General features: G+C 46.6%; 4 protein-coding genes, 1 long non-coding RNA gene and 1 pseudogene across 9 annotated transcripts in view; 2 read left to right on the top strand and 4 right to left on the bottom strand.

Moving 5' to 3' along the window:
• ZNF444 (zinc finger protein 444) overlaps positions 1-11,520 on the bottom strand; it is an 18,230-nt gene extending 6,710 nt beyond the window's left edge. Inside the window, exons 1-2 of one of the 4 annotated variants that reach the window (XM_072760255.1) lie at positions 11,404-11,520; positions 4,231-4,574 (exon numbers count right to left, since the gene is read on the bottom strand). In XM_072760255.1, coding sequence (XP_072616356.1) covers positions 4,231-4,542 — 312 coding nt within the window. In that variant the 5' untranslated portion in view covers positions 4,543-4,574; positions 11,404-11,520. Of the gene's footprint in view, positions 1-4,230; positions 4,575-11,159; positions 11,294-11,328 lie in introns of those variants that run through there. The other 3 variants (XM_072760263.1, XM_072760266.1, XM_072760253.1) reach the window with 3 other exon arrangements.
• Positions 11,521-25,263: 13,743 nt separating this feature from the next.
• On the top strand, positions 25,264-49,774 carry ZNF787 (zinc finger protein 787). 2 transcript variants are annotated; one of them, XM_072760247.1, is made up of 3 exons: positions 25,264-25,643; positions 38,881-38,969; positions 48,483-49,774. In XM_072760247.1, exons 2-3 carry the CDS (start codon positions 38,891-38,893, stop codon positions 49,559-49,561), a joined length of 1,158 nt encoding a protein of 385 aa, XP_072616348.1. In that variant the 5' UTR covers positions 25,264-25,643; positions 38,881-38,890; the 3' UTR covers positions 49,562-49,774. The 2 variants fall into 2 exon arrangements, with proteins under 2 accessions (XP_072616348.1, XP_072616341.1); XM_072760240.1 differs by lacking the exon at positions 25,264-25,643 and adding an exon at positions 32,626-32,730.
• Positions 49,775-59,309: 9,535 nt separating this feature from the next.
• Positions 59,310-72,763, top strand: LOC140599107 (uncharacterized). The gene is made up of 3 exons (XR_012001847.1): positions 59,310-59,817; positions 68,816-68,945; positions 72,482-72,763. It is a non-coding gene; the product is annotated as an uncharacterized lncRNA (long non-coding RNA).
• On the bottom strand, positions 65,241-94,587 carry NLRP5 (NLR family pyrin domain containing 5). Its single transcript, XM_072759979.1, has 11 exons — positions 94,299-94,587; positions 91,408-91,497; positions 83,502-85,092; positions 81,702-81,872; positions 79,575-79,742; positions 74,860-75,030; positions 72,757-72,927; positions 70,238-70,408; positions 68,845-69,015; positions 67,396-67,566; positions 65,241-65,599 (listed from the first exon to the last, which is right to left on the bottom strand). The coding sequence occupies exons 1-11, from the start codon at positions 94,585-94,587 to the stop codon at positions 65,467-65,469; spliced, it is 3,297 nt and encodes a 1,098-aa protein (XP_072616080.1). The 3' UTR covers positions 65,241-65,466.
• On the bottom strand, positions 93,271-94,276 carry LOC112909326 (MICOS complex subunit MIC10 pseudogene; annotated as a pseudogene).
• Positions 94,588-106,156: 11,569 nt separating the features above from the next.
• NLRP8 (NLR family pyrin domain containing 8) lies at positions 106,157-128,857 on the bottom strand. Its single transcript, XM_072759969.1, is given in 10 exon segments — positions 106,157-106,330; positions 107,435-107,504; positions 107,507-107,604; positions 110,950-111,120; positions 113,342-113,512; positions 114,878-115,030; positions 117,792-117,959; positions 123,419-125,018; positions 127,104-127,178; positions 128,378-128,857. Coding segments are annotated over 10 exon segments (3,039 nt in total). The 5' UTR covers positions 128,781-128,857; the 3' UTR covers positions 106,157-106,200.
• Between the last annotated feature and the right edge of the window lie 14,726 nt (positions 128,858-143,583).

Raw genomic sequence — 143,583 nt, 5'->3', positions numbered from 1 at the left:
GCAGGATGTTTCTGCTGCTGTAGAAACAGGGTAGACGGGGGCATCTGCCCCCGTAGATGCAGGGTCTGGCCCAAGTCCTGCAGACCACCTGGCTTCATCACTGCAGCAAGCCCTGCCGGCTACCCGGAACCCCGAGCAGGCTGCCCACCTTCACCACTCCAGGCACGCTGCTCCCCTCACCTTCCAGTGTACTAGCCCTGCCAGTTCCACCAACCTTGGCTTTCACATGTGACAGCTGACCCGTGCTCCCTTCCTATGCTGCGGCCTGCCCTCACAGCCCCAGGAGGCCCCCAAGTGCTGACCTCAGAGGTGCAGACCAGTGAGCATTTCCTGTTGTGCTGACCAGACAGGGCTCTCCCGGCGCCCCCTGCCTGCCTGCCCACCAGCTTGCCTTTGGGTTTCTTGGGCCGGCAGACAGGCGACCCCTTGGCTATTGTGTGCCTGAGAACGAATGCAGGTCACTGACCACAGCCAAGTTGGTCCTGCCCCGTCCATCTCCCCGCACCTCCTTCCCTCACCTGTGGAAGAGACCAGGCTCTCCCTCCACTGTGCACTCCCTGCCTGAATCAAACCTCTTCTCGAAGGGTGGGATGAAGAGAGGCCTGGTAGGCTACTCACTGCTCCCTGGCAAGCACTTTTTTGAGCACCTACTATATATCAGGTACTACCGAAAGGACCAAGTACACACTGGAGAACAAGAAAGACATGGCCTCGGAGCCTGAGAGCCTACGTGCTAGTCACTGCTAGACACACCATGAAAAAGTAACAAGTTCCATGAGGCCAGCTCAGCCATGGAGGGATTCTCTTGGCCCCTTGGAATCTGAGGAGCCAAGAAGAGCCCTTAGAACTGTGGAAGCTCACACACTGCTGGGGTGGGGGACAGATGCCACAGCCCCTTCAGGAAGCAGTTTGGCAGTTTCTCCTAAAACCACACACACCTGCTATAAAACTCAACCACTGCACTCCAGGTGATCCACTCTGGAAAAAAGAGAACTCGTGTTCACACAAAGATGCACACCCAGGTATTTAAAGCAGTTGTATTCAACATCACCCAACACTGGAGACCACCTTTGAGCCTTTCAATGAGAGGAGGACAGAGAAATTAGTGTGCCCATACCATGAGATTCTATTGGCATGAAAAAGGAATCAACTATGGAGACCACCTTTGAGCCTTTCAGTGAGAGGAGGACAGAGAAATTAGTGTGCCCACACCACGAGATTCTATTGGCATGAAAAAGGAATCAACTATTGACCCACTCAACCACCCGTGTCAATCTCACAGGCATCCTGCTGAACCAAAGACCAGCCCTCAAAGCTCGCACACTGTGGGTCCTTTATGTACTTCCCTAGAAGACGGACTGTGGACTGGTGGCACATGGGACCCAGGGGTGAGGAGCCCATGAGGGTGGCATGCAGGGTTCTGGGGTGAGGGAGTCCGTGAGGGTGACACGCAGGGCCCACAACGAGAGCATAGCACTGTATCCTGACTGTGGCAGTGGCTACAATTAGCTACCATGTATTGACGTGGCAAAAAACTGTATACCACCCCCCCGACAAAACAGTTAAAAATACACTGAAACCATGGCCCCTCGTACCTGGTAACAAGAGACTAAGCACCTGAGTATGAGACCCTGCCACAGTGTCCCTCAAAGTTCCCACATGTTCCAAGTAGCCAGGGTCTGGAGCCACAGCCTGACACCAGCACATGCAGAACGCATCAGGGAAGGCTCTGCTAAGCGTAGGCAAGAACCCACACACCAGAGACACCCTCATCCTGAGGCATTTGTCAGACTCCAGCTTTACAGGTCCTTCTGCCACAGTCTGAGTGCAATGGCCTAACACCCAGGCTACGGTCACTCTTCACGCCTTTTGCTTTAAACAGCAGCAGAAGGGGATCCCTGGGTGGCTCAGCGGTTTGGCGCCTGCCTTCGGCCCAGGGCGTGATCCTGGAGTCGCGGGATCAAGTCCCGTGTCGGGCTCCCTGCATGGAGCCTGCTTCTCCCTCTGCCTGTGTCTCTGCCTCTCTCTCTCTCTCTGTCTCTCATGAATAAATAAATAAAATCTTAAAAAAAAAAAAAAAAAAAAAAAAAAAAACAGCAGCAGAGGTGTCACCAACAGTTCTGTGCGATCATGTAGGACAGCACCATCCCGGTCCACCGCTCCTGTGGACAGCTCCAAGCCTGAGAGTGCTCTCTTACCAGAGAGGGAGAGAACAACGCCCTGGTGCGCAGGGTCATTTCTTCTTGAAGCAGTTGGAAAATCACTGGGAACCACGATCCCGTGAGACTCTGACACCATGCTCCCACACCACTTCCAACTCCTCTGCAGCAAGCACAGACGGTGCCCTGAGGGTGTCCACATCCTGATCCCAGAGCTCCTGACTCTGTGACCTCTGTGACCTCATGTGGCAAAGGGCTGGGACTCTGCAGGTGTGACTGAATTAGGCTCCTGATACTAGGCCCAGTACCATTGTGAGGGTCACGGTCAGGGTCAGGAGAAGATGTGACCTTGGAAGTGGGGACAAATTCTTCCCTGGAGCCTCCAGAAGGAACAGCCCTGCCCACACCTAGGTTTCAGGCAGACCCGAGTCAGACTCCTGGCCTCCAGAACTCCAAGTGAGTCTGGGTCGTCTTTAAGGGGCGGCATTGGTGGTGATGTGTTAAGGTGGTGCCTGGTGGTGCCTGGTGGCGACAGGGAACAATGACCCAGAGAAGAGCCGCAAGGGGAGGACACAGAGGGGTGAAGCTCATCCCAGGAAGTGGGGGAGAGTGTATCAGCCGGAGCCGGACCAGAAAGGAGGAAGGGGCCAACAAGACCACGGCTGCGTCCCTAGCACCTGACATGGGTGCCATAGGCACTCACAGTGGATGTTCTGCCCTCTGACTCCTCACCCCCCTCCCCACCATCCCCTGGCCTCCAACCTCATGCTGTGCACACATCCATGCCCGCCAACCTCTCCACCACCTCGAAGCCCGTGCACTGGCTGCTCCCTCAGCCTGGTCACCCTCCTCCTGGCTGTCTGCACGCCTGGCTACCGCTCACCGCACGGACACATGTGGCTGCTGAGCACTCACAAAGGTGACAAATACCGCCTGCCGAGATCGCAACAGCTTGGCTACCCTGAGTTCAATAAATTGAATCCCCTTCTTCCTTTCACCCTTTCTAAAGATCCACTGGAACGTTCAGGGTTACTGACAGGGCTCACATCCTGTTTCTCACTGGACAACGTGGCTCTAAAAGGAATCAGTGGGCTGTTCCTACAACAGACCAAGAGTAAAGGTTTTTAGTTTTACAGGCCATCTGTCTACTTCCACACTGTCCCACTCAGTCCTTGTGAAAAAAGAGCCACAGGCACTGTGTGAACACATGGGCTGGGCTGTGCACCTGTGAGGTTCTGTCACACTCCATAAGAATGGCCAGGGGACAGACAGGCCTGGCCCACAGACTCCGGTCAGGTGACCCCTTCTCTTCAGTAAAGCGTTTAGCCTTGTCCAAGGAGAAGGCGGGCCTCTGCCCTCAACCACCAAGAGGTGACCTCTAAGCCCCTGGAGCATTCTACCTGACAGGATGTTTGTGTGGGGGCCTCAGGCCACACTGGACAGTCCAACAGCATAGGTTATGACGGAGACTTTCAGACACCCAGTATCTGCTCGGCCTCCAGGGGAGTTTGAGGCCAAGGGGTCATGCTGGCAACCATGGAGCCCCAACAAAATACTCACAGCACCAAAGCTCAAGAAGCCACCCCAGCTGGCACTATTGCATGCACATGCTGCAGCCAGGCCTCAAGGCCATCCACATTGCTGTGAGAGGACAGCTGGAGGTTGTGCACAGGGCTGTCCTGGAGCCCTGCACCTCCACCCTTGGCTGACCAAATCTGCGTCCTTCTGCCATGAAAACTCTGACTGTGAGCAAGATGGCTTTCAGACAGTTCTGGGTCCTTCTCCTGAATTGAACAGGAGGGCAGTTTCAGGGACCCCAAACTTGCTGGGAGAGTCAGGGGGGTCTCAAGGACCACCCCTTTGCACTGTGCTCCCAGCTAGATGTTCACACAGCCCCAAAGCCTCCCCACCCTCATCAGTTTGCTTACAGGGACCAGCAGCCCTCTGGAGAGCAGAGGCAAGGCTGTGATAGGGGAGGCCAGCATCCAGCCAGGCAAGGTGGCAGCAGAGGGATCTGGGCAGGAGCAGCACCCCCAACCACCTCCCCATCCCCTGCCAACCCTGCGCTCACCCAGAGCTCCTCCAGCAGGGCCACAGCCTCCTCCCCACTCTGGGGCTGCCGGCTGCACACCCAGGCCTGGATGTCAGCAGGGAGGGCGCTCAGGAACTGCTCCAGCACCAGCAGCTCCAGCATCTGCTCCTTGGTGTGCACCTCAGGCCGCAGCCAGTCTCGGCACAGGGCGCGCAGCAGGCCTAGGGCTTCACGGGGGCCTGGTGCGTCACCCAGATGGAAGTGGCGAAAGCGGTGCCATGGTGAGTCCAGGGTCAGGCCCTCGGCAGTTTGGCCTTCCTGCTTCACAGGCTGGGGAGACAGGACTTCCATGGGGTCCGTGAGCCCCACAGGGACAGCAGCGCCTGTGGGGAGGGAGGTTCAGCGCTGTGAGAGCCTGGCTCAGTGATTTAGAGACCACAGCCTCCTGCCAGGTGCATCCCTAGCAATGCCCACTAGGAGCCGAGTGACCTGGCTTAAGTGCTGGTACCTCTCTGTGCCTCAGTGTCCCCCTGTAATTGAAGTGCTCCCCTACCTTGTACAGCCAAGGCAGGAGTGCCTGAGAAGGAAGGTGCCCTGCACACAGCAAGTGCCAAAGGAGGGGAGATTCAGATCCCTGTCCTGGAATGAAATGGGCTCAGATCCTGGCCCTGCGCTTCCCTGGGGGTGACTGTGGGTCCCACTATTCCTCAGTCTCCTCTCGGCTTCATGTGAGGAGTGAGCATACAAAAGGCTAGGAACAGAGTGCAGCACCAGCCAGAGCTCAAAAGTCCCAGAGCTCTCATCAGAGCCACTGTCATCGTAACTGCTCACCCCACATCCCCAGCGTCCCCGGCAGCAGATGCTTCAGGATGCCAGGTCCAAAGCCACCTGAACCGCTTCCTGATTTGCGATCCCCCAAATCCATATGGAGTTCTAACCCCAGCACGACGGTATTTGGAGGTGGGCTCTGGGAGGTGACTAGGAGCACTCGATGTTGGGTGAAGCAGGTAAAAGCTTTGGTTAGAGCACAAGGATGCTGTGGGGAATCTAATGCACGGCATGGCTAGGGTTCATGAGACTGTGCTGTCTGCCCGAACGCTGCCAGGGGACTGAACTTATGAGTTCTCCTCACAAGAAGAAACAAGTGTGACTGTGCAAGTTGACAGACGTCACAACGTACTCAAGTCCGATTGTCATGTGTAACTTAACACAACGCCGTAGGCCATCTCAGTAAAATGGGGAAAAGAGACTAAGGGAAGCCATAGGGATGAGGCCTGAAAGGGATGGGATTGATGCCCTTAGGGGAATAGAAATCCTCCGTGAGACACAGGCTGGCTGACTGTGGTTCGGTGCCTATGGTTCTGACACCAAATCTGCCTACATTTGCCCTTGGACTCTGGTTCCAGAGCTAAGACATAAATGCCTGTTGCTGAAGCCCTTGTCTGTGGTATTCCCATGGCTCCCCATGCTGACCCATACACCAATGGCCCCTGATCACGTCTGGGGAAGGGGAAACATGGTGGACTGCAGGGCTTCACCTACACCCATTCTCCCCTTCCTCCTTGGTGGAATCCCTCTACCCAAGAGGCTGTATGAACACAGGCTTAATGCAGAAGCAGATGTGAAACCCCACAGTCCTTTTTCAAGTCAGACATTAGAGAGATTTGCAGAAAAATGATGTCACATTTCCAATTTTTTGTTTTAAAAACATGGCTATTTTCCATTTAAAATGTTATTTGTGGGCAGCCCCCATGGCCCAGTGGTTTAGCACCGCCTTCAGCCCAGGGCATGATCCTGCAGTCCCGGGATCGAGTCCCATGTCGGGCTTCCTGCATGGAGCCTGCTCCTCCCTCTGCCTGTGTCTCTGCCTGTGTCTCTCTTTGTGTCTCTCATGAATAAATAAATAAAAATCTTTAAAAAAATAAAAATAAAAAAATAAAATGTTATTTATGCCCATATATGAAAAATATTTCTATTTCTGAATGCATTAACAAACACTTAAAAATTCCTTTGGCCTTACTCTTTAATGATACGGACTCAGATACAACTGCTATAATTAAAAATACTTTGGGGGCCCTCTCTTCCTCGGCGCCACCTGCAGAAGTGGCAGCCATCGATTGCTGGGCATCATGGCTGCCCTCAGACCTCTGGTGAAGCCCAAGATCGTTAAAAAGAGGACCAAGAGGTTCATCCAGCACCAAGCAGACCGGTATGTCAAAATTAAGTGCAACTGGCAGAAACCAGTTGCATTGACAATAGATTACGCAGAAGATTCAAGGGCCAGATCTTGATGCCCAACATTGGTTACGGGAGCAACAAGAAAACAAAGCACATGCTGCTCAGTGGCTTCCAGAAGTTCCTAGTCCACAACTCAAGGAGCTTGATGTGCTGCTGATGTGCAACAAATATTGTGCAAAGATTCTCACAATGTATCCTCCGAGAACCACAAAGCCATTGTGGAAAGAACAGCCCAGCTGGCCATCAGAGTCACCAATGCCAATGCCAGGCTGTGTAGTGAAGAAAATGAATAGACAGCTTACGTGCGTGTCATATTTGTGTTAATAAAACCATAAAACTAAAAAAAAAAAAAAAACTTTGGGGGATGCCTGGGTGACTCAGTGGTTGAGCATCTGTCTGCCTTCAGCTCAGGTCCTGATCCTGGGGTTCCAGGATTGAGTCCCACATCGGGCTCCCTGCAGGGAGCCTGCTTCTCCCTCTGCCTATGTCTCCGCCTCTCTCTTTCTGTAAATAAATAAATAAATAAATAAATAAATAAATAAATAAATAAAATCTTAAAAAAATAAAAATAGGGCAGCCCGTGTGGCTCAGCGGTTTAGTGCCGCCTTCAGTCCAGAGCGTGATCCTGGAGACCCCAGATGGAGTTCCACGTTGGGCTCCCTGCATGGAGACTGCTTCTCCCTCTGCCTGTGTCTCTGCCCCTTTCTCTCTCTCTCTCTCTGTGTGTGTCTCTCATGAATAAATAAATAAAATCTTTAAAAAATAAAATAAAATAAAAATAAAAATGCTTTGGTATCTTCAATAATTTTTAAGATTATGAAAAGGTCCTGAGTTCAAAACCAAAGAGCCATCCATGGGCCAAATATGGCCTGCAGCCTGTTTTCTTTTCTTTTCTTTTTTTTTTTTTAAGATTTTGTTTATTCATGAGAGACACAGAGAAAGAGAGGGAGGGAGAGACACAGGCAGAGAGAGAAGCAGGTTCCATGCAGGAAGCCCGATGTGGGACTTGAGTCCAGGACTCCAGGATTATGCCCTGGGCCGAAGGCAGGCACTAAACCGCTGAGCCACCCAGGGATCCTCTTTTGTTTTTGTTTTTTTTTTTTAAAGATTTTATCTTGGGCAGCCCAGGTGGGTGGCGCAGCGGTTTAGTGCCGCCTTCAGCCCAGGGCCTGATCCTGGAGACCCAGGGTCGAGTCCCACATCGGGCTCCCTGCGTGGAGCCTGCTTCTCCTTCTTCCTGTGTCTCTGCCTCTCTCTCTGTGTGTCTGTGTCCCTCATGAGTAAATAAATAAAATTTAAAAAAAAAAAAAAGATACTATCTTTCAGTATTCTCTACACCCAATGTGTGGTTTGAACCTACAACCCTGAGATCAAAAGTCGCATGCTCTACCAAGAGAGCCACCCCCCCCCCCGCTCTTTTAAGATTATTTATTTGAGAGAGAAGAGAGAGGGAGCACAGGCAGGGAGGTGAGGGAGAAGTGGGCTCCCCGCTGAGCAGGGAGCCTGATGCAGGGGCTCGATCCCACAACCCTGGGATTAGGACCTGAGCAAAGGCAGATGTTTAACCGCCTGAGCCACCTAGGTGTCCTATTCCTGTTTTTTTTTTTTTTAATTAAAGTTTTATTGGTACATGGCCATGCCTATTTGCTTATGCATGCTGACCTAAAGGATGGTGGAAGACCAACATACAAAGGATCCTGGATGACCCTGTGGGTCACCTCATTGACCCAACCTAGAACACCTCTTGCACTGTTACGCGAGAAAAAAACAATATTTTCTATCTGACTTGAGCCACTGTATTTTGGAGCTTCTTTGCTACAGCTGCTTGCAATCGATCATGACTATAGAACAGTTCTCTTGACCACAAGGCAGGAGGTAGACAGGGGACTCTGACCCATGAGACTTAAAAGAAAGTCTGCATTTGGATGATTTTTCTTTTGATACAAGAAATTTCTGTGGCCAACTGCATTTTGCAGCAGAGCGAAGGGGGTCAAGAGAAAAGATCCTTAGCTCTGGGGCACAGCCTGTGAGTGGCTGGGCTGAAAGGTCCCCTAGAGGGGCTGAGTTCCACAGCCCCCCTTAGCATCTCCCCGTTCCTAAGCCTGCCACTCTAGATGCAAATCACCCCACAACAATCAGAAAGGGTTTTTTTCCTCAATATAAATCACGTTATGTTACTTCCTCATTCAAAACCCTCTGACTGCTTCCTTAATACACGAGGTCTGGCACTTGCCTACATTTCTTATCTCTTACCATTCTATCCCTGGCTCTCTATACTCCAGCCACACTGGTACCATGTTCTCAGACTAAGGCTAGTCCTACACCAGGGCCCTCGTACCTGCTATTCTCTCACCTTTAATCTTTGCTCAGCTAGCTCCTTCTCTTCTTTGAGACCTCTAAGCAATTTTCCCCAGTCAGAGAGCCTCCTCAAACCATCCAATTAACACAGCATCCACACACCCTTCCCTGCAGTCTCCTTTACTAATTTCTGTTTAGTGTTTAACAAGATGGGGTGTTATATTTGTGTGCTGTCTTCCCTCAACAGAATTTAAGCTTCATGAGAGCAAGAGACCACACAGAGCCCAGCATGCTGGCTGGCACTCAGAAAATTTAAGGGATGATCAGTCCTATGAAATGAGTATTATTGCCCCCATTTTGCAAATGGAGAAGATAAAGTTATCTTGCCCAAAGTCACCCACCTAATAAGTGACAGAGCTTAAACTCACACCCATGTCTGTGTGGTTCCACAGTCAGTCTGCAACATCGCCTCCCGCCCACCCATCCCTCCATTCAAGAACTGACTAGCTTGGGAGTTATAGGGAAGGGTTCCCAGAAGACCGGGGCCAGAGCTGAGTCTCCCAAGATGTATAGAAGCCTACCCTGCTATGAGAAAGCTCCCTCCTGGATGAGATGGGAATCTGACCTGAGGGAGCTAGGCCTCAGGCATCAAGCTGAAGGGCCCTGCAGTCTCAAGGGGGGTCATGGGGGTTCAGGGATAGCCATCAGCTGCCAGTGAGTCCCTAGGAGCAGGGCCAGTTGACCCTTCTATGGATCCTGGGGTCAATACCCTGAGAAACCACACACTAAGTGCTAAGTAAGGTCATTTTACCACGTGAACCAATCCTTATCATCCACTGAGGTCCACTGCCACATGCTACCTCCACTAAAGCATCTCTAGCACTGCTGTGTCCAGCCCAACCAGGCACCCTGGAGGCCTCAGGAGACAGCTGCCAAGTGGCATCTGTCTCACACTGCGCGCGCGCGCGCGCGCGCGCGCGCACACACACACACACACACACACACACACACCCCGGAACTGTCCCAACAGCTCTGTTGGGCACCACCGTGAGGAGGAACGCACACTCGGAATCGCCTGACTCCAGAGCCCACGTAGGTTGCAACCAGCACTTCTGCAGGTCGCCTTCAGGTAATTAAATGGTTAAGAGGTGGGCTCTGGACCTTGGCTGCGTGGCTTCTACTTTCAGCTCTGCCATTTATCCACTGTGTGACCTTGACATGACTTGCCCCTGTGTGGGCTGAATTTCTCCACCTGTAATACAGGACTGGTAACTGCTCTTCCCCACTAGGGGTTGCTAAGAATATGAATTAGAAGTGGCCTGTCATACAGCAAGCGCTCAATGAAGACTTGCATGTCCACTGCCGGGTTTGCAAACCTCCGCACTAGCCACACGTGGGGCTGGATACCTCTGTACTGTGGCAGCTGCCCCATGGCGTGTGAAAGGTTTATCAGCATCCCTGGCCACTTTCCACCAGATGCCAGCAGCTATCTCCCCGACTGTGATATCCAAACAGGTTTCCAGATATTGCCACGTATCCCCTAGGAGGCAAAATTGCCCCTGGGCTGAGAGCACAGGACAAATATTTTCTCAGAGCACAGAGTTTTGGAGCAAATCCCAGTTCTGCCGCCTACCAGTTATTTGTCCTTGGCCTAGGTACAACAGCACCTTTTACACGCGGGCTCTCCGCTTTCCTAGGCTGTAAAATGGGGAGAAAAACCCTCCATGCAAAAGTCACAGTTTGAGTTCAAGACCCGAGGAAAACAGTCCCTGGCGCTAAGCAGGCGCTCAACCTGAGTCGGGGCTGCACTTAACTGTTGCTCTGGGACGTGCTGGGGGACAGGGCACCCACGGAAATCTAAACCAGCATCAGAATAGGGGATCAGCACTCCAACGGGGGACACTGAGGCTCAGAGACTGACTGGAGGGGGAACTTTGGGAGGCGAACCCAGCCCCGTGGCACAGTACACCTGCCGGCCAACCGCCTCCCGTGCACCGGGCTCCGGACGCCGGCGCTCTGCACCCAGAGAGGAGCGCGGCGAGCAGCCCCACGCTCGGACTCCCCGAATCCCGCCCCCTAGGACCGCCGCACCCCCGACCCCCCGGCGTGGGTCCCGGCGCACACGCCCGCTTCCCGCCCGACCCCACCCCGGCTCCTCCCCCTCCCGGGCCCTCCCTGCACCCCGCCCCCGGTTTTCCAGTCTCCCGCGTTCTCCACCGCAAGGGGCCACAGCCCCCTCCCACTTCCCGACCCTCCCCCAGCCCCTCCCCCTCCCGTTCCCTCTCCCATCCCCCTCGCCTGCCTCCCACTTCGCTTGGCCCCCTTCTTCTCTCCTCCCCCCCGCCCCCCCATCCCACCGCCCTCCGGCCTCCAGCCCCCTCTCCCCAAAGCGCATCCAACCGCCCCCCAACCCCCCTTCCCCCCTCGCTCACCTCACTCTCCCAAACGAGGCCCCCCAAGCCCCCCCTCCTCACCTCGTCGCACATGCGCACAAAGCTCACCGAGACTCCATGCCCCGGCAGGCTTTGCGCCAAACTCATCCGTTCCCCTCCCCCAACCCTCAGACACCGAGTCCGTTCCGCGCCCCCTCCCCGCACCGACCTCACCCAGAACTACATTTCCCAGGAAGCACCGCGGCAAAAGGACGCTTCCCACTGATCGCTCGCCGTGACGAACCTCGCTTGCCTGTCTCCCAGTAACTCTGAACTACACTTTCAAAGGTGCTTCGAGCACGACCAGCGGCCTATTTGCCCAAGCAAACAAGGCCTCTCAAGGTGCCAGGCTTCGAACTACATTTCCCAGAATGCACATAGAGCTTCCCATTGGCTCGCGCCCGGGCCCGGACATGCGTAGACGTGCCAACGGGGAGGCCGAGGGAGGGAGCAGGAGGGGTCATGGCGGCGTTGTCTTGAGGCAGGTGGAAGTTGGAGGTGGGCTGTCTGGGCGGGCAGGCGAGGAAGAGCGGCCCCACCGGAGTTCTGCGCCAGTCAGGCTTTCGGGGCGCGTTTCCGTGACGACGGGTCGCGATTCGTTCGCTTCCCCGCCCCGGCGGCGCTGACAGGGTCCGAGTTGGCGCGCATTGGGACGGGCGCGGCCGGGCCGACCTGGGCTCCCGGGTTAGCTCCCCCCGCGTGAGCCTGGCGCACAGCTTCTGGCCTCAGTGTCGTCCCCCCCCCCCCCCCCACGTGCATCGGGAGAGGGTGCTCCGGGCACACGCCTTCGCCGTGCTCCCATCGGACAGGGCACGTGCCTCAGTTTCCCCATCTCGGAGACGAGAAGATGGGATTTTCAGAAATCTTAGGAGATGGGCTGAAGCTCTGTGTGCAGGTGGACCCAGGGCCGACGCCGACTCACAGGCCGCGTGGGCCGCGGCGCAGCGTTGGACGCAGGGCGTCCCCACCTCCTTGCTCCCATTGTGAACACGCTTTGGTTAAACCAAGTAACACCCCCACCACCCCGGGTTTACCAGCGGCTAGGGGCTGGATCGGAACTTCCTGCTGGGCCCACCTCTCTGCCCCCACCCCCCCTTACTATTGCCTCGTGAGTTCCAGCCAGAGAGGCCTTTCTGCTCCAGGAACACACCGGGCTTGTTCCCACTCACATCCCATCGCCCACTTGACTCAAAGCGGAGGTAGGCAGGAGCTATCGCTCCCTACTCCCAGCAGAGAAGCGCTTCTTCAATCCTACTTGCCTCGGCGTCTGAGAAGGTGAACCTGGCGTGGGCCCAGATGTCCAGGCCGGACATGGAAGGGTCACTCTTGGTTCTCCTGTTCCATCACCCCCCACGTCCATTCTATTCAGCAGGCCCTGTTGGCGCTGCCTTTAAAGTGCTCACATTTTGTCCACTTTCCCGCTGCTGCCACCTGGCCCAAGTTCCCTTGACGTCTCACCTGGACAACAGCATCAGCCTCCCCAGAGTGTCCTGCTTCTGCTCCGGCCTCCTCCCATCCCTGTACACATGCACACGTCCCTTCACACAGCAGCCAGAGGAATCATTTTTGCATGTGATAGGATACATGTAAAATTTACCATTTTAACCACGTTTAAGTATACAGTTCAGTGGCTTTAAGTACATTCACGTTGTTATGCAACTATCACCACTGTCCATCTCCAGAACTCTTGCAAAACAAAGTCTGAGGGTACCTGGGTGGCGTGATCCTGGGGTCCTGGGATGGAGTCTCGCATCCCCGCAGAGAACCTGCTTCTCCCTCTGCCTATGTCTATGCCTCTCAAGAATAAATAAAATCTTAAACAAAATTGAAAGTCTGTTCATTAAACAACTCCCCATTCTTCCTCTCCTAGGGCCTTGTACCCCATGTAAGTGGAATTATACAGTATTTGTCTTCGTGGGACTGATTTCATGTAGCATGATGACCTCTGGATTCATCCATGATGTGGCATGAATTCCCTTCCTTTTTAGGGTTGATTAATAATTCATTATATATATGCATATTACATTTTGTTTTTCCATTCATCAGAGGACTCGTAAATCTTAAATAGGAACATGTCATTCTTTTGCTTAAAACTCTCCAATGCAAACCCTTGACTGGCCTGCAAGGTCCCACTTAATTGAACCCCTTCAGATCCACAATTCCTCTGGCTTATATGATGCTTTGATGCAAATCAGAAAAGGTGCCTTCAAGGAGCACCAGGGTGGCTCAGGGCATGATCCTGGAGTCCTGGGATCGAGTCCCATATTGGGCTCCCCGCGTGGAGCCTGCTTCTCCCTCTGCCTATGTCTCTGCCTCTCTCTGTGTCTCTCATGAATAAATAAAATATTAAAAAAAAAAAAAAGGAAAAAAGAAAAGTACCCTCAAAAGGACTGTGGGCCTGAGCCAGGGCATGGGTGCGCAAATAGATGGAGAGCAGCCACCTTGTCCCACAAGGCCAGGCCCTCAGCCCAATACCACTTTCCTTCAGGCATGATCACTGCTCCACCACAATGGCCCAAGGGTGCTGAGTCAGGTCCCAAGCCAACCACAGGGCACCACCTGGGTGCTTATTAGAAATGCAAATTTTTGGCCCCCACCTCAGACCTACTGAAATCAGAAACTGGTGGTGGGCCCCAGCACCTTGTTTTAACAAGACCTTCAGGGGATTGTGATGTACTCACCAGCATCCATAGGTCTGGCATTCAGCAGCACATTAGAATAGTAACCCCTTCACAGGATCCTGTGGTTTCATGGGTGAATACACACAAAACACTTAGATCACTGTCTGGTAGAGTAAGGAGTTGGTAAACAGCTATTTTTTACTCTACCTACAGTTAACTGATAAATGCAAGCCCATCCTAGATGCAACGATGAACACGACGCTTGCCCCCTTCTGTTTACATGAAATAAGTCCACTCGACCCTTTCCAAGTCAAGTTGTCTATTCAAAAGTGACAGAAGTCACACAAACATATCCGGGGCCAGATTCATGAGATTGCAACCTGTATAGTTGCACAGGGTCCCATGCTCAGAACGCCTATGCTAGAAACAAATGCTGGTGAGAATGTGGAGGAAAGGTACCCTCTTACACAGTTGGTGGGAATGCAAAGTAGTGCAGCCATTCTGGAAAACACAGTATGGAGGTTTCTAAAAAAATTTAAAATAGAATTATTCTATGATCCAGAAATTGCACTACTGGGTATTTACCCCCAAAATACAAAGATACTAATTCAAAGGGATACATACACCCCTATGTTTATAGAAGCATTATCAACAATAGCCAAACTATGAAAAGAGACCAAATGTGCATGGACTACTACTGGTTAAAGAAGATGTGTTATATATACAATGTAATACTACTCAGCCATCAAGAAGAATGACATCTGGCCATTTGCAACGACATGGATAGAAATAGAGGGTATTAAGCTAAGCAAGATAAGTTGGAAAAATACATACCATATGATTTCACTCCTGTGGATTTTAAGAAACAAAACAAACGAGCAAAGGAAAAAAAAAAAGACAAACCAAGAAACAGACTCAACTATAAGAACAAACTGATAGTTACCAGAGGGGAGGTGGGCGGGGGGGGGGGGGGGGGGGGGGATGAAGATTAAGGAGTGCACTTGTCATGATGAAAAATAAATAAAATGATTTAAAAAAAAAGGAGCCCCCCCCCCCACCTGCTTAGTGGGGCCCTCCTGGTCCATCTTGGGATTCTTAACCTCCTTTTTAAATTTAACTTTTAAAAATATTTATTTATTGGGGGGAAGGAGGGCAGAGGGAGACAGAGACTCCTGAAGTAGACTTTCCACTGAACGCAGAACCTGATGTGGGGCTCATGACCTTCAGATCATGAGTGAGGAAAAAAAAAAGGAGGGGGGCAGCTCAGGTAGGTGGCTCAGTGGTTTAGCGCCGCCTTCAGCCCAGGGCGCGACCCTGGAGGCCGGGATCAAGTCCCGTGGTGGGCTCCCTACATGGAGCCTGCTTCTCCCTTTGCCTGTGTCTCTGCATCTCTCTCTCTCTCTCATGAATGAATAAATAAAATCTTTTTTTTAAAATTTTTTTAATAAATAAAATCTTAAAAAAAAAAAAAGAATCACGAGTGAGCCAAAATCAAGGGTCCGCTGCTTAACCAACTGAGCCACCCAGGTACCCAACCCCCTTTTTATTTTATTTTAAATTTTTAAAAGATTTTATTTATTTATTCATAAGAGAGAGAGAGAGAGAGAGAGAGAGAGAGAGGCAGAGACACAGGCAGAGGGAGAAACGGGCTCCATGCCGGGAGCCCGATACGGGACTCGATCCTGGGACTCCAGGATCGCGCCCTGGGCCAAAGGCAGGCGCCAAACCATTGACCCACCCAGGGATCCCCCCAACCCTCTTTTTAAAACATGGGGCCCTGCATTTGCATTCTGCACTGGGCCTCACAAATTAAGTAGCGATTCATGTCAGTGTCCACACACACAGCTGTTTCTCCAGCATTCGAGTGTACCATAAATATTGCTGAGGAATAGAAAGAAGGAATGACTCCCAAGATGTCTTCCTTCAAATTCTTCACCTGGTAACATCCTACACTCCTCAGCAATCCATTCAGTTGCTTCCTCCTCCAGGAAGCCTTCCCAGACCACTCCCACCCCAATAAATCTGGGTGAAGCGCCTCATCTGAGCTTCTACATCTGCCCCCCTCAACTCCCCCCAGCCCCACCCCCGGCCTCCCCATCTTGTGCTTGGACTACTTTTTGTATCTGCCCTGCTCATGCTCTGGTGAGCAGCTCAGGAACAGACACCCAGCTGTTGCCAGCTCCCAGCTTGGGGCCTGCCTGTGAGTGAGTAAATAAACATTGAAGGAAAGTGGTTCTTACCTTACTTCCCAGGCCTGAGGGCAAAAATTCCTTTGGCAGCAAATTTGGCCCATATCCTACCAAAGCTTCTGGGCTCCTTTGTAGCACTGCTATAATTATTACTTAAAATAATAATTAACATTTTCTCCTTTGTATGGTGCTTTAAAGCAGGGAGATCCTCCAGGGTGGGGAGGGGATTTGGTTCATCCCTAGGTGTCCAGTCCCTGGCACCCGGAGGCTCACGTAATGTTTATTGGATAAACGCGTGATGGACGAGTGAGAACAGAGTGAGCCAGTCAGTCTGGAACCCCACAACAAGGGCTTTTGGGGGCTGGATTGTGAGTGTGAGTCACCTTCCCCAGGCCTCAGGAAGCACTTGGGAATGAATAGTTAAATTATGAATGAATTGCTTAATGACGGGCACACACCGCCTATTATGTTATTCTGTACTATGCCCTCTCTGTGGGACTGCAGAGCAGATCAAAGCATCAGCCCATTTTACAGCTGGGACAAGTGAGGCCTTTCCGCAAGAGACAGAGTGAGAGAGAGGCATGAGACTGAAGTTTCACAACCAGCACTGGTGTGGTGAGACTGTTCTCCGTTTCGTGGTCCTTGGTGGCCCAGGTGACACGTCTTCCACTGGCTGAGAGAGGTTGGAAGTAAAAACTGCCTTCCCTGCCTCCCTGCGGCTAGGGCTCTGAGGGTGAAGTCAGTTAGATGTACTGGGACATGGGTTGGAAAGCCGATCAAAGCCACCAGAACCGTCTGCATTTGAAGATTGAATGTTCTGGAGAACTGGTCCCAGAGAAGCTTAGTGCAGGACAGGGTGGTCAGGGAGTCATTCATGCTGAGGGGGAGTGCACGATTTCTGCTGTCATGGTGCATTGGTCTGCTGGAGCTGCCACAGCAAGATAGTGCAGACCTGGGTGCTTAAGCAGCAGAGATTTATTTCCTTTCAGTGCTGGCAGCTGGAAGTCCAAGGTCAGGGTGTCAGCAGGGTCTCACAAGCACTGATTTGGAGGTAACAAATTTTCACAAATAGGCAAATCCTCAGGTACTGAATCCATATAGAATGAGGATCAACATTTTTTTTTTGAAATAATTATTAGTTTCATTTTTTCAAGAGAGAATTACAACCTAGCTTGAAAATAACACTCTTGTATAAATATGAAATGCAGGTTGCTGTGTGATGTGGCCTTTCCCCAATGCCACTCACCCTGGAGTGCTGAGGGCCTCGTGTGCTGTTCTGTGCCATTCTGCAGAGGCCTGTGGAGGTTGAAAGGCCCTCTCTAACACGTTCCTCAAGGGGGAGGGCTGAAGGTTCCGTCCAGAGGCAGTCTGAGGGGGGGCAGTGCTCCTCATCTTCAGGAACTGGGCCCCGCCCACCTCTGGCCCCAGGAAGATGTGAGATCAAATGTGGAACCAGCAACTCAAAACATTTGATGTTCTGTAATAATACCAGGAAAAACTGCCCCATATAAATACACCGTTACTTAAAACATGAATCCTGCAGCAACACGAAGTGTTTCTCATAACCTTACGCACTTGGTATTTATGATGAACTTTTATGGCTCTCAGAACAATTCGCGGCCAGGAGAGGAAAGTGAACAGGTTTTTTTACAGTTGTTTACACCAAATGATACCACTCACCACCCCTTGTTAATTTTCTCTTCAAGCAGGTTTTATCTGAAATGGATGAAACCTAGAGGATCATAATATCTTTTTCTTATTAAAATAAAGTCATCACACATTTTAAAAATCAAGTTTATTAAAGCTTTTTGGCTTTATGGAGGTCTTCATGTTTTTATTTGGTTTGTGTGTTGTGTGTGTTGTGTTTTGTTTTGGTCATCTTTTTCCTCTCTGGGTGTCAAGAGTTTTAGGAAACAAAGCACGGTGTAAAGCCAGTTCCATTTCAGCGAGTGTGAGGGGAGGCTGGAGGCTGGGAGGACAGGACAGAGCCTGGAGTAGAGGTCCAGGAGCTAAGGAAGGGCTCAGCAGCTGCTCTCAGACCCCAGTTCCCACCTGCCACATGCTCTTGATCACATTATTCGACATCTCTGAGTCCCAGCTTCTTTGTCTGGAGCTCAGACAAGGATCTCTCCTACCCCCTTCAAGCAGCACTGTGAGTTTGAAAATGAACGTCTTTGAACACATGAAAGTCTAGAGCACCTCCATTAGCACAGCACTTCCCCAAACTAGGTGAACAGGGAAACAGCTACCAGCATGGCCTTGGGAGTCAGACAAAGCTAGAATTAGTAAGGCAGCAGGGTGGCTTTGGGCATGCCAGCTCCCCTCCTGTCACCAGGTTTTTCCTGCATGAAATGGAAGTAATGATAGTTTCTATCTCTCTTAGATGAGATGTGTCCAGATAACGTCCTGGAAACTTGATTCCAACTTGCCTAAATGCAAGGGACGACTTATCAGCCAGCAGGAAAGTCCTGAGAAGGAGACCAGTTGCAGGGTCACTTTGATTCAGTCACTTAAAACTGTCATGAGGGGGGGATCCCTGGGTGGCGCAGCGGTTTGGCGCCTGCCTTTGGCCCAGGGCGCGATCCTGGAGACCCGGGATCGAATCCCACGTCGGGCTCCTGGTGCATGGAGCCTGCTTCTCCCTCTGCCTGTGTCTCTGCCTCTCTCTCTCTCTCTGTGACTATCATAAATAAATAAAAATGTTTAAAAAAAAAAAAAAACTGTCATGAGGGGCTTGTCTTCTTTTCCACTCTCTGCTCTGCTGCCTGTGGTGTTGACTTGTCCTCAAACTGGTATCCCTTGATATGGGGCCATGAGTGAATGGTCAAGAGAGAATTCTTGAGATGTTTTTGGCTCAAGAGGATGTTTTTATTCCAGCACAAGATCAGGACCCATGGGCAGAAGAGCTGAACGTTGGCTGCATGAAGCTGGTGGTTATAAGCTCAACGAAGAGGGGATGTAGGGAGAATCTGATTGTAGATGTCTCCTTCAAATTTCTACTCATAAAACTACCTTCATGAGGTTTCTCCAGTGCTTATCATTCAGTCTGATATTTACTACCAGTGAGATGTACAGACAGTCATGAGACCCTTTAAGAACATAGCAAGTAGCACGTACTTGATCCTTATGGGAACCATGCAGGCATTAGGTCAACCTTCTGGGCTAAAGGTGAACATTTTTCTGCCTCTATCTCTCATCATCCCTCATTCCAAGCATCACATCCTGTATTCTGCCATCCAGGAAGAGTCTTTGTTATCATACTGGCCCAAGTTGGGCTATATCCTACCCAAAGATAGAGGCCACAGGATAGGACTTTGCTTTGATTAGCTTGGACCTAAGGCCAGTGTTACTTCCACTTTTAAAAAATCCAGGGGTGGAGCTGTTCCCTGCTTTCCATGCACATTCCTGCACCCCAGCACCTGAGATGCAGGAGGAGGTGTGGAAATCTGGGGAAACCCTCAGTGAGGAAGGTGTCTGCTGTCATAAAAGCACCTACAGTATTCTCTATGCAGGTCCACCAGATTCAGCAAATAAAAATATAGTATGCACAGTTCCATTTGTATTTAAGATAAACCATAAATAGGGGGATCCCTGGGTGCTCAGTGGTTTAGTGCCTGCCTTTGGCCCAGGGCGTGATCCTGGAGTCCCAGGGATCAAGTCCCAAATCAGGCTCCCGGCATTGAGCCTGTTCCTCCCTCTGCCTGTGTCTCTGCCTCTCTCTGTGTGTCTCTCATGAATAAATAAATAAAATCTTAAAAAAAAAAACATAAATAGGGGTACCTGGGTGGCTCAGTGGTTGAGCATCTGCCTTTGGCTCAGGTTGTGATCCTGGGGTCCTGGGATCGAGTCCCACATCAGGACCCCCACAGGGAACCTGCTTCTCCCTCTGCCTGTGTCTCTGCTTCTCTCTGCATCTCTCATGAATAAATAAACACAATCTTTAAAGAAAAAGGATAGGGATCCCTGGGTGGCGCAGCGGTTTGGCGCCTGCCTTTGGCCCAGGGCGCAATCCCGGAGACCCGGGATCGAATTCCACGTCGGGCTCCCGGAGCATGGAGCCTGCTTCTCCCTCTGCCTGTGTCTCTGCCTCTCTCTCTCTCTCTCTGTGTGACTATCATAAATAAATAAAAATTAAAAAAAAATAAAGAAAAAGGATAAACCATAAATAATTTTTTTGGATAAGTATCAGCACACTTTTAGTATACTAAAAAATAACATCGTTTACCTGGAATTCAAATTTAATTGGGTGTCCTGTGTTTTATTTGGCGCTAAGTCTTTGCAAACTTTCTCGTGGGTGAGAATTGCTCATGGACCAGGTTAAAATGCACATTGTGCTTCGGCGAGTGGGAGCAAGGCCTGGGATTCTGCATTTCTCACAGGGCCTCCAGGGATGCGGTGTGGAACCCTGAGGCCCACACTTTGAGGACACTGCACTACCTCAGGGGGATGAGATGAAGAAGAAGCACAGGGGATTGGAACAAAGCACTCCAGCCCAGGAAGAAGACTCTAGAAGGTTGCTCATTATCATAACAATGAGCAATGCAGAAGTGTGACTGTGTGTGTGTGTGTGTGTGTGTGTGTGTTTCTGTGACTCGGGCTCCTCAGTGATTGTACAAAGCTGCAAACTCTGTCCGCTCTGCCCCCTGCAGCTGTTCTGACCATTCCCCGGTGGAGGAGGATCATCAGGGGAACTCAGGCGGGGAGGTGTGAGGGGCCCCAGACTGGCAGCTGGTGTTGGGCTCCTGCACCCCAACATTTCTGCAAGCACAATGGTGTCACCTTGTCCTGCCCGTCTTCATTCTCTCATTCCAGCCCCCCCCCCCCCCCCCCCCCCCAGTGAGGCTTGTGTGTGCATCGTGTTCAGTCACAGCAACACAAACTCAAGTGTCCAAAATGGGGATTTCCTGGAAGGAGTCTGGAGGGACTCAGTAGAAGGCAGAGCTGAACAACCACAGGATAGGAAGGTTAGGGGGTTCTGGGGGCAACTGAGTTCAGTCAGCTCCTTCCACCCCCACCTCCCATCTCTCAGAGTAGGGTATTTTCTCCTTCTGCATGTCTTCCACATGGTGGGAAGCAAGGCTGCCAGATCCATCTGAGAGAAGACTCCCAAGTTAGGGCATGGATTGGCCACTGTCTGTTTCCTTCTCTGCAAGCATGCCCTGTTCTCTCTCTTTCTCCCCTCCGGCACCACCTGATTCAGTACAGTGCCTTTTAATTCCATCTAGATGCTGAGGCATCCCTGAGGAGGAGCACTGGCTGACATCTGAGGGCCCCATGCTGGTTAGGGTTGTGGAACATTCCATAAGAAAGAAACACATAGGGACGCCTGAGTGGCTCAGTGGTTTAGCGCCTGCCTTTGGCCCAGGGCGTGATCCTAGAGTCCCGGGATTGAGTCCCACATCGGGCTCCTGGCATGGAGCCTGCTTCTCCCTCTGCCTGTGTCTCTGTCCCTCTCTGTGTGTCTCTCTTGAATAAATAAATAAAATCTTAAAAAAAAAAAAAAAGAAAGAAACACATGGTTTGGTCTGTAATATATATGGTGACCAGGGATGCTTATGAACTTTGGAAAGTTATCACTCACAGTTCTGGAGGCTGTGAGGTCCAAGATCTAGGCACCAGCATGGTCACCTTGGTCCCTTCCTGGTTCATAGTTGGCTTCTCACTTCATTGTCATGTGGTGGAAAGGGTTAGAGATCTCTCTGGAGTCTCTTCTAAGGGCGATAATCTTGTTCATGAGGGCTCCATCCTTGTGATCTAATTCTATCCCAAAGGCACCATCTGTTAACAATATCCTAATATTGATATCCTGATATAATTTTGGGGGGTTACACCTCGAGATGAATTCTGGGGAACATAAATATCCAGGCTACAGCTGTGTACATTATGATGGCACTTCTATTAGGCACTTCTTTTTTCTTTACTTGAAAAAAAAGTTTTTTTTTTAAAGATTCTATTTATTGGGCAGCCCGGGTGGCTCAAGTGGTTTAGCACCATCTTCGGCCCAGGGCCTGATCCTGGAGACCCGGGATCGAGTCCCATGTCAGGCTCCTTGCATGACGCCTGCTTCTCCCTCTGCCTGTATCTCTGCTTCTCTCTCTCCTCTCTGTGTATTCTCAGATATAAACAAATAAAATCTTTTTAAAAAACCTATTTATTTATTTTAGAGAGAGAGAGAGTGAGCAAGGGGAGGGGCAAAGGGAAAGGGAGAAGCAGACTCCCCACTCAGCAGGGAGTCCAACATGGGACTCAATCCCGGGACCCTGAGATCATGATGTGAGCCAAAGGCAGATGCCCAACCCACTTAGCCACCCAGTTGCCCCTACTCAGAAAATTTTTAAGTGTGATACAAAACACATAGCATAAAATTTGCCATTTCAACCATTCTTTGGTTCCCATTGTTGTGCAACTATCGCTATTCATTTCCAGAACTCTTTTCATCTTGCAAAGCTCAATCTCCATACTCGTGAAACTAACTCCATCTTCCCCCTTGCTTCTAGCTCCTGGAAATCACCATTCTATTTTTAAATTTAATTTAATTTATTTATTTGAGAGGCAGAGTACGAGAGAGAGAACAAGCAGGGGGAGAGGCAGAGACAGAGAGAGAAGTAGACTCCCCGCTGAGTAGAGAGCCCAGTGCAGAACTCGAGCCAAGGACCCTGGGATCACTACCAGAACCGAAGGCAGACGCTCAACCATGTGAGCCACCCATGTGCCCCATCACTCTTATTTTCTATCTCTGTGAACTTGACTACTCTAGGTACTTCATAGAAGTGGAATTATACAGCATTTGTCTTATTTCACTTGGCATAACATCCTCAAGGCTCATCCATATTGTAGTGTGTGTCACAATTTCCTTCCTCTCTAAGGCTGAATAATATTTCACTGGATGTATAAACCACATTTGTTTTATTTGTCAGCAGCCACTTGTTTTCATGTTTTGTGACTAATGCTGCTATAAACACGGGTGTACAAATGAGATATTGGCTTCTTGATGATAGAACAATCTTGGGTGGGTATTGGGCACTGGGTGAAATGGCTGATGAGGGACCTGGTTTTCTTGGGTCTTGGGGCTCTACCATGCCCTAGGACCTAGTTATATTCTGTATCCAGTCAGCAGGAGGGAAGAGAGCACAGAGTGGTGCCTCAGAAATGGTCTGTGTCCCTCTGCCCCCATCCTAGTGATAAGAACCAATCACGAGGCTGCACTCAGATACCAAGACTGGGACCTGCAGTCTCTGGACAGGAAGAAGCATTCCAGGGGTAATTCCATACTTTGAAAGGGAAGGGCAGGTTTCTGTGATTAATTAGCCATCTCTACTGCAACCTCATCGTATGTTTTAGAAATATCCCATGATTGGTTTGGCTGTCTTCAGAGAGACTCAGAATTATCAATGGTTTCAATCAGAGAGAAGGTAGTTTTTCTCACATAATAGCTCAGCTGGCACAGAACCTGTTTTTCACAAAGCGTGAAAAGTGTCTGTCTTGCCCCTCCTAGCTTGTTGCTCCACCATAGGATTCTTTGGTCTGGTGATCCAAGATAGCTGCTCCAGATCTCACCAATTTGGCCAGCTGGGAGGGCTGAAAGGGGAGAGGGAGGAAGCTATGTCTCTACCAGGCCATTGCAGACACACGCTAGCTCACTCGCTCACTGAATGATCGGAGTCAGAGGAGCATAGATGTGTCTTACACTCAGGGTTCATGATGCAAAGTTCATATCTATAATAATAATAATTAGTTTCAAAAATTTACCTTTGTGATATTTCTGAAGGGGAGACACACGCATATCTTAGTATTTACATGTACACTTTATATTTATATTTACATGTACACTTTTACTTTTTTCTGTTGTTAAATATTTTATTTATTCATGAGTGACACAGAGAGGCAGAGACACAGGCAGAGAAAGAAGCAGGCTCCCTATGGGGAGCCTGAGGCGAAACTCGATCCCAGGGCCCTGAAGGCAGATGCTCAACCACTGAGCCACCCAGGTGCCCGTTTTTTGTTTTGTTTTGTTTTTTTTTTCTGAAAGGATATTATTAGATAACAATGTACATCTCATGATGGATGCAGACTGAGATGTGAGTGTATACAACAGTCAGAGCAGAAGTAATAACACTAATAAGTCGTCCTAATTACTAGCATTTTTATTGAGACCTTCCTAGAAGTCAGGTCCTGAATGAATCAAATTTACACAGATTATCTTACTAAATTGAAGGTTGAGAGGTGTCATTCAACAAGTGAATTGTACATCCCATCATCCTGACTCCCAAGCTCGGTGACTATTTTTTTTTTAATGCATCGTTTATATTTATTATTGGTGACCGTTTCAATGAGGACGATAATAAAACGGTGATGAATAATCAGGGTAAGTTATCTGCTACTTACCTGAGAGCCAGTCACCTGCACAGGGGCAATGACTGGAGGGACTTAACCTTTCAGGTCACTATGGTGTAAGTAACAATTATATCTACTTTCTATGAGAACACTGAAATAAAAGCTAACATTCCGTGAGTGCTTCCCAGGTGCCTGCCTCACAGGAGGGAAGCAGGTGAATCCCCAGCTGCTAGGATCAGTGGTCTGGGATGGGGGCAGTGGCCAAATACAAGAATCGGGAGGGAGCCACCGCTTGGAGTCCAGGCTCTGCGTTCTGGGCGTGTGACTTTCGGCAAGGGCTGAGCTTTCTGTACCTTGTTATCTGCAAACCGGGAATGGGTTATTAATTGGACCTCGAGCATGCAAAGCCCTCGCAAGTGCACAAAATGCTACTACCTGCTGAAAAAGGAGAGCACTGAGGCCGAGAGTCAGTGCCCGAGGTGCACTCGCTCTGTTCGGGGCCCGGGGACAGGGAGCCTTCCCAGCTCCAGGGCTGGCTTTGACCCTCTCCGACCTAGAGGGAAGGGACCCAGGGCAGGAGGTGGCTGGCCGTTCGGCAGGGCAGGTGGCAGGTACAGCAGGCTAGGGCACTTGTGGGGCTTGCCTCGGGGGCGGCAGGATCCCCGTCCTCAAAGTTCACCCCGGGACCCGGCAGGGCTCCTCGGAGCTGTGCCCCGGAGTCGCCTCTGAGCGCGGAAGCCGCACCCACCACGGGCCCCGGCACCGAAGGGGTTATGGTGATAGAGACGACCGGAGGACCTGGGGTGGCACGAGCGGCCCTCGTCGCCACTCTCCCCCACACCTTTCCGCCTCAGGCTGGCGCGGAGCGTCGACCGCGCAGGCGCGAGCGCCGGGCGCCGGGCGCGGGGGGGGGGAACTTCTCGAGACACCCGGAAGTCTCCGCCTAACGGGCCGGGCCCGCGCCTCCTGTCCTGGAAGGGGGCGGGGCCCGAAGCCCCTCGGCGCGCGGCGCCATAGAGCGGGCACGGAGGACCTATGTCCTAGAGGCGTCCGGAAGTAGCTCCCAGGGGCGCCCGCTCCGCACCATAGAGCTGGGGGGGCGGTGGCTAGGGGGTCGCCGGGCTTGCCGTCCTAGAGCGGCGAGGACGGGGTGGAGGCCGGCCGGGGGGTTGTGAGAAGGGGAGGGGGAGCAGCGCGGGCGGAAGCGGCCAGGAAGGTCACTTCCGGCCTGGGCGCCCGTCCCCCTGACCCCAGGGTCTGAGTCGCCGCTGCCGCCGCTGCCACCATCCGCGAGGGAGGAAAGAGGAGGAGTGCGGCGCGGCGGCCCCGGGGCCGAGGAGGTGAGGGGAGGGCGCGGAGGCGGGGGGGCGTGAACACGGGGCCGGGGTGGGTGCGCGCCTCGGGGAGCCCGGCTGCGGGCGGGGGGCGGGCGGGGAGGCGGGCGGGCGAGCGCGACTGGGCGGGCGAGTGCGCGTGCGCGTGCTGGGGGGGCGTGAGTGGGCGCGCGGCCGGTGACGCGGGCGGGCGAGGGCGCGCCAGGCGGAGTGCGGGGAGCGCGCGTGCGCGGCGCCGCGGTGCGGCCGCGCCAGGGAGGGAGCGCGCGTGCGCAGCGCTGGGGCTCGGGCCAGGGGCTCGGGGGTGGGGCCGCCGCAGTCCTCTGGCAGGTCGTGGCCGGAAGTGGTGGCGATTCCCGGGGGAAGTTGAGGCCCCAGTGGGGGAAAGGGACAGGCGGGCAGGGCTGGCTTGGCCGGAAACGGCGGCCTGGGGGGCGCGTCTGGTTCCCTGGCCTGCTCCCCCTAACCTAGGCGCTCCTTCTCCTTTCCAGAGGAGCCCGGTTCCGCTGCCGTCCCGGGCAGGCTGCGTGCGGCCTTTCATCCGGCCGCCGAGGACTGGCTTTGGGTCGGCGGGAGGCTCATTCATTCGCCGCGGCGCGGGCTGCGGGCAGGAAGCGCGTGCGCCGGGCGGGGGGAGGGGAGAAGGGAGGAGTGACTCGGCCAAGGTCGGACACCGCTTGGCCCGAAGCCGCGGGGCGGGGGGGGGGGGGACGGGACGGCTTCGGCGACCGGGCCCCAAGGCCACCTGAGGCCAATCCCATTCCTGGCCGCCAGGGGAGACCCCCCAGTTCGTGTAGATGGGGTCAGGCAGGCTCCGGATGGTGGCATCGCAGGCTCTCCCGGTGCCCCGCCCGTGAGCAGGGTCCCGGAGCAGGCGCGCAGAGATGCGGACCTGGACACTAGAGCCTCCTCCTCCCTCCCCCAGAGCCCTTGTGCAGAGGTCAGGAAAGTGTGGGAGCCCAAGAAAGACATTCCTACACAGCCCAGTCCAGAGGGCTTCAGACGGGGGTCCAGTTGGGAAGGAGCTGGCCTCCTCCCTGGGGAAGCACAGTTGCTGTTGATCCGGGCTTATCTCCTCTCTGAGAGTGTAAGCCTCTTTGGCTGAGTACAGCTGACATTCACCTATCTGCCTTTGCTGCACCCTACTCTGGTCTTCCTGCTTCTGCCTCAGCCCCCAGAGCGTTCAGATCAGATTCCTATTTCGTTGTTTCTTGTCTTAGTTTTTTTCCCCTTGGAGGCCTTCCAGATCTAACTCCCACCCCAACCCCAGCTGAGCTAAGGAGCCACAGAACTCTAAGGGCTATTCTCCATGCTGCCCCATGAGCAGCACTGTGGTGTGTTAGTGTGGAGTGCCTGGGGTCAGACAGAATCGAATTCAGATCCAAGCTCCATACCTGGTACTTTGTGATCTTACAGCACAAATGAGCATGATATCTCAGTTTTTGCCTGGGTAAAATAGAACAATAATGATAGTTTTGACTTGGTAGGGAAGCTCTTAATGCTTTGCTTTTAAAGCCAGACCATGTCTCAGAGAGGTGAGCAAAGGTATATGGGAAGGGCTCTGTAGCCAAGCATTCCTAGGCCAGGCCTTGCCTCCTGTCTCTTCCAGCATGGTGACCTTGGACTTGTCACTTCCCCTTTTCCTCCTCAGTCTCCTAAGGTAGAGAGCACAGCCAGCATTCCCTACCATGTGCTGGGCCCACAGGCACAGTTCCCTGCCATGGGGTGTGAGAGGAGGGTCCCTTGACACATGTTTCTTGAGGCTCCTCTGGCCCAGACTCAGAGCTGGGCAACACTGGGTGGCAGTTCTTATCCTGCAGCAGCTTGGAGGGCTGTTGGGAAGATACACACAGAAGCATCAGGCAGAGGGCTGGGGGGATTTCCAGAACAGCCTCCGGGGACTATAGGAGCCCGGAAGCATGTCCCTGGGTGTGTGTGTGTGTGTGTGTGTGTGTGTGTGTGTGTCCTGAGTCTTAAAGGACAGGGAAGGATTGGCTAAGAGGACCCTGGGCCTAGGTGGGGGAGGATGAGGGTGACTCGCAGTTCTGGCCCGTGGCCTCCAGCAATGGTCTGGGCTGGTCTGAGGTCCTTAGGAGTCACTGCTGGGCACACAGTTCTCAGGGCACCTGTGGTCAGACACGTCTCAGCCCCCAGACCTCGCTCAGTTGTTCTCTGTGCTGCCCAAAGCCTTGCATGACTCCGAGAATCAGCTGTGGCTCTGGCCTCTTGGTGGTGACAGACTAGATTTTTTTTAAGACTACTTCTTCTTGGGCAGCCCCGGTGGCGCAGCGGTTTAGCGCTGCCTGCAGCCCGGGGTGTGATCCTGGAGACCCAGGATCGAGTCCCACGTCGGGCTCCCTGCTAAATAAAAAATCTTTAAAAAAAACAAAAAAGACTTTTTTTTTTTTTTAAATTCATTCATGAGAGACACAGAGAGAGCAGAGACACAGGCAGAGGGAAAAGCAGCCTCCCTGCGGGGAGCATGATGTGGGACTCTATCTTGACTCCAGGATCATGCCCTGGGCCAAAGGCAGGCACCCAACTGCTGAGCCACCTAGGCGTTCTGACAGACTATAAATTTGATGGCATTTGCTTCCTGAGCACTTGGTCCTGTGCCTGGTTTTCACTGTCCTGAGCTCTCAGAGGTCCTGGGATGGGGGTGGTTACCCCCAGTTCAGGGGCATGGCATTGAGCCCCAGAACCCATAGCTATACAGAGGACATGGGCCTGCATGTGATTTCAGAGCTTGGCCCTTTGCCGTAATGCCACAGTCTCTGTTGACTTCATTCTTTTGGTCAAGGCCAGGGGTGGGGAGGAGATGGAAATTATCATGAAGGCCTCTTTGGTGTCTGTCATTGGGTTGGGGACTTGGAGCCCCCCCCTGCCTTGGGGTGCATTGTCACGAAGGGTCATTGGTTTGGGGTGCTCTAAGACCCAGCCTTTCATTTCAGGTGTGACTCGTGCTAATAGCGTCAGTAGCTTTGTTGTAGTGCAGAGAGCTCTGGCCTCATAATCACAGAGCAGCCAGCCAAGCAGGGCCTGGGTGGGTGGATCAGGGCCCTGTGCTGCTCCACCCAGCCCCTGGGGCTGCAGGACTGGTCTGTAATGATGGCAGTTAGGGTGCCAGTGCCAGCATCCTAAGAGAGGAGGAAAGAAACAACCTTGGAGACTGGCCGACCTGGCTGGAGGCTCTGCTCATCTACCGGGTGGCTTTGTGATATTGTGTCAGCCACCGAACTTGTCAGAGCCCCAGCTTTGACAGTCCTCATCAGGGGTCACCAGGCCTGTTCTGGGTGCCTGGCTTCTGCTGGACACGTGCGCTGGCCCTTTGATCGTGACGCCAGACCCGTGAGGGTGAAGAGACACCAAGGCCAGAGCACCTTGTGCAAGGTCACATGGCTGCTGGGTGGTGGGGCTGAGTTGGGCTCTGGCAGCCTGCCCACAGAGCTTGTCCTCTATTCTCTGGCGGTGGTTGTGGGGGTGTGGATTATGAAGCTATGGCACCCTATGCGTGGGGCTGAGATGTAGCCTGTGCTTGATGAATGGGATCTGTTACTAATTTGAAAAGAGGACAGTGAGCTGAGGGAAGGGAGAAGTCGAGAACGCTTCCTAGGGGAAGTGCTACTTTCACTGGGCCCTGGCAGCAAGTCTACAGGGAGAATGGGCAAGGTGGAAGGATGGGAACACACCTACCATCCTACCATTGAATGAGGGTCTGGCCCGTTGATCTGATTGAGGGGTGACAGACATAAGATGGCTTGTAGGAGTTCTTTCATCTGTTTTTTTTTTTTTTTTTTTGGCCTGGAGGATATTTTTGCTTGTTGAAGCAATTTTCCGTTACTTGCAAGACTTAAGAATTGGGAGTTTTTACAGACATCTTTGAAGATCTGGACACTAGGTGTTTCTGGATGGTGGCAGGTGGTCTTCCCGCTGTCCACCATGCCTGTAGCCATAACAGTATAGGGAGGTTCCAGGAATTCTAGAAACTGGCTTCTCTTGGAGATGGCAGGGAGTGGGGTCTAGGGTCTCTGGAGTTTGCCACCTCCTGGGTTCTGGAGGAGGGCAGTGCCCCTGAGGCTAGGGTGAGGGTGGCTGAGGCATGCCTGGCCAGGTGGGAGGCAGACAGAAGAGTGAAAGGAAGTAGGCTTACTGTGAGGCAGCCTAGTCAAGGAAAAGAGGAAGAAAAGTGGGGTTGGGGGCACAGGGGAGCAGGATCATAAGGGACTGCTTTGCTCAGCTTTTTCAGTGCACTGGAAAATCTGAATGAGGCGTAGGTTGCGTTCTGGGGAGGTATGACCCACCCACCTGACTCCCAGTAAGATGGAAAAGATCTGAACACACTATCATTATGGAAGACATGGGATAAGTTGACAAAGGGCTCCCCTTCCCCCCTGAGAAAGGGCTTAAGCTTCCGATGGCGTTGCAGACTGGCCCTCAGTGTCGAAAGCACAGGTGAGAGCTGGCAGGACCAGCTGTGGGTGCGGGACATGGTCTGGGTGGGGAGCAGAGCAGGGAACGGATGGGTGTTCAGGCCTGGAGCAAGGGATGAAGCCATCCACAGAAAGGGAAGTGGGTAGAAGCTGCTGAGGAGGGGGCGGGTGTCTGCCCGCAACCCCAGTGGGCCAAAGAAGGGTCTGAGGTCTAAGTGGCCCCTGTCCAGTCAAGCCTGCAGGCACCAGGCTGCTTCCCTTTAGTGAGCCGTGGGTGCTGGGTGGCAATATGTGCTGGGAAGGAAGGAAGCTGGGCCATTGAGGTGATAGGTGAGTGTGATAGGTGAGTGGACCCTTGACAGGTGAGAAAGTGCTACTAGGCAGGATAGGCCGCAGGTTGGAAGTGGGCAGTGGGATTGAGGGCCTGGACAAGTTATAGGAGTGGGTGTGGATTTGGGGTTCAGCAGGGTGGTGGTGTGAGTCCCCTAGCCTACAGCACCCCCTTCAGAGTGTATGTGGAGCTGTGGTTGATGTGCTCAAAGAATATTGGCAGCACCCCCAGAATGAGACTGCACCCACTGTCCTTCCCTGCCCCTAGCCCCTGGGAGTCACTCATCTATATTTTGTTTCTGTGGCTTTGCCGTTCTGAATATTTCATGCAGAGTCATGTTTGATGCGGTCTCTGTCTCTGTCTGATTTCATGCAGTGTGATGTTCTCCGGGCTTGTCCACCATGTGGCATGAGTCAATGTTTCATCCCCTGTGTGACAGAGTAACGTTCTGTCTGATGATCGGGCCAGTGTATATGTCTGTCCATCTGATAGGCATTTGGGTTGTCTCCAGTTTCTGGCTATGGTGATTTACGCCTCTGAACGTGTGTACAGATATCTGCGTGGGCATGTATTCATTTGTCTTGGATATACAGCCACAAGTGGAGTTGTTGGGTCCCACGATGATTCTGTACTTGACCTTCTGGGGAGCTGCCATCTCTCTTGCACAGTGGCCACCCCACTTCACATCCCCATCAGCAGTACATGGGTGTTTCACTTTCTCCACATCCTTGCCAGTGCTGTTTCGTATTTTCTGTTATATGCGTCCTGATACCCTGGATCTCATTGTGGTTTTGACGTACGTTCCCCTGATGGCAGATGAGGTTAAGAAACTTGGTACATGCTTATCAGCTTTTCTTTAGAGAAATGTCTGTTCTGATCCTTTGCCCATCTTTAGTTGGGCTGTTTAAATTGAGTGACTTGAGATGAGTTGGTCTGTGATGTGGAGAACAGACTTTACAGAGGTTGTTGGGAGAGGGTGGGCACAGGAAGGCAGAGTAAGGGTGGGCAGGGAGGGGAGTGTGTGCTGGACTCTACTCCTGCCAGCATTAAAGACCCCTGCGTGATCAAGAGCTTGGTGGGGGGAGTTGGAGCCTGGGTGGGAGGTAAGGGCAGGAGGTGGAAGGCACAGGCTCAGCTCTGAGGGAGGAGGACAGGACAGGACAGGATGGGATGGTGAGGTTAGGCAGAGCAGAGACAGTGTGGAGGGGTGTCCTAGAGTGAAGGGCCTAGGGCAGGGGCTCAGGAGAGGCCTTTGTTCTGCAGGAGTTGTTGGAGCATCTGGCTGCTGGTGCGGGGGAGGGGAGGCGGTGAGATTGGCAGCAGAAGAAAGAGGGGCTAATTGGTGGGCTGGCATCCAGAGGAGGTGGGCGGGATCTAATAACAACAATAATAACAATAATTTGTCTCCAGCTTAATAGCAGCCGGGCCCTGTCAGCCCCTCTGCTAATTGGATCGCTCAAGGGCCTGGCTGGGGTGGGCTGAGGGAGGCCTGCCCTTCATCTCGGGGTCTGGAGGTCAGAGCTGGGTGAGGTGGGGGGGGAGGGAATAGAGGAGCCAGGAGGGAAGATGGGGGGAGGTAGGGCCTCTGAACGGGTAGGATGGAAAGTCAGGCTTGGTCCAGAGCAAGTACGGGGCCTCCTGGTTGTGGGAGATGGTTGGGGGCCTGTCTGAGGCCACACCACTCCACAGAGGTGCATGCTTCCTCTCTGCACGCACCTCTGTGGAGTGGGGCCTGCAGTGCTTCCCCCACAACTCAGAGATCCTGGGTGCAAGGCCCAGAGGCCCACAGGGCTAGCCTGGAGGCCTCAGCAGCTTCTTGAGTGGTGAATGAGTAATGGGACAGGAAGGGACCTGGGAAACATTTTGGGAACACTCTTCCCAACTCTTCACCAGGACCCTGGTTAACCCCTGACCAGAGTGCTCTCCTGACCGTCCCCTGGCCCTGGGCCCTGGTACTTGCTGGGCTTTGTGGGGAGCCACGGCCAAGCCAGAGCCTGGCTTCCAAACCAGGGTAGCTCTGCTGTGGGCAGGTCTCACCAAGATGGTTGGTTTAAATCTCCCTGGGAGGTGCTGTAACCTGGTAGTGTGCCCTATGCCACCTGGCCCCTGCCTGGTAGCTCTGGTGGGAGACCCTGCTGACCCATTGAGGGTCAAAACAGGAAAGGATGCATCTCTGCCTTTCCAAGGCCTCTGTAAAGTGCCACCCTGTTTGGAGTCACATGCAGACTCTGGCCAGGGCCCTCTGTGACCTTGTGCTCTGGACCCAGTGCCTCTTACGCCTCATTTGTGACCCGTAGGGCCTTCGTTTTTTCGGACTCTGCAAAATGAAGAGGTGAGCACCTTGTGCAAAAAGAAAGAAAAAACCCCTTTTCTTCTTTTGGGGTCTCTTGTGATCTGTTAGGGTGATTTTGCTTAGTGTTTCATGTTGTGGTTTGTTGGTGCGGGGCTGCCCCCAGGGTTGCCATGGAGCCACTTGCCCTCTCTGCCCAGGTACTGGGAGCCAGATGCTGGGGGAGGAAGGACTGTGCATGGCTGGGCACCAGGCCCCGCTGCCTGCCCCCTTGTCCTGTCACACTTTGTGTGCAGAACACAGATGGAAGGTCACTTTACTGGGAATTTCAGGAGGTGACTGCAGGGCACCGACCCCCAGGCTCAGGGCTGCCTCCTGACTGGCATCCCTGCTGTGGCCCCCACCACCCCCATGCATGCCCCCTTCCTGCCCATTGGAGGCTCAGCACCTCCAGGTTTTCCTGTCTGCTTGGCCTGGGACATTTCCCCTGCATCTTGGCAGCCCTTCCCGCTTTATGTCAGGGTCAGCAAATGTTTTCTGTAACAGGCCAGGAGGCAAGTATTTTGGGCCTTAGGGGCCTGGGGGCAAAACGGAGGATCTAGTGTAGCTACTTAGTTATCTTTTAAAGTGTGACCGTTTAAACACACAGGTGAAACCGATTCTGAGCAGAGGTGGCTTACACAGCTCCAGCTGGTTCCCAGAGGGGAGGGCAGGTTTTCCTGTGCTCTCTTCGGGTTTCCGGCTGGGACTGTCTAAAACAGATTAACAGGAGGGAAGCACACAGATTGTATTTTCACAAACATGGGAGCCTGAGCAAGAGAGACATTCACGAAGTACTTCTGACCCTTCTGACCTGGAGTGTGAAGTGGCTGCAGCCCGGGGGCTCTACAGGAGATGGTCTGTTCATGCAGGCGACTTTCTCCAGGTCCAGGGAGGGCCCTGTACTGTGTGGCTCTCATGTGCTCTCAGGAAGAAAGGCGACCTGAGAGAGACCAGGCACTGCTCTGCAGCCATGGGCCCTCTCACTTGCCTCTGTAGGGGCTGTTGTTAGCTGCCCGCTGGGTAGGCTGGGTACGCGGGAATCTCATTGGCTGCAGACGTTCAAGGAGTGCCCCTGCACCCCGCCTCCTGGCCATGGGTGTTTTGAGGAGAAGACAGGGACAAGGGGGTGGTGGTGACGGAGTGAAGGCCAAGGCCCTTCTGCAGGAAACTGGTCTGAGCTGGAGACTTGGGTCTGGGAAGTCCCTGCTTTTGGTGACTTCCATGTCCGAGGGGGAAGCACAGCACACCCACTTGGCAAACAAGTTTCCGCACACAGAGGAAGGCAGGGGAGCCAGCTTTCCCAGTACACCTCTTTAGCCCCGCTGTCCCACAGCGCTGTTAGCACTGTCTCCTTTTTTTTTTCTTTTAAAAGTTTTTTGTATTTGAGAGAATGTGTGCACGAGAGGGGGAGGGGCAGATGGAGAAGCAGGCTCCCTGCTGAGCACGGAGCCCCACATGGGGCTCCATCCCAGGACCCAGAGCTGAAGCCAGATGCTTCACCGACTGAGCCGTCCAGGCACTTCTTGTTTTCCTTGAGGATGTAATTGGCTCTATTAAATGGGGGAAGGGGGGAACGCACCTCATTTTCAGTGTTGGTAGCCTTGTAATCAGAGGGCCCCCATGCAATTTTTAAAAGTCTGTTTACTTTTTTTTAAGTCAGTTTTTTTATTTACTTTTATTTTTTTTAAAGCATTCTACTTTTATTATTTTTTTAATATTTTATTTATTTATTCATGAGAGACACACACACAGAGAGAGAGGCAGAGACACAGGCAGAGGGAGAAGCAGGCTCCATGCAGGGATCCTGATGTGGGACTTGATCTGGGAACTCCAGGATCACACCCTGGGCCGAAGGCAGGCACTAAGCCGCTGAGCCACCCAGGGATCCCCGTCTGTTTACTTTTTAATTGAGATGTAACTTACATGTCGTGAGGTCCACTCCCTTAACGTGTTCAATTTAGTGGTTTTTAACACATCAACAACGTTGTGCAACTATCACCACCATCTGATCCCATGATACTCATTGTTCCAAAAGAACCTCCGCACCCATTTGCAGTCCCTCACCATCCCCTCTTCCAGCCCCTGGCAGCCACCGTCTCTGTCCTGGATGTTTCTGGACGTTTCACAGAGATGGAATCTGCTCTCTGCGGCCCTTTGTGACTGCCTTCTCCCTCTGGTGTTTGCACTGTGAGCAGCTCTGCTGGAAACATTCAAGATTGAGCCTGTTTGTGGACACTTGTTCTTGGGTACATGTCTTTTGGCTGTGTACCTGGGAGTGGATTCCCGGGTCACAAGGTAGGTCTGTTTATCATGTGAGAAGCCACGGCTGCTCGGCTCGTTCCACATGCCTGTCAGCTGTGCACTGGGGGTTCTGTGCCTCACGGTTACTGTGTGTGACCCGAGGGCCAAATGATGGTGTCCCTGCCTTGCCCCCTCAACACAGTGATTTTCCCATCGCAGTGCACAGTCCTTATGGCGATCCAAAAAAGAATCAACGTGTAGTCTTTTTTCCCTTATTACAGGAGTAATTACTTATTCTGAAAAATTAATAAGTTGAGAAAATGAGGATAAACGAGAAGAAAAGTTAAAAGCATTCTTCCTGCTATCAGCAGGGGGCGTTATGACCCCTGTTTCTGAAGCTGTGGCTTCTGTGGGATTTTCTTAGGCTTTCTACCACGTGGTGCTGATGGCTTCTTTCCATTTTTTTCCCTGCTCTAAATCTGGCTGTGATGAACTTCTTTTTTTCCCATAAGAAATATTTTCTGAGGTTTGGGTTTCCCCTCAGATGAGCTTCTGGAGAAGGGGGTGGCCTGGTCAGGGCCCTGAGCACCTGTTTGCGGCTCCACAACCGTGTGGCCAGATTGTGCCTGAGTAGCCCGGGCTGTCAGGTTCTGTGTGGACTGTGTGTGGCACCACCTTGTGGCTTGGGGCTCTTCGGGCTTCCTGGGGGTCCGAAAGTGTGGGCAGGCAGGGGGCACAGAGTTGCGTTGTATTTATCTCTTGAGCCGCTGTTCTGTTCAGACCCTTCATGCAGGCATCACATGCCCATCATAGGCCCTGTGGGTGCCGAGCGCTGATGTGGGTGCTGTGTACCTAGTGGTCCCAGGGTCAGGCTGATTGGGGGCTGGGAGGCCTCTGAGGGGGTGATGCCTCAGGCAGACAGGGATGAAGACTGTTCTGCCCTCCTAGCTTCTGGGCATTGCTGCGGCTGCCTGGCATTGCTGCTGCTATCCGATGTGCCTTGCTGTTGGTGCTGGGCCCCTCTAGGATGTGGCCTCACCCATGTCTGTGAGCCCATGTCCTCTATAAAACATGTGTTGTGTTGGGGCCCACCTCAAAGAGGTCACCGCATTTCAGACAACTCCTCAATGCTAGGTCTGGCCTTAGAAGCCCTGCAAGAGAGCCCTCCCACTCCTGCATCTCTAGCCTCTCCTCAGGGCCTTTGCACTTGCTGTCCCTGCTGCCTGCATCCTTCCCTCTCCACACTTTTCATGAGGGCCGCTCTTGGTTCCTGTGGCTCCTCCTCCTGGGAGATCTCTGGCTCCCCCCTCACCCCCCATACGAATCTTCACAGAATTCATTGTCTGAAATCACCTTTTTCATTCAGGTGCTCATTCATCACTGGCAGGGCTCTCCTATGTGGCTGGAGCTGTGGCCATTCACTGTAACATCCGCCCGTGTCAGAGCAATGTCTGCCCCTTGGGGAGACCCACGCCTGTGGGGTACCAGTGACGGGGGCAGGTGGGGAGGAAAGGAGTGTGCCATTGAGCACACACCAGCACCTGTGCAGCTGCTGACATTCCTGCCTTATCTTCTCGTTAGTCCAAGTGAGGATCCAGTGAGATAAGGGCCGTGTGTAGAGGGGGAGCTTGTGATGTGGTGGGTGCTTCCATTTCATAGTGGGTGCTGTGATGATGTCTGTGAGTGAGAACCTGCACAGGGCACCCTCTGCATGCTTTCCTCACTGACCTGGCCTGACCCCGTGGTAGCTCCCTGCTGAGGTTGGTGGCAGGGTGGGTGGTGAGGAGACCTGGCCTTGGCTGTAGCCTCCAGCCAGGGGGCCCTTGCTGCCTTCCCCCTCCAGCCCTGCTTTCCTCCTGTCCACTCAGCAGTGCCTCTGAGATGGCTGCTTTCCATCTCCTGTTCAGTGTACCCCATCTTGGCCTCCTGGCCCCCTAGACAGGCTGGTCTTTGTCTTTGGTTGTGTCCTTGTTGGGTGTCAGGATGGCAGAGCGTTTGGGAGTGAGGACTCTGCAGTGACACCGTTGGCATCCTATCCCTGCTTCTTGATGACTTCATGTCCTCTGCTGTGACATGGGGGCCGTTCAGAGCATGTTAGTGCAGGGTAATGCAGGGCCAGGCTGGTGGGCAGAAGACGGAAGGTGATTGGAGCCTGAGTGACAATATCGCCCACTCAGAGGGCTGTGCCAGAATCGAAGGCTACGGTAATGGCGTCTAAACCACGTAGAGCAGGGTCTAGACCCAGGAAATGTTGGCTGAAGGAACTGCTTACTATATCTGCAAGTGTTTGTTAACTGGACAGGTGGGTTCCTGGAGTTCCTCACAGAGGTTAGTAGAGGTTATGGAGGGGCGGCCTCATGCTTCCCAGCAGTGGAATGGGTTCCATTTGGTCCCTGGATGGTGGTGACCCCCTCTCAGTGGGGGATTCAAGAGAAGTGGGCTTGGCATGTTGTGCCAGGGGGCAGTTGGCTATGATTCACAGGTGCTATGGTGAGGTCCACATATGCAGTGAGGGGGGAGGGACTCTGGAGATTTGCTTAGAGCTGTAAGCACTCAACTCAAGGGACCAGGTTGATAAGTGTGAGGCCTAGAAATAGGGCAGGGGGACCAGGTCGCACCACCTCCTGTCAGAAGTCTGCACCACCTCCTGTCAGAAATCTGGCCCACCTGCAGGCTTCCTGTCAGGGAGTGATGTCCCACCAAGGGACAGGTTCCCCCAGTGTTGGGTGCTGGTGCAGCACAGGACTGACGAGCCCGCCTGGGCCCAGGGCCTGCCCGGTTCTCCCTCCCCTGCCAGCCGACTCCAAACATGGGGCAGAGTGGATGGAGGCCAGTCAGGAGGTGGAGGATTTCTCCCCAGCATGACCTGTTGCATGGGGTGAGCGTGGGGTAGGCATGGGGTGAGCGTGGGCTGTGCAGCAGCTCCTCTCTGGGCAAGGTGAAAACATGTCCCCACAGTACATGCCCTCAGATGCGCATTGTGGCTTTACTCCTTGGCCCCAGTCCAGACGCCTGTCAGTGTCGGCTGGTGGGCTGGCATACAAGGTGGTCGATCTTTCTGTATGGTGGAGTGTTGTTCAGCCACGAGAAGGAAGGAAGCTTGGACACATGCTAAGGTGTGGACGAGCCTTGAAAACGTTACGCTGAGGGAGAGAAGACGCAGACACGGCCCCCAGGAATGTAGTGTGCCAGTAACGAGACCTCCAGAATGGGCAGACCCGTAGAGACAGTGAGAGGGCCAGGATTGCAGAGAGCAGAATGGATGGCCCTCCATCCCCAAATGCCAGGGTTGTCTGGCCACCCCTTTTGTACAGGTACTCTGGAGGGTCGGCGATCAGCGCCTTTGTCCCCCAGGATCCTGATTCAGGGAATTAATTGTTCAGTTCATGCATGCTTGAGGAGACCTGAAAGCATGAACCCCATAGGTGACCTGTGTGCCTCTCTGTCTGCTGCATCATTCCTTGGGGGTGGGCTTCCAGGGCACTGGCAGGAGGACCTGGGTCGGTTTCCTTGCTCCAGGGCTGGAGCTGCTGCTGTGCTTTGTTGTTCGATCTCATGGCACATCGGACAAACCAGGTGCCAGGCGGTAGCTGTGGAAGATGAGGCAGGCACGTGGAGTTTCTCCCCAGGCTCTAGCTAGGATCCATACCTGGGTGGCTGCTCCCCAGTGCTTTCTCCTTGCCCAGACTGTGCATGACCTTGGGCTGGTCCCCCATCCAGGGGGAAGGTGAGGGCCATTTCACCTTTGTCCCTCAGGTACCTGCCATGACCGTCTGCCTACCAGGGCCAAGCTGGGAGCTCGGAGCTTGGGTGCCGATGGTTGCCAACGTGGGACCTGCCTTCCTGGGGCCCTCCGTTGAGTCTGGCGTCCTGTAAACTCTATATTTCCATTTCCTCCCGTTCTAACAGGGACCCAGACATGGAGCTGCGGGAGGAGGCCTGGTCTCCGGGGCCGCTGGACTCTGAGGACCAGCAGATGGCCAGTCACGAGAACCCAGGTGAGGTGGCCTTGGGCGGCGGGGCTTAGCTGATCCCATAGCCCTGGACCCCAGCTTGCTTCTCCTCCCTGTCCCATGGCTCAGGGTTGATGTGTCCTTCCTCCAGAGGGTTGTGGGTGCCCTTGGGGGCTGCTTCTGTCTGTCTCTCTGTTCCCCCAACTCCTGGCCCAGGCTCTCGCTCCCCAGCGTCCTGGGCCCCCTGCCCTATTTCTAGGCAGTCCGCCTTCTCAAGCAAGAAGCCATAGAGTGGGGTGGGCATCCCAGGGCTGGGGAGACAGCACGATAGGACGGTGTGGCATGTGCCAGTTTTTTTTTTTTTTAAATATTTTATTTATTTATTCATGAGAGATACAGAGAGAGAGAGGCAGAGGGAGAAGCAGGCTCCATGCAGGGAGCCCAACGTGGGACTCGATCCCTGGTCTCCAGGATCACGCCCTGGGCTGAAGGCAGCGCTAAACCGCTGGGCCACTGGGGCTGCCCATGCATGTGCCAGTTTTGTGGGGAAAGCCTGCATCTGGGTTTTCAAGGGAAATCTTTCACATTTTAAGTATTGATGCTCTGTTTTGTTGAATAAAGCATTCCTTGGGTTGAATAAAGCATTTCTTGGGCTAAATAAAATTCACCTTTATCCCATGGGGCTGGGGTTTGCTTGCCGAGACTCTACTTTCCCATATGGCACTCGAGAAATAAAGCATGGACTTGGCTTTCATGCTGCTCTTGGTGTGTTTTTGTGCCAGGCATTATGCCAGTATGGAATCAGCACATTTTTTTTTTTTTATTGTAAGGGGCCAGAAGGGAGATACATGGTTTGCAGACCATGTGCCCTTACAGCAGGAAGGCAGCCAGACAGGATGGAAGTGAATGGGTGCGACCATGTGCCAGCAAAACTTGACGTACAGAACAGTTGCTGGGTTCAGCCCCAGGGCCAGCATGCCATAGTCCTCCTTGAGAAGGGCCATGAGACCTGCATGGTGGTGGGGGTAGTTTATGAAGCCTTGGTTACAGAGGAGGGAACTGAGAACTGAGGGCTTTGTGCAGGGGGACCATGACCGTCCTTCCCTGCTGCTCCTGCTACCCCCTCCTTCTGACGCATGTTCTTGGCCTCCCAGGCCTTTTAGAATTAACTTAAAATCCTGTGTCATTGTGGGAATGTCAGACCTCGGTAATGTCATGATTCTGCCCTCAGCTTTGGGGTTAGAGACACCTCACCAGTCCTCCTTCTCACTCATGCCTTCTTCTCCTCCCAGAGAGTTTAAAGAACATCTCAGATTTGTGTCATTGTACTCCTAGGTCCTCCACACGAAACAACAGCTACAAAATGCTTATTACTTCACCCAACAAAACACCCAGGTTACCTTAACAACCCCTGTTTTCTTCAAAACATACATCTGCCATGGAGTAAGTCAGGTTTAATCTTACGAGTCCTCTGCTAACTTGTTCTCTTTAGAAAACCTGTAAAATGTATGGGTGAGTGCTCATGGCCTCTTTGTCCAGCCCACTGTCCTGACCTGTTTTTCCCCATGGGAATCTGCTGGAAATTCCTGCTCCAGCCACCACTGCTGCAGAGCCACCACATGGTGATACCCCTTCACTTGGTTCACAGGCCATGTGCCTGGAACTTCTAAGCTGCCGTGTGTCCCGTTGTTCTGGGCCTGCCACTGTAGGTCCTGCCTGCCTGTGGGGTGACTGTGCTGGACTCCTGCCCTGGGACCCTGGGCTGATGCCCTGGTAGCTCTGGCCTGCAGGGCAAGGGTTGATGTCTGTGCTGACCCCCTGAGAGTGGGGCAGAGTGGGGAGGCAGGCAGGATGGGCTTATCCACCTGTCCCAGGGTCTGAAGATGGCAGACAGAAGGTGCTTTTGGAGCCCTGACTCGCATCCACATGGCACAGGCGACCATGGAGGCTCCCTAGGGTCTCCCCCAACCCCCTTCTGACTTCTGGCGTGTTGAGCACCCACTCACAAAATACATTCTGGATGTGGCCACAGAGCCTTCCCGGCCCCAGCAGTCACAACCACCACCACTGCCTGGCACCTGGATTGCCACTGACCTCCACATGGTTCCTGCATCCCTCCTTGTCCACAGCCACCAGCTTCTTGAGATGGATGTGAGGTCCTGGCTTGCCCAGAGTGGTCCCACATCCTGCACCACATACATTGCCTGGAGTTAGCTGGCCCGCCGTCTGCAGCGCGGATGCAACCTATGCCCTCTGGGAGCTTGCCTCATGCCCTTGCCCCAGAGCCTTCTTCCCATAGCTGCTCCCGCCTTGCATTCAGCTCTGTTCAGGTGCCCCTGGGTCACCGCTTCTGCTGGTGGGGGAGCTAGATTGGGGGCTAGGGACTGTATGCCTGAGGTCCCTGCCTCCATGAGGCCCGTAGGCTGCTAGTTGTCATGGAGAGGAATCCATTAGAGGCCGCCTTGCCAGAGGGCCTGTCTGATTGGGGGCAGGGCTGGCTTCACCAAGGAAGGGCCTGCCCACTGAGGGCAGCTGGCTGTGGAGCAGGGTCTCCGAGGTGGTTCCGAGGCTGGTTAGTGCAGCCATTTCTCTGTGAGCCACCAACCTTCTGGCTCTTGGTGGCCTTCTATGTGCTGTCCTGGCCATCCCTGCACTCCTGAGGTGGTATATCCGCTCTGGCCCTTGAGTCCTCCCAGGCACCTGCCAGGGATTGCAGGTCAGGGAAGGGGGTGGGGCTGAGGCCAAACTGGCTCCTCTGGTGTTTCTGCCTGGTAGCTGTGTTTGGGTCCTGCTGGCCTGGTTGGGGGCGTATGATGTAGGAGGTGGCTTCAGGCTCACCATGCCTGCTGTGTCCCAGCTCAGTCCTGTGCTTGGGATTTTCTGGCGAGGGAGAGGGCACTGACTGTGGGCAGCCCCCGGCAATGTCACCCCAGGGACAGAGGGTTCCTTTGGGGCTCGGGTATGTTGGAAAGCTTTCTGGGGCCTGCTATGGGGGCAGTAGTCCCAAGCCCCGTGGCACTCTGTTTCCCTGAGGCAGCGAACTCCTAGAAGCTCTGGTGGCTGTGGGCCCGAGGCTCCTTCCTTCCCTGAGTCCCATGGACTGCACAGGTTGGGTGGTGGGCCCTGGTATAGGATGTTGTCTAACGGACACTCCAGCCCTCTCTGTCCCCTGAGCGTTAGCCTCCCTACCACCCCACGATGAAGACATACCCTGCGACATATGGCAGAGGGTGACCTGTCTTCTGACTGCTGTCAGGGCCTGCATTGTCACTAATATGCCCCCTGCCCCGCATGTGTTATGGGGGACTGAGGTCAAAGTCTCAGACCCGTTGTCCCTGCTGGCAGCACCTGCTCTGTGGTTGCTCCTGCTGCCTGTTGGTTTGGCAACTGCCCTGCCTGCTCTGTGGCAAACTGACCCTGCCAGGCTGTGACCCAGTGGGAAGCACGCGGCTGCGGAGGGCAGGTGGCTCTACACACCTGGGACTAAAGAGACCCAGAGGGTCACGTTTCCTTTCCAGTGCCTTTGTGAAACCTCAGGAACTTTCTCATTTTCCCCCTGTGCTTGGATGTTTTGGGGAATGGTGTGCAAACCAAGCTGGTGCTGCTGGCGGCAGTGGCGGGTGCTTTAGAAGCACTTCCTGGCTGCCCCATGTTCCTCTCCAGCCACTGGGCTGTCCTGTGCGGCTGGGTTGCCGGTCAGAGCGCTGGAGTGGAGAGGCCAGGTCACCCATATGGGCCGAGGTGGCTGTGGGAGGACAGCCAGGCTCTGTGCACTGTGCCCAGGCAAGGGTGGTCCTTCCCACCCTGCTGTGTGTGGCTCCTGATGGCCCCAGCCTGGCTGGCCAGATGGAGCGGTCAGAGGCCTGGGGTCAGGCGGTGGCGAGGTGGGAGAGCTATCTAGGCCTGTGTTGGGGCTTTAGCTACAGGGTACTCTGAAAGGGAAGCAATCCAAAAAATTAATACATAAATAAAAATGACATCATGATGCTCAGGAGGTAGCTCTCCCCACAAGAAATAGTCAGCTGGGGTCCTGGAAGTCACTCCCTGGAGGACAGGGTTCTGACCTCCCTCTGCCAGGCTCTGGCTCTCAAGTCATTATGGAGAATTCATCCAGAATGATGGCAGCCCTTAAACCTCCCTAGATCCCTATGTAAAAACCCAGATCCCTAGGGCCACACGGATGACCATACACTGTAGGTGTGATGGTGCCCCTGTGACCCCAAGATACAGTCGGATGGGGACAAACCAATGGCCACAGGCCTCTGTGGTGTTGGCATTGTGCTGGAGGGAAGGAAGCAAGAAGAGACCCAAATAGCCCTCGGGTTCACTTGAGGTTCCCACTGAGGCCACCGTCTGAGATTGGAGGTGTTCTGTCCAGACTGGGAGCAGGGAGCTTAGGGCCACAGGAAGATCTGGGGCTGGAGTGGGCTCTGGTGCCAACCAGGTCAAGCGTTCTGCCAGGACAGGACACACTCCCAGCAAAACCTTCCAGGAGGGAACTCCAAACTGAATGGGACCCCTGTCCTTGACCACAGGGAGGAAGGAAGGAGCAGGTACAGATAAAAACAGAGTGGCTGCAGAGCCAGGATTCTTGGGAGAGTGTCATGGACTCTCAGCTATGATGTGAGAATGTCAAGGAGGGAGCTCTGCAAACCTTGTGCCCCGGGAACTGCGGATCACTTGCCCACGAAACCAAGCAACAGGAACAAGCTAGCTCGACACCGTGTTCCCCCACCCTGAAAGCTATGAGAATAAAAGAGAAAATGGGCAGATAACAGCTCCCCCCAACAGGGAGGCCAGGTCAGAAAGATAACAACCCACTGAGGGAGCACAGAAGCAGCACAGCAAGGAGCTAGGGTGTGTGGGGCTCAGCAGAAATTGGAGCAAAGTCACTCTCCAGTGAAAGCTGAAGGCAAAAATTCCAGAGGGAATAAAAAGAACTCATTCCCTAAGGAAAGTTGGAGGTATCAAGGAGGGATGTTTAAAATCAAAAAGAAATGAAAGAAAGGTTAAAACAGAGTTAAATTTTTTTTTCAAGTTTTTTTTTTTCATGTAGACCGGGAAGCCCTTGCAAGAAATCCAGAGCAAAGGAGGAGGACAAACAGTAAACACTCCACGCCAAGAAGACCTTCCTGAAATGTAAAAATTAGGTCTTGAAAGAGCAAATCACCAATGAAAATATCTCAGATGAACAAGCCATGTTTTGTCCGGGTCACTGGACAGTGAGGAAGGAAGCCGATCTTTGGGGCAAGTAGGCAGACATGGAGTCAGCCATGCTTAATGCCAGGAGAGGGGGTGGTCGGGGCACATTAATCATTCCCAGGGGTCTGTTAGTGGGTGAGCAGAATGGGGCCTTGTGGGGCCATGGGAGATTCCATAGGTTAGACTGCACGCAGCCCGTGGGGGTCCTGCTATGAATGGACTAGTGCATGCAAAGCGTGCACAAAGCCATGCTTTGTGTTTCCAGAAATTGTAACTGGCAGTCATGGTGTTAGGGTGCTTATCTCAAACCTGTAACGGGAATCCGCAGATGAATAATTACAGGGTATTCAAATTCTCTTCCTTTCCTAGAGGGGAGATGGCAGACGTCACATACAAAGGACTCAAGAAAAAACCTGTAGGCCTGGATTTGTCTGGGAGGTGTCAGAGTGAACTTGGAGCAATTTTATTAATAATAATAATAAAAAAAAACCAGTGACCATTTCCAGATTTTGGTCTTGAAGTACTTTTTACCAGAAGAAACCAGGGCCTCCTGGAAGGGGTGATTGCACGTCTGGGCAGCCCATGTAGGTGCACCTGGAGCATCCTGAGGCTGGATAGTGGGGAAGCCTCCAGGAGCACCAGCGTCCTGCCCCAGGGACGCCGAGGGCGGAGGGGGGGCCTGAAATGGCAGTGATGGGACCCCTGCAGCTCCAGTAGCCATAATGACAGCGGTGGACCGAGACTCACCAAATATGTTTAAATCCAGGAGTTCAGAGCGATGTTAAGAAAGGGGACAGTATTTGGACTATGACAGAGGACAAGTTCATTATTTTGAAAACTGGACCCATGAGGGGAAGTGAGCGTGTATTCCGCCATGGCCACATGTGTTTGCTGTGGTGATGGGGAGTGTTTGGGGACCCTTCCAGCTGCCAGGGCCATGGGCAGCTCCGTCCTGCGCCCCTTGGAATCAGCCAGCGTAAGCACCATGGGAAGAGGCACGATGGCCACCATGTGTGTCCCATCGATGGAGCAAGAGCCTGATGTTGCCTTGAGGCCCAGCTACACACTGGCTGCTGGTGCGGGCACAGAGGCATCCCCCAAACCACGGGCAGAGGCCAGGTGGACTGGCAAGGCACAGGGGAATCTGGATGAAAAGAGACTTTCAGACACCCTAAATGAAAAAGTAACGGACCAAGTAGCATCTGGGGGGGTGCCTGTGGGCACCAGAGCCCAGGGAAGGGGCGTGCAGGGTGGGGGGCGGGGTGGATGGGAGGAGGGGCTTCCTGGTGGGTGGTCAGGTTCTGGGTCTCTACCTGGGTGGTTTCTATTTACCACGGCTAGCTTTGCATTCCACCTGGGGCTTTCTGAACCGTCATGTATTTTGCAACAGAAGGGCTAACATGGAATTAAACCACATTCCAGTTCAGCTTCAGAAGTTCAGCTCGAGGGGCTCTGTGGTGGGAACCCTGGAGCTGGGCCCACCCTGAGTGAGAGGACAGTGAGAGTGCGGTGGGGAGCCCCTCCTGCCCAGCATGAGAGTGCCAGGGGACCCCCTCCCTCCTCCTTGAAGGGCAGTTACTCTTGTTTCTTTTGAGTCAAGGCTTTGTGCTCCTGGTCACTGGGCTCCTCTCTGCAGCAGTTCTTGAACCCTTTGAGTGCTAACACCGTGAGGCAGAAAGGTCCCTAGCCTTGTCTCCCCTGTGAGGAAGGGGCCGGCCACAGGGAAGCTGCTGACTGCCTGCCTGCCTGAGCAGGAGGCCAGCTCTTCTCCATCACCACCAAGCCCAGAGCCAACCAGTGCTTGGAAGCAGAGACCTGGAGCCCCGAAAGTCTATGGGGGGCCAGGAAACCACCTCCACTTAGCAGTTTGTGTAGCACCTGCTTAAAAAGTAGCAGTACACATGGTGGACTAGACACAGGCCTGGTGGAATAGCATGAGGTGTCCCCAGCCCCGCTGCCCCCTCTATCCCCAGGCCGTTCCCGTTGCCTGTCTGGATCCCTCTCCCTGATTCTAGACCAGGCGCCCAGGCCTCTGGCTCCAACTGATGCAGCCATTTGCTGCTGTGGGGGTCGGGTTGGGGGGAGGGGAGGATGTGCCCTGAATGGGTTCCCTGGGTCTCTGGAGCTTTGGTGGTACCAATTCACATGACAACTGTGTAAATGTTCTTCCTGGCTGACAAGTGGTAGTGAACACAGTCTGTTAATTTTCTTGACAACTTTGAAAACAAAACTATTTTCTTTTTAAAATTATTTATTCATGAGAGACACACACACACATAGAGAGAGAGAGAGAGAGGAGGAGGAGGCAGAGACACAGGCAGAGGGAGAAGCAGGCTTCATGCAAGGAGCCTGATGTGGGACTGGATCCCAGGACTCCAGGATCATGCCCTGGGCCAAAGGCAGGCACTAAACCACTGAGCCACCCAGGGATCCTCAACAAAACTATTTTCATGAAAGGAGTGTGAGCACTGGTGGTGAGTGGGGTGATGAGGCTTATTTCCCTACCCTGCCACCCAGGGCATATCACTTTCCAGGTCTGTTTTATTTTTCTCTTTGCTTTCTTGGTTTATGCTGACCCCAGATGGGCTCCAAGCCAGTTCCCCCGAAGCCCTGCACCTGCCTGATTTCCTCCCCGTGTAGTTTTGCTCCAGGTGATTCCATATCCAGTACAGGCCACTCTTCAGTAGTCTTCCCTCCGAGTGGTGGTTCTTTTTTTTTTTTTTTTTAAACATTTTTAAAATTTTTATTTATTTATGATTAAGAGAGAGAGAGAGGCAGAGACACAGGCAGAGGGAGAAGCAGGCTCCATGCACCGGGAGCCCGACGTGGGACTCGATTCTGGGTCTCCAGGATCGCGCCCTGGGCCAAAGGCAGGCGCCAAACCGCTGTGCCACCCAGGGATCCCCGAGTGGTGGTTCTTATGAGTCCTGGTCCCCGGCCCTAGAGCTGACTGGATGGTCTGGGGAGCCAAGCAAGAGCGTTTCCAAGTTCCCTGAAGATTCTGATGCTGATGGTTGGGCCTCTTGGAGGAGTGTTCCGTTAGTGTAAGGTGCTGTGGGGTGGCTCGGGGTGGCTGGTTTGAGACCCATACTGCTGTGTAGATCATGGCTTTGCCTCTCCCAGGTTGTGATTCATCTTCTGGTGCTTGGGGTTCTGTGCTGTAAAGACCCGAGTTCCAAAGCACCACTCTGACAGGATGTAAATGCATTGAGACTTAAGTGCTCAGTGCCAACCTTGGTGCACATCCTAACACCTCTGCGTATTTGTGTTTCGTGGGTCAGTGTGAGTGTTTTGGGCCTGGCTTCTGCATGTGTTGAAGGGAAGCTGCTGGGCCGTCGGGCAACATGCAGCAGTTCCCAGCTGAGGCCCAGGCCCCGCCAGATTGGGGGAGCCAGGTGCACACAGGTTAGTCTGAGCTGAGTAGGCTGGGGGGCAGTGCGTCACTCATTTACCCTGGGAGATGACTTAGGGCCAGGTGTGGTGCAGATGCCGGACAGGCTTTGAGGGCAGCCAGCATGTGGCGGAATCCTCATCTCATAGCTGGTGAGACTGGGCCACATGATCCTCTGTTATCTGCACTGGGCAGACAGGGACCAGGGACAGGTTTGAGGATGTCTGTAACAGAGGCTCCACAATGTGGGGGTCGTACTCCCAGTTATTGGGGCAGGTGGGATCCAGTGCCAGCCTGTGATCCCATTAACGAGTCCCATTCCTCCTTCCTCTCCTCCTCTCCACCTGCACTAAGATAGCCTTCCTGGAGCCCAGGTGTGATGCCATCACTCCTGGGCTTGTCTTTGCTCCTGGGCCAGGGTGTGAGCGCCTGTCACCACCAGTGGAGTTCTCCCTGGACCCTCCCTGCCCCACCCTGGTGCCTTGGGCTCCTAGTGTCATTTCCTAAGCTGCTTGCATCTGTGTTGTGTTCATTTATGTTGATGCTGTTTATTTCCCAGACATTTTTGGAGTCCCTGCTATGTCCCAGGCATTGTAACAGGTGTGGGGGGCAGCATCTGGGTAGGAAAAAGTCTTGAGGGGTGGGTAATGACCACATGAATGTTCAGTAAAATGCCAGGGAGTGAGCGATGCTTTGAGGAAAACGGGGCAGGTGAAGAGATGGAGAGACAGGTGCATCTGCAGACTGCCTGTCTGTGTAAGGGCTTCATGCTGACCCGACCTAGCTGCCCTCCTAGGTGGGTGCCACAGGGGACCCTGAGGGGGCAGGGCTGTGTGAGATGCCCAAGGCTTTGTGCACACACCCTGTGGAAGGTGACAAGTGGCAGGGCTGGCTCAAAGCTCCTGGCCCTGTGTGCAGCCAGGGCTTCTCTGACTCTCCTCCTCTCCTGCCCTTTTGCCTTCTAGTGGACATCCTCATCATGGATGATGACGACGTCCCCAGCTGGCCCCCGACCAAGCTGTCCCCGCCCCAGTCGGCGCCCCCGGCTGGCCCCCCGCCCCGGCCGAGGCCACCGGCACCGTACATCTGCAACGAGTGTGGCAAGAGCTTCAGTCACTGGTCCAAGCTGACGCGGCACCAACGCACGCACACGGGCGAGCGGCCCAACGCGTGCGCCGACTGCGGCAAGACCTTCTCACAGAGCTCGCACCTGGTGCAGCACCGGCGCATCCACACGGGCGAGAAGCCCTACGCCTGCTCCGAATGCGGCAAGCGTTTCAGCTGGAGCTCCAACCTCATGCAGCACCAGCGCATCCACACGGGTGAGAAGCCGTACGCCTGCCCCGACTGCGGCCGCAGCTTCACGCAGAGCAAGAGTCTGGCCAAGCACCGGCGGTCGCATAGCGGCCTCAAGCCCTTCGTGTGCCCGCGCTGTGGCCGCGGCTTCAGCCAACCCAAGAGCCTGGCGCGCCACCTGCGGCTGCACCCTGAGCTGTCGGGCCCTGGTGTGGCGGCCAAGGTGCTGGCGGCCAGCGTGCGCCGGGCCAAGGCGCCCGAGGAGGCGGCGGCGGCGGACGGCGATATTGCCATCCCGGTGGGCGATGGCGAGGGCATCATTGTGGTGGGCGCACCAGGTGAGGGGGCTGCGGCAGCTGCAGCCATGGCGGGCACGGGGGCCAAGGCTCCGGGGCCCCGCTCGCGGCGTGCCCCGGCCCCCAAGCCGTACGTGTGCGTGGAGTGCGGGAAGGGCTTCGGGCATGGGGCGGGGCTCTTGGCCCACCAGCGCGCGCAGCACGGGGACGGGCTTGGGGCGGCGGGGGGCGAGGAGCCCGCACATATCTGTGTGGAATGTGGCGAGGGCTTCGTGCAGGGCGCGGCGCTGCGGAGACACAAGAAGGTGCACGCCGTGGGCGCGCCATCGGTCTGCAGCCACTGCGGACAGAGCTACTACCGGGCGGGGGCGGGCGGGGAGGACGACAAGGACGATGATGATGAGGCAGCTGGTGGGCGCTGCAGCGAGTGCCGTGGTGGAGAGGGCCGGTAGGGGCGGAGGCCCGGGGGGGGGGGGCGGGCAGGGCCCCTCGGGCTTGGCGGGGAGGATGGCGCAGGACCCTGACACCGGAGAGACTTGGACCAGAGAGACCCGGACCAGAGAGACCCAGAGAGGGACGGACAGGGGCACGACGGCCGGTGGCGGCCTCATCATCTCCCCTGCGCCGCCACATGGTTCCCATGGTCCGCGCGGTGCAGAGGCGGCGGCCCGCTGGGGCCCTCCTGCGCCCTGCCCCCTGTCCTTGACCTGGCCTGCCCCCCTGGTTCTTGGAGAGCCTCGGGGAGCCAGAGAGAGGACGGAGCCCACGACTGAGAGACCGGCCTCCGGCCCCCTTTTCTCTTGCCGCCCACCCTGGGTGCTTGGGAGGAATGAGCAGCCTGGCTCTTCTGTAGGAGGGCTGCATGGAGGGAGGGGGAGACAGCCCTTTCTCCTTTAGAGTTTTCTTTTAATCACACCACCTCCCGACTGCACCTTTCCATTATTTTGTCTTCTTCCTGCGGGTCCTGTTATTTTTCGTGGCCCTCGTCCTTCCCCTTCCCTGGATTTGGGGTCATGGAGGAGTTCTAGTGTACCCCTTGGAGACTGGGGTCCTGTCTGTTCCTGGCCTGGACTCTGCCAAGGAAGGGTGCGGGGGCAATAAATGGCACTATCTGACTATCTCTGCTGTGCGTGTTTCTTGAGTTGGGAGGGAGATTGGCTAGAGCAAGAATGCAGGGCCCCCACCCTGCAGTCCTGGAGGGGTCACCAGCCCTGGGCTGGGCCCCAGGAGAGCCGCTTGGGGCTGAGCAGCCTCCCACCCCTTGCCAGGGTGTAGATGGTGTGGTCCTAAAGAGTGACCCCACTTGGTCACCTGCAGTGGGCTGTGGGCTTTCCAGACAGAAGATCACCACACTGGGAATGTTCCACCAGCTTGTGAGGAACTGGGGGTGGCTCAGGGCAGGACCTGCTTCCTGCTGTTTTTAGGAGGAATCTCATTGTCTGTACTCCTGGGATGGTAGGTGGTCTTACGCAGCAAATGAGGTGCCGGTGCTCCAACTGTGGCTTCTGCCACCAGCACCTGAAGCCCCTTCCTGCATCCAGCTTCTTGGAAAACTTGGTCTGGAGATGACACATGTCTTCCCCTGCTCATATCTCATTGAGTGTGTGTATATGTGTGTGTGGGGGGGGGGAGCGGGGGGGGATCACAGGGTCATGTCCCACTGCAGAGGAGGCTGGAAATGTCCCTGGCCAGGCCACTACTTCCCAGTGACAGAACTCTACTGTGGGGGGTGGAAGAGGGACTGGTGGGTAACTGTCTTGCCTATGGGGGTCCATGTGCAGGAGCCGGCTGAGGGGCTGGGTGGATGAAGACCAGGATATTGACAGTTTTGGGGTGCTTCCCACGCCCTAGGCACTTACAGACACTAGACAGAATCATTGCAACAGTCTTGTGAGGTGAGGCCTGCTGGGAGGTGGCCCATCAGGATAGGGTCCCCAATGCCAGCTCCTGTTTCCTGGGACCCATGGCCAGAGTCCTGGGTGCCCCTGTCCCTGGGTTTGTGAGAGGCTGCAGGGGGTTTCCTGGGGAAGAAAGATCCCCACCAAGGGGTATTTTTGGCCTGGCTGTTTGGCCACGGCTGGACTCTGTCCTTTTACCTCTGGGGAAAGAGTTTATTAGCATCAGGGAGCTGAAGGAGGAAGCGAGATTTCCAGTGTGAAATCTGCCTTCAATCTGCCACTAGGTGCTCCCCTGTCCTTGAGCAGGTCATGCTCCTCCACCCCCCACCCGGGCCTCAGGTCCTTATCTGGAGGATGAGGGATGCAAAACCAAGGTCATGGATGTGGGAACCTTCCTCCTGGGAGGATCCTTTAGACCTTGGTTGTGGTTGCAGGTCAGATGAGCATGTTCTCAAGTGGCGTTTCCTTGGAAATTGGTTAATGTGGTTCAATTTGGTTTGAAATCTCAGATCACTTTAAGAGGGAGAGGTGTGAAGCTCTTGTTTGTTCAGAGAGCACATACATAAGCAGAGTTGAGAAAACATTGCCTAACGCTCTTGGGTCCCCTCTGTGAGGTGCTAACCTTGGGTGCCTTGGGAGGCAGGGGTGGGAGGGAAAGGAGCTGTGGGAGCCCAAGTGGTGGCAGGTGCCCCGTCACTCAGTGGAGGTAAGCAGTTGGGTTTCTTCCTTCCTTTTTTTTTTTTTTTTTTTAGATTTAATCTATTTATTCATGAGAGACAGAGAGGCAGAGACATAGGCAGAGGGAGAAGCAGGCTCCCTGTGGGGAGCCTGAGCGGGACTCAATCTCAGGACCCCAGGATCACTACCTGAACACCCCACTCAGGGGTGACACTCTGAGTCACTCAACCCCTGAGCCACCCAGACATCCCAGCAGTTGAGTTTCTTGTACCAGTTTAGGGTAGGTATTATGCTCTCGGGCCTGCCTCTTCTGCTCCCTACCCCAGGAGGTGGGGCAGGAGCTGACACCTAGGGCAAGAAAAATTAAACGTTAGTTTCCACTCTGTCACCTACAGGCCGTGTGACCCTGGGCAAGTGAACTCTGACCCTCCGGTTCCTCTGCAAAGATCTTGACTGTCTCACTGGAAGGGATACCTGGGGGCATCTGTCCAAGCCTGGTGCAGACTCACGGACAGTACCTTTCCTGGAAAGGAGCTTACTGCAATGTCCAGAAGCCAAGGTTCACATCTGGGTTCTCCCTAGGAACGTTACTCGCTTTGCTCTGAGACTCCACTCCTTTTACTTAATGCCAAACTTGGTGAGCTAACATGACTATGTACTTAGACATGTGTCCCTTCGATATTGATATTATCATCAGGGCACCTGGGTGGCTCAACAGTTGAGGGCTGCATCTCAAGCCGTTGGTTCAACATCTGTTCGTCCCAAAAGACAATGTAAGTGCTCATTCATGTCACCCTCATCTGTTCCGTGTGCACACACTCTGTCAGATGTGAACACTGGTGTAGCTCTGCCCAGGTGGAGAACTAATGCCCTGCACCAAGTGGATCAGGCCCTCTCAGCTTTGGCACTGATGACATTTTGTTTTTGGGGGGCATGCTTTGTGGTGGGGCCGTCTCGTGCGCTGTAGGGTGTTGAGCAGCCTCTCTGGGCTCCACCCAATCGATGCCGGTAGCTCCCCCTACCTGTGTCAGTGAAACATACCTCTAGACATTGCCAGAGGTCCTCTGGTTGTGAGGCACAGTCGTCCCTTGTTGAAAATCACTGAATTAAAGAAACCTCACAGCCCTTAGCAGCTTTTTCCTCCAATGGAGGGAACAGAACACTCCACCCCCTTCTTTCCTGCAGCCAACACTGCCTTTCTTGCCTCTTGTACCACATGCTTGATGTCTCGGCTTCAGGTCATGCTGGGGCCAGTGTGTTTCCATTCTCCTAGTCTCCTAAAAGGTTTACCTGTGAGCTGCAAGCTTAGATTCTTGTAGGGGCCAAGATTCTTGTAGGGGCCAGGCAGGGGACGGAAGTGAGAAAGGGCTTTGGGAAGACAGTCAGTCCCCCAGAGAGCCTGTCCCCAGTCCAGAGTGGGCAGCCGCCTCTCAGCTCAGCTGGCATGTGCCCTGTGGAATGTGGATCTGGCTTGGCCAGGCCTGATTTTCCAGGAGAGATCAGAATTAGGATTTTTTAAAATGGGAAACTCCATTTTTTTAAAATGTTAGCAACTAATTAAAAAAAAAAGCCCAGCATAAACCAACCTAAAAACACTGGTGGCCAATTTGGGTTTAAAGGCTTCAATTTCTAATCCTCTCTCTCTCTCTCTCTTTTTTTTTTTTTAAATTCCTTTAGAAAGTTCCTTTATTTCTTTTTTTTTTTTTTTCTTAATTTATTCATTCAGGAGAGACAGAAAGGGTGAGAGAGGCAGAGACACAGGCAGAGGGAGAAGCAGGCTCCATACAGAGAGCCTGACATGGGACTCGATCCGGGGTCTCCAGGATCACATCCTGGGCCACATGCAGCACTAAATGGCTGAGCCACCCAGGCTGCCCTCTAATCCTTTCTTTAGCATCGACTCAAAAGAATTTAGTTCTCACCAAACAAAACAAAACAAGCCCCCAAACAAAGAAGAGGTAACCGGGAGAGGTGAGGGATGTGTTAAGAGGTGGTGGGAACTCTTTGACAGTGTACATGTGTATCAAATCAGGATGCACACTTCAAACATCTTACAAACATCTTACAACTTGTCAATTTTACCTAAAAGCTGGAAAAAAAATTTTTAAGGAGGAATTAAGGTTTTGGAGTCCCATATCAGCAACCTTTGTCTCCTTTTTCATGATCTTGAGCCAGAATTTTAAATTGGAACATATCATGTAAAAACAATGGCTTTCTGGCTTCTCTTGGAAGTTCTGGCAACACCAGGTCTTAATGTTGTGTGGAGATGGTTGGCTGGAGGTGTGGGTATATGTGTAGTGTGTGTATGATACACCTTTGCACACCCCAAACCCAGGGTTAGGGACAGCCTTTGTGCTTGGTCACAGGACCCCTGGGCAGGTCTTTTTTTTGGGGGGGGGCAGGTCTTTATAGTGTACTGACCCATATGTTTCAGTTTCCTTTTGAGCCAGTGGAATTGGTTCTGGAGATCAAAGATTTTGACTCTGGGTTAAGCACTCTGCATTGCAACTGGGGACAGCTATGGTGGCCATGTTGCCCTGGGACTGTGCTTAATGAGCTTTGTGGGTGCTTTTGATGGCTGCCCTAGTGGGGAAGCTACCTGCCCCAGAAGAAACTCAGACATTCTCCACTGGGAAGGAACACTTGTCTTTGTCTGTGTCTGCTGTCCTTGAGCTTTGACAGGTGTATGGTGCTGATCAGGCAGATGCCTGGGACCTGTCCCTGGGGGTTTGTATTCAATGTCTGCACCCCAGGGCTCGATAACCCACAAGTCCTGGAGTTCCAGCCAAATCGGTGGGCGGCGCAGGAAAAACATTGGCCTCCCCAGCACCAGGCACCTGACCTATGCTTTCACGCCAATTGTGCTGCTTATCTATCTGTCAGTGCACACACATATTTACTCACCCCTTCACTTACCCAGAAAGTATTTACCAAAACTGTCAGGCACTGCTTTGGGTGCTCGGGTAAAGAAAGAAATGCATGTTCTCTTCTCATGGGTCTTGCCATGTAGTCCTCACGCTAAGCCTACTTTGCAGCCACTCACCCATGGCAAAGTTGAAGAAATCAGGGGCAGGTGAATTTGGGCAGCCTTTCCAATCACATGAACCCTAGTGGGTTCACATCACATTTGCTACCATGTAGTTAGCACCCACTTTGGTGCAAGGCTGACTCCTGTCCTTCACTTAACCCAATCCTCACAAAGGCCCATGTGGTTGGGATTACTTCTCCCTTGTTGGTGATGGAACTGCTACCAGATCATGGTCTCTAGAGCAGTATAACTGAGATCTGAGCCCAAAGCCCCAAACTTCACACTCCTACTGTTTCCATGTCTCCTTCCTTGTTCATGTTTTCCGAGCACTTATTACTTGTCTGGGACCCTGCCAAACGCTGGGGCCTTGTCAGTGAACGTGACAGGCACACTCTGCCCCTCAGAGCTACCCTCTAGTGTGTGTGTGGTGGGGAGGGAGTGACACACAGGCAAGGATTGATGTGGAGAAGGTCCTGGGGTCAGGAAGGTGGAATAGGAGGCCGTCTGGAGAGGTGAGGTCTCAACATGTGGAAGTCAGACTATTATGAGATGACTATGTCCAACTTCCCTCTGTGAATGCAATGATCTGGGAATGTGTGCTCCATGTATCCCCACATCAGAACTGTTACATGAATATTTATTAAGTTGAGCACAGAAGGTGAGCTGTGACTCAACAGATCACAAGACAAACTGAAATAGAGAAGTTTATTACTTATGGGTCCTGGAGGAAGGATAACGCATTCCTCAAGGGGCCACATGGGGAGGTCAAGGCAGAGTGCAGACAGAGGCAGGACCTGGGGCATATGCCTTTATTGGTGTCTGTGGGTGGAGTGCCCTGGGGTTCCTGGGCTGGGGCTGGACTGGCCAATTCAAACCAAAGGAGTAGGGTTTTGGGAGCCCCCCAGGGGTTTTAACCTAGGGGGTATATAAGGGATATAAGTGCTAGGAGGCCGGGGAGACTTATTCACAAGGGTGGTTGTGGGAGTTACCAGGACTTGCCTTTGCTTATGACACTAGGACATGTGCTCAAGGGAGGGGCGAATGTCAGGTTTGCTCCCACAGGCTACGTGGCTACACAGAAGGGATGCTGAGGCAACAATTTCATGGACCAGTCTTAGCTAAGGTCTGGAACCACCCTTTCCAAAACGTGCCCTGGGGAATAGGTTCCAGGGAATGTTGATAAGGTGTTTGGAGAAAACAGGATCCTATGTTCAAGTAATTTAGGAAAATGTATTTGAATTTTTAAAAAACATTTATCTATTTTAGAGAATGAGAGAGAGAGAGAGAGAGAGAGGTGGGGAAGGGTCAGAGGAGAGGGAGACAAGCAGACTCCCTGTGGAGAGGAGAGCCTATGGGGCTCAATGCCAGGACCCTGAGATCATGACCTGAGCCGAAATCAAGTGTCAGATGCTTAATGGACTGAGCCCCCCAGGTGCCCCAGTATTTGAATTTTCTAACACATAGAGCAGTGCTGGGTACATGGTAGGTGCCATGCTGTCTTTTCTGAACATGTTTGATCATGAAACCTTCCACTAATAGAGCATCTTGGGGGCTAGTGTGCTCCAAGCCATCGTTAGAGAGGTGGGTGCTGTGTGCGCATGTTTATGCACATGTATGTGTGTCCTTGTGTGTCTTTGTATCTCTGCATGTCTGTGTCATTGTGTGTGTTATTGTATATGCATGTGTGTTTGTGTATCTGTATATGTTGTCTGTGTCTCTATGTATTTGGGTGTGTATCATATATACATCCACTCTTCTTTTTTTTTAAGATTTTATTTATTTATTCATGAGAGATACAGAGAGAAGGCAGAGACATAGGCAGAGGGAGAAGCAGGCTCCTCACAGGTAGCCCAATGTGGGACTTGATCCCGGAACTCTGGGATCACGCCCTGAGCCGAAGGAGACGCTCAACTGCTGAGGCACCCAGGTGTCCCTCATCTTTTATCTTACACTTACCTTCCAAAGGGGCTATAGGTGGGAGGGGATTGTTTCTGACTGCATCGATTTTGCCTCCTCTCCGGCCTCGATAGACAAGTCTATCCACAAACCCTCATTGTTATCCCTCGGCTAGATCCTTCAGCACCACGGACAGGGCCCCATTGCGGGTCTAGGGTGTTGGAGCTCAGCTTAATCCACATGCATCATATCCTCAGGCTTCCTAACCACCTAATGAGGAAGTATCATTCCCATTTTACAGATAAGGAGAGGTTCAGGGGGGTATTTTACCCAGACTCTCCCAGCTAGTAAGTAGCAGAACTTACTAGTCCAAATTGAATACCCATACTCACAGTGATCTATACTTCATGGAATATTTGTGAAATAGATGTGGTCATCAGCTAGCAAAGCAATGAATATGTCGATGGGCAGTTATGGCTACTGGGGGCTACACCTAAGGAATTTGGGTCAGGAATTGATATATGTTTGATCACAAAATCTTTAAAAAAATGGATACTTGGAAGAAAAATAGCAAGTGTCTTTATTATTTTTTAAAGTTTTTATTTATTTGAGAGGAAGCAAGTACACAAGCAGGGGAGTGGCAGAGGAAGAGGGAGAAGCAGGTTCCCCACTGATCAGGGACCTAGACATGGGGCTCAATCCCAGGACCCAGAGGTCATGGTCTGAGCCAAAGGCAGACGCTTAACCAGCTGAGCCATCCAGGCACTGCCTCCACAGGTCTCTTTTACACCAATTCCCAGATTCCTCATTCCTTTCCTATATTATTTTCTGGGATACTCAATGAATATACAAATGTTTTAAAAATATTTTATGAAATGGGAGCACATCATGCATACTATTCTGCCACTTGCCTATGTATGTATAAATGATATCTTTCTACCTATGCATCTACTCTTGTGTCTATGTATGTGTGCATCTAATCCGTGTATCTATGTTTCTATCAGCTATGTATCTATCCTTGTATCTATGTATCTATGTATGTATGTGTCTGTCATCTATCTATCCACTACTACCTACCTACCTATGTATCCAAGATTGTTCCAGAGAGGCCTATATAGATCATCTCATTCCTTTCAATATTTTCACATTTCATTGTGGACATAACCTTTTATTACCTAGTAGTTCAGTAAGTGTGTCTCTTGTCTTCTGCTATAACAATGTGCCAGCAAAAGTCACTTCTCTCCTGGCACCCAGGAGTAGCATGAAGGGGAATGTGTGTGTGAATTCTGACAGCTGCAGCATCTCCTCAGAGGTTTGATGATTGTGTCCTCAACAGTGTACCAAGTGACTCTTTCTGCCTGCCCTCCCCAGTAAGGGTGATGTGGTTTGGGATGTTGGGGTCCAGAGCCAATCACCAAGAAAGAACTCCTAAGATGTTTTTGATGCAAAAAAAAAAAAAAAAAAGTGGTTTTATTAAAGCACAGGAAAAAAAAAAAAAAAGCACAGGGACAGGACCCATGGGCTGAAAGAGCTGCATTATAAGTGTGAGGGGTGACTGATTATATATTGGGAGATAGAGGAGGTGTCCAAGAGGACTTTGACATGCTAGAGACTTGCAGGATACTGGAGGCCTGGTTATGATCAAAAGAAGGTTGTTTTTCCCTCTAGTAAGGCATTGAGACAGTCGGGAGTTTCCTGGAGGAATGTTATACTCTGCCTATCTCAAGTATTTATCAATGGGCTGCAGGTTATAAGGGAATTTAGTTTTATTTACATTCCTTTCTTTTTTTCTTACATCACTATGGAGGGCCAGGTGATGTAAGGGCTCCAGGAAATGGAGTCTATGGGTTTCTATGGGAAGTTAGGCTAGTGGTAAGAATGCTTTAGTCTTGTAAATCACTAAGACATTTGTAAACTGATGGAGACTCTCCTCCTACAGGACTGTCATCTCTATGAGTTAACCATTTGTTTTTTTCTCTTCCCTTAGTTTTAGGGCAGCCAAGAGTGCCTGAGAAACGTCACACATATCCCTGAGGGCCAGGGGGGTGGTTTGCGGAGGTGTCAGCTTGTGCTTGGCCCTCAACTAGCCTTCTCCTCCCTCATCAAGGGAACACATGGATGAGGGTTTTGAGATGGCCATTATCTGAGAGATACTAGGGAGATACAATTTCAGGTGCACCTACTGTGCGTCTGGTGCTTCTTAGGTATCATCTTGCCTAATGTTCACAGGGACACTAGGAAGCAGGAGCTAGTTTTTCCACTTGACAGAGAAGCAGCCTCAGAGAGGTAAGGTGACATATCCTAAAATTTATAAGGAGACATAGTAACACTGGGTGTCAGTCACTGGGTTCTGCCATGCCCCACACAGACGCAGCTAGATTTTGTTACTGTTAAGTGAATCCACTGGTCTAAGATCTGGTGATCCATTATCATTCCCTGTGGGGTGGAAATACTGCCCAGAACTCCACCTATTTTGGCAGCTTCCTCCATCCTGCCCCTCTTGTCCTGGACCTCAGAGGCTCTTCCTTCTTCTTAGCTGCGTTCACTGCTGTGAATAAATCCAGAGCAATTGATTTTTATTTATTTATTGGAGAGAGAGAGCAAAAGAGCGAGAGAGAGAAAGAGAGGGGTAGAGAACACTGCGCGAGAGGGGGGAGGGGCAGCAGGGGAGGAGGGGCAGAAGAAAAGAGAGAATCTGAAGCCGACTCTGGCTGAGCACGGAGCCCTGGCCTGGGTAGGGGGTATGAGGGTGGGCTCTATCCCACAACTGGGAGATCATGACCTGAGTTAGACCAAGGCTCTGATGCTTAATGGAGTGAGCCACCCTGGCGCCCCCAGAACAATTTAACAATAGGCTTCCACACTGCAGAAATGCTTTGCGCAACCTGGCAAGGCTTCCTAGGGTCCTCGAGGAAAACGCTGGTCTCTGCTGCCACTGTCTGGATTCTTGAGAACAGCACAGTGTCTGTGAAATAATGAAAAGATGGGCTCCAGGATGAAGAGCAGTAGAGTGTTATTTATGTCACATCATTTATTTTTTGATTTTTTAAAAAGATTTTATTTATTATTTATTAGAGAGAGAGAGAGAGAGAGAGAGAGGCAGAGTCACAGGCAGAGGGAGAAGCAGGCTCCATGCAGGGAGCCCCGACGTGGGACTCGATCCCAGGTCTCCAGGATCACACCCTGGGCTGAAGGTGGCGCCAAACAGGTAAGCCACTGGGGCTGCCCTATTTTTTGATTTTTAAAAAAGATTTATTTGTTTTAGAGCAAGAGAGAGCATGATGGGGGATGGGGAGGGAGGTCAGAGGGAGAGAGAAGATATCAAGCAGACTTCCTGCTGAGCGGGGAACCCAACCTGGGGCTTGATATGGGGTTGGATCTCATGACCCTGAGATCACGACCCTGAGATCATGACCTGAGCCAAAATCAAGAATCAGAGGCTTAACCAGCTGAACCACCCAGGCGCCCCTATGTCACATCATTTAAATGCATGAGTCTGAGTTAGACGGACCTTGTTTTGTTTATTGTTTTGTTTGTATTGTTTATTGTTTTGTTTTTGTTTGCACATAACCCCAAACCAACCAATTTTCTAAAACTTGGTAAAATTGTTTAACCAAAAGATGAACAAAATATCCTAAACCATATTAATTTCACTTTATAAAATGTGTACATGACCTCATCATAACCTCATATATCCTAATCACCTCCCAAAGACCCCACCTCCTAATACTATGACATTGGGAGTTTCAACATCTGAATTTGGGTGGGGAGAACCTAGACATTCAGTCCATAACAGCTATAGAAGTTTTTTTTTTTTTTTAATAAAAGTAGTTTTCTGGATTTTTGTCTCTCCTCTCTCTTCAACTTAAAAAAAATCTTTTATTTTAAAATTTTATTTAAATTCAATTAATATGTAATGTGTTATTGGTTTCAGATGTAGAGTTCAGCGATTCATCAGTCTTATACAACCTCCAATGCTTATTCCATCAGGTGCCTTCCTTCATGCCCATCACCCAGTTACCCCATCTCTCACACCTCACCCCTCCAGCACCCCTCAGTTTGTTTCCTATGATTAAGAGTCTCTTGGGACACCTGGGTGGCTCAGTGGTTGAGCGTCTGCCTTCAGCTTAGGTTGTGATCACAGGGATCCCTGTGAACCCAGTTTTGGGTTCACACAATTTGTGGAAGGCATAGATTTCCCACTTACTGCCTGACCTGCTCACGTGCACAGCCTTCTCCACTACCAACATCCCCCCTCCCAGAGTGGTACATTTGTCACCTTTGATGAACCTGCAAGACACATCATTATCATCCAAGCCTATAGGTTACGTTAGGGTTCATTCTTGGTATTTATATTCTACTGGTTTCGGCAAACATATAATGAATCTATCATTCTAGCCTCACACAGAATAGTGAAGGCATTTAAGTTTCCTCTATGTCTTGGCTTGATGGCTTTTTTTTGGTGCTGAGAATATTCCATTATCTGGACCAACCACAGTTCATTTATGCATTTACCTCCTGAAGGGCATCTTGATTGCTTCTGCAGTTTTGGCAACTGTGGATAATGCAGCTGCCCTCTTGGGTGTCCAGTCCACGGCTGTCCCTCTCTGATAGAAGCAGCCAAAAGTGGCGGTAGTCTCGGCACTGCATGCTGACATTGGATTGCCTATGGATCAGTCAGATGCATTGGAGTTCAGGGGATACCATTGAAGGAGGTTTCCCTGTGTAATGTAGAGTGGTGGTCTTCAGATGAGGGCATTTGTACCCCAGGTGATATCTGGCAGTGTCTGGAGCCATTTTTAGTTGTCATGACTGGGGGGCAGGCGGGTGCTCCTCACGTCTTAGTGGGTAGATGCCAGGGATGCTGCTCAACATGCTAGCATGCACAGGACAGCTCCCTCTTCCACAACAACGCTAACAATACTGATGATGAAAATGCAATATGGGGAGGTATGAGCAGATCCTACTGGCTGGTTTAGCTGTATAAAGGAAAGGATGGTGCTCTACTGCCATCTAGTGAGCATCAGAGGGACATTGGAGGGCATTGCACAGCCGCAGAAAGGCAGGTGGGGCATCCCCACCCCAAGCTGTATCCGCTGTGATATTTTAGGATGCACTCAATAATGACTTGGTGGGTGGCTAATTCAGGTTTAGTGAATTCAGCAATGCCGGGAGGTTGTGGGGAATAAGTGTGGGGGTACAAATGGGCATGAGGGATTTTGTTTTGGAGGACGAACTGTTCTGTATATTTTGGTGATGGCTATCCAACTGCTTGTCAAAACTCAGAACTGTACGCTGAACAGAGGGAAATTTTTACTGTATGTAAATCATATCTGAGAACCAACTTGAAAATTACAAACGATGCAGAAAAAACATAGCCTTCTCATGCTCCAAATTTAAAAACAGCTGGCCCTCTCTTGCTAGCATACTGTCTCTTTGTAGGATGTATTGACTGGACATTTGCAGCTTGTACTTGAAACCACCCCCCCGCAAGAATGTAATAAGCTCTGAGAGAGCAAGGACATTGCTGGTCTTGTGTGCTGTTGAACTGCCAGCTCTGGCCTGGCAAGGGCTGGGCATTTTTTTTTCTTCTTTAGATTGAATTTAATAAAGTTAATTTGCCAACATATGGTGTTGTGTGCTGAACTGTCAGCTCTGGCCCAGCAGCCAGTGCATGGGGGATGCACATTTCTAAGAATAATAAGCACCTCATTGCCTCCTTTTGGAACTTGGAATCAAATGAGAAATCAGGAGTTAGATATAGATCAAGATGTTGCCTCTATTACTCAAAGCTTCATTGGTCCTATGGCCTGTATTTGCAGGTACCTTTTTTTTTTAATAAAGATTTTGAGAGAGCAAGAAGCAGAGGGGAGGGTAGAGGGAGAAGCAGACTCCCCTCTGAGCAGGGAGCCTGACGTGGGGTTGGATTCCAGGACCCTGAGATCATGACCTGAGCTGAAGGCAGTAGTTTAGCCCACTGAGTCACCCAGGTGCCCTTGTATTTGCAGATTCCTAACACTTTGCTTTCATCAGAGTCCCAGGAAGCATGTGGCATGGAGGAGGAAAGAGTGCATATGTCCTAAGGACAGGCTGCTTAGAAGGAGTGCCCAGAGGCGCTAAGCCACACAGGCCTGGTGTCTTCCTGGTGTCTTCCTTCTGGCCTCATCAACTTGGTAACTTCTTTTCTAGGCTTGGAGATAGCTGGGGGAACAAGACATTAGCTGCCCTTTCCGACATGGAGGAGTTGAGAGTAGTTTCCCTCTAGAGCTAGAGCTCAGAGCAGAGCATCAGACTAAAGGTGGCCCCATGATCCCTCCCTTCATCCTGGTGTTCATGCGCTTGTGGGGTCTCCTCCTCTCAAATGTGAGCAGGACTTGTGACTTACAGCCAGATAGAATATGGCAAAGATGGTGGGCTCTCACTTCTGTGTAACATGGAGTTGTAAGTCTGCTTTGCAGTGAGACTCTCTTTCTTGCTAGCTTTGAAGAAGCAACCTGTTATATAGAGCGGCAGCGCATGTAGCTGGGAATGCCCTCTGGCTGACAACCGACAAGAATCTGAAGCCCTCCATCTAATAGCCTGCAAAGAAATGAACGGTTCCAGGAACCACGAGTTTGGAAGAGGTTCTTTCCCCCAATGAGACCATGGCCCTACAGGACACATTGTGACTTTGTGAGACGCTGAGGTGGAGGACCCAGCTAAACCACACCCAGACTCCTGACCCACAGAAACTGTGAGGGAATGTGTTTTAAGTTGCTGAGTTTGTGACAATATCGTGAACTGCCACAGATAAATAGGTATCCGAGAACATATTTGTGGAATGAATGTTCTAGCTTTGAGAGCTTTCCAGGAATTCATCTTTTCAAACTGCCCATAAGAAGTAGGTGTTTTCCTTATTTTACAGATAAGGAGACAAAGGCTGATGGAGGTTGACATTTGTCTCATGTCACATAAAAGTCATTTAAGAGGGCCAGGACACCAACAGATCTGAATAAAAAAAGATGGTGCCTTCTCTTTGATCTTCCTTTTCAGGCAGCAATTTTCCAAAATGGGACATATGTACTATCAGGGGAGATGGGGGACAGGTAGTGTTCAAGAGACTCCATGAAACACAGAAGGAAGGGATTAGGTATTTTTAGCTCTATGTAAGGTGATATCCTTTAAAAAAGACTAAAATAGTAATGCTTTATTAGTATTTAACACACACAGCAGTGGTGCTGCCTCACTGGGTCAGATGGTCATGTGCCCCATGTGGGAGAACAGTTTTTTTTTTTTTTAAAGATTTTATTTATTCATGAGAGACACACATGAGGGAGAGGCAGAGGGAGAAGTAGGCTCCATGCAGGGAGCCCAACCTGGGACTCGATCCTGGGTCTCCAGGATCACACCCTGGGCCGAAGGCAGCACTAAACCACTGAGCCACCCAGGCTGCCCAGAGAACAGGTATTCTGAAGACTGAGATCTCTAATTTAGGAGGTGTAACTGTGACACCTCTGCCCCATTCACATCACACACACCATGCCCCACTGGTCCAATGCACAAACATTATGTAAGGTGAATACTCCCAGAACATGGGTTTAATAAAGTATTCCTTCAGGGACACCAAAGATTGAAGATGATGCTAGTAACATAAGGCCAACGAAACTACAGGGCTGGCATTTCCCCATGCCTGGCATAAACTTTTCAATCAGCACATTACAGGGGTAAGAGGAGGCAGGCAGATCAGAGAATGAAAACATTTCCAGGTTTGAAAAATGCTTGAATTTGAAGTCCAAGTGAGTTAATTTGTAGATTGTGCTTAGAGTAGAGCCTGGCACACAGTAAGGGCGGTGTTAGCTATCATTATCATAGACTAGAGAAATAAATGGAAGGACTAATAAAAAGTACACATTGGTGAGAACACAAGAATTTGTGTTCCCTCTTCTCTAGAAGGAGACTGATGGTTCTGTAGCCATGGTAAAGAGTAGGTAACCAACCAGGTGTAAACCCATGAACTGGATCCAAGACAATTTACCCCAGTGAACATGCTTTGACAAGCCAACCAAGGACTCCCCTCAGCTTCTGAGATTCAGCCAATCAGGAAGAGATTCACCCCAGTGAACACACCTGTGACTGCTAAGCAGCCTTACTGAAGAGACTACAGATCAACTCATTCCGAAGATTCACCAATCCCTGAACTCCATGCTTCTCCACATCCCTACCTATATAAGATCAGCAGTCTGCTCTTCTCAGCGATGGTGGTAGAGCAGTTCATCAACTACACTAAGAAACATGTTCAGTTTGTGTTTCTATACATGTTTTAAAGATTTTTTCATGAGAGACACACAGAGAGGCAGACACATAGGCAGAGGGAGAAGCAGGCTTCTCGTGGGGAGCCTGATGCGGGGCTCAATCCCAGGCCCCCAGGATCAGGACCTGAGCCAAAGGTTCAACCACTGAGCCACCCAGGCATCCCTGTGTTTATATTTAGATAATGATAGTCACACCATCCTTTGACTTTCAGATTGTACTTTGATTTTTTTTTAACACCAGCAGAGTTGAATCATCAACATTTGGGGGCCACTTTTAGGACTAAGCCCTCCCACTCTTCTCTTGGAACTACCCAAGAAGGTCACATGGTAATTATTCCTTGAATGCTCTCCATGTTTATTCAATTTTCTCTATATGCTCCAAGATAGGACAGACATTTCACAGATACTGAGATCCTAGGATTTGAAAGTCACAGCCTATGTCACTGAGGGCTTTGTGAGAACCAGAACTAATATTCTATCCCCAAGAGGGAGTTTCTGGGCACAGCTTACCCCAGAAGACTATTTTTAATGTTCTTCCATCAGAGTGGGTGGGGTGGGAGGAGTCTTCAGCTTTTCCACCAGTACCGGTCATCTTCATCAAAAGAATACCAATCATCACCAATGACAATCTGTGGCTTGACTAGCTGGATTTCCTTCAGCAACTTCCTTATTTGAGTGGGATACTCCCATTTCCACAGCCTGGAGAAGAGAGATACATTACTCTGGGAATTTGCTTCTGACTACTTCTCCTTTCCTTAAAATTTCCTTAGTACATCAAGGATCTAAAACCTCTTCTTGTACTCTTTTTTTTTTTAAATTTTTTATTTATCTATGATAGTCACACACAGAGAGAGAGAGAGAGGCAGAGACACAGGCAGAGGGAGAAGCAGGCTCCATGCACCGGGAGCCTGACGTGGGATTCGATCCCGGGTCTCCAGGATCGCGCCCTGGGCCAAAGGCAGGCGCCAAACCGCTGCGCCACCCAGGGATCCCTCTTCTTGTACTCTTGAGGTGCTCCATAGAATAAGAGTAAATCCCTACCTGTAAAGGCACGCTTAGATGTATTAGGTGCTACACTGAACTTTTATAGGCATCTGCCCCTCACCACGGTCCTAAAAGGCAGGTGTGATAATTCATCTATCCATGAACTCTTTCCTGAGAACCTACTTTGTGCCAGGCCCTATAATAGTGTTTTGAGGCAGTGATGAGCAAGCCAAAGTCCCTAAACCTCATGAAGCTTATATTCTAGGACAAGAGAGAGAAACAGGTATTCAAATAGATACACAGAATCATCTCCATTTTGTGGATAGGGAAATAGGCTTCTGAAAGGTCCATTAGTAAAATCCAGGTCTGATTCCTCTTTGCAGGTTCAAGTGCTAAGTTCCATGGTCACAGGCTGAACTTGTCCAAACATGCTCTTTCAAACCAATCTTCTGCCCTTCTAGCTCATTTGCAAAATAGATCACTGTGACAGTTCTCCTTGGCCATGTTGGGATCTCCAAATCCACTGAGCCGTGCCTTCCAATCCATTTTGCTCCTCAGATCCCAACTACAATAGATGTTACATCTATATGCTGACACTTGGCTCCTGCACAAAGCCAACCACTGGAAGCTGGGCCACATAGAAGAGTTCCTCAGGGAAGTTTGCTATTGAAATAAATATGGGAAAACCAACCTCAATGTGCTGTCCATCTTAACCGTTTTTCAGTGTGCAGTTTGGTGGCATTTAGTATACTCACACTGCTGTGCAGCTACCTCCACCATCTATCCTTGTAAACTTTTCATCTTTCCCAACTAAGACTCTGTGCCCATTAAACACCAACTTCCCATCCCTCTCCCACAGCACCTGGTGCCACACCCATCTACCTTCTGTCTGTATGGATTTGGATGCTCTAGGGACCCCACTTAAGTAGAATCACAGTATTTGTCTTCTTGCATCAGACTTACTTCACTGAGCATAACGTCCTTAAGGTTCATCCAGGTTGTAACATGTATCAGAACTTCCTTTTGTTCCAATGCTGAATGAGATTCGACTGTGTGGATATACCACATTTCATTTACCCTTTCACCTGACAACAGATGCCTAGGTTGCTTCTACCTTTTGACTACTGTGAATAGTGCTGCTATAAACACAGGTCTACAAATAGTTCTTCAAGATCCTGGTTTCCATTCTTTTGGGTAGGTACCCAGAAGTAGAATTGTTGGATTATATAGCAATTCTATGATTAGCTTTTTAAGGATAAACATCTGATTTGTATGTGGTCTCTCCATTCTTCCTAAATCCATCCAAAAGTAAGCCCCATGATATCAGGAACCTCACACCTCCATCTCTATCCCTGTATCCCCAGCACAGTGCCCGAAGCAGTGGGCACTTAGTGGTTGAAACAAGGACCTAGTTGCTAAGCCACCATACCAGCTTCTGGGTTTCTCCACCAACCAGCATGCCTGTAGCAGAAGGTGGTTTGCATCTTGGAAGACAATCGCCAGGTACTCACCCGATTATTTGCAGGTTGGATGTGGGTTGTGCAAAGGCTGGGCACAGCTTCATCATTCCCATAGGGCTGAAATCATTCCGCATCAGATTCAGGCTGGTCAGGCGCTGGCTGCAGAGGAGAGCCGAGGCAAGGACCTCACAGCAGCCGGAAGTCAGTCCACATGCCTCCAACCTGCAGGGTCAACACAAGAAATGCCTCCAAAGTTCAGTGACTGACCCCTCAACCCATTGGACTTTCACATTAATGCTTAAAATGGAGTGGTGGGCTCTACCCCTGGCATTTCTGGTTCAGCAATTCTGGGGAGGAACCAGGACATTTGCATTTCTAACAGATTCCCAAAGGATGGTGCTACCACTGCTGCTGGTTCTCCTGTTAAGAGCTGCTGGGTAACTTAATTCCAGTTGTGAAAAGAATAAAAGATAAAAGGTGAGAGAGCCTGTAACCAGGGAACAAGAGAAGGCACATGGAGGAAGACTTGCTGAGAACCTGCATTTCACCCGAAACCCAAGAGACAAAGGAACCAGGGCAGGAAGTAGCAAGGAGGGCTTAGGAAATTGAACGTACTTGGCTCTTGTGGAAGGAAGAGTGGGTCATATATGAGACACAGAGAGTGAACCAGATGGCTACAGGGGAGCCAGAGGCCATCATGTGAGAGGCGGCTAGCCACTTTAGGTCACATTAAGATTTAGGATTTTAGCCTAAGAGCACTGAGGACCAAACAACATTGTTAGATGTAGTAATTGGATGGTAGCCATGTTCCCCTATGTTGGAGATGCATGTTGAGGTATTCAGAGGCAGAACAACTATAACTCACTGTGAAATGGTTCACCACATAGAGCAAAATATTGAGAATCATTTAAACCTGGTGGTAAGCATAAGATTTTCAGTGCCCCAATTGTTCTAGATTTTGTGTATTTGGGAATTTCTTGTGATAGAGTAAAAAGTCGTGGGACATAGCTCAAGTAGGTATAACTGCCTATAGTTAGGTGGTAAGGTGGGATTGAATAAACATTATTATTGGTTTTGCTTCTAAAATAATATCTAAGCATCTATGAAAACAGGAAGTCTCTATTAGGGAGGCTGTGGAAAGAGGCAAGGGGAAGTAATTCAGTGATAGTGTAAGGCAGTTCATAGATTCCCAACATGAATGAGGTTAATCTGATAGATGTAGGGATTCTTCCTTTATTGTTTCAGAAGGAAGGGAATATTCAGAAGGAATATATAAGTGGTTTCATGGTAGAAAGCCCAGAGCTATCCTATGCAATGTCTTAAGGTTGATTACAAGTGGGCGGGGGGGGGGGGGGGAGGTCCTTTCTTAAGCACCAGGAGGAACAAAGGCAGGTTCAAATGGAGGTGTGAGAGTTGGAACGCTGTTTTGTTCAGGAACTTCATGCTCTGATCTCCCTTCCTCTTCACCCAGGCCTCATACAGGGGACCCCGGGAACTCACCCAAGCCTCTTCAGAGAAGCCTTCCTGTGCTTCAGCCCCTCACACAGCGCTGTGACGCCATCATCACCCAGGGCATTCACGGCCAGATCCAGGCTCTTCAGGTGTTTGTTCCTCACAATCACATGGGACAGTTTCTTGCAGCAGCCGGCAGTGAGATGACACTTAACCAATCTGCAAGAGGAGAACCTGTGTCATTTGAGGAGAGTGCCAGAGGGGGGTGGTGCCCAGAAACATCGGTGGGGCTTTCCTTGACTCTTTCCTCACTGGTAACCTTTCTGTCCATCCCTGGGAATGGCTTAGGCTGTGCAACATTCAGTGGTTCAGGTGAGGAGGGATGATAGTGGTAGGTGGGGAAAGCATGTGATGTGGCTGGAGGTATCTTTAGAAAAAGAAATAAGCACATCAGAGCTTGCTTCCCACCTGGAGATGGGATAAAGATTCTCCCTAGTGGATGAACAGAAAGAAAGACACACACACACACACACACACACACACACACACGAGAGAGAAGTTGATAGAGTTCCTGAGAGGGCGAGGAAGGATGACAGAAGGTGCTGAAATGCTAGATGGGTTTGGGGTACCAAGTACACAAATATTTACAAGGTACACATGACCAAACCATTGGGCACAAGCTCAGTGTCTAGTTTTAGGGGATTTTTAAAGTTACCATGCATCATTAAGTGGAATACCATGCCATACTTTGTTTACTGTTATCGTCTGCAGATCCTTAAGGGACAGAACGTGAGACCAAAGGCAAGGTTTTGGCTTCTAGGGAGTTCTGGTTTCCCCTGGAAATGATTGGTAGGGAACTACATGAGCCTAAACGTGTAAAATATTTAAAGTCCTGTGCCTGCCATGTGGCAAGAATGCTTTCAGTGGTAACTGCAGGAGGAATTTGTCAAAGTATTAACAGCATTTATGGATTGGTTGTTAGATTGGAGATTTATTTCTGCTCATTGAGATTTGTTAACTTTCCTATAGTCTGTTTAATGATGGAATACTCTTATTGAGTAGAAACAGTCCAATAAAAGGTAAAGAAATTTGAGTCTCAGAGGGAAAAGGTGTCGGGATAGCGCCCCTCCATCTCTACCCTCATTCTGTATAGAATGAACAGCTGAAGAGTAACTCAGGGCAAAAAGAGGTCTTCTGAGAAGTGAACAGGTTTTTAGAAATCAAGAGTGACCTAAGCTCCAAAAATCCTGCCACAGGGCTCCTGTGTGGACTCATTTCGTGTTCTATCCACACTCATTGCAGTGTCCCCTGGAAAACATGAGCATCAGCTGACCTAAGAACTAATCTTGGGTACCAGTCTTCCTGCTCACATCTCCGGACTTTCTAGGAACTCCAAACCCCTATATAGTAGAGCTGACCCCCAACGACCATTGAAACTTACTCTAGGTCCTGGAGGTGACAAGATGGTTCCATCATGACTTCACACAGAAGGTTCATCCCATCATCTTCCAAGGGATTCATGCTAAGGCTCAGATGTGTCAGATGTCTGTTGCCCATAAGTGCAAATGCAAGAAAGCCACAGCCAGCAACATCCAGGTTGCATTCGTTTAGTCTGTGGGGCACACACAAGGGAAAGAGGTCATATTCATGACTTGGTGTAACCTCAGGTAAGCCACTTCTGCTAGCTTCAGCTTGCTCCTCCTTTGGGGGAGGATTATGTAAGGAGGACTTTAAGAAGGTTTTGGCTTGGGTAATAGGACAACCATGGAGTGCTTAGCACAATGCCTGACATAATGCACGTGGCTGAATGCTGTTCAGTATCTAACCTTGCTTTATGCATTTCTTTATTCAATACATATTGTTGATTCATTAACATTGAACTTGGGGTCAATAGCACCATAACTTGTCCCTGAATGAAGATCATTTATGAAGCATCTTCTCTACCCACACAGCATGGCTTTCTTGTGCATTGGAACACTGGACAGCGCTACAGCTCTACACATTAGCACCACATTTTATTTCTTTTAGCACCATATTTTAAACAGCAAGATCACCAATGAAAACCAAAGAATGTGGAAAATGTGATACTAACTGGACCATGAAAAGGATATTGTCACTTTTTAATTTTCCTTCATATTTGAGGTGTTATTCTCCTATTCCTGCTGTGACAAATACCACAAACTTAGCGGCTTAAGATACACATTTATGATCTTACAGTTCTGGAGTTCAGCATCTAACTGGGGTAAAAATCAAAAGGTCAGCAGTGCTGTGTTCCTTCTGGAGGCTCCAGGGGAGAAATGGTTTTCTTGCCTTTTCTAGCTTTTATAGTAGGCAGCGCATAGTCTTTAGCTCCTGGTCAGCAATTATATCTACCTTCTGTTATCACATCTCCTCTCCTGCTTCTCTTTCCCTTATAACGCCCCCTTTCATTACATTAGGACTACTCGGATAATCCAAGATGATTTCCCCATCTCAAGATCCTTAACTTGATCACACCTGCAAAGTCCCTTTTGCCATGTAAGTTTACATATTTACAGGGATTTGGACATGGACATCTTGGGGAGGGTTCACTATCCTGTCTACCACTCAGACTCTTCTCATCACTTATTCACTGAGGCACCTTGCAACTCACAAAGTAGACATGTATATTAAAGTTATATTCTTTAACAGAATTTCTGGCTACAGGTATACCATTAACATATGTTGATTTTAAAAATTATTTATAGGGTTATTGGTGAACTAATTGGTCAACGGGGTAAAATGGCTGAAAGCAAAGTGACCCCAGCAAGGCAAGCTGACAGTGTGGAACAGATGTAATAATCCTTTGATCTCAGATGAAAGATGAAAGATGTAGGCTAGAAGGGTAATCTGGCGATGGGGTAGTTTTTAAAGAACTTACTGAGACATCTTGCTGTATGCTAGAGTACACAGCATCCCCTAGCCATGTGCATGGTACTGTCTGGAGTAGTGGAGCATCACCCCTGTGGCTACCAACCCTGTGTCACCATTACCATCACCTAAAAATCTCAATTACCCAGCTCTCCCTACCAAAACCTAAGCTCTGTAAACTCAGAGACCACATTGATTGTCTGTGCATCTCTACCAACTATGTGTTTGCCTACATCAGGTGTTCAGTGAGTATGGTTGATCCTCATTCATGGATTCTGTGTTTGCACATTTGTCTGCTTACTAAAATTTATTTGCTACCCTCCAAATCCATACTCGTGGTGCTCATGACTGTTCATGGACATGCGCGCACGGGCAGAGCAGAGAAATATTTGAGCTGCCCAATGCACACGTTCCCAGCTGAGGCTGTCCTCATTTCAAATTCATCATAAATAAGTATCCTTTTCATGGTCCAGTTATTGCCACATTTTCTGCATTTTTGTGGTTTTTGTCGATGACTTTGCTGTTTAAAATGTGGCGCTGATGTGCAGAGCTGGAGTGCTGTCCAGTGTTTCCATGTGCAAGAAGGCAGTGCTGTGTGGATGGAGAAGATCTGTCCTAGATGAGCTTCATTCAGGCATGAGTTGTGGTGCTGTTGGCCATGAGTTCAATGTCAATAAATCAACACTATGTATTAAATAAGGAGTCTTTAAACAGAAATGCACAAAGCAAGGTTAGGTTCTGGTTGGTTGAAAATGTGACCAGGGGCTCACAGGAACCTAATGCTGTGTTTACCCAGGGAGAAGTGGTTCAGTGTTTGTGGTGACTTTACAGAACATAACTGCAGGAAACAACGAGAAACGTCTGTATCTGGATGAAGGATGACTTCTCACTGTAAGAAGATGAAAACAGAGAATTTTCCACGGAAGGAAGAAATGGGCGGGGACAGAATGCAGCTCCTATCAGCTACCTTCATCATGACAGCTGTGTTCCTGCTACTTTGTGTGTGGCAAGTGGTACATACTGTTTGTAACAAAACAATGCAGTCCACCCAGGGAAGTGAGCTGGACTCACATCAGCCTCTGTAGTCCACAGTTGGGGAATTTTATGGCTCGACCCAACAGATTCATGCCTTCGCTCCCCAGGCTGTTGCTTGACAGGCACAGGTGTGTCAAACTCTGGTTGCTGATGAGGGCTGAGGCCAGGTCCTGGCAGTCGGGAGCCTTGAGGCCACACTTCCCCAGTCTGCAAGGAGAGAGCCCCCAGGAAAGAAAAGATGAAGGTCTATTCCTAAGATTCTACCCCTCCCTCCTTGCAAAGACGGGAAAGAAATACCACCCCCATGGCTGACCATGCTCTTGCAGACATATGCTGAGGTCACACTGTGTCTGCGTTGAACTTGCAAACCCTAATAGTCTAAATGGTATGGGTGACTAGATTAGCCATCACCCATAATGGGAAACACATGGACAAAGTCAACCTGCTCTCCATCCGGGTATCTTTGCTCCTCATGTGTACTATGGTGTGAGGTGTTGCCAAGATTAGGGACCTTCCTATTTAGAAGGTGACCTTCCACCTGTTTTTCAAAGATTAATATGCAATAGCACTTGAAATTAAGAGCCTAATAGTACTACTCTCATTGTGACAAAGTTAAATAAATTAGCTCCATCTAAGTGCGTAGAGAAGTGCATATAGCAACCATTTACTCCATTTACTGATGGAGATGTTTGGATGAAGAAATACTGGCTGGGTCAGATTAGAAGGGGGTCAGGATATGTAAGCCCGAAATATGCCATTTTAGTGTAAGGATTATCTTGAGCTGAAAGCAACTAAGGAAAAACAGACACAGGAAGGGCTCTCTGCTTTTTCCCCATCTGTCTAAAAACAGGGCATGAATTTCCCTTGTACATGTATCCCCCCTCTTTGGTACAAGAGAATGACTTTTGTCACTGGAAATGGACATGACATGGAGATGAATTATAACTTTTACCTAACCATTAGATCCCCTCATATTTCCTAGTTGCCTACCCACAATTTATCAGCCCCTAAAAGCCTCAAACTCCTTTTGTCTAGTCACTTCTCCACAGTTTAGCATAACTTTGTTAAAATGATATAGAAGCTTGATTCTAACCACTTTTTAGGGTTTCTCACATCTTTTCTGTGAAGCTTCCATGCATTAAAAAAAAAAGTAGTACCCATAAAATATATGTGCCTTTTCTCCTGTCAATCATCAGTTTAATTTGCAGGCCTCAGATATTTAACCTAAGAGGATAGAGGGAAAGTTTTTCCCCCTCTCCTATAGACTGAGGGAGAGAAGATATGTTGGCTTCTAATGCGATTTCCTGCCTCCACCCTCCACCTCAGGTCTTTAAAGGGTAATTTGTGCTATTTTGTTTTCAAGTTTTGTTATGACTTTAGAATCAAACTCCTCATGAAAGAGGTAGGTTATTGACAAGACACATTTTGGGAATAGTGGGGGAAGCAACTTTGCCCAGATTGTAGGTCAACAAGGGGGAGATTTCTAAGCCTTAGTTATCAAGCCAGGGGTCATATTTTAGCTTTGTCTCTTATTCCCTATATGGCCTTAGATAAGAGATTTCCTTTCCTCTGGATTCTGTTTTCCTTATCAGAAAATGAGGTAAAAATAATTCCTACCTAGCATGTTGTTTGTAAAGTTGGCATTAATGGGAACAAACACTCAGCACAGAGCTTGGTGCTCAAGGACGCCAGGGATGGCAACTCCAACCACAAGCTAAGACTCTCCGGGATTTGGGCATTGGTGAAACTTTCCAGTATACAACACAGCATTGCTAACTATAAGCAGAATGCTGTATATTAGATCCCCAGGACTTAACTGTACATCTGTACCCTTTAACCAACCTCTCCCCATTTCTTCCCCTAACTGCCAGCCCCTGGCAGCCACCATTCTACTCTCTGGTTCTATGAGTTTGGGTTCTCTCCTAGACTTTTATATATTGTTCAGAGTTTGGTAGCAAAGACACAGATGTTATTTACTGGTCTTTTTTTATGCCTCAATATTGGGGTACTCCCATAGGGTCAGAACTCCCATTCTAACCCTTGGCTTAGGTATCCAATGATTCCACTCTCTCCTTCCCCACCACTTTGACCATGTCAGTTAAGAGAAAGGAACCCTGGGTGGAAAGAAGTGCAACTCACATCATTTTCTGCAGCATGCACTGTGAGGCTGTCAAGGCGTCACAGAGAGGCTTTATGCCCTGGTTTGTCACCTTATTTCCTACCAGGCTGAGAGATTTTAGGCTGATGGATGTAACAAGGATTTGGGAGATCACCAGGCAACAGGCTGGGGTTAGTCCACAGTGATCCAACCTGCAGAGATAAACAATGTGAAATACATTCTCCTCTCTTTCCCAGAGCAACCCATTTCCCTGTGCTCCAGCTACTCTGGCCCTTTTGCTGATTTCTGGACACTGCTCCAGGCTCAGGGTCTGAGCATTTGCTAGTTGTTCTGTTTGTAACATCCCTCCTCATCCCCAGCCCCATGTCTTTATGTGGTTCAGTTTTTCATTTAAGTCTCTGGAACATCCCCTCTTCTGAGTTAGCCAGTCTCAAAACCTTACTTAACTGTGCCTGCCCCACCCCCATTTTACCCAAATCCCCACCTTCCTAAAAACAAGGCATGAATTTCCCTTGTACATGTGTTCCTCCAGCGTTATTTTGTGCGTAGCAATGGTCTCCAGCATTATTTTATGCATAACAATGATCACCAGCCAATATTTCACACATTTGCACTTAAAAACTTGAAATATATCTGACCTATAACACTGTATACATTTAAGGTATAAGCACATTGATTTGAAACATTTATATACTGCAGTATGATTGCCATTGTAGTATTCTTGAGCACCTCTATTGGGTCACATAATTATTTCTTTTTTTGTGGTGGGAATAATTAAGATCTAGTTTCTTAGCAAGTTTGAGGTTTGTAACACAATATCTTTGTCTATATTTATACTGTGTGCTAGGTCTCCAGGATCTATTTACCTACTAGTTGCAAGTTTGTACCTTTCAACAGCATATTTCTATTTTCCCCCACTCCTCTAGTCCCAGATAACCACCATTTTACTGTTTTTGAGTTTAGCTTTTTAAAAATTTTGAGAGACAGAGAGAATGAGAGAGACAGAGAGTGAGATCACAAGCAAGGAGCAGCGGGGAGGGAAGCAGATAGAAAGGGAGGAGCAGGTTCCTCACTGAACCGGGAGCCTGATGTGGGGCTCAATCCCCAGGGCCCTGGGACCATGACCTGAGCTGAAGGCAGATGCTTAACCAATTGAGCCACCCAGGCATGAGTTCAGCTTTTTTTTTTTTTTTTAATTCCATATGTGAGGCCATATGGTATTTGTTTTGTTCTCTAGAAAGTCATCTTGTCATGTCGATGAGGGTAGGCACCTGGCTTGGGATGGCAGCTCACAGGTTACAGAGCAAAAATATTCATGTGGTGCAAAGCAAAATACTCTTCCACAGTTGCTGTGTGTCAATTAAAGCTTAAAACAGAGCTCATGTTTCTCTGTCTCAGCATACCAAAAGCATCCAGTAGCAGTGTCTTTAGCCCAAGTTAATCTAATTGGCAAAACACATGCTTAGGATCTACAGAACTGTGGTAACAGCCCCAAACTGGAAAGGACCAAAACATCCCTGGACAGGTGAATGGCTACACCAAATGTGGTGTATCCGTCCTATTGAATAGTACTCAGCACTAAAAATGAATGTGATACACAGAACAGGATAGATGATAGATCTGAGGGCATTTGCTGATTGAAAACCGCCAATCTCATGGTGTCTGGGTGGCTCAGTTTGTTAAGCATCTGACTCTTTGGCTCAGGTCATGACCTTAGGGTCATGAGATTGAGCTCCATGTCAGGCTCCACACTAAGCATGGACTCTGCTTAAGATTCTCTCCCTTTCCCTCACCTCCCCCCCTCCCCACTCCTGCTGTGCTCTCTCAAAAAATGCAAATTAAAAAAAATAGAGAGGGGCACCTGGGTGGTTGAGTTGATTAAGCATCTGCCTTTAGCTCAAGTTGGGCCTTGAGTCAGGCTCCTTGATCACTGGGGAGCCTGCTTCTCCTTCTCCCTCTGCCTGCTGCTCCCCTTTTTGTTTTTTTTTTTTTTTATTTTTTTATTTTTTTTGCTGCTCCCCTTTTTGTACTGTCAGATAAATAAAATCTTAAAAAAATAAAAAGGGAAACAAGCCAATCTGAGGGTAGTGACATACTGTGTGATTCCACTGATAAAGCATTGTCCACATGACAAAATTATGGAGATGGGAAACATCAGTTACTTTCAGTGATTAGGGATGGTGTGGCTGGAAAAGGGAACAGAGTGGTGGCACTTCTGGATCTTGGGGATGGCATGCTTTTATGAACCTGCACATGTGATAAACTGACACAGGAGGACATCCACATGTTGGTTAGTGTCCACAGTTTGACACTATACTATAGTTACATACACTGTCCATTACACTCCATTATTGGAGTTCGATTTGCCAACATATAGTATAGCACCCAGTGCTCATCCCATCAAGTGCCCATCACCCAGTCACTCCACTCCCTCTGCCCACCTCCCCTTCCACTACCCCTTATTCGTTTCCCAGAGTTAGGAGTCTCTCATGTTCTGTCACCCTCTCTGATTTTCCCCATTTTATCTCCTTTCCCCTATAATCCCTTTCACTATGTTTTATATTCCCCATATGAGTGAAACCAAATAATGTTTGTCCTTCTCTGATTGACTTACTTCACTCAGCATAACACCCTCCAGTTCCATCTGTGTTGAAGCAAATGATGGGTATTTGTCATTTCTAATGGCTGAGTAATATTCCATTGTATACATAGACCACATCTTCTTTATCCATTTATCTTTCGATGGACACTGAGGCTCCATCCACAGTTTGGCTATTGTGGACATTGCTGCTATAAACATTGGGGGTGCAGGTGTCTTGGCTTTTCACTGCATCTGTATATTTGGGGTAAATCCCTAGTAGTGCAATTGCTGGGTTGTAGGGTCGCTCTATTTTTAACTCTTTGAGGAACCTCCACACAGTTTTCCAGAGTGGCTGTACCAGTTCACATTCCCATCAACAGTGCAAGAGGGTTCCCCTTTCCTCACACCCTCTCCAACGTTTCTTGGTTCCTGTCTTGTTAATTTTCCCCATTCTCACTGGTGTGAGGTGAGAATTGTGTGTGTTTTTTTTAAATTTTTTTATTGGAGTTCAATTTGCCAACATTTAGCATAACACTCAGTGCTCATCCCGCCAAATGCCCCCCGCTCAGTGCCCATCACTCAGTCACCCCAATCCCCCGCCCACCTCCCTTTCCACTACCCCTTGTGGTTTTGATTTTTATTTCCCTGATGGCAAGTGGTGCAGAGCATTTTCTCATGTGCTTGTTGTCATGTCTATGTCTTCCTCTGTGAAATTTCTGTTCATGTCTTTCGCCCATTTCATGACTGGATTGTTTCTTTGCTGTTGAGTTTAACAAGTTCTTTATAGATCTTAGATACTAGCCCTTTATCTGATATGTCATTTGCAATATCTTCTCCCATTCTATAGGTTGTTTTGTTGACTGTTTCTTTTGCTGTGCAGAAGCTTCTTATCTTGATGAAGTCCCAATAGTTCATTTTTGCTTTTGTTTCCCTTGCCTTCATAGATGTTTCTTGCAAGAAGTTGTTGTGGCCAAGTTCAAGAAGGGTGTTGCCTGTGTTCTCCTCTAGGATTTTGATGGATTCTTTTTTTATTTGGTTTTTTTTTTTAATTTTGATGGATTCTTGTCTCACATTTAGTATTTCATCCATTTTGAGTTTATCTTTGTGTATGGTGTAAGAGAATGGTCCAGTTTCATTCTTCTGCACGTGGCTGTCCAATTTTCCCAGCACCATTTATTGAAGAGACTGTCCTTTTTCCAGTGGATAGTCTTTCCTGCTTTGTCGAATATTAGTTGACCATAGAGTTGAGGGCCCATTTCTGGGTTCTCTATTCTGTTTCATTGGTATATGTGTCTGTTTTTGTGCCAGGACCACACTGTCTTGATGACCACAGCTTTGTAGTATAACTTGAAATCCAGCATTGTGATGCCCCTGGCTCTGGTTCTCTTTTTTAATTATTTTCCTGACTATTCAGGGTCTTTTCTGATTTCACACAAATCTTAAGATGATTTGTTCCAACTCTTTGAAGAAAGTCCATGATATTTTGATAGAGATTACATTGAATGTGTAAATTTCCCTGGGTAGCATAGACATTTTCACAATATTAATTCCTCCAATCCATAGGCATGGAATATTTTTCCATCTCTTTGTGTCTTCCTCAATCTCTTTCAGAAGTGTTCTGTAGTTTTTAGGGTATAGATCCTTTACCTCTTTAGTTAGGTCTATTCCTAGGTATCTTATGGTTTCTGGGTACAATTGTAAATGGCATTGAATCCTTAACTTCTCTTTCTTCAGTCTCATTGTTAGTGTATAGAAATGCTACTGATTTCTGGGCATTGATTTTGTATCCTGCCATATTGCCGAATTGCTGTATGAGTTCTAGCAATCTTGGGGTGGAGTCTTTTGGGTATTCTACATACAGTATTATGTCATCTGTGGAGAGGGAGAGTTTGACTTCTTCTTTGCCAATTTGAATACCTTTTTGAAATTTACTTTTTTTGTAGTAAAATATGCATAACAAAGTTTACCACCTTGATCATTTGTAAGTACCCAGAAGGGTGGTATGAAGTACATACACGCTGCTGTACAACCACCACCACCATCTCCAGATTGTCCTCTTCTCTGATACATTTGCAACTTGCTGTGAACAATTCTTTAAAAAGGAAAGACAAGAAAGGCAAAACCAAAGCCATAAAAGCCATAAGCAGAACATACCTCAGAGATTCCAGCAAGCAGTTTGGGTGTCTTAATGCTTCACACACCATCATCAGATCTTCATCCTTCAGGTGAGTGCTTTCCAAGTTCAGGCATTTAATATTACGGTTGGTGATGAGAGTGATCCAGAGATGACGAAGACCCAGGGTAACCTGTGCACCTTTAAATCTACACAAGAGAAAGCAGAAAATATGCATGAGACACAGGTGATATCTGTATCCCAGTTTTTCTTTTCCCCTCTTCTCCCATCCCAAATCTCTTATTTTCACTATTTGCATTTATTTAAAGTTTTTTTAAAATTTTTATTTATTTATGATAGTCATACAGAGAGAGAGAGAGAGAGAGAGATTGGCAGGGACATAGGCAGAGGGAGAAGCAGGCTCCACGCACCGGGAGCCTGACGTGGGATTTGATCCTAGATCTCCAGGATTGTGCCCTGGGCCAAAGGCAGGCGCCAAACCACTGCACCACCCAGGGATCCCCCATTTATTTAAAGATTTTTTAAAAATTTGAAAGTGATCTCTACACCCAACATGGGGCTCAAACCCATGACCCCGATATCAAGAGTTGCATGCTCCACCGACTGAGCCAGCCAGGCACTCTACAGTTATTTAATTTTAAAGCAACAAATACTTGAGCATCTATGATGCATCAGGCACTGGAAATAGTATTAAGTGACACTGATGCTTCATATTCTCATGGAGCCTGATCTTATGGGGAGACACTTAAAGAGCTGAATAAGAGAGTTATGCTGGAGAATGAAATATGGTCAGTCCATTAAGAACAGAGCTATAGAGGCACCTGGCTGGCTCATTCTGAAGAACATGCAGCTTTTTAAAAATATATTTATTTATTCATGAGGGACACACAGAGAGAGAGGCAGAGACATAGGCAGAAGGAGAAGCAGGCTCCCTGTGGGAAGCCTGATGCGGGACTCCATCCCAGGATCCAGGGATCACAACCTAAGCCAAAGGCAGATACTCAACCACTGAGCCACCCAGATGCCCCAGGCATGCAACTCTTGATCTCAGTGGTCATGAGTTTGAGCCCCATGCTGAGTGTAGAGATTACTTTAAAAAAAAAAAACAAAACAGAACTATAAACAGATGTGGTTAAGTTCAGGCTGAAGAAAGTCAAATGTCAGAAGACTGTGTATAATAATGTAACACCATTTGGATGGAAAAAAAAGTTATTTGCCAATATATAGATATAATGGCATGGAAAGTTTAGGAGATATGAAAGCTAATTAGGGAAATAGGAAGTTTAGGAAGTTGAAGGGCATTAGAGAATTTACTTAAAACCCTTACAATGTCCGAATCTTGTGACCATTATGATGCCTTACTGCTATATTACGATATAGTGATGACACAGACTCAGTTTCCTCACTGTGTAGCAGGAGCTGAGAGCAGGGACAGCTGATGGGAAGGGGGGTTCCTGGGGGGAAATGCTAAGGTAAAGCTGACAGAGGGGTTTGGGGCAGGACGGAGGAGAACAGAACATTGCAAAGACTCTGGCCTTGCCAGGCTCCCTGGCACGGTGCAGCTTATGAAAACTACTTAGGAGATGTTTGCATGGAGAAGTTGACTTGCTCTAGTCTTGGGTGTCACATATGTTTCTCTCTTGGTCTTGTAGGAAAGAGTCCAGAATAGAAGCTTTCTGCAGAACTAGCCCTTCATCTACTCCTGAGGTCTCTCACAGACCCAGGCACTTACTGTGAATTCAAATATTTGTTACGTTAATGAACCAGAAAGCATTAAGAACTGATTTAAAGCCAAAGTCTAGCACTTTGATCTTGCAATGGCTTCATGCTCTACCCATTTGCCTGTAATGAGCCCCCCTTACCTTTGCCCCTACTAGCACTCCTATTCATCCTTCAATACCCAGAGTAAAACCCTGCTAGCACTCCTATTCATCCTTCAATACCTAGAGTAAATGAACCCACCTCAATAATCCCTTCACAGGGTCTTTGGTTACTCCCTATTGCATGCTTTTGGGAATTTGTCTCCTGTATCTTCCACAGCACTTATCCCCTCTGATTACAAATGCTTAGATGGATCTTTTCTCCTAGGTGGGAGAGGAGTGTGGTAACACAGCCATGCAAAGGGGCATGTACCAGGGCAGCCTTACATCAGATTCTGTATTTTACAGGTTGGCTGTCTCAGCTTGATGCAGAGGGTCTTCATGGCCCATTCATTCAGGATGCTGCCACTCAGGTCGAGCTGCTGCAGACTTGGGTGGGTGCTAAGCACCAAGCAGAGACTTTCCCACCACTCATCAGCAAGGGTCTTAATCAGCATCCTATATTGGAGAAGGAAAAACACTTCCACAGGATGGAGTTTAACAGAAGCAACTGCCATAGCAGTGTCAGAAGAGGAAAAATAAGTCTATTATGGCAAGATAGGGATGGCTTTAGAGGTTCTCCGGACAATTTAATATTGTCGCTTTGTTCTGTGACTGTGCACTCTCACACCCACCCTGTCTCCTGAATATTTTTTTTATGCCAGGGGGAATGTATGAAGATGATATAGAGCCACCAGCTCTTGGATCAGGTTTGCCTGGAAATTCTAGCTCTCCCTTGAATGTAAAATGGTGCAGCCACTATAGAAAACAGTATGGAAGTTCCTCAAAAAATTAAAAATAGGGCTACCACAGGATCTAATGTTGGACCCTTGCTCACGGGTGCCAACGTGTCCCGGTGGACGCCCCAGAGACTCAGACCCCAGACAGGCAGATGCAACAAGCAAGAGGGTTTATTGAACGTTTGCGCAAACGGGCTCTCCGCCTCAGAGGTGGCAGAGCGCCCCGATTAGCAATTACAGGCATCTTTTAAAGGCAAAGAAAACGCAGGAGTAGCATAGCATTCGGGTTATGACGTGATTGATTTCTTTGAAGGTCAACACGACCATGTTCAGGGACTTTTCCAGTCAGGGCGAGGCGGGGGATAGTTTTCTTATCTCGGAGAAACAGAATGTTTTCGTTGCTTGAATTCATGGGAGGCGCCTGGATGGGCTGCCTCAGGGTTAGGCCTGGGCCCACTCACGGGTGTGTGTGTGTGGGGGGGGGGTTTCTTCACTAATAATTGCATTTATACAAAAGAACTGAAATCAGGATCCTGAAGAGATGTGTGCACTGTCATTCACAACAGCCAAGATATGGAAACAACCTAAGTGTCCACTGATGGCTAAAGCATGAATAAGGAAAATGTGACACACACACACACACACACACACACGTCAGCAAATATTACTCAGCTTTCTTTTTAAAAAGATTTTATTTATCTATTCATGAGACACACACACACACAGAGGGAGGCAAAGACACAGAGGGAGAAACAGGCTCCATGCAGGGAGCCTGACATGGGACTCGATCCTGGGTCTCCAGGATCACACCCTGGGATGAAGGCAGCACTAAACCACTGAGCCACCCGGGCTGCCCATACTCAGCTTTAAAAAATAAGGAAATCCTGCCATTTGAAACAGCATGAATGAACCTAAAGGACATTATACTAAGTGAAATAAGCCAGTAACATTAAGACGCATATGATCTCACAGAATCTAAAATAGGCCAACTCATGGAGGCAGAAGACAGTGGTTTGCCTGTGGCTGGGAAGCAGGAAAGCAGCAATGTTGGTCAAAGGGTACAGAGTTTCAGTTACTCAAGATGGATATCTAATGTACAGCAATGTGATTGCAGTTAACAATCCTGTATCGTATATTTATGATTTGCTAGAAGGATAGGTCTTAAGTACTAGCAACACACACGAAAATGTATGTGAGGTGTAGGTGAGGTGATGGATATGCTAATTAGCTTAATCGTGGGGATTGTTTTACCAAGTTGTACATCTTAAATACATACAATTTTTGTTTGATTATAACTCCATAATGACGGGAAGAAAAAAGAATAAAATGACAGAGGTAAAGGACTCACCCTTGGGGAGCTAGGGGATGTGCCTCAGTGAATTCATCCTTTGAGAAGCTTTCACAGACATCCATCCGAATTTTCTGCAAATACTGGCAACGCTGAAGACAGAAAGAGGACACCATCAAGTCCATACGCCGGTTTATGGGAAGCCACACTTCCTGGAAGCTGTTCAATGCCAGGACAACAAATTCATCATCCTGAGTCTCAAAAAGACAGTGGAAGGCATCCAGGGAGTCTGGTGGGGTGGCAGTGCTGGCCTGCTGACCCAGTAAAGAGATCCAACACAGAAGCCCCTGCTTCATCACCAGGGGGACAGGACATCCAAGCAGGACCTCTAGGGCTCCCATCACCTCTTTGCTCATGAGGCCAAACAAGAAACGCTTCATCTGGAGCAAGTGGGCATTGGAGCTGATCTCTTTGAGCTCCACCAAACTCCTCATGTTCTCCATGAACACAGGGTAGGGATCCCACTCCGTTTCTAGTCCTTCTAGAATATAGTACAGGGCAGCACAGAAGTCCTGGAGGCTGACATGCAGGAACGTGTAGCATCTTTCATGGCTGCCATCTTGGAGGAGGATGTTCGTCTGAAACAGAGCAGAGAGCTCCGACTTCCTGAGCCTGTGAACACTCAGGTCATCTCTGTAAAACACAAACTTCCTGTTCCACACTCCCCGCATAGCCATTAGGCACAGGTTCTTCAAGATGGCCCTCTCTTCCTGGTTGAGACAGCGCCGGGATGCATCTCGTGGAGTGAGCTGATGGAACACAAAAGTGGCATACAAGCCCGTGAGAGTTTGACAGGTAGGGGGAAGGCTCTTTCCTGATGCCTCCTGCAGATTCAGAGCCTCACAGATGAGTGACCCCAAGATGGGAGCCTGGCACTCCTCAAATAGCAGATGGTTGTCTACCACTGAATGCAAGACTTGTGTCTTTAGATGCTCATTCTTTGTGTGCTGACAAAGCAACTGAATCCTTTTCTCCACTGAGATGCCCCTGACTAATAGGTAACGGGGGGATGTGAGCATGGATTTTAGCTTCTCTATGCCCGTGTCTCTGACAGTGATCATCAGGGAGGACTCAGGGAGCAGGACTTTCTTCAGCAGACTATGCATCAGAACAGATGTGGGTTGTTTGTCTGTCCAGTCTTCACAGAGATTTGGGTCATTGTCTTTGAAGGCAAGGTCCAGGTCATCAAAGCCATCAACAACAAACAAGAGCCTTTCTGGTTGGGACATGATATCCATCATTGGGACCTGGGAGTCTGGCCATTCCCTGGAAATCAATTCTGCAAAACTGCCCTCCTTCATGCAATGCATTTCTCTGGCACCGAGGAAGAAGACATAGGAAAACATGCCCTGGTAGAGTTTACCCTGTGCCCAGGACAGCAGGACCGTTCTGGCCAAAACTGATTTCCCGATTCCTGATTTTCCATGCAAAACCACAGTGCGAGGCTGGAAGCCCCTCTGGTCTGGATTAAAAGCACCAAGCAATGTTTGCATTTCTGGATAGTTTGAGGCAAAGTTTTCAGAACCATGGTATTCATCTAACTTTGTAGCAAATTTTGTCATCACATAGTCCTTGTAGTTCCATGTGTTACCTCCACGGCCCAAGTTGGACAGGGGAAGGGAGAAGAAAAACAGGAGACAATGTTTGAAGAAAGTCTGGAATTTAGGGAAAAAAAACCCAAACAGAACAAACCCCAAATCCTGGATGTAGAATCAGAGGATCCTAAGTCAGACAGTCTACCCACATGGTTTTTTTGTTCCTTCCCAGCAATGTACTGATAACAAGTTCCAGCCTTCAAAGATCACTTCCTCAATGCTTATGAATATCCTACAAAATAAGTATTTGTCACTTTAGCCTGATCTTTATTCTCAGCATTTACTACCTACTTGACACATTACATTTGTTTTGGCTTACTATCCTACTCCCCTCAGTAGACTATGCAGGGACTTTGTTATTTACTGTCATGTCTTCATTATTTATGATAATGCCTGGCACTCTGTGGACACTCCAGTATTTGTTAAATGAATAATATATAACAAACACTCCTATGTGGTCTCTGAAAGACAGGCAGGCTTAGGAAAGCTGAGGATGTGTGCACTGTGGCCCTGAATTCTAGGCTTGCAGGACAGGCGTGCATCTCTAGGTTGCTGTGGAGAAATACCTCCAGGCATGGGGAATCCAGCTCTGCATAAAAAGGCAATCCTGCCTTTTAAGTCAGCCAGATCCTACTTGAAATTCCAAGTTCTACTGTACAGGGTCAGTTGAGCCTCAGTTTCCCCATCTCTGAGATGGGATTAACATCATATCTTAAAGTGTTGCAATAAACCTTTAAGGGAGAATGTGCCTTCAAAATTCATTAGCATGGGGCCTAGCAAAAATGATCAATAGCCACTATCGTCATTACAAACCATAATTCTTTCACATTATTTTAATCATAGCACTTGTCACAAACAGTAATTCTTTTATGCATATTATTGTCTAGTTCCTAGATTGTGATTTAAGTCCTATGAAAGCACTTTACCTCCATACCTCCAGCCTCTCTTCAATAATCTCTGACATCTGCTAGGTACTCAATAATATGGAAAAAAAAACCCCAACCCTCCAATCCTGGGTCCTTACATTTGCTGGTAGTACTATTTATATATATATATATATATTAAAAGTCAGCAAGATTCTCTTGTGTATAAGGCAATTGCTATCTGTACATAAAATCTCTACAGAGAAGTTCTAAATCTTAAACTCCATTATCCTGTATCAGAGACAGATATTAAGAGACCTGTATCAAAACCACAGGAAGAAGATCTTGAGATATGAACAACTTCTTTTTGCTGAGCTCAAACCAATACATTACCCTCAAAGGACAGACTATGTTCCTGGGCTGTAGGTTTTCAGAGAGGTAAGGCAGCCCCAGAAAGGTAAGCCTGCAGTTGAATTCAGGTCTTCCTTGGCCACTTCTCCTCCCACGGACTCAAGTGTCACACCTGTGACCAAGAGTTCCAAATCTCTGTCTGTGGTGCTGACTTCTTTCCCAAGGTCCCAGGTTCATGTGTCAAACTCATCACCTTAACACGTCACAGGGACCTCAAATTCAATGCATCAAAAACTCATGTTTTACCTCCAACCAGAAACTCCTCCTTATACATTTCCTATAAGTGATAATTACAAAAGTTTCTCTTCATGAACTTCCTTTGAACTGATGTTTGCCTTATTGCTTTCTCCATAAGCCTAATTTTAGCCCCATCTTGCCTTCAATGGTGGTTTGTTCATCTACAAAGTGGGGATATTAATACCTCCCCTATGAGACTGCTGTAGGATGCCACAGCATAGTTGTAAGATGTGGAGAACAGCACCTGGTCTGTGGCAATTATTCTTGAGAGGTCGTTAATACTGGCATTTATTATTACTCATCCCAAATGAAAATGGACAATTCTGGCAACCACTAGGTCTTCAAGCTTTTGTCCAGTGAAAGATTACATAACACACCTAAGGCTAACATAGGTTGGGTTGTAGAGGTAGAATAAAAGCCTAGCTTGAAAGGCACATAAATCACTGACTCTCGGCATCACCATCCTTCAGGTTGTCTAATTAGAAAGGCAGGAAGCATTCCTGAACCTTTCTCCCCCCCCCCCCCCCCGAAACCCCAAACACCAACTTGTATTAAATATCTCAGAAATCAAAGCACTAGGGATGCCTGGGTGGCTCAGTGGTTGAGCGTCTGCCTGCAGCTTAGGGTGAGATCCTGGAGTTCTTGGATCAAGTCCCACATCGGGCTCACTGCCTGGAGCCTGCTTCTCCCTCTGACTATGTCTCTACCTCCCTCTCTGTGTCTCTCATGAATAAATAAAATCTTTTTTAAAAAATGAAATCAAAGCACTTCTGTCCATCAGCACTTCCTTGTACATGAATGTTCGTAGTGGCATTATTCATGATAGCCAGAGAGCAAAGGGAGCCTAAATGCCCATTGTCTGATGCATAGAAAAAGAAAATATGGTCTATCTACACAATAGGATAGTAGAAATGAGCCAAGTGCTGGTATGCACTACAACATGGATGAACATTATACTAAATGAAAGGAGCCAGTCATGAAAGGCCACATTTGTAGGATGCCATCTATCTATCTATCTATCTATCCATCCATCCATCCAGATTAGGCCAATTTGTAGAGGCAGAAAGTCTTAGTGGTTGCATAGGCTTGGGGAAGTAGAGATGTAAAGTGATAATGGGTTTTGAATTTCTTTCAGGAAGAGAAAAATTTGGAATTTCTTATTTGGGAAGAGAAGAAGAGAATGGTGATAGTTGCATAACTATGTGAACATACAAAAAAAAACCCCCACTGTACACTTTAAAAGGGTGAGCTTTTTGGAACATGAATTACGGCTCAATAAAAAAGACACAAGTAATATTCCTCAGGAAAGCCTACTGTCACCTCCTTGACAGGTTGTTTGCCATGTCATATAATCATGGCACCTGGTATCTCATCTTCATTTTGTATTTTTAGTTAACATATAACTCTACATGGCCATATATAGATATTTTACCACTGTGTTCTGGTCACAGTTCTTTATATGGTAGGTATTCACGAAACAAAGGTTGACAGAATGGAGAAAAAAAAATCACCACTAGCCAAGTAATTTTGGACAAAGTGCTTGACTACTCATCTCTATATTTAGTGCCTATCAAATGAGCTTGTGCTTGATGCCCAAGTTCACTGGAATCACAGGTCTTTGGAATTTATCTTCATACCCAGTGACTGTAGATGATCACAGTGAGCATACATGACTCTGTCCTTGGTGATGATTCTAGGAGCTCTTGGGGAAGAGGCTGATGCATCAGAGACAAATGTGGATTAGCAAAGGGGCAGTGGACTCCTCTGCCAGGCAAACTCCATAGACTGGTTTTCACCGAGTTCTATTCCAGGGTGAAAAAAAACAAAGTGAATCAGTTTTCTTTACCTTGTTCTTTTGTCTCTGCTGCTCTGGCACCATCTTGTTCTATAGCTTGAGAAATTTCTGTAAAAAAGAGAGGGAAGAATAAACTCCCCCACTCATATAGGAGTATGTGAATCAGAGATGGTACAGACCCACATCTCAGGACCAGTTTGAAACATGGCAGCCACTGGCTCAGCTAGAGATTAATTATACAATGAGCACTTGATTCAAAAGTCAGAAGATATGAGGTTCTGGTCTCATTTTTGCTTTTAATTCTTTGGAGACCTTTAGGCAGTCATTAAAATGAGGGATAGAACGTGGTGGATAAGAACCAAGGGTCTGGAGTTAGACACAGGATTTAAGTGGGAATTCTGTCGCTTTCTGCTTGTGAGGTCTTAGTTAACTTGCTGGGTTTACAGGCTTCTGTATGTTCATCTATAAAACTGGGATAATGGTTCTTATGTTGTGGAGTTGCTCTGAAGATAAAATTGGGTGTTTTGGTAGAGAAATAGCACAGCCTCTGGTGTGTACAACTTATCAAGAATAACCATTGTGTCTGCTTATTAAAAATTAGTTCTCATTCATTTGGGGAATATAAATAATAGTGAAAGGGAATAGAAGGGAAGGGAGAAGAAATGGGTAGAAAATATCAGAAAGGGAGACAGAACATAAAGACTCCTAACTCTGGGAAACGAACTAGGGGTGGTGGAAGGGGAGGAGGGCGGGGGGTGGGGGTGAATGGGTGACGGGCACTGAAGGGGGCACTTGACGGGATGAGCATTGGGTGTTTTTCTGTATGTTGGCAAATTGAACACCAATAAAAAAAGAAATTTATTATTAAAATAAATAAATAAAAAATAAAAATTAGTTCCTTAACATGACTAAGTACATATTTGACTTAGGGGATGTGAGAATGACCTTATGGTATTTAAGGAATAGTCATAAGGTGGTGTTTGTACAAATTGTAAAAAAAAAAATAATACAATAAATGAACAAAAATATAACAGAAAACGACTTAAGCATTTTGAAGCAAAGGAGTCAAGTTATTACATGTAAATTTCTAAAAGATCACTTTGGTTATTGTGTGGCAAATGGATTACATATAAGCAGAGCAGAAACAGATAAGAGCTTCAAAGGTAATGATTCTTGCATACAGGATATGGATAGAAAAACATAGAAATGGGTCATACTTTAGATGTAGAACTATAGGATTTTGATTCATTGGATGGAAAGTAGAGAAAGAAAAAGTCTAAGATTAAAAAGGGACTAGGCTTTTGGAATGAATAACCCAGTGGATAACAGTGCCATTTACTGAAATCGAAAATAGTGGAAACAGATATAGAAAACCAATAACACCAATAACAGAAAAATGCATGGTCCCCTGGAATGCACATGTAACTTTCTCCAAGATGGGCCACAAGACATAATGTGAGGATTTAACAACATCCCAAAACTTCTGGCATACAGATAAAGCAGTGCTTAGGGTGTCTACACCCGTAGGGTTTGGGCATATTCTTTAGCCTCTGGATCTGTTTTGTTGCTGGACAATTGGAATTACAGTTACTACCACACAGGATCCTGTTGAGATTTATGAGATTATTCTCTTTTTCTTTAATTCAATTACCCAACATATAGTATAGCACCCAGTGCTCATCACACCAGAGATTTAGGAGATTAAAGCATATGGCACTATGCTTGACCCATAAGGTCTCTACAAGGGGTAGTTCTTGTGTACAATGGTAATTTAGAGGAGTTCCCCCAATGTGGCAGGGTAAGACCCCTGCTGTTGTCAGTTTTGGTCCCATAACCAAGATTAGCCAGGCAGTGTCTTTATTTCATACCATTGCTACATCCCTACTTAGTGATCTATAAATGCATAAGACATAATTGTATCCCTGGAAAGATGATATATAGGACTACCCCGCTAAGCCCACATTTACATTAAAATTGGAACAATTTATAACTTCTGGTAGTATGAGACTCTGACTCATCAATTTCTCATACTTTATTTTTTCTGTATATTTTTTTTATTGGAGTTCAATTTGCCAACATATAGCATAACACCCAGTGCTCATCCTGTCAAGTGCCCCCCTCAGTGCCCGTCACCCAGTCACCCCATCTTCCTGCCCACCTCCCCTTCCACTACCCCTTGTTCATTTCCCAGACTTAGGAGTCTCTCAGGTTCTGTCACCCTCTCTGATATTTCCCACTCATTTTCTCTCCTTTCCCCTTTATTCCCTTTCACTATTTTTTATATTCTCCAAATGAATGAGACCATATAATATTTGTCCTTCTCCAATTGATTTACTTTACTCAGCATAATACCCTCCAGTTCTATCCACGTTGAAGCAAATGGTGGGTGTTTGTCATTTCTAATGGCTGAGTAATATTCCATTGTATATATAGACCACATCTTTATCCATTCATCTTTCGATGGACACCAAGGCTTCTTCCACAGTTTGGCTATTTCAGACTTTAGTTTTGAAGGGAGCTTTCCTATACACAGCCTGGACCAAGATGCCCAACATAAAGTTGACCCTGATTCTTTTGAGGGTCTAATGACTTCATGGTCAATGCCCATGCTGGAAGATTAGCAATATACAGGCGGTAGCGTGAGTGACAGTGGGGAATGCATGCCGACTATGCAAGCCTACATCTTTCCTTCTATGTTTTGGCTTCGCTGCTTTGACCCCTTTTGTTACTCTCCCTTTTCTTCCACTGAAGTATAAGTTTTAAGGTCTTGAAGATGCCCAAACTGAAGATGGGAACCCAAAGTTGTAAGAAAGCTTTAAGATCACAGAACTCTCTTGGACTTAGAATAAGAAAGACTGATTACTAGGTACTCAGAACCCATACAACCAGCTAACAGCAGGATGCTGAACTAGAAAGAGCACTGGGTTATCAGGTGTCAAGTTCCAGTCCTGGACATGTCACTAACTAGTCCCATGTGGCTTTCGACAGATCCATTTTTCCACCACATTCACACTGACCTGGCCCTTCTTTCATGTTTGGTTCTTGGTCATTCTTCTCTGGTGTAGAATTTTCTGGAATTTCAGTCAGTGAATATTCTGCAAAAACAAGTAGAGGACATATTAGTCTCAATAAAGGCATAACAGTTACTAAGACTAGGGATGAGAACATCTCCTGCCCAAATTACTGAGTGGAATCAAGAAAGCCTCAGGATCGCACAGTTAATTCCATGACTAGCTGATAATGGAGAGAGTGGAGTCAGATCCTCCAGTACCATCAGTACAGAGAAGCAGCAAAGATTTGTCATAAAGTGTGCTTGGAGCTTGAACTGGTAAATTCTAGTCCCATTTTTGCTATATGACCTTGGGTAATTCACATAATGAGGCAGTATATTACAGTTATCAGGAGTTCATTTTCAAGAGTCATTCTCAGTGCCTTTCTTGGAACTTCAACTAGTTAAGTACTCTCTAGAGGCCTGTGAATTATCCAAATAGAGGTGTTCAACTCATGAGTTCTAACACTAATCATTCTTTCTCTCGTCTAGTTGTTGCAAACATTTCTTCCTGTATTTCCTGGGGTGAGATGATAGAACCTCATCCACCCACTTTTTCATGCCAGAATCACGGGCGCCATCGCTGATGGCCTATCCTCTCTCTACATTAAGTCCTATAAAACTGTTGCGTCTGCTTTTGAAACCTATTCCAATTACATTTCTAATGGCCACTGCCACCCTGGCCCAAGACACCTCTATTTCTCCGTGGGATACTAGAATGGCTTCATAGCTTGTCTTTCCACTTCTACTCAGGACTCTTTCTGGACCACATAGCACTTCAGCAACAATGCTGAAATGCCAACTAGATTATTTTTATCCCCCACCCCTTTATAAATGAATTGTTTACGCTTTTCTATTAAAGTTATTAAGATTCTGTGTTGTTGGCTTTGTAGTCCCCCCCCCCCCCCCGCCCAAAATCTGACTTGTTCCCTCCTGTTCTCCATGGTCTAAACACACTCTTTGCTAAAAGCCTTCATAATGCTATTTCTGCTGCTCATCATGTTATTCTCTACCATGTCCAGTTAGCTTGGCTAGCTTCTTTGTTTAATATTTGTTCGACTGAACTTCACTTCTTCTAGAAAGGGCATCTAGTCTTCACTCTGGTCCGGAATAGGGACCACTTAAAGAGGAAATTGTTTATCTACACCATTTAAAAAGAAAATTGCCATCAATCCCTCTTCCCTTCTGCACCGGGAGCTAGAAATCTTTGGTACATTACCCATGAAAATGTAAATATATGTTAAATAGTGAATCTCATCTTTGTCACCCACTAGCTCATGAACTTGGTTAGGTTTTATAACTTGGTAGAACCTCTGTTTTAGTTCTGCCATAGGGAACCTATTTCATTGGCTGGGTTTGGGACTTCATTGTAGCAGTTTCAACATAGTACCTCACCTAGAGTACTGACTCAGTAAATATCAGCTATCATTTTAATTTTATAACCCTAATTTCCTGTGAGTAATATCAACATGTTCCCCATACAGGGTTGTTTTTTTTTTTTTTTTTGGTTTTTTTTTTTTTTTTTAAAAAAAGCTCAGAAGAGATGGCTTCTCTTATGGTCCCTTGCAGCTGTAGATGCTGAGTTACATCTAGGAATGTCATACCTGTAGTCTTTGGGGCCAGTCTGACTGCTCACCCTTGGGACTCTAAGTTCTGTCCACAATTGAACAGGAGAATTTCTCCTGATAAAAGAGAGCTATTTTCCCCACACTACCTTTCTCCTACATACCCTAAGCTCATCACACAATTTGATCTGAGTACGTTGCTATAATAGGGACACCGGCAGTCTGACAAGGTCAGTCTTTTTTTGGGGGGGGGGGGCTGCCTATTTTTAATTTATTTCCTTTAAGACCACCTCCTTGCAATTTCCAGAGAGAAAATACAAAACAAGAAACAGACTTCGTTTCAAATACATAAACAGTGTGCTGGAGTTTAAAGCATTACTGATAACATTGTTACAGAAGAATGTCAGCTTACTCCAGGGCACTTCAGTATTCCTGAGTAATAAACAGGATTTCTCTTTTCCTCCCACTGGGATGTTCTCAGGTGTAAGTCACTACTCCTGCTCTTTGACATATTTTCCATGTAGAAGATATGGAGCCTGGAAATCATGCTGACAGTTGGAGTAGGCCATTCCCAATCCCATGCCAGAACCAAAGGCAAATGGCCACATTCTTTTTTAAAGAAGGTAAGTGAGAAAACAAGTCCTAATCCAAAACCAGTACCTATCTTCATGACCGCATCCGCCATACACCGGTCCCACTTCCTGCCGAGCTCTGAATCAACATGTTCCCCACCCGCGGCTCCTACTTCCCAAGGTCAGTCTTTAGAAGGGTTCCTTGAGCTGGGGTGAGAAATATGGGAGACACCCACCATACCACCACCATAGTATTCTCAATAAACGAATGAAGCTTTGTTAACCACTTTATGTACATTATTTTACTGAACCTCTGCAACAGCACAGGTAAGCATCACAGTTACTATTCTAAGATATGGATCCGAGGGTCAGAGTAAACAGGGATTTGCCCAAAGTCACACATAGAACAAGTTGAAGTCCAGAGCTCAAGCTTAGCACTTATGACTCCAAATTCTGTCTACAAACTTCAATGAAATTTTGTCCAGGTAGAGGGTCCATCTACTCATTTCTTCTCCTTCACTGTCCCACAGGCTGGAGACTACTCTAATTTCCAGCCAGGCAGGAAAACAAACAAGTGACTTTTCACATTTCAGACTCATGCCATGGAAGTGGACCCAACTAGGGAACAAGGATAACTTCCACATTCTCATGTAAACTTGAAGTCACCTCCCTTCTTTCCCACCCCCATATTTGCCCCAAATCATACTCACTTTTCATTTCTTTCCTTGCCTTCTCAGAGAGCGTGGACAGGTTCATCTCCTCAAAGATGTGAATGGATATTTTCCAGACAAGAGATTCTTTATAATGCTCATGCAAGAGGGAGGCTAGATGTTCCACATTGGCATTGCTCACTTCAACCCATGGAAAGGAGCACACTGCCAGTTCTGAAGCTTTTTCCATGAGCAATTCCTTAAATGTCTGAAACTCTTCCTTGCTTAGCTGCTTGAAACACCACTGCAGTCCGTAGTTGGAAAAACAGGGTAATTTGGCTTCTCTCATCTTAGTACAAGGCTGAGGGCTCGAGTTTTGATGGAAGAGTGGATTCTTTAAAATATGGAGCAAATGGTGCCTGTGAAAGAATAAGGGCATCTGCACTTTGCTCCTTTGACCCACACACTGGTTCCTCGTAATTAGTTCCTCTCTGTCCCTCCACCTGCTGTTTTCCACATGTAATTTTAAGGGAGGGGTTGCTAAGATTATTTCAGTTTACTGTGTGAGAGAGGTTAAAGAAATTGAAGATTGTAAAATACATGGAAGGAAACTCAGAAGGGCTCTGTGCTGGTGGAAGAGGGGGACATAGAGATTCCATTGTGACAATTTAGATTTCTTGAGTATTTCAAACACTGCTTTCAGAGATGAAGTGGCCTACATGGGCACAAGCTTTTCCTCAGCATACAGGAGATAGGTTATCACAAATGCCCGATTTATGGGAAGTGCCTCTCAAAAACAGTTCAGAGGCTGGGATCCCTGGGTGGCGCAGCGGTTTGGCGCCTGCCTTTGGCCCAGGGCGCGATCCTGGAGACCCGGGATCGAATCCCACATCGGGCTCCCGGTGCATGGAGCCTGCTTCTCCCTCTGCCTGTGTCTCTGCCTCTCTCTCTCTCTCTCTCTGTGACTATCATAAATAAATAAAAAAATTAAAAAAAATTAAAAAAAAAAAACAGTTCAGAGGTAGCACCCCTCAGACCATTATCATGAATTGACCAGCTGCCTAGAGAAGCTAATACAGTTTTTCCCCCCTTGCATTCTCCAATTTTCCCTTTATATCCCAGAGAGAGTTCTGCTACGATGAATTGCTAATGATAATATTGTGGCAGAGGGCAGCTAATGGACTTGACTATATCTGTATATTCATGTGCCAAGTCTGAAGGGTCAGCTGGCACAGAAGAAGCATCTAAGAAAGTAGGACTCAGGGTGCCTGGGTGGCTCAGTCAGTGAAGCATCTGCCTTCAGCTCCTGGGATCAAGTGTGCATCGGGCTCCTTGCTCAGTGGGGAGCCTACTTCTTCCTTTCCTTCTGTCAGCCACTCTCCCTGCTTGTGATGTCAAATAAAATCTTAAGAAAGAAAGCAGAACTCACAGAAGCAGAGTAAAGAGGTGGTTGCCAGCAGCTGGGTGTGGGGGAAATGTGAGATGGTGGTCAGAGGTCAAACTTCCAGCTACAGGGTGAATAAGTCCTGGGGAATCTAATGCACATCATGGTAATGATAGATACCAGTGCTGTATTGTAGAATAGAAATTTGATGAGATTAGATCTTAAATGTTCTCACCACACACAGGTGATGGATAGGTTAATCAGCTTGATTTTGGTGATTATTGTACAATGTATACTGTATTAAAACATTAGATACCTTAGATATATAATTTTAATTTGTTCATATCTCCATAAAGATGAGGAAGAGTCCATGTAGGCAATTAGATGTTAAGAGTGTGTATACTTGGGGGATCCCTGGGTGGCTCGGTGGTTTAGCGCCTGCCTTCGGCCCAGGGCATGATCCTGGAGTCCCAGGATCAAGTCCCACATCGGGCTCCCTGCATGGAACCTCTTCCCCCTCTGCCTGTGTCTCTGTACCCTGCCCCCTCTGTGTCTCTCATGAATAAAATATATTTTTTAAAAAGTGTATACTTCTGTGATTATGAGTACAGGCTCCCAGATGAAGTGAGAGCTCCAACTTTAATTTCTGCTTCCATGACATTCATGAGGTGTCTCCTGGGGCAAGTAACAGCCTCAGAGTGGTTACTGTCTCCCCTGGAAGATAGGAATTGGTACCCATATTCCTGGGTGTTTCTGTGAAGTGACACAAGTGGGGAGTCAGCACAAGGACTAGCCAAGAGCATGTGCCGAAATCCTGAGTACCATCTGCTCTAATTATCCCATGCTGGGAACAAGACGTCCCCAGCAAAGTAGTATATGTTAACGACTGCTCAGGGCAGTTAGATTTAGGATTTAATTGTTTATTTGTGCATGTGAGTGAGGCTAAAATAGCTTTATCCTTTGGTAATTTCAGAATGTCTGGAGATTAGGACATAGGACGCTTAAGGCTATTCTAATCCAGTCTTTGGAATTCTTGATTTTGTCAAATGAGGCAGGATTTCTATTAACCTACTTACCTTCTGGGGGAAAATTTTTTTTTTTGTGCTACTATGTTTGTTATTCACACGATTAAAACCTTTATAAGAGTGATTAATCACTCCCTTCCCTAGTCGGAACAGAAACCTTAGTTCTATAGACAGAATAAATGCCTACAGTTTGTTTTAAATTTTAATTTCAGTACAGTTAAGTTTCTGCACAGCAAAGGAAACAATCAGCAAAACTAAAAGACTAACGTAGGAATGGAGAAGATATTTGAAAATGACATCAGATAAAGGGTTAGTATCCAAAATATATAAAGAACTGATACAACTCAACACAAAAAAAATTCCAAATAATCCAATTAAAAAATGGCAGAAGACCTGAACAGACATTTCTCCTAAGACATATGGGTGGCCAATAGATGCCCAATATCCTACAGTTTTTACTAAGGAAATTTCATTTGTGTTTGTACCACTCTTCACATATCTGAGCAACCTCAGGTTTGAAATATTTGTAGCATCTCTTTACACTGTAATCAGTTTTTACCAGTATTTTGTGGCATGAGGAAAACACTCCTTTATTGGGGGAAATCAACTATCATCCCCTAGTAGAAAGGCTTTATTCTATAAAGGGGTGAGCATGAGTAGTGAGAATTAGGATTTGGAAAAAGGATAAAAAACCCACCACACACATGCACTCGAAGACAGATTCCATAGAGTAGAGGCAAAGAGCCACACATAGTCAGGTGAACGAAGCTCAATCCTGATGAAACTGAGCATGGATGTTAGTTTAACAAAAGAGTTCCACATTCCCAGAAAAATTAAGCAATTAAGCAGCAAAAATCACATGGTCTCGTAAATGCATAAGTAGTATGAAGACACGCTTTGCAAACTAGAACTAGACATCCTTCAAACTATTTTCTGCTAGTAAAAGCTCCAGCAATATTATCAGTGAAACCTAAAAAGAGCAGAAGTCAGAAGACTTTCTGCAAAGGGCTGGCTCTTTTTGGCTTTGTGGGCCATTAGCTCTCGGTCTCAATCACTAAGTTTGGCTGCCATTGACGATAGATAAGTGGGAAAGCTGTTTCCAATAAAACAGGTGATGGGCTGGATTTGGCTCTCAGGTGGCATGCAGTTCACTGATTCCCAGGGAGGGAGATTGAGCATTTCTCCTCAGTTTTCTACTCTCCCCTAGCATTTACTATATTCTCCTTTCTTTATCCAATTGCTTTGCTATGGAAGTATAAAAGTGGCAAAGAAAGGTAAAATAGTAACCTTTGCAGGTGGGTTAAAAAACCATCATAAATCATATCATTGAATTAAGTTGGTAATCAATCCGAGATATAAATCCCCACCCTAATCCTATTTTTAGTGTATGTGCTACCGAAGGAGCACTAGAACCTCATCCTAATCTTAATAGCCAGTCAGGAAACAATGAACCATCAGATTAGCTACAGAGATAAAAAAAAAAGAGTATTATTTAGGAAAGTGAAGTGTCTGTTTTGAAAGCTTTAGCATGTTCATGATAAAACCCTTGATGGGAAAAGACAGACTGTATATTTTCAGAATACCACTTCTCCTGAAAGTCATCAATATATCACCCCAGAAGTTCTGATATATTTATGGTAATAGACACTCATTAAAGTTCTTAGAAGCAGCCAAAAATGGATAAGAACATTTTTGGGGAAAATTACTTCATTGATGTCTCAGCTAGGTGGGGACCTCCATGAGAGGTTATGGTTTCCTAAGGTCTAAGATAGTACAAGTTATGCTACATCTTAAAATGTATAGGTTTGTGAATTCCTAAAAATAATTTGCAGATGGAACAGAAGTTCTTAAAGGTTAAAATAAGACAAATAAGATGACAAAAATTCATTCAACTCACCTACCTCCCTACCCCCCCCCCAACCAAAAAGCCACTTGGTTATTTTAAATTCAGTTAGCCAACATATAGTACATTAGTTTCATATGTAGTTTTCAATAATTCATCAATTGCCTATGAAACAGTGAAAAAAGCCATTTTAAAGCTCATCTAAGAAATGAACTGGTATAAATAAATATGAAACACATGACAAAGAAACCATCGTCATGTGTTTCTATAGAGAGTGCTCTCTGGTCAGTGGAAATGATCAATAGCTCAATTTATTAAAAATGAGCAAAGGATATGAATAGCTTAAAAAACTGGATATGGCTTTTAAATGTACTTGAAATCAATGGTATAATATGATCAATAAAAATTTCAATGTTGTCCCATGTTTGACGTTATGGCAGCGTCCATAATGTTTGATCATTGCACTGCTTCCATACAGTGTAGGAAAAAGGTACTCCTACATTTTTGGTGGAAGTATAAACTTGAGCCATCTCTCTGGGGTGGGGGGGACAATTTGGCAAGATCTGTGCATTTTTTTAGATTTTTATTTTTTAAATGCAAATGTTAGTAGGCAAAGGCTTGTAACAGCAAGACCAAAGACCACTGATCCATAACAGGTGGGTTAATTTAAGCAATTAAGCTTTCTGCATCCTTAAAAATGCTCAATCAGCACAAAATGGTGCCCTAGTCTGTAGGACATTAACACAATCCACACACAGGATTTTGGGGGATGAGCAGAAAGTGCGTTGTGCTGGGGAGGGTAATCTCACCGGGTCATGGGAAGTGTTAGGAATTAGGTGGACAGTTTGGTAGTCAGGGCCAGGGTTCCCCAACAAGAAAATGTGGGATTCAGGACAGCTAAAACAGCACTGACATCCTGTTTTGCAGCTTAGACAGGACCTAACATGGTTTTATAGCCTTTGCAAAAACGACTTCTTGCAAAATGTCCTAAATTAAGACAAGTCAACCACAAAGCATTTGTCACTATCATGGGGAAGGAGCACTTAAGACGTAAGCCCCCAGAGGTCAGCCAAAAAAAGACCATCAGCTGACATGATACTCTACATAGAAAACCCAAAAGCCTCCACCCCAAGATTGCTAGAACTCATACAACAATTTGGTAGCGTGGCAGGATACAAAGTCAATGCCCAGAAATCAGTGCATTTATCTACACTAACAATGAGACTGAAGAAAGAGAAATTAAGGAGTCAATCCCATTTACAATTGCACCCAAAAGCATAAGATACCTAGGAATAAACCTAACCAAAGAGGTAAAGGATCTATATCCTAAAAACTACAGAACACTTCTGAAAGAGATTGAGGAAGACACAAAGAGATGGAAAAATATTCCATGCTTACGGATTGGAAGAATTAACATTGTGCAAATGTCCATGCTACCCAGGGCAAATTTACACGTTTAATGCAATCCCTATCAAAATACCATGGACTTTCCTCAGAGAGTTAGAACAAATTATTTTAAGATTTGTGTGGAATCCGAAGAGACCCCAAATAGCCAGGGGAATTTTAAAAAAGAAAACCATAGCTGGGGGCATCACAATGCCAGATTTCAGGTTGTACTACAAAGCTGTGGTCATCAAGACAGTGTGGTACTGGCACAAAAACAGACACATAGATCAATGGAACAGAATAGAGAACCCAGAAGTGGACCCTGAACTTTATGGTCAACTAATATTCGATAAAGGAGGAAAGACTATCCATTGGAAGAAAGACAGTCTCTTCAATAAATGGTACTGGGAAAATTGGACATCCACATGCAGAAGAATGAAACTAGACCACTCTCTTACACCATACACAAAGATAAACTCAAAATGGAGAAAGCTCTAAATGTGAGACAAGATTCCATCAAAATCCTGGAGGAGAACACAGGCAACACCCTTTTTGAACTTGGCCACAGTAACTTCTTGCAAGATACATCCACAAAGGCAAAAGAAACAAAAGCAAAAATGAACTATTGGGACTTCATCAAGATAAGAAGCTTTTGCACAGCAAACGATACAGTCAACAAAACTAAAAGACAACCTACAGAATGGGAGAAGATATTTGCAAATGACATATCAGATAAAGGGCTAGTTTCCAAAATCTATAAAGAACTTATTAAACTCAACACCAAAGAAACAAACAATCCAATCATGAAATGGGCAAAAGACATGAACAGAAATCTTACAAAGGAAGACATAGACATGGCCAACATGCACATGAGAAAATGCTCTGCATCACTGGCCATCAGGGAAGTACAAATCAAAACCACAATGAGATACCACCTCACACCAGTGAGAATGGGGAAAATTAACAAGGCAGGAAACCACAAATGTTGGAGAGGATGCGGAGAAAAGGGAACCCTCTTACACTGTTGGTGGGAATGTGAAATGGTGCAGCCACTCTGGAAAACCGTGTGGAGGTTCCTCAAAGAGTTAAAAATAGACCTGCCCTACGACCCAGCAATTGCACTGTTGGGGATTTACCCCAAAGATACAGATGTAATGAAATGCCGGGATACCTGCACCCCAGTGTTTATAGCAGCAATGTTCACAATAGCCAAACTGTGGAAGGAGCCTCGGTGTCCATCGAAAGATGAATGGATAAAGAAGATGTGGTTTATGTATTCAATGGAATATTACTCAGACATTAGAAATGACAAATACCCACCATTTGCTTCAACGTGGATGGAACTGGAGGGTATTCTGCTGAGTGAAATAAGTCAATTGGAGAAGGACAAACATTGTATGTCCTCATTCATTTGGGGAATATAAATAATAGTGAAAGGGAATAGAAGGGAAGGGAGAAGAAATGTGTGGGAAATATCAGGAAGGGAGACAGAACATAAAGACTCCTAACTCTGGGAAACGAACTAGGGGTGGTGGAAGGGGAGGAGGGCGGGTGTTGGAGGGGAATGGGTGACGGGCACTGAGGCGGACACTTGACGGGATGAGCACTGGGTGTTTTTTCTGTATGTTGGTAAATTGAACACCAATAAAAATTAATTAAAAAAAAAAAAAAGACTCCTAACTCTGGGAAACGAACTAGGGGTGGTGGAAGGAGAGGAGGGCCGGGGGGTGGGGGTGAATGGGTGATGGGCACTGAAGGGGGCACTTGACAGGATGAGCACTGGGTGTTATTCTGTATGTTGGCAAATTGAACACTAATAAAAAAATAAATTTATTATTAAAAAAAAGACCATCAGCATGTAGACAGTAACCTAATAGGTAGATAAGTCACTAAAGCTCTGATTGACATGACTCACCACAGCCTGATTGCTAAGATAGTTCTGCAAAAAAGCTCATTAAAAAACCCTAAACCTGTCACTTTATGCCTTCTCATACGGTTTGCATTTTCAAAATACTACCACCATTAGAAATAATTTTAGAAGCTAGTAGAAATGTATTTTAACAACACAGTTCTTACCATAACCCATCTATGAAGGGCCAAAAAAAAAAAAAAAAAAAAAAAGACTAGGGGGAGAGAGCCAGGTAAACATTACTGACAATGGGAAAAGTTTATGTGATTACTTTAAAGAACATCCACTTTTCTGCACATTCGTATATAATATTTATGAAGAATACTGACCATATTGGTGGAAAAAGGGAAAGATACTTATTTCTAAGAACATGCTAAAGAGGTTACATCCTGGGGTGCCTGCATGGCTCAGTCGGCTAAGTGTCTGCCTTTGATTTCAGGTCACGATCCTAGGGTCCTTGGATGGAGCCTCTCCCCCCCTTCTTGGGGCTCCAGGCTCAGTGAGGAGTTGCTTCTCCCTGCCCCTCCCTCCTGCTCAGGCGTGATCTCTCAAATAGATAAATCCTTAAAAAAAAAAGTTACATCCTAACCACAGAGAAATTGCAATTTTAAACAAAAATTTCCTAGTTTTTCCCCCCAACATAAAACAACCTGGATACATAGGGATTGAAAACCCAACAAAATAACCCCCCACCCCAAATCTCCCAACTGTTTGGTTAAATGATTAAATGAATATGGGAAGCTCAATGAAAAGAGAATGAACTTCAGATTGCCATACCTGAACACTGATACAGACCCAATTTGAATTAAACATTTGCTATATGGCACAAAGCAATCACTAGAGGGATTAGATAAACAAGAAAATCAAGGTTGTAAAAAACATCCACAAAAATCACAGTGGTCTCAGGAAGATTATTTTTAGGATGAGATGACTGACAAAGTTTATATGTTCAGAGCAAAGAGTAAGTAAAACTACAAGCGTAAACCAAAAAATTAAATGAGTACTTCCCTAAATCCGTTCTTAGATACCTCATAGCAACTCCTTTGAACTTCCCATAAGTAATGTCAACATACCAAGAGTATTATTACGTTCGCTTTACAGAGTTGAAAGCTGAGGTTCTGTAAAATTGAGCAGCTGTTAGGAAAAAGCGTCCTAATGCACACCTGATCATAATGCTCCACCTCTTCCAATACACCCCAGAGAGGGAGCTGATAATCAAACCCGAGTAGGGAGGAGCCCAGCTGGAAGGACGGATAGGCAGATGGACACCTTCTCCTATAAAATTGAAGAGGGTTTGGGGAGAATGTAAGGACATTATTCTCAGAGAGGCAAGATTGTAGGTTGGAAGGTTGTAAATTAAGAGTGGTGGTTAAGGTTATTTTCTGGAAATGAAAGACTAACCAAAGTGCTCCCCTATCTTTTATAACCTCTACCTGCAATAGCTTTCTGCACAGGGGTCTTGAATGATGCCATAGAAGCAGTCAAGATTACAGGGCTGGGGATTAGTCACATGCAGTCCTGAATAGGGATTCCTCCCTTGCTACCCCAGGCAAAACCATTTAATTAATCTGTGACTCAGTTTCCTCACTTGACAAAGATCATTAGGACCGTATAGCATTTCAGTAACCATAACCCATAACACAGAATTAGCACGATGAACACAGCAATACCCCTGAACTTCCCCAAGTCCAGACATCAGCCAGTCTTTAAGATTTTTGTTTATTCATGAGACACACACACACAGAGAGGCAGAGACACAGACAGAGTGAGAAGCAGGCTACACGCAGGGAGCCTGATGTGGGACTTGATCCCTGAACCCAGGATTATGCCTGAGCTGAAGGCAGTTGCTCAACTGCTGAGCCACCCAGGCATCCCCCTAGACATCAGTCAGTCTTGAACTTGAAACCATAGCATTCTCGACTGTTCTTTATTTTAGACCTAGAGACTGGAAAGGATTGAGGAACGTACCATAAGCAAATGTGAAAAACACTTTATTCAAATGGGTGCAACGGGACACATCATTCTTTCAAAAAGGGTCTTTGGTCCTTGGGCTCTGGCTAGTCAAAATGGTGAGTGTGGGGGAACAGAGCAAAGCTCAAATAATAGACCCTAATCAGTCACAGGGAAAGGAGAGAGGAAGGCACTAGAAACAAGATGGGATAAAATACTCACCAACTCACCGAGTTGCCTCCCAAACCAGAGCCTGCTCCCTGGCTCACGGGCAACCACAAGCTAGTGATGGTCTTTTGGGAATCCTGGGCCAGTGACGTTGTTGCTTCCCATTGGCTGCCCTGGGCTTGGAATGGCCAGGCCCAGCGTACAATGTGGAACAGCTGTTTTCTGTGCCTATCTTTATGCTACTGGTGAAGATGCTGCCTCCCCGTAGCACACCTGCGCCCAGCCTTCAGCAGGCTGTCTCACAATGATAATTGTGCGTGTGTCCTTATTTTACACAGTCTGCATTTACTGACCACAGTCTGATGCCACACTGCCATTGTTTGTTTAATCTACTTTCTCCATAGAACTTTTATCTGGATTCCCTGTGAACTCATAGTAAGCATTCCTGTCTGTTGTCAGAATAACGTTTTCTGAAACAATGTTCTCGCCTTCAAAAGTGTCCATCTTGGGTGACAGAAATATGAGCCACTTTGTGCCATGAGTCTCCACATTAATGGTAGTCTCCTAGAGTTTTTCCTCTCCCCCACAGCTTTGAGATATAGTTGACAACACTGTGTAAGTTTAAGCTAGAGAACATATTGAGACATTGATTCATTGCAAAGTGATTCCCAGCTATGCTAACAGCTCCTACTTCAGCTGTTCCCAAACTTCACCCCAGGTTAGAATCACCAGGGGGAATTTTTAAAACCCGTTGCCTGAGCCACACCTTATTCCAATTGAGTCTGGAGGTGTGAAGCCCCCATTCCCCAGCTAAGACACTACCACAAAGCCTGGGGACACTGTCACACCTTCAAGCCTGGCTCTTCCCAAGGTACATTCCCCTATCGCTTTAGCAAAGGAGTGTCTCCAGGGCCTTATGGGGCACGTGTCAGTGAGTGGATTCTCTGGCTTTCTATTGCCCATCTCTGAGCCTCATTCACTGTAGACTGTAGTGGTGGTAGCTCACCATTGGCTCCAGCTGTTTGACATTGATGGACCTTTATTTTTCTCTACTCCTGACATAGGGGTGGGCGAGGGGTTGAGGATCCCAACTGCTCTGACTTTTGTAATGAAACCCTTTTGGAGAGCAGATAAACCAACACAGGTAATACCTGATCATTATACAGCGTAGAAAAAGATGATTTTTCAAAAGAAAAATGATTATATGACTGCTTCTAGATCTTTGAGTTCCAAATGCTGTTCTAACTACTTCAATCATGAATGGCATAGTTTAGACCTGAAAGAGTTTAGTCTGCTCTGTGATGTACAGTCCCTCCCCATGAGGTTGGAGGGGAGATCACTTGCATGTTCCTATAGCTTCTTGACATCCCGTGGACCAATCTCCATAACAAGGCTCTAGTTCAGCCTCCTGTGTGTCCAAGAAACCTCTCCTTGAACTTATTCTATTGTATTAATGGACTAAACTCATTAAAAAAAGCTAGGAGTCATATTTAATTTTTAAAAAGGGTTCTTTAAATATGAAATGAGGGGTACCTGGATGGCTCAGTTGGTTGAATGGCCAAATCTTGGTTTTGGCTAAGACCATGATCTTGGGGTGATGAAACTGAGCCCCGTCACGCTTTGCACTCAGCACAGAGCTTGCTTCAGATTCTTTCCCTCAAGTGCACTCTCTCTCTCAAGGAAGTAAATAAAATCTTTTTTAAAAATGAGGTGCTTCTCCTTTTCCATTTCTTGCTGTAGTATCTTCCTTGGAAATGTGCCCTGGACACTTTTTTCAGACAAGGAACAGAGTTCTTTTTTTTTTTTTTTTTTTTTTTTTTTAAGATTTTAGTAATCTCTACACCCAACATGGGGCTCAAACCCACAACCCTGAGATCATGAGTTGCATATTCCACCAATGGAGCCAGCCTGGTGCCCCTGAGATCCTTCCTTCTAAACAGTTTGATATACTAGTCTACAGGTAAATAAATAACACTTGAAAAGTTTTCAGATTGCATTTATGTATACATTTTTAATTAAATTATTCCAATATCTTCATAGGCCAGTCAGATATTTCCCAGAGACAATATTAGCATGACAGATTCAGAGATATCTGGAAGCCAGGGATGGAGATGGGCTGGCGCTCCTAACTCAATAACTAATCTGCGCCTAACACATGGCCTCAGCATCTCTGAGAGAGATGCTTAGAGGTCATGCCCCAACCATTTTCCAGAACCAACTGGGCCATTCCAGACTGAGAATGGTCCTCAATACGCCAACATTTCCCAAGGAAGAAAACAGCCAGGGGGGGCACCAGATCACTCCATCCATCTTGCCTCATCCCAGCAGTCAGCACTCCAGTCTTGTATGATCCTCAGGCTTTCATTCTTCACAGCTGGGCCCTCCAGCCTCATCACCATGTCTGGGGCATAATTCTGTTTCGTCTCCCTGTGAATAGTAAGAGTTAGGTTTTGTTCTCTCATGTTTGGTTTTCTTCTGAGGTTCTAGAGAATTATGTAGAACCTCGAGGACAGAAATTCACTACCCTGGAGACTGCTCTGGTCCCATACAGTAGACTGAGATGAATGGTGCTGCTCCTGGGAGTCACAGATGGAGTCCGAGGGCTGCAGTTCAACCACTTACTGAGTGTGGTATGAAGCCTCAACCAGCCCAGTGATTCTGTCCCCTGTTACTCATACTCTGGTGGAGTCTTCTCCCTCACTATGGTTGGTCTACGTGACCAAGAGAGTAAGGCAAAAGTGGTAGATGCCACTTTCTACAAGAAGTAATCAAAGACTAGGGAGTCTTTTTTTGGGTTCTCTCTCTCTCTCTCTCTCTCGGAGAAAGCCAGGTGCTCTGTCATAAGCAGCTCTACAGGGAGCATTGGGGTCACCTGCCAACAGCCAAATGGTTTCAGCGTCGAAACCAATCTAATCTCCGTCAAACTCTAGTTGGTGGTTCATCTGATGAATGGCCATTCTCTGCCTCAGGTCTGAGGCATTCTCTCTGGTCTGCCTCAGGAAAGACCATGAGCTAGAGCCAGCCAAACTGCTCCCAAATTTCTGACTTTCAGAAATTTTATAAAAAAATTCATATTACAACCTCCACCCAGAACCCACTGCTGACCAAAGACATCGTGGTGTCAGGCACTGTGCCACGTCCTCACAGACAAACTTCCTTCTATCCTCACAACACCTCCATGGAGGAAGCTGCCATCCCATTTCACAGATGGGGAAACAGACTCAACAAGGTAAGAGAACTTGTTCACAGTCATACAGCTGGTAAGTGGTGATTAATCAGTTAGAACCAGGGTAGAAGGTGAAGGATAGAAAGAAGTTAAAATCAGATGGGAGACTCCAGGTCAGTTTTCCCATTAGGCACAGGCAGGGCCTAGGGGTATGATCAGCCACATTAAGGTGAATATAACTCCTCAGGAAATGAGAGATGGACATTAGCAATATCTGCACTTGCTTTTTGGGTCTAGAGTCTCCCTCTTTACAAAAAGCCTTGCTTGTACTGCTGTTTCTGCATGGGAATCCAGTAGAGACTTACAAAACAACCTTCTTTTTCCTCTTGTGCTGCTGGAAGGCCTCCCGCAGGAGCAATATGCCCCTGAGCCCATGTCATTCTTGCTCATGTCTAGGTACCTCAGGCTCTGGTTGTGGAGGAGCATGGAAGCCATAGCCTGGCAGCAGAGAGAGGTGAATAGGCACCTTTCCAGCCTGCGGGGTGGAAGCAGACAGGAGACAAGTCACCATGCCCCACACCGGAGAGCTCAGCCAATCCTAACCCCAGAAATCGCACCCGCTGGAATGAGGCATTTTATTCTAAACATGTTTTTAAGAACCTGCTATGTGTGCATCGGTTTCTTCGTGTCATTTCAGGCGACTGTCCAGGGTAGGCTGTAGGTCCTAACTCTGAGAAGTTATGAGGTATATAACCTCTTTCAGAAACAGATTGTCACAGTGGATTAGCTTTGTTAATTCAAACATGATTTATTTAGCACCACCTGTGTACCAGGCACTGCCCTGGGCATTGTTGACACAACACTGAAGAAGACAGCATCTCTGGCTTCCTGGTACTCATAGTCGATTGGGGGTAGGGGAGGAGGCAAGTCCCCAAATAAATGTATTTGAAGAGCATGGTTTCACTATTTCAGTGTGCCAGCATTCTGGTTCCTCCATAAATAGATCCCTCTGCCCTCACAGTGTTTATGGCAAAGCTGGAGAGGAAGTTCTAGAAAGGAGCTGCATCATAGAAGGGATGCCTATCATAAATTTAGAACAGGCATAAAAGAAGTAGTACTGTGTAGGTGAGCAAAAGGTACAGAAAGGGGGTGATTTGGGGGTCCCATTTTTATTTTTTATTTTTTTATTTTTAAAGATTTTATTTATTTATTCATGACAGACAGACAGACAGACACACACACACACACACACACACAGAGGCAGAGACACAGGCAGAGGGAGAAGCAGGCTCCATGCGGGGAGCCTGACGTGGAACTCGATCCCGGAACTCCAGGATCATACCCTGGACTGAAGGCGGTGCCAAAAGGCTGGGCCATCGGGGCTGCCCTTGGGTCCCATTTTAAAAAATTTTTTTTTATTTGAGAGAGAGAGCCAGAGCACAAGCAGGGGGAGGGACAGAGGGAGAGGAAAAAGCAGACTCCCCACTGAGCAGGGAGCCTGATGGGGGGCTTGATCCCAGGACCCTGGGATCATGATCTGAGCTGAAGGCAGCTGCTTAACTGACTGAGCCCCTGGATCCCATTTTTAAAAAAGATTTTATTTATTTATTTATTCATGAAAGACAGAGGCAGAGACACAGGCAGAGAGAAGCTTCATGCAGGGAGCCTGACACAGGACCCGATCCCAGGTCTCCAGGATCACACCCTGGGCCAAAGGCAGGCTCCAAACCGCTGAGCCACCCAGGCCTCCCAGGGTCCCATTTTTGAATGAAGAGTAGAATCTCCCCTGGAGCAAGGCAAAAGGACAGGCAAAAGAGAGAGCCATGGGGGGCCCTGTGTCTCCTACCTGTGCATCCTCTGTTTTCTTTCTGATGGCTTGCCTCCCCTGCCCTGTGAACTTCCACTAGCTGATAAATGACAAGCTGGAAACTGCTGTTCAAGCCAAAACTACAAGGGCATGCATTCAGCTTTGCATTGGTTTATAAAATACTGACGCTGTTTTCATTAGGGAGGCACCTGGTGCTCCCTTAGTGCACCAACCAAAACATTCCTTAACCTTGGTTACAGTGACATAAATCATTTCCTTTCAACAATAGAAGGAGAGTTGTTCTAAAATAATTCTAATTATAAATAAGACTCACAGGTATGTGAGGACTTTTTTTTTTTTTTAATGAAGAGAATAAGCAATAGAAGTCTGGGTTCTTCTTGGGAAAAATAAAGATATAGATAGCTTTTCTACAAGACTAGAATGCCACAGAATTAAATCTAGGGGATTTTTAGATCAAGAAGTTTGGGATGGGGTGGTCCATGAATTTTATACTCAGCCAAGTTGCTGCTCATCTGTGAAAGTAGATTTAAAAAAGTAGTCTCACACATGCAAAGGCTTTGAGAACACTACATAAATTCTCATCTGGAAATTTGTTTAATTCTTGAAAATATATTTTGCTCAGTCTAAGAGATAAATCAATGTTTAAAACCAAGATTAAATTTCTGAAGAAAAAGAATCAGGAGCTCGGGCTCCTAGCTGGCGCAACTGGTAGAGTATGTGACTCTTGATCTCAGGGTTATGGGTTTGAGCCCCATGTTGAGTGTAGAGATTATTTAAAATAAAAATTCTTTTTTAAAGATATTTTTTAGAGAGAGAGAGAGAACATCTAAGGAGGGACAGATGGAGAGGGAGAGAGAATCTCAAGCAGGCTCCATACCCAGCATGGAGCCTGACATGGGGCTTGATCTCATGACACTGAGATCATGACCTGAGCTGAAATCAAGATTTGGGTGCTTAACCGACTGAGTCACCCAGGTGTCCTAAAATAAAAAATCTTTAAAAACAAACAAACCATGGATTATAATGAAGACTAAATTTCCTTGGACTAGCTAATTATCAACAAAAATGAAGTCCATTATCAAGACTAATCCTAAGAAGTTAGAGATGTAACATAAAGCAATTATTTTAATTACCTAGACTTCAAACCCAGATTATACTAATAGAGAAGAGAAAATGTGGGCAAAAAAGAGGCAAAACCATTTCATCCACACATGTTGGATCCACAACATCCAGAGCTGTTTCCAAATCTTTCCCAAATACTCAATGAAACCATAATATGAATTAAAAATAGGATGATGCTTTTCAAATTGCTGGCTAGCATGCATGTTGGCATAGAGACCATTTAGAAGAAGAAGAAGAAAATTATATGTAAAAAAGAATCCCTAAGTACAAACATCTATTTCAGAAGACCAGCTATCTCAGTCATCATTCCATAGCCAACAAATAAACTCTTCTGTCTTTTACTGAATGGAAGACTATTCCCTAGAACTGTAGTCCTCAAGTGCAGCATACATGGGAGCCACCTGGACGTGCAGGCTAAGTAGTCTGTGGGCTCACCCCTAGAGCAACACATGACCCAGCACCACCACCTTTGTGTCCCCATCCAAGGAACTGGAACCAGGATCTCCAAGAGACACCTGCACTCTTATTCCCTACAGCATTACCCCCATAGCTACCACACAGAAACAGCTTTCATGCCCACAGCAGATGAATGGATAAAGAAAATGTATTTACACACAATGGAATATTATCCAGTTGTAAGAAAGAAGGAAATCCTGCCATTTGTGACATCATGAATGCATCTTGAGGGCATTATGCTGAATGAAATAAGCTAGACATAGAAAGGCAAACACTGCGGTAATTTGCATCTCTAACACCTCCTGGGAGAAAGAAGTTCCCAATCTGAGGAACCACTTTCTGAACCACTGCACTGAAACTGTCCAGTCCTCCAACTAAATGGAGGGAAAAACCTGGAAGTGCAAAAATCCTTTCCCATATTCTGCTCAGAGAATTTTACAGACCATTGTTGCAAGAGGAGCATGAGTAACTTACTCCAGGATCTGGAGGCCAGACTCAGACTTCTTGAGGGCCTCAAAGAGCAGGGTAACTCCATCATCCTTCAGGGTATTAAAGCCAAGGTCCAGGCTTCTTAAATTTTTATTTTTACCCAGAGCAGAGGCCATGTCTTGACAGCAGTCCGAGGTGAGGGCACAGTTTCTCAGCCTGCAAAGAAACATGTGTCAAGAAAACCAACCAAAAACCCTTAGATTTTTACTCCTTTCCTGCCCTTCATTTTTTTGGGGGGGCATAACAGTATTATTGAGATATTAATAACATACCCTATCATTTGTCCATTTAGATTGTACAAATCAATGTCTTTTAGTATATTTACAGAGGTGCACATTTGCCACAATTTTAGGACATTTTCATCACCCCCAAAATGAAAACCCTGTATTCTTCTAATTCCCAATTTTGTTCCTCAGCCCACCCCCAACTCCAGCAACCACTATGTGGTTTTGGATATTAATCCAAAGGAACTGAAATCAGGATCTCAAACAGATCTAAAAAAAAATACGGTGTCTTTCATTTACCATAATATTTTCAAGGTTCATCCATATTGTAGTGTGTATCAATATATTGACTCTTTCTATGGTTGAATAATATTCCATCATATGGATACACCACACATACATCAGTTTATCAACACTTGATGTATTTCCAATTTTTTGGCTGTTATAAATAATGCCGCTATGAACATCTGTGTACAACTTTCTAGTGAGAGTGTTTTTATTTCTGTTGTGTCTGTATCTAGCAGTGGAATTGCTGATTTATATGTTAGGTCTACATTTAACCTTTTAAGGAGCAGCTAGACTGTTTTACAAAGCACCTGGACCACTTCCTGCTTAACTTTGGGAAGCTAAAAGTATAATGGGTTCAGGGGATATATATATTTTTTAATAATAAATTTATTTTTTATTGGTGTTCAATTTACCAACATACAGAATAACACCCAGTGCTCATCCTGTCAAGTGCCCCCCCTCAGTGCCCGTCACCCATTCGCCCCCACCCCCCCGCCCTCCTCCCCTTCCATCACCCCTAGTTCATTTCCCAGAGTTAGGAGTCTTTATGTTCTGTCTCCCTTTCTGATATTTCCCACATATTTCTTCTCTTCAGGGGATATTTTGTGCCACTTTCTCATTTCTGGTTTTATGAGTCAGCAACTTTATGGTTTAAAACCATCTGAGTTTATTTTCTGTTAATGATAGATAAAAGCACCTTACATTGGTGCTCTGAGACCAGTTTCATCATAAATGGGGTGGTCCCCCACACTAAGAAACAATTCTCAGACACCAATAGAATCTGAGAATTCAACTCAATTCTACTGATATCTACAGATCATCAGATTGTGCAGGTTAAGGGCTCAGTCCTACAAGACTCCTCCCACCTCACTCCCCTTAGACACTAGCTGCAAGCTCAGGCTGTGCTTCTATAACCTGGAGCTTCCAGTGCCTCCTCCAACCCAGGAAGCCAATCACCAGTCAGGTTCTCATGACCCCCTCCTTGGATTCCATTAATTTGCTAGAGTGGCTCATAGAACTCAGGAACCCATTTACTCTTCACCATTTTATTATAAAAGGATAGAACTCAGGAACAACGGATGAAAGATGCATAGAGCCAAGTATGGGGAGAAGACACAGAATTTCCAAGTCCTCTCCACATGAGCTACTCTCCCTGCATCTTTTTGGTGTTTACCCATCCAAAAGCTCTCAAATACTGTCCTTCGGAGTTTATAGGTAGCTTCATTACACAGGTAGGATTAATTAAATCATTGATTATGGGTGATTGGCTCCATCTTCAGCCCCTGTCTCCTTCCCAGAAGTTAGGGGGAAGGACTTACACTTCTAACCCTCTAATCCCAAAGCTGGTTCTTGGGGCTACAAGCACCCAATCTTGGGTGCTTTCCAAAAGTCACCTCATTAACATAACAAAAACACCTTTATAGCTCTCACCACTTAGGTATTTCCAAGGGTTTAGGGAGCTCTGGGCCAGAAACAGGAAGACCAAATATATTCATTTATTTATGTTATAAATCATAATATCACACATCCTGACGCCTAAGGGAAACCATTTAAAGAATTCATAATAGGGATGCCTGGGTTGCTCAGTGGTTGAGCATCTGCCATCTGCTTTCTGCCTTAGGCTCAGGGCATGACCCCAGGATCCAGGATCGAGTCCCACATTGGGCTCCCTGCATGGAGCCTGCTTCTCCCTCTGCCTGTGTCTCTGCCTCTCTGTGTCTCTCATGAATAAATAAATCTTTTAAAAAAATAAAGAATTCATAATAGAGATCAGTGTACACGCACACACACACACATATACAGTTTTCCTCAAACACTCTATTCTACTCTAGGGAACCCCAAGAAGAGGGCATTTTGGAACTCACACCAGCCTCTGTAGAGGACACATAGGATGCTGTAAGGCACTACAAAGCTGTTTTGCGCCTTCGTCCTTCAAGGCATTCTCTGCCAAGCTCAGATGGGTCAGCATCTTATTACTCATGAGGGAAGACATAAGACTTTTACAGGAAAGCACCGTGAGGCCACAATTCTCCAATCTGGTGGACAGAAACACACAGATGGGATGCATTTAAATTCATGCCCATGACAAGATTTTCTTTGTTTCATACTGAGAGATGAACATTGCCATCTGGGATTTCTTTTTCAGTGTCAAAGCCTCATCACACCCTTGTTATCATCTCTTAGGGCTTCCAAGTCCTAAAGAAGAAAGTAGCAGTCTTCCTGTGAGGCTAGGGGAGTGGAGAAGATGTGGGTCAAGAAGACAGTTATAGGGGTTAGAAGGAAAGAGACCACCAAAGGCTAAAGAATATATAACAGACATCTGGGTGGCCCAAGAAAGATAGCCTTTCACAAGCTTAATAAAGACTCAAATTATCTATCTATAGGTATCTATTAAAAAGATGCATTAAAGACAGGAACAGGCATTTATAGTAGAGAAACCAAAATGAATAGTAAGGTCATGAAAACATTTTCCTAGTAATGAAGAAAATACACTTTAAAATAATGAGATACCATCTCCTGTTCAGTAGACTGGCAAAAAGAGTAGTGAGAATACGGCCAGTAACAATGCCCAGATGGGGACTCAGAGTTATGGGAATTGGTATCCACCCGTTGGTGGGACTGCAAACTGGTGCAAAGATGCTGGCCACTGGGGATCCCTGGGTGGCTCAGTGGTTTGGCACCTGCCTTTGGTCCAGGACATGATCCTGGAGTCCCAGGATCGAGTCCTGCATCAGGCTCCCTGCATGGAGCCTGCTTCTCCCCTGCCTGTGTCTCTGCCTTTCTCTTTCTTTCTCTCTATATGTCTCACGAATAAATAAATAAACTATTTTTAAAAATATGCTGGCCACAAGCTGGTAAAATGGTAAAATGGAAGATGGGTGCTCTCTATACTCAGAGATCCCACTGTTGGAGTGTTCATCACAGCATGTGGCTGCGTGCATGTGTGTACGTACAGACAGCCTAAACCTTAGTGGCAGGTAGGATGGATACTTACATTGTTGCATATTCACACAACTGTGATCATTCATCAGTGAAAAGGAATGGGCTTCTGAACCAACTAAGTAGGAAAATGTTAGTTGATCAGAAAAAGAACTAGCTAAGGCCACTTATGTGAAATTCAAATCAGTGCAAAACTGTGTGATGCTCTTTTAAGCTGGCTATTGTGAGGGGTGGGGCAGGGATCAATACAACCTATGAGGAAAGAAAACTGTTGGTGAGGTTCTAGGTCATCAGCTGGAGGACAGATGCATTGGGCTCATTGTGTTCCATGGACCCATCTAGGTAATCATACCAGCCACAAGACTTAAGTTGGCACACTTTCCTCCATTATTGCTCTCCTCCCAGAAGCACTCCATTCACCAAACAAACAAAGTCATGATAACAACAACAACAAGACTTACAACAGCCTCTCCAGTTGGGCCAGTGACAGGTAATATGCCCCAAATGTCTCCAGGCAGCTACTTCTCAGCATTAGTGTCTTCAAGTGTCTGTTACTTCCAAGATCCCTGGCAAGATCAGCCCAACTTTTAGGGGTAACTGAGCAGTCTTCCAACCTATGGAGGCCACATAAAAATGCCGAGCCTGAGCTCCTGGGAAAGATGGTACCCGTGTAGCCACATAGATCCCATCTACTGTCCCAACATCCTTGTTCTTCACACAAGAGTGACTCCAGGGGAGATTTCCATCTTCTCCAGCTGGTAATCTTGCATCAAATTCAGCATCTTAGTCCCAAAGTATCAATAGTATCAATGACCAACTGGCATGGGTTTACAACTGGGCTCTAACTATGAACCAAGAACTCAATTCAGCCCTTGAAATAAATATAACTTCCTTTTACATTTACCTGCCAAGCAATCTTCATGACAAAGAACTGAGATTTCAGTCACATGTCACAGCTATTGTCTTGTCAAGTTAGGTTTCCATCTGAAGTTGACCTTTAGCCAACTACCATGTTGCTCCACCTCCAGGTCTGGCCACTTGAACCTTCCAGGCTCCACTCAGCTCTGACCCATGTGAAGGAGCAGAGCTGGCAGGAACAAGAGGCTGCGCAAGTTTTGTTGCCACAACGGAACCCACGGAAAGGCCTGTGGGGATGCTAAGCACTTGGGTGCTGGTAAATGTTTATGGACTCTGGAGAAGAATGCCCTGATGTGCCGTGTTTGCCAATGTCTAGTGTGAATCCTCCTCCGGTGGTTGATTTATGATGTGAGGTTGTTGAATGCACAGCAGAAGCACTGCACCTCACCAATGCAACAACTGTAGGAACACACAATGGAAGTTGGCAAACTATAGCTGTGGGCCAAGTCTGTTTGGCACCTGGTTTTGTATAACCTGTGAACTAAGAATTTTAAAAATGTTTTAAATGGGGATGCCTGGGTGGCTCAGAGGTTGAGTGTCTGCCTTTGGCTCAGGGTGTGATCCCGCGGTCCTGGGATTGAGTCTCACATCTGGCTCCCTGCATGGAGCCTGTTTCTTGCTCTGCCTCTGTCTCTGCTTCTGTCTCTCTGTGTCTCTCCTGAATAAATAAATAAAATCTTTAAAAAAGTTTTAAATGGTTAAAAAAAATCAGAAGAATATTTTGTGGCACATGAAAATTAAATGAAATTCAAATCCCAATGCTCATAATAAAAATCAGCAAATTAGGGGCACCTGAGTGGCTCAGTTGGCTAAGTAACTGCTCAGGTCATGATCCCAGGGTCCTGGGATTGAGTTCTGCATCAGGCTCCCTACACAATGGGGAGCCCGCTTCTTCCTCTTCCTCTCCCCCACTGTGCTCTCTCTGTCTCTGTCTCTCTCTCAAATAAATAATAAAATATATATTTTTAAATCAGCAAATTATACAGTAGAGTTATTAACAAATTGTATATTTCTTAATTATTAATAATAGATATTAAGTTGTATTATTAGCGGGTGCTCAATAAATTAATACAGTTTTATCGGAACACAGCCACATCTGTTCATTTACATACTGGATGGAAAATTTAGCCGTATAATGGCAGAATTGAAAAGTCATGACAAAAACTGAATAGTCCACAGAGCTGAAAATTCTTATCTGGCCCTTCATAGAAAAAGTTTGCTGCACCCCTGGCATCAAAATAAATTAGGAAGTCAATTGGAGAAGGACAAACATTATATGGTTTCATTCATTTGGGGAATATAAAAAATAGTGAAAGCAAATAAAGGGAAAAGGAGAGAAAATGAATGGGAAATATCAGAGAGGGTGACAGAACATGAGAGACTCCTAACTTTGGGAAACAAACAAGGGGTAGTGGAAGGGGAGGTGGGCAGAGGGATGCGGTGACTGAGTATCAGGCACTGAGGGGGGCACTTGATAGGATGAGCACTGGGCATTATGCTATATGTTGGCAAATTGAACCCCAATAAAAAATATATATATTAAAAAAAAAAAGAAAACCAGGGCACAGCAAATATGGGAGAAACAGGTGTTAAAAAATATATATATATAATCTATCAGATTTTGTTTTCTCATATGGTTTATTTAAGTCTGTACAATTTAACTTTTCAATAATGCTGTTTGACAATCGGCTCACAAACTCCTGCATTCTTAGCAATCGCTTCTTGTGAGCTGATGTGAGGTAGGTCAAGGTCACCACCGAGGCTCTAGTTTCTCTATCTCAGACACATCTAGGACACAACCAAATTGTAGAGCATGAAGGGAATCCCTGGGTGGCAGCGGTTTGGCACCTGCCTTCAGCTCAGGGTATGATCCTGGAGTCCCAGGATACAGTCCCACATCAGGCTTCCTGCATGGAGCCTGCTTCTCCTCTGTGTCTCTGCCCCTCTCTCTCTGTCTCTCATAAATAAATAAAATATTTAAAAAGAAACCAAACAAATTGTAGAGCATGAAAAGGTGATATTTAGAACCAGGGAGTAGAATGGTGGTTGCCAAGGGCAGGAATGTGGGGGAAATGGTGAGAGGATGGTCTTCCAGTTGTAAGATGCATGAATTCTGGGGAACTGATGTACAGCTTGGTGGCTGTGGTTGACAATACTGTAGTATATATATAAATATATAAATTTGCCAAGAGAGTGGGTCTTAAGTGTTCCTCCCCATAAATGGCAACTACGTGAGGTGGTAGATGTGTTCATTAGCTTGATGGTGATGATTATTTCTCAATGTGTATGTACATCAAATAATCACATTGAACACCTTAAAAAAAGCCATATAAAATGAACAATAATGAGACCAAAAAAAAAAAAAAAAAAGATAACAGGCAGACTGCACATGTAATCCTACCTCTGAAAGAACAGTCTGGTTGCCAGGATCTTTTCTCAATCTCAGGCCCATCTTACCTCAGACACTGGAGATAGCACTGTGGGTATTTTAAGGCTGTGCACAGAAACTCCATGGCCTCACATCTCACTTCTGTGCCTTGTATTTCCAAGCATCTCAGATACCAGTTTTCCATCAAAACTTGGAGTAAGTCTTCATTCAACATGGAAGTATTCACACGTCTAAAGCTAGAGAGATAAGCAGTGCCTCGTTACGATAAGATCTCATCAGCCAATAAGTTCTTTTTTCAAAAACAGCTTTATCGAGGTATAAATAAGATATCAATAAATGCATCTATCATTTTAATGATCACAACTTGGTGAGTTTGGACATATGCATATACCCATGAAACCATTGCCACAAAGTGGCTAATTAGTCTTCCAGCTTTACTGAGATGTGATTGACACATAACATCTAAGTTTAAGGTGTACGACATGTTGATTTGATACTCTAATATATTGCAAAATGATTACTGCCTTGGCATTGGGTAACACCTTCACCCCATTACAAAATTATCATTTTTTTGTGTGTGTGATGGAAACACTGAAGATGGACTCTCAGCAGCTTTGGAGTATACCATATAGTATTGTTGACTACAGTCACAATGCTGCATATTAGATCCCCAGAACTTACTCATCTTCTACCTGGAAGTTTGTATCTTTTGACCAGTATCTGCCTATTTGCTAATCAGTTCTAGATTTGATTAATCTTTGAATACATGAGAGCCTTTCTTTTGAGGTCTAAAATGGGTTCTCAGCTCAGCCTGGCCTCCCCAGTTGGGTGACTTAATGTAGGTCACTTACCTTCCAAAATTCAGTTCCGAGTCCACAAGAAAGCATGATGCCTTCTCCTTAAGATGGGTGTGGGAATTAATGTACATGACACCTATAACTGGCTCTGCATAGTGCTTGATGTACAATAGCCACCCAACAAGTGGGAGCTAATAACAGTCACCATAATAACAGGAGAAAAAAATAGGTCAGACACTGGCTAGGGGGCCACATGATGTCTGGTGTGCTATTTCAAGGAATTTTGGGTATTGGGTTTCTGGATCTTAAAATCCACAGGGAGCGAGAGTATAGTGGAATGGCTTTAAGAACAGACTCTAGAGCCAAGATGTTCAGTTTAAATCTGTATTTTAAGTGCATATCCAGTTTGTTCATCCATGAAATGGGGAAACCTACTCCATTTGTATGTCCTTTTTTTTTTTTTTAAGATTTTATTCATTTATTCATGAGAGAGACAGAGAGAGAGGCAGAGATACAGGCAGAGGGAGAAGCAAGCTCCATGCAGGGAGCCTGATGTGGGACTCGAACCGGGGACTCCAGGATCACACCTTGGGCCAAAGGCAGACACTCAACTGCTGAGCCACCCAGGCATCCCTGTATGTCCTCTTTGGAAAAATTATCTCCCTAATATGTGGAATCTAAAAACAAAAACAAAAACAAAAACAAAAACAAACAAAAAACACCCACAAACTCAGAAAAACAGATCAGGTTTTTTTGTTTTGTTTGTCATCAGAGGTAGGAGATGGGAATCGGGTGAGGGTGGTCAAGAGGTACATGCTTCCAGGTATAAGATGCAAAAGTAAAAAAAAAAAAAAAGATGCAAAAGTACTGGGGATGTGATGCATAGCCTGAGGACTGCAGTTAACATGGCTGGATGGTGTATTTGAAAGTTGCCAAGAGAGTAGATCTTTCTCACCACAGGGAAGACAAACATTTGGTAGCTCTAGGAGATGATGAATATTAGCTAAAGTTACTGAGGTGATCATTTTGCAATATATGTATATCAAGTCATGATGCTATACACCTTATACATACACAGTAATGTTTATCTATTCTTTCTCAATAAGACTAAAAGGGGGGGGGATGATAAACATGGATGCTTTCTGCAAGTCTACATGAGCAGAGAGGGAGGTAGAAAAACGGGATGGCAAATAGACTATTTCAACAGAATCCTTTCCAACCAGTGTCTGTTTTATTCGCACATTAGTTTTTGCAGTTTACACCCAGGATGTCTCAGAGCTGCAGAAAGGACCTTCACTGAATCAGCTTCCATAACAGTGTTTGTCACAGCCAGGACTTCCAAATTCTCATGGGTCCTAACCACGGAGCAGAAGTCTTGCCACCAGAGAAAACACTGATTGCTGCTTCCTGGTCTGTGTGCAAGGGAGAAAAGAGAACATGGCTTGTCATTAGAGATTAAACTTGAGAAAATCCACTTGGAAACTCAGGGCTGGTGTTCCTGACCCTGGTTGTGATCACAATGATCCAGTAAGACTCCCCCATTGAAAAAAAAATGCCCAGGAGAACTACTGCAAGATTTCTCATTTTATTCCAGGAAGACTTATGACCTTTGGGAAGGACACCTAGATTTTCTTATGACTTTGGAAGAAAGAAAATTGTTTTAATCACTTAGGATTTATATGGGGAAAGAGATTAAATTATATCTGTAGCCTATATTTTTAGTCTTTGCTTATAAAATTGTTATTAAAAAGAAAAAACTCTACACAGAAGTAAAATAAGGGAAAAATTAATCTCCTTCGGCACAGTGAGTGCAGGAAAAGAAAATCCACAGCTGGACCAATATGTGATATAATTTGACTTGGGAAGCACCTGCTGATTTTCCCCTGTGCAATCTTTTCAAAGAGGCTCATCAAGAGACTCCCATGAGTTTTTTTGTACAATGCTATTTGTATTAGATAGTTGGAAATAACTCAAAAGCATATGGAGAACTGATTTCATAATCTACAGTACACCTATATTTAGAAGACTTTAGTAGACCTCATTGAAGAAGGTGTACACAAGCATTAAAATATTTCTAAGACATAGAATAAAAAGGAAAATTTCAGAATACTTATGCTAGCATGTTATTTTTGTTTAAAATGAAATCCCATATAATAAAACCATGTGCTTTTCACACCCATTTTAAATGCAAACACAAAAATAATACCAACTCCATTTGGAGTGGGGGAAGTGGATACAGGTGGTCAAAGGATACAAACCTCCAGTTATAGATGAATAGATTCTGGGGATGTAATGTCCAGCTGGATGACTATCAATAACAATATTATACCTGAAAGTCACTGAGAGTAAAAGATCTCATCACTCACAGACACAGATTGTAACTAGGTGAGGTGATGCATAAGCATTTTGTAATGTATACATATATAAAATCACTACACTGGGGCAGCCTGGGTGGTGCAGCGGTTTAGCGCCACCTGCAGCCTGGGGTGTGATCCTGGAGACCAGGGATCGAGTCCCACATCAGGCTCCCTGCATGGAGCCTGCTTCTCCCTCTGCCTATGACTCTGCCTCTCTCTCTCTCTGAATAAATAAATAAAATCTTTTTAAAAAATCACTACGTTGTATTCCTTAAACATACACAATGTTATACATCAATTATAGCTCCAAAAAAGCTGGGCTAAACATACCAGCTCCGTTCAAGAACTGCCACAGAAGTTATCAACACAGACTGACCGACACAAAAGAAATTTCTCATCTTTTAAGAGTTCTGCTAATTTTAAGTTTTATGATTAATTCAGATTTAGATCAAGACATTATGGTTAGACTTTGAGGTCTTTGTTGGGAAGACCAATATGCAATAATAGCAAGTTAGATATCAAGCGCTTGGCATGCATTCTCCTCCCCAGTTGAAAGTACTTGGGGGCAAAGGGGCCAGTCAGATGTGATGTTGTGGAGCTGTTTGGAGCTGCTTTTATAAGTTGGAAGTAGACATAGAATTGCCTGTCCTATGTAGCCATCTCATCCATAAAATACTAAGAATCCCTGGAGAGCAATTTGGTGCTATCTGTGATACAAAGTTAAGATGTGATGTGTCCACCTTGTGATCTAGCAATTCCTTTTCTAAAAACATACCCTAGCACAGCACTCGGCATTTTTTTTTTTTCTGTAAGTGGTCAGCTAGCAAATATTCAGCTTTCATAGATCAAACAATTTGTGGATATATCCCAACTTGGCCACAGCAGTATGGTAGCAGTTGAAACACTGTCACAAGCAAGCGTGGCTGAGATCTGATTGAAATTTACTTACAATAATGAACAGCAAGCTGGGTTTGCTTACCTCTGCCCTGGAGAAACTCACATGTGCTGGAGAAAGATGGGCATTGTTTGATGTGATGACGCATCACAGAGAACCGAGATGTTGCCTAACTTCAGAAGAGGTCCCTTTATTTATTTAGCCATACATCAGACTGTCGTATGACATTTCAAAGGAACCTGACAACAACCCATCAACATGCTTAAGACTTATGCCATCTTTCATGGGAAAAAATGCAGCTGGAAGAGATTGTGGCTCCTTTATACAGAGAAATGAAGGAATGAGGGGAGCACTCTAAGTTTGTAGCAAAAAAGCGTGCTCTTTCCCATGCCTCCAATCCCAGGGGTCAGTCTAGTTTTCTGGCTGTTCATCACAGCCAGCAGAGGTCCCATTTCAGTTTAAGTGTTAGCTTCAACCAGCTGTGTGACCTTGGACAACTTATGAATCTATCTGACCTCCAATGCTTCGTGGTGTCCAATAGCCATTGGAAGCAACAATTCGCATCAAGTAAACATACCTGGCACTGTGTCTGGCACAGGGAAAAAGCTAAACAAATATTAACCAGTATGAAAACTGTCTGAAAAAGTGATTAGTCAGTACTATCTGTCACTTAAGAAAAGTACATCCACTATATTTAAGTATAGATCTTCTGAGAGAGTTTCAGTTGGGTGGTGGGAATAATATAGTAATTTTAGCCATATTTATTGGTAGGAACTAAAGGCTGGGACATGTTTGGTGTGTCATACATATGGTCTTATATAACCTTCATAAAAGGTTAAATGCCCCTTGTGGGGCATGTACTATTTTTTAAAAATTATTTACTCATGAAGAAACAGAGACCCAGAAAATTTAGGAATTGTCCCTGGAAGAGCTGGGCCAAACTCTTGCCCAGGAAGCCAGAACACCCACTTCAGATCACAATGGGGAACAGGGAAGAAACAGTGAACAGAAACGGTGATTTCAAGATGTTTGATAGGAAAACAAGGAGGGAGATGTAATAGTCCCTTCATGAGGCCATGTAGTTTTCAGTTTTTTTCCCCCTAATTAAAGATCGAAGCGATGTTTTTACACTGAAAGGAAAGCTCCCCTGGAGTTGTGCTGCCCAATATGGTGACCACAGCTATACGTGGCTATCCAAACTTAAATTAATTAAAGTTAAATAAAGTTTAAAATGTAGTGCCTCAGTCACACTAACCATATTCCCAAGTGTTCAGCAGTCACACGTAGCTAATGGATTTCCACCATCACAGCAAGTCCCATTGGACAGCACTTCCCTAGAGACTAACAAGCTGGTAATACACAGAAGTGGGGGTGACAAGTGAAGCAAGGTCCCCTCATTTAAGGGAGGGGAGGGCATGCAGAAGAGAGATAAGGAAGGTAAACAAATCATTTTGCTTTTCCAGGATTCTCCCAGCTTTAGCATGAAACTCTGTATCCTAGGAGCAGCTCCCGTCCTGGTTTTAAAACTGAAAGTGTTCTCTGTAAGGGACTACCTCAGGACAGCTGGCCATCCTGGATGCCTGGGGGAATGGTAGACAAATTTCCTGGGAAGGATAGGCTGCCCAAGGAGGGATGCAAGCACTCACTCAGTGGACTGGAGGGGATCCGGGTTGAGTGCATACAGTTGAGTGATGGTCAGGGTAATAGTCAGTTCTAGATTCCGCAAATGTCGACAGTGTTTGAGGCAAAAAGCAGATGCTTGCATGTCTTTGTTCCTGCTGATGATCAAAGCAGCTTTCTGACAATCACTTAGGATCTGACTCACAAATGCCTCCTCCTGGATTTCATGCAGACAGTAGAATAGCTGTGGGATGCCATGGTGCAGGGTTGGTGGGCCACATTCATATGGCAAGGCTGCAACTTTCAGCAGTTTCTTCTTATTACCCAAGGACAGCTTGCATCGGAAGGACTTCTCTGCGGCTAAACTGCACTTTTCATTTAAAAGGCCAAATAAGAAAAGCCCCATCTGAGCAAGATAGTTTTTCTTTCTTCCAGGATATGCTATGAGGCGTATGATTTGAACACGGTCCAACACCCAGAAATTTCTTAGTCTTTGTGGGAAGCAGAGAACATACAACAAGGCAGCAAAAAACTCCTGGAAGCTCAAGTCAGCAAAAGCATAGTAGTCTTTGTCACCTGCAACCCTTCGAAAAATATTCACATGGAGAAAAGTAGCAACAGCGGTCTCATCCAGCTTGGCCTGTTCAAAGTCTTTCATGTCAAACACCCATCGCATGTTCCACATACCTTCTGCAGCCAAGTAACACAGACCTCTCAGTTGTTCTTGGTGAGTGTTACTGGGAAGGCTTCCAGCCTTGGTTGGAAATAAGCTAGACAGATACTGGACGAATACAGCTGTGGCATTTGGATACGCCTGCACAAGATCTACTCCTTTCTCCATCTGCTGTCTCAGACAAGAACACACCATCCAGCAAATCACAGGGACCTGGCACATGGAGAAGAGAATCGTGTTTCCCATGACAAAACTCAAGGCTTCATCAGCCTCCCTCTTGTTTCTGAAATATGTTCTGAAATACTTGACTTTTTCCACCATACTAAACCCTGTAAGTGTTATAAAAGAGGGATGTTTTAGGAAGGGCTTAAGTTTCCTCCAAGATGTGAACCTCAGGGTGATCAGAAGGGTGGCCTCAGGAAGCATTATTTTGCTCAGCAAACTGGTCAGAAGGACAGACCCAGGCAATTTCTGGCTCCAGTCCTCACTCAGGTCAGCTGGTCTATCCGTGAGGGTCAATGTTACTTCCTCAAAGCCATCAAAGAGGAGCAGAAGTTGGTCTGGTTTGGACATAATCTTGGACATGAGAGCCTGTGCCCTGGGCCATTTATGAGCAATCAGCTCTGACAAGCTCTGCTCATCTACCTGGGCCACTTCCCGGCAATGGAAGTAGAAAGCATACCAGAACTTGTGGCTGTAGAACTTGTTTTTTGCCCACTCCAACATCACCTTTCTGGCCAAGCTTGATTTACCAACTCCAGACACTCCCTGTAGGACCACAGTCTTGGGTTGTCTACCTTGAGGTCTTTTGGGAAGAAAAATACATGGTAAGAACCTCTCGTGTCTCTCTATGTCTTGGTAGAAAAAGTCCATATGGTTCCCAGGCCAAGAGGTCTTGCTCTGTATCATGGAATACTCATCAATCATATACAGTTTGTACTCCTGTATTTTATCTAGATTAGCAAGGTGGGAGAAATACAGGGTACAGTGTCAGAGTTATTTGTGAGAACCAGTCCAACAAAAAGAAAACTAGCCTTGATGTCTACATTAAGCCCCATGACACACCTGCATGCATTATACACTTTTCCAGACAGCTCTGCACCAATTAAGAAGCTGTGAGTAAACAGAGAAGTCAGCTTGAAGTGGTTTAAACAGAGAAGGTCTACTTTTGAGTTAAGAAATATGGGGAGGAAAGGGACGCCTGGGTGGCTTGGTGGTTGGGTGCCTGCCTTCAGCTCAGGGTAGGGTCCTGGAGTTCCAGGATCAGGGTCCCTGAGTGGAGCCTGCTTCTCCCTCTGCCTGTGTCTCTGACACTCTCTCTCTCTCTCTCATGAATAAATAAATAAAATATTAAAAAAAATATGGGGAGGGATATGTAAAAATTAACACATTTCTATAAGTCTGTTCTTTATGCTTATTGCCTCATGAATAGGAGATTGCTGTTGTAGTTATGTTATTGTTATGTAGTAAGTTATATTTGTATTCAGAGCAGAAATAGTGGGGAGGAGGGACATGCTCAGAGCTCATGTCTACTTCCATCAGTACAAACTGAAGCACTCAGGAGACTTCTACTTATATCCGATGGTCTAGAGCCATCAGATGGTTAATCCCAACTTTATGGAAACCTAGGAAAAAAGTATTTCACTTAGGACCATGTACATTTTACCCCTAAATAAATTGGATTCTGTCAGCACACGAGATATGGAGTAGGGAGTTAAAAGGAGCTGTCATGACCTTCATTTCAACCTGTGATCCACTACCCCTCCCCTTGACAGGAAACTGCAAGTTAGACATGATGACTGGCTCCAACTTTATTCACTCCACCTCTAGCTGATAAGTAGAAGGGTGCTTACTACAAGTTCAAGATCAACTTACTTATTAGCTTCATGAGGGTAAGCAAGTCATAGAACCTCTAAGCCTCCAGCCTGCCATCTCCAAAATAAAGCGGGGTTTATGACTCTGGCTGAGACTATGGTGTCAGAACCATCAGCCCTCCAGTATTTATTGAACAGGTGAAATCTAACTGTGCTAAGGCTGGAACTGGGGATCCCACATCCCACTTCCTGTGTGCTTTCACAACAAATTTGAGTGTTGCCCTTGGGCTCTTGGCTCCTTTTGACCTCATCTCTTCACACAACCGGACTGGGAAATGCAAACTCAGTTCACATGAACATAATTTGAGTTCTTTCTAGAATTGAATTTTTGATGTTCCAGGATGGTGGAGCAGGGAAGAGGATGGATTAAGGTATCTGTTGTATTTGCCTGCTTACTAACCATTCCCATTCTGGCATAGCACTCCAATGATTCTTTGGCGAACTACCCCTTCCAGGCCTTGTTTTTAAGATTTTATTTATTTATTCATGAGAGACACAGAGAGAAAGAGAGGCAGAGACACAGGCAGAGGGAGAAGCAGACTCCATGCAGGGAGCCCGACGTGGGACTCGATCCTGGGTCTCCAGGATCAAGCCCCGGGCCAAAGACAGTGCCAAACCACTAAGCCACCGGGGCTGCCCTAGGCCTTGGTTTTTAAATTGAACTATGGCTGGCCTACCACCAAACTCTCTTTGAAGTATGCATGGGCCAGTCTTAACCAACCAGAGCACTCCATCATTTCATTCATTGTTGAGCTTGTGACCTCAGTTCATTCAGCTGAGTCAGTTCTAGGACGAATGCTAGAGAAATGAGAAAATACTCTTTCTGCTGATGATGCTAAGCAGGTACAATGTATATGTAGGGTAGCTGGTGGTCAAGATGGTCAGTGGGAGGGGAGACCACTCGAGACTGAGTCCTACAGAAGAAAAGGGAGCCAGGAGAAGGACAGAAGTGATGTCTTGATATCACTTGATGCTACCAGCTGGGTTGGTGGCTGGACTTCTGAGTTAGGTACATCCACAACAACTCTTTTTTTTCTTAAATTCTGATTCATAGAAGAGATGCTGACATAGTAATTTATAATCTGCCTTGCCTCAGGAATTGAGCTTCTCACCCCAACCCACAGCCCACTTTCTTCCAGGTTTTGTCACAATGCCAGCACATACCAGATTCTCCTTCCTCCAAACTCACTGGCATTTCTCTTGGGTTTGAGTCTTCTAGCTCCAGGCTGGGTAGAATGTCTGGAATAGACAGGAAAGGAGACTGTTCCACTGGGATGATTGTTTCAGGATAGGAGCAGCCACACCATCCAAGAGTCCCATTCTCTCACCACCTTAGTCCAGGGAGAAGAAAATTGTCTAGACTCCATCATGTTAGGAAGTGAGAAAATGGTGCTCTTTTAGGAATGTACTGAATATTCAATAATACAAATTGATAGCTCATCCAGACACAGAGGTAGCAATATATACAAACTCACACATGCATATGTATTTGTAAAATATATGCATACTTTAATATCTATGCATGTGCACATATCTGTGTACATGTATATATCTATTTATGTGTAAATTTATATGTATATGAAAATAATGTGTATACACATACACATGTAATCATTGATTCTTCTTACTCATGTTATTTATGTTCTCTAAAATTACTGTGAATATTCAATTAGCCAGTTCTGCTCCCGCATGAATACAGGGTTAGGTTCCTGTAGCCTCTGCTTACATTTTCAAGTCTTCAATACATAACCATGGTCCATGTGTGTTTTTGTTTAAATAAATCTTATTCAATATATATTGTTGGTTCATGAACACTGAACTCACAATCAACAGCACTATAAGTCAGGCCTGAATGAAGCCTACCCAACACATATATTTTCCCTGTAAGGCACAGCATAGCTCTTTTGTGCCTACAACACTAAACAGCTCTTCACCACTTCACTTGGAGGCAGGTTAAATAGCAATGTAACCAACAAGATACACAAAAACACAAAAAAAGTGGCACCAAATAGACCGTGGAAAGGACACTTGTTTATAGGATAAGTGCACAGTTAAGAAGGCAGAGCACTGCTTTGTTCAATTGCAGCTGGGAACATCTGTGTTCAATTTTTCTCTACCCTTCATGTCTATAAATGACTATGAAAGTGCCACAATCACTGATTTTGGAGTTACAAGTAAGGTTTAGTGAATAGGCAGATTCTCAAACATGGAATCCATAATTAATGAAGATAGACTATATAGAGATAGCAGATAAGCAGTATCTGGTTAAGTTTTTTAAACCATGCTAACATGATAGTCTTTGCCTTTTGGGGTCAGAGGCATCATCACACTCTACTATTTACCTTCTTGTTCAGGAGACTAACATGGGTGGCCAGTAAAGTATTTAGTTCTTTAACACTCAAACCCATCCCCATTTTGTATACCAGATTATTACTCACCATTTAGCTCCATTTGCACCCGAAGACACAGTTCCATCTGGTTCATCTTGGCAAAGATGTCATGAGTCACATCCCAAGCTAGTCGTCCAGGGAAGTATTCCATTAAGAGATGAACCACCTCCCCCCATCTGGCAGTCTTCACCTGGTCCCAGGTGATCTGGACAGGGCCAGGTCTGGGTCTCTCATCCACTAAAAGCTGCTTGAATGTTTGTAGCTCCTCCTTGCTTAAATAGACCATGTACAGCATGACCCCATTTTCAAAAGGGGAGGTGGAGGAGGCAGAGGACATCATGGATGAGATTAAATAACAAGGAGAAGAAGAAGAGCAAGAAGAGCAAGAGGAAGAACAGGAGGAAGAGCTGGAAGGAGAGCTGGATGAAGAAGGGCCAGATTTCTGATTCATTTCACTTATCTTCACTCAAGACCTAGAACCTTAGTGCCAGTGATCAAGACAACCAATTAGAAGAGAACAGACCAGACCTGTGAAGGCATGAAGATATAAGAAAATGAAAACTCACCCAAGAGGACAGATTTATTTAATTAATATTTGATATAGCATATAATGTATCAGATACTCTCTTTAGCTCCTTTCCCCCCTCCCCCACGATGTTCTTTCCCTTATGGAAAAACCAAGGGACCTGTCTAGTATTCAGGCTTAGTGTTTGGACTCAAATCCATTTTGTCGTTTCTATAATTGTTGCCATGTATTAGCAAGGTAGATAGCCAAATCACAGCACCTCTTTGTGCCTCTCTTCTCATCTTTGATCCTGGGACCAGAGCATACCTGTTGATGGGAGTGTGAGGATTCTCAGAGACAAATCTACAGGTACATTTGGACCTATGCCTGGCATATCATAGCTAACAATTATTTGGGGCTTACATCTATACCACAGTTATTTTAAAGACTCAATGGGAATTTATAAAAGTGCTTGGAATCAAAGGCTTATTATTCCTTTTCATCCATCCCCTCCACTGTCTCATCCTTCCTTTGTCTTCCATCATGATTATCATGGGCAAGAAATGGAATGTGGAGAAGAAGAAAACAATGATGTCACTGGCAGCAGAGGGTCTCACTTTTTGGTCAACCTGCTGCTCACATACAATTGCTTCCCTGAGTTTTTTGTTGTTACCATCTTTTAATTCTCATCTCCATCATCTGAGAACTTCCTGTATACCTCCCTTAAGTCATCATGTATTGGACACTGGCTTAAAGTTTTATCTCCTTCGACTTATTGCAATGCTTTGGATAATTGCAAGGTCCGTGTGTGGATGACAACCATCACTTAAGTAAGCACTCAACCTTCACCTCCACTCTTGGATTCTGTCATTCCTGATATGTGAGCCAAAAAAAACAAAAAACAAAAAACAAAAAACAAAAAACAAAAAAACCCTACTTTAAGGAAAGTAGGAAAGAAGGAAAACCCAACATTACACTTCAAGGAGCTAGAAAAATAAATGAAATAAAGACCAGAAAGACATTATAAAAGATCAGTTAAACTAAGAGTTGGTTTATTATTGTTTTTTTATTTTTTAAGATTTTATTTATTTATTCATTAGAGAGAGAGAGAGAGAGAGAGGCAGAGACACAGGCAGAGGGAGAAGCAGGCTCCATGCAGGGAGCCCGACGTGGGACTTGATCCTAGGTCTCCAGGATCACACCCTGGGCTGAAGGCGGCACTAAACCACTGGACCACCTGGGCTGCCCTGTTGTTTTTTTAAATAAACAAATTGACAAACCTTCCACTAGACTAACCATGAAAGACAAGAGACTCAAAATCAGAAATAAAAGAAGAGCTATTACAACTGATACCATAGAAATACAAAGGATCATGAGAGACTATCAATTACAATAATTGATAATCAATATCATAATTACACAGCAACAAATTGGATAATGAAGAAATAGATACATTTCTAGAAACGTACAAACTACCAAGATTGAATCATGAAGAAATGGAATACATGAACAAATCACGAACAACTGAAGAGATCAAATCAGCAACCAAAAACCTCCCCCAAAAGAAAAGAACTGAGCTGAAAGCAGACACTTAACCAATTGAGCCACCCAGGTGTCCCTTGAATTTAACAGCAAATTAAAGCAATCATACCCCATGGCAAAATGGGATTTATCTCTGAGTATGCAATGATGGTTCAACATAAAATCAATAAATGTGATACAATACACCAACAGAATAAAGTGTAAAACCCATGATTATTCAAATAGATGCAGGAAAAGCATTTGAAAAAAATTGAAAGCACAAATACATGAAAAGATCCCATGTTCTTGGATTGGAATACTCAATATTATTAAAATGTCCAAACTACCCAAAGCAATCTATGGATTCAATGTAATTTTATCATAATTCCAATGGTGTTTTTCACAGAAATAGAAATAACAATCCCAAAATTTGTATGGAACCACAAAAAATCCTAAATAGCTAACACAATTTTGATAAAGAACAACAAAGTGGAGACATCACACTTCTTCATTTCAAGCTATACTATAGAGCTATGGTAATCAAAACAGTGTGGTACTGGTGTAAACACAGACCCAGAGCCCAATGGAACAGAATCAAGAGTCCAGAAATAAATCTGTGCATATATGGTCAACTAATAATTGAAAATGGAGCCAAGAACATTTAATGGGGAAAGAATAATCTCTTTAATGAATGTTGGGAAAATTAGATACCCACATGCAAAAGAATGGAATTGGACTCTTATCTTACATTATAGGCAAAAATTATCTCTAAATGGATTAAACAGTTAAATGTATTACCTGAAATTGTAAAGCTCCGAGAAGAAAACATATGGGAAAGTCTCCTTAATATTAATCTTGGCAATGATTTAGAGCACCTAACACCAAAATCTCAGGCAAGCAAAAACAAACGAGTGGGACTATATTAAATAAAAAGCTTCTGTGCAGCAAAGTAACAACTGACAAAACAAAAAGGCAACCTACAGAATAGGTGAAAGTATTTGCAGATCACATATGTGATAAGGATTAACATAAAAAATATATAAGGAAAGCATACAACTCAATCATGAAAAAACAAAAACAAAACACCAAACAGCAACAACAAAAACCCCAACCAAAAACTCCATTAAGATGAGCAAAGGTGGGACACCTGGATAGCTCAGCAGTTGAGTGTCTGCCTTCACCTCCAGGTGTGATCCCGGGGTCCTGGGATTGGGTTACATATTGGGCTCCCTACAGGAAGCCTGCTTCTCCCTCTGCCTATCTCTCTGTGTCTCCCATGAATAAATAAATAAAATCTTTTTTTCTTTAAAAGATGAGCAAAGGCCCTAAGAAGACATTTTCCCAAAGAAGATGTACAAATGACCAAAAGATATGTGAAGATGCTCAACATCACTACTCACTAGGAAATGTTAACAATACTATGAGACGTTATCTCACACCTGTTAAGATGACTATCATCAGAAAGACAAAAGACAACACATGTTGGCAACAATGTAGAGAAAAGGGAACCCTGGCGCACTGTTGTTGGAAATGTAAATTGGTACAGCCAGTATAAAGAACAGTATGGAGTTTCCTCGAAAAATTAAAAATAGAACTACTTTCTGATCCAGCAATCCCACTTCTGGGTACACATCCAAAAGAAATGAAATCAGTGTCTTGTAGATATATCTGTATCTCCAAATTCATTGCAGCATTATTGACAATTGCCAAGATCTGGAAACAATCTAAGTGCCCATCAATGGATGAATGAAGAAAATGTGGTATATATACAATGGATTATCATTCAGCCATTAAAAAGAAGGAAGTCCTGCCATTTGCAACAATACAGATGAACCAGATACAGAAAGGTAAAAATTGTAGGATCTCACTTATCTGTAGAATCTAAAGTGTTGGACTCATAAAAGCATAGAGTAGAATGGGAGTTACCTGGGGTTGGGGTTATGGGAAATGGGGAGATTTTGGTCAAAGGGTACCAATTTTCAGTTATAAGATGAATAAATTCTGAGGCACCTGGGTGGCTCAGTGGCTGAGCATCTGCCTTTGGCTCAGGTCGTGATCCCAGGGTCCTGAGACTGAGTCCCGCATAAGGCTCCCCAGAGGGAGCCTGCCTCTCTCTCTGCGTCTCTTGTGAATAAATAAAATCTTTTTTTTTAAAGATTAAGAAGTTCTGGGGAATCTAACAGCATGGTGACTATAGTACATCACATAGATCCTTACTCCTCCATTTTACAAAGGAGAAAAGTGAAGTTTATGTAGGTTAACTAAATTCAGCCAAAGCTGTGACACAGACCAGCAGTTGGAGCCATGTCTCATTCCTAGCCCTGTGTGCTGAGCCACATGGCTGAACTGATAATTATCTGCATCAAAAAGGAATACTTGGAGTGAAGTGGTGTCAGAGCATTTCTTAATTGTAGCTGTCTCCTGTACTACTCTGCCTCAATCTTTCTCCTTCATGAGAGCTTTCTTGATTTTTTAACTTTTAAAACTTAAAATAAATATATAGCATATTATTAGTTTGAGGTAGAATTTAGTGATTCAGTTGCATATAAGACCCAGTGCTCATTCCAAGGGTCCTCCTTAACGCCCATCATCCAGTTACCCCATCCCCCATCCACCTCCCCTCCATCAACCCTCAGTTTGTTTCCTAGAGTTGAGCCTTTTATGGTTTGTCTCTCTGATTTTGTCTTATTTTATTTTTCCTTCCCTTCCCCTAGATTTATCTGCTTTGTTTTTTAAATGTCACAAGAATGATTTTTTAAAATCTTATCAGCTAATGGCCACCGTAGACCTTGGAGCCCCTGGACACCCTCTGATATTTCTCTCAGGTCTCAGGATTGTGCTAGCTCTGACAGTCTCTTGGCCCTCAGATGCTGAGAGCTGGGAAAAAGATTGAGGGGACTTGAGGGTCAGGAAGGCTGGGCTTCAGAGATTAGCAAGGATTTTATCAATGACAGAGCTGATCATTTTTAAAGGTTAGTCTCTAGCTTTGCTTTGCATTTTAGATATGGGCCAACAGGACTTGGTGAATTTGAGTGTGTCCTTGTAGAAAGTGAAATGATGCAGAAGGTAAGGGCAGGAGAGAAAAAAATACAACACTCACCCCAAGGGAATTAGGCTCCTTGGCTCCTGGCTCCTTCCTGTCAAGTATATCTCCCAAAACAGAAAGAAAAGCACTTGGTTTGCCTTGCCCCCAAAGCTAATAGGCTCTGGTGATCAGGGCAGTTAACGTCTTCCCTCCCATTGGCTGGGGCTAGTACATGATCATCCTATCATCCTCCTGCAACACACAGGTTTGAAAGCATTTAGCATCCCAGGTCCAAGGTAATAGGCTACAAGACTTGTTCCCTGAAGGTGCTTTCAATCTGAGAAGGAAATGCCCCCCTACCTCTTAGACTCAGAAGAATATGCAACTTCAGAAAATTATGGTTTTGGAGAGCTTCCCAAACTCACAGAGGGCATGTAAACAGTCCCAGCATGTTACCTCCCATTTGAAGACATCTAGAGCAATTTATTGGATGACGTTGTACATTTTCCATCTCCTCTACCTGGAGTGTAATATTACCAAATAAAAGGGGAGTCTCAGTTTCTCCAGGACCCAGTTTGGGTCCGAAAACAAGAGATCCTGTCACAGACCCAGAGACACAGCATGTAGGAAAATGACATAAATATATATGTTGGAAGTAGTTTTTTCCATTGAGTCTTTCAAGTGTTCTGATATGCAATAAAGTTATCTGTACATATGGTTTTACCTGTTCCTTTCCAATTCTTATACCTTTCTACAAGTGCTTCCTAATTTCCAATTTAAAATTGCTAATTTAAATTTAAAATGGTTGGTTAAAATCACTGATTCAATTTGCTAATACCACAGACGCTTAAGTAGCAGTGGCTTAAAATTGTCCCATCGTGTTCCTGACTTCAGCGGAAAAGTCTTCACATGTGTGATGGAATGGTGTCATAGGTGGTTTTCTTGGCATTGGGAGAAGTGACCACTAGATGTGGTTCTGTCTGTGGTTTTATTTTAGGCCCTCCCGGGCTCTTTATTCCTCTTACCTTTCACTGTGCTACATGATCTCTCAGGTGGTAGAAGAGGTACATTAATGACCTTTGGCTAGAGCGGAAGACTCCCTTCATGTCAGGATAGCACTTTAAAAAATATTTTATTTATTTATTCACGAGAGACACACAGAGAGAGGCAGAGACATAGGCAGAGGGAGAATCAGGATCCCCAAAGGGAGCCTAATGTGGGACTTGATCCCAGGACCCAAAGATCACAACCTGACCCAAAGGTAGATGCTCAACCACTGAGCCACCCAGGTGCCCCAAGACAGCATGAGTTTTAATTAGAAACCCACCTGTGCCTCCCCTTTCCCAACTAGTGATGATTTACACCTGGAGAAGTTGTCAGATTATGTGTGGCAGCTGGGTCCTGGGTGGCTTCTCAACCTAGCTAGAAGGAGTCAGAAGTGAGCCATAATCTAGGAGCTTGGAGAGAGACCTGATAGGCTGAGGAGGGGCCTGAGGACCTATCACAGGCTGCGGAGGAGGTGCAGCTGGCTACTTCTTGGAGGTTCCCTGAATCCGAGTACCTGGGAAGTTGCATGAGCTTAGGAGTCTGATTGGTAAGTGATGTCTCTTCTCTCTGTGGCTCCAAAATTTTCCTTCTCTAGTGTCTCTCCCCCTCCTAGAAAGACAAACGCTGCATGCTTCCACTTCTAAGAAGTATCTAAAAGATCAAATTTACAGAAGCAGATACTAGAATGAGAATGGTGGTTTACCAGGAGCTGGGTAGAGTTTGTTGCTGGCACTTTTTTTCTCTTTTTCCTTAAAAATATAGTTAATTTGTTTTTCTTTTCGTTTTTATTGCGGTTCGTCCGATTTGCCAACATATAGTGTAACACCCAGTGCTCATCCCGTCAAGTGGCCCCCTCAGTGCCGGTCACCCGGTCACCCAGTCACCCCGCCCACCTCCCTTTCCACCACCCCTTGTTCATTTCCCAGAATTAGGTGTTTCTCATGTTCTGTTACCCTCTCTGATATTTCCCACTCATTTTCTCTCCTTTCCCCTTTATTCCCTTTCACTATTTTTTATATTCCCCGTATGAATGAAAACATATAATGTTTGTCCTTTTTTTGGTATATTTTTTTTAATTGGAGTGCAATTTGCCAACATATAGCATAGCACCCAGTGCTCATCCTGTCAAGTGCCTCCCTCAGTGCCGGTCACCCAGTCCCCCCGTCCCCCCGTCCACCTCCTTTCCACCACTCCTTGTTTGTTTCCCAGAGTTAGGTGTCTCTCATGTTCTGTCTCCCTCTCTGATCTTTCCCACTCCTTTCCTCTCCTTTCCCCTTTATTCCCTTTCACTATTTTTTATATTCCCCAAATGAATGAAATCATATAATGTTTGTCCTTCCCCGATTGATTTATTTCACTTAGCATAATACCCTCCAGTTCTATCCACGTTGAAGCAAATGGTGGGTATTTGTCATTTCTAATGGCTGAGTAATATTCCATTGTATACATAAACCACATCTTCTTTATCCATTCATCTTTCGATGGACACCGAGGCTCCTTCCACAGTTTGACTATTGTGGACATTGCTGCTATAAACATTGGAGTGTAGGTGACTCGTATTTTCACTGCATCTGTATCTTTGGGGTAAATCCCCAGCAGTGCAATTGCTGGGTCATAGGGCAGATCTATTTTTAACTCTTTGAGGAACCTCCACATAGTTTTCCAGAGTGGCTGCACCAGTTCACATTCCCACCAACAATGCAAGAGGGTTCTCCTTCCTCCACATCCTCTCCAACATTTGTTGTTTCCTGTCTTGTTAATTTTCATCATTCTCACTGGCGTGAGGTGATATCTCATTGTGGTTTTGATTTGTATTTTGCTGCTGGCACTTTCTTTTTTAGCGCCAGGAATTTGCTGCACCTGTGTCCAGCTTTTCGTTTTCCTGGAGAACTTCCCACTGGGTTCCTGCATCCTTTTATCTTCTCCCTTCTGGGGCTTTCGCCTCTGTGGTTTTCACTGACCACTGCCCCTTATCTTCCATTCTCCTTGCTTCAATCTGATATATTCTCCAAGCCTCCTTTGAAGGATGGAGGCTTCAGTAGATATGATACTACAATAGATGTAACTGAGCATTCCCTTTTCTCTCGCTTGCTTGTTCTACTGGCTGTGTGATCTCATGGCACCCTGTAGGATCCTGTTTAAGACTCAGTACACTGTAATACTAATTACAGTCAGTCCTCATTATTCATGGATTCTGTATCTGTGAATTCACCTACTCGCTAAAGTGTATTTGTAATCCTCCTCCCCTAAATCAATACCTGTCTCGCTTCCCTCGTCATTCTTGGACATGCACAGAACGGTGAAAGATTTGAGAAATGCTCCAAGCTGGAGTTGGACAAGCCAGTGCTCTGCCTTTTTGTTTCAGCTTTTATTCCCCAATGTAGATGTCCTTTTAGCAGGTCTGTTTGGTGCCATGTCTTTTGCATTTTTGTGCTTTTCTTTTGGGATGATGGTACTATTTATTATAACCTCTGTGTGTAGTGCCAAAGTGCTGTCTGGTATTCTTCAGCTCAAGATGGCTCTGCTGTGTACCCTACAGAGAAACACCTGTGTTAGGTGGTTTTCCTTCAGGCATGAGGAATAGTATTGTGGGCCATGAGGTCAGCATAAATCAACCAACGGTAGGTGTTGAATAAGGTGTCCTAAATAGACACCCAAGCGAAGAAGGCTACATATTGATGGGTTGACAAAGGCTTACATGGTAATCATCATCCATGACTAGAGGCTTACAGGATGCTAAACCTGTATTTGCTACAGGAGCAATGCTTTAGTATTTGCTAATTCAGTGTTCTTGGTGACTTTATAGAACACAAGGACTGTGAATGAGAACCGACTATACCTACAACAGCAGATGGTATGTGTTTAATAGAGTTAGTGGAGAAGTGGACAAGTTACACAAAGACTTTGCAAACATGCATCTTCATGGTGAGTTTGTAAACTCGGGTAATCTGCTCATTCACAGCAGCGTGTCCCCCTGGCTCCTGGTAGGTGTTTGTTGATAGTTTGCTGATCAAAGCTCCGATTTCCTGCTGATCTTTCTCCTGCCTATTAATACCTCATACGCTTTCCCCAGGAGCTCCCAATTCCTTCCCAGCATTCTCTTCTCCCTCTTTTCCTTCCAGCTACATTCAGTGCTAGTCCTGTGAATTTGGGCTGCTGGGATGGGTTTTAATAACATTCTGAAGGATGTCCTTTTGGGAGAGGCAAATCCACAGACCAGTAGCCTCAAGCTTCTTCTGTTTCCTCCAGTGCTCCCTGGGGCTTAAGATGACCAGTGTGCTGGCTGTCCAAGCTCTGAGGGGAATACCAGTAGATCTGTCTTTGTTTTTTGTTTTTTTTTGTTTTTTGTCATAAATGTGTTTAAGCTTCGAGATATTTGGGGGTTCATTTATAAGATTGACAAAATTGAACGAGAGATTTCTCAATAAATAACCTTTTTACTTTTTTTGATACTTTTTTTGTTTGGATTTGTGATCACTGTTCTGTATATTGGCACTTTTTGATGCATAAATACTTGTTTAATGTGTAGAATTCAATGCGTTTGGGTACAGGTATACACCTGTAAAATGATTACCACTGTCAAAGCCATAAACCTATCCATCATTGCCCAAAGCTTCCTCCCACCCTCTTATTTTTGTGATAAGAAGGCTTAATAAAAGATCTACTCTCTTAGCATATTGTAAGCATAAAATACAGTATTGTTAGCCATAGGTGCTAGGCTGCACATTAGCTCTCCAGAATTTCTTCATCCAGCATGACTGTAGCTTTGTATCCTTCAACCATCAACCCTTCTCCCTCCCCTAGCCCCTGGAAACCGCCAATCTACTCTCTGCTGCTGAGTTCCACGGTTTCGGATTCCATGTATAAGTGAGGTCACACAGTATTTGTCTTTCTGTGTCTAGTTTATTTCACTTAGTGGAAGGTTCTCCAGGTTCACAAATAGCAGGATTTCCTTTTATTTATTAAGTCTGAGTAACACTGCAGTGTGTGTGTGTGTGTGTGTGTGTGTGTATAGATATAGATCTATATATTTATCTCACACTTCATTCACTGATATTTTGGTTCCAAGATATTTATTGGCTGTTGTGATTAATGCAGCAGACCTTAATACTGTGATTGTTCAATGGCCACAATAGATGTAACTGAGCATTGTTTTTTTTTTTTCTTTCCTGCTTATTCTCCCTCCCATCCCCCACCATCTCTCAAATGTCTTTGTGACATTCACTTCAATGTTTGTTTTTTTAAGATTTTATTTATTCATAAGAGACCCAGAGAGAGAGGCAGAGACCTAGGCAGAGGGAGAAGCAGGCTTCCTGCAGGGAGCTCGATGTGGGACTCCATCCCAGGACCCTGGGATCACACCCTTCTGAGCCAAAGGCAGACACTCAATTACTGAGCCACCCAGGTGCTCCTCAATGTTGTTGTTTTTTTTTAATTCACATTTAGGGTGAACCTCATGAATTTAAGTACAGTCTTGAATCTCCCTTTTCTAGGACAAGAGTAACTATTTTAATAAGGGGACAAATCAGGTATTTATGACTTCCTTATTTCTGGGAGGGGATGGGAGCACAGATCATGAGTCCTGCATAGGTTTGCCAGAGAAAACACAAGATGTCCAGTTAAATTAGAATTTCAGCTAAACAAATTTTATTTTTGTCTATGTTCCAGAAGGCATTTGTTCTCAAACTTAATTGGAATTGGCAGTATCTGGAATTTCAGATCAACAATTTTTTTTACTGTATGTATATCCCAAATATTTGTGAAAATATTTCAACTGAAAATTCAACTGCCATCAGCATCAGTTGGAATTAATGTTGGAGATAAACAACACATAAGTTTTTTTCTGTTTAAGTATGTCCCAAGTATTCTTCCTCACCTGCAATTCAGACTTGGATTTAAATATGTGTCCTGTATTTTTATTTACTGCATCTGGCAATGCTAGTCTAGTATCTGCTGCCACTACCTTCTGTCTTTATTCTTGCCCAGAATTCTCTCCCGGGTTCTAAGTGGGAGGTTGAAAGCTATTGGTCCTTGGGTTATCAGGAACCTGATTATCTAGTACTATCGACATTTTACTGGTTTTCTTGTAAAAATAGGTGTCTGCTTCTTAAATGACAAAAGGCATGTGTGTGTGTAGATCTCTTGTCTCCTCTCCTTCCTCCTGATCACTGATCTTAGGGACACTGCACATCCCAGGGGTTGTCCTCTGGTTGAGGGGATGACAGTGAACTTTGAGCAGAGCCGAGGGTCCTTGAGGTTTGCTGCTCAGGGTGTTCCAAGGGTCTTTCACAGGGTAGAGACAGACTTAGAAATTCCTAATGGTTTTCTTTTTTCGCATCTGGGGAATGAACCACTGAGGACGAGTAGATCAAGTGGCTTCTCCTTTTCTAGTGTTCTTTTTGATTCCAGCTCCCTGTGTTCAGGGAGCAGATATTTGAACAACAAAGAGCCCTTCCCTTAGGCCTGGCAGCATCTTTGGTTCATGTGGGGAACGTCTGAGAATATTGTCAGTAGGGCCCCATTCCTGACCGATTTCATCTGCATTCCTGAGGATGTGGGGGCAGAACAGACCTTAATCTTGTCTTTTTAAAGTTGCTCATGTGATCTTAATATGCATGTGAATTTAAATTCCTTTAAATTCAATAAATTCAAGTGTAGTTTGCATGCCCTTTTGTTGGCACGTTGTTACTCCAGGGGCATTTCTTCAGCCTTAGAACCCCCTCCTTATTCCACACACCCTCCACTTTTCCACTAATACATCTTAAATGTCTTATCCAAAATGCTTTTTATCAAACTTTTCTCGTAGTTTTTTTTCCTAATTGAACTGAAATTCACACTACAATTAACCATTTTATTTTATTTTATTTTATTTTTTATTTATTTTTATTTTTTCAATTAACCATTTTAATGTGTTCATTTCTGTGGTATTTAGTACATTCACCATTGTACAACCATCCCCCTTGGTCCCCTAAACATGTTCATCACTCCCAAATGGAATGTGAACCCACTAGGCAGTCACCCCATGTTTTCCTATCCTGCAGTCCCAGGCCCTCTGCTTTGTCTGTATGGATTTACCTATTCTGTGTATTTTGTAAAAATGGAAGCATATAACGTCTTTTTTTTTTTTAAGATTTTACTTATTTTTTTCATGATAGACCTAGAGAGACAGGCAGAAGGAGAAGCCGGCTCCCTGCACGGAGCCCGATGTGGGGACTTGATCTGCAGACCGGGGAATCACACCCTGAGCCAAAGGCAGATGCTCAACCTCTGAACTACCCAGGCATCCCAACGTGTAGTCTTTTAATGTCTGACTTCTTTCATTGAACATAATGTTTGTTGAGGTTCATTCACATGGTAGCGTGTATCTGAACCTGATACCTTCTTTTTATTTTTTTTAAAGATTTTATTTACTTATTCATGAGAGACACACATACATAGAGAGGCAGAGAGAAGCAGGCTCCATGCAGGGAGCCCAATGTTGGACTACATCCCAGGTCCCCAGGATCCCGCCCTGGGCTGAAGGCGGCGCTAAACTGCTGAACAACCCGGGCTGCCCGTGATACCTTCTTTTTTTTTTGATTGAATAATATTCCATTGAATGAATATACCACATTTCATTCATTACATGTCGATAGACAGCTGTTTCCCCCTTCTGAGTATTGTGAGTAGTGCTGCTACGAACATGTGTACAAGTGTTTGAGCATCTGTCTTCATGTCTGTGGGGTGGATAGCCAGGAGTGGAATGGCTGCATTATAGAGAAACTGCCTACTTTTCTTGACTATTCAAGCTAAGTTAGGTTGAATATTTTCCCCCTTGTGTTAACCATTGTTCAACAAATATTTGGGTGCCTGTAGTGCATTGGGCACTGTTGGAATAAAATGGTGAGCAGGACAAAATCTTAGTGTTTTCCTTTGTAGACTAGAGAGCTTGCACCAGGGCTTTTATTTTGCCTCCCGGAACTGGCATAAGTAGGCACTCAAATATTAGGTTGAACGTTACAAACTTTCCGTCTGTGTAGATATGAAATTGTGGGAATCTTGGCAACCTGTACATGGTACAGCCTGATAATTAAGTAATTCTGCAAGGCAGAGGAGAAGCTCAGATGCACAAGGCTATTCCTGACTTATTGTGTGGTTCTTCAGTTACACACAATGATCTTAAACTTCTTGCAATCTTGCGTTTCTTTGGTTCTTTATTGAAATGTAATGTGGATAAAGCACAGACTTTTTAAAGGTTTTTATTTAAATTCCAGTTAACACACAGTGTAATACTAGTTTCAGGTGTACAATTTAGTGATTCGACCCTTAACTTCACCAATTACTCATCAAAGGTAAAGCACAGACATCACGAGTATACAGCATTAGGGGAAACAATTAAAAGCTCCTGCCAACCCAGAAAACTGCACAAAATTAAAAGGGAAAAAAGTTTTATTATTTATAAGCATTAAGTCAGACTGCAGGGATCCCTGGGTGTCGCAGCGGTTTGGCGCCTGCCTTTGGCCCAGGGCACGATCCTGGAGACCCAGGATCGAATCCCGCATCGGGCTCCCGGTGCATGGAGCCTGCTTCTCCCTCTGCCTGTGTCTCTGCCTCTCTCTCTCTCTCTCTCTCTGTGACTATCATAAATAAATAATAATAAAAAAATTAAAAAAAAAAGTCAGACTGCAAAGTGTGTCACAGGCAATTCACTGAAGAGAACACAAAGGCAGATAGAAATTTTGCCCTTTTCATAAAGCCGGGCAGATACAGCCAGTTACATACATGTTTTCAAGATAAACAATAACTAGTCTTGGGGATCCCTGGGTGGCACAGCGGTTTGGCGCCTGCCTTTGGCCCAGGGCGCGATCCTGGAGACCCGGGATCGAATCCCGCGTCGGGCTTCCGGTGCATGGAGCCTGCTTCTCCCTCTGGCTATGTCTCTGCCCCTCTCTCTCTCTCTCTCTCTCTCTGTGACTATCATAAATAAATTTAAAAAATTAAAAAAAAAAACAATAACTAGTCTTTAAGTATGAGGACTTGCACAAGAGTTGACAACATTTGATACATGTGTTTCGTCCTAAATGTACCTGGTAATTGGGGTGGCCATTTGTGTGAGTTAATGGTCTTTCACCAGTAACAGAATGTGTAGCTTCTCTAGGACAGGCAGGTAATCACATCTTGGAACCAGGACCTAAATTAAAGTGTCCCAGAGACCAAAGGATAGGGGTGCTATCTTCCTTGGCATTTACAGCTCAGAGGGGATAATGCCAGCAAGAGGCAAGTTAGACTTTTAAGACCTTTCCATGCATCTCGAAGAGGTAGAGAAAGAATTTACAATGACAGATTTGCTAAAGAGATGCCCTAAGGAAAGGAAGGGGCAATCACTTGTCTACTTCCTGTTTCTATTATTTTTGACTTATTTTTAAGTTTAAGATTACACAGATAAGTGATGCCATGCAGTATTTGTCTAGCTTATTCCACTTAGCAAAATGTCTTCCAGGCTCATCATGTGGCAGGGGATTGGAGGATGGGAAACAATGCAAGGAGATAGTAAAGGCTTCAACTTTCAGCTGTAAGATGAATAAGGTCTGAGGATTTAATGTAAAACATGATGACTGTGCTTGATAACATATTGTATAATTGAAATTTGCTGAGTAAAACTTGAATGTTTTCACATGTACAAAATATAAGCAAGATGGATGTGTGAATTCACTTGATGGGGAGAATCCTTCACAACGTATACATTATTAGTCACTACAGTATACACCTTGAATATCTTACAGTTCTGTAAATTATACCTCAATAAGACTGAAATTTAAAAATGAGGAAAGTCCTTTCCCTCTTTTACATGAGTGAGAATTAATAATGTTAACTTTTGATTTTATTTGCGTTTATAGCAGCATAATGCCTTTTACATAGTCTGTAATGCACCCTGCCCCCATACAACCCTGAATATTTCCAGTACCCTAGAATGCCTCCCTGTGTCCCTCCCAAGCTCCCCCAGAGTTAACAGCTATTCTAAACTTTATCATGGTGGATTAATTTCTGAGCTTCATATAAAGATATTATGCAGTGTGTACCTTTTGTGATCTGATCTCTTCTCCACGTAATGTGAGGTTGATTCATGCTGTTGCATTTGTCAGTTGTTTGTTTTTATTTATTGCTCTAAAGAATACC

The sequence above is a fragment of the Vulpes vulpes genome, chromosome 1, assembly GCF_048418805.1.
Source record: "Vulpes vulpes isolate BD-2025 chromosome 1, VulVul3, whole genome shotgun sequence".
In the NCBI taxonomy this organism is placed as follows: Eukaryota; Metazoa; Chordata; class Mammalia; order Carnivora; family Canidae; genus Vulpes; species Vulpes vulpes.
The sequence above is the reverse complement of the archived record's forward strand: the minus strand, read 5'-3'. Positions and strand labels throughout refer to the sequence as shown.

Coding starts and splice junctions, on each gene's coding strand:
- ZNF787 (XM_072760240.1), top strand. Junction 38,970..48,482: donor GGCCAGTCACGAGAACCCAG/GTGAGGTGGCCT, acceptor TTTGCCTTCTAG/TGGACATCCTCATCATGGAT.
- NLRP5 (XM_072759979.1), bottom strand. CDS start 94,587: ATGAGAGAAGCCAAATTACCCTGTTTTTCCAACTACGGACTGCAGTGG. Junction 81,873..83,501: donor CATCCCCTAGCTCCCCAAGG/GTGAGTCCTTTA, acceptor TCTCCAATATAG/GATGCTGATTAAGACCCTTG. Junction 65,600..67,395: donor TCCAACCTGCAAATAATCGG/GTGAGTACCTGG, acceptor TCTCTTCTCCAG/GCTGTGGAAATGGGAGTATC.